At 38.4% G+C, this 144179-nt stretch overlaps 1 protein-coding gene and 1 pseudogene across 12 annotated transcripts; one reads left to right on the forward strand and one right to left on the reverse strand.

Annotated features, from left to right (window-relative positions):
• Positions 1-1158: 1158 nt before the first annotated feature.
• CSNK1G3 (casein kinase 1 gamma 3) lies at positions 1159-88947 on the forward strand. Of its 11 annotated transcripts, none has more exons than XM_080920432.1 (14): positions 1159-1578; positions 27208-27630; positions 35860-35900; positions 39759-39828; positions 50387-50535; positions 51454-51688; positions 63397-63482; positions 63600-63684; positions 65412-65560; positions 66656-66751; positions 70032-70127; positions 81239-81345; positions 81840-81863; positions 87245-88947. In XM_080920432.1, exons 2-14 carry the CDS (start codon positions 27453-27455, stop codon positions 87297-87299), a joined length of 1371 nt encoding a protein of 456 aa, XP_080776558.1. In that variant the 5' UTR covers positions 1159-1578; positions 27208-27452; the 3' UTR covers positions 87300-88947. The 11 variants fall into 11 exon arrangements, with proteins under 11 accessions (XP_080776558.1, XP_080776560.1, XP_080776552.1 ...); XM_080920434.1 differs by having other exon boundaries at positions 65415-65560; XM_080920426.1 differs by lacking the exon at positions 81840-81863 and having other exon boundaries at positions 81239-81370.
• Positions 42777-43544, reverse strand: LOC308423634 (ribosome biogenesis protein NSA2 homolog; annotated as a pseudogene). Its single transcript has one exon. The product of its transcript is annotated as a ribosome biogenesis protein NSA2 homolog (transcript).
• Positions 88948-144179: the final 55232 nt, after the last annotated feature.

The following is a 144179-nucleotide window of genomic DNA, read 5'->3' on the forward strand; positions in this document are numbered from 1 at the left end:
AAATTCAGTGTCTGCCTTGGTTACTGAGTGAGTTCATTGCTAGCCTGTGCTATTTAGGGAGACTGTCTCAAAATACAAAAAATATGAGGGCTGTTAAAGACAGTGTATTTTGTAGAAATTTCTCTTTATTTTGAGTTTAACTTGTTTCCTTTCTTGTGCCGTGTCCTTGGAAAATGAGCTTTCTTAGGCCAGAGACTTTGGGATATGTTGTCTAAGACCGACCATGCATAAATTTACCTGTCCCACAACACAACAGCCCCTGGACAGTGGACTAGATTTAAGAATCCTGAATGCTAGGTTAGTATCTAAGTTTCAAACCAGCCCTTGCTCACTCAGTTCCACCCTGCCATCTACCTGTCTCCGCCTCCCCACAGATAGCTGGGTTTACAGGCCTGTGCTGCAGCTGCCTGGCTTGACCCGGTTTCCACAAGGATGATGTTACCCATAAAGTAGTGCTTATGAAGAACATACTCTTCTACTCTTTCGAAGAGGCCTGGGAAGTGGATCCGAAACCATTGGTTCCAGTTTGAGCATCACAACTTAATGACTTGAGTCATGTTTAGTGTCCAAACTCCTAGAACATCACTTGAAAAATTGCAATTGTGTCAATGACACAGTATGAGTTTAGCTGATGAGGACCTGAGCTCACACCCCAAGCCATTTTTCTAAGCATCCTGGATCCGGGTATAGCACCCAGGGAGGAAGGTGGGGGCTATTTCTAAGCATCCTGGAATCCTGGTATAGCACTTGGGGAGGGGGATGAGGAAGGGTCAGAATAAGGCGGGGGGAGGGTGTTTCAACCAGGTCCTGATTAGATGCTGATCAAGAATGTCTTGGCAGCCTAGCTGAACAACGGTGCCCTGACGGCTCCGTCCCCCTGATTCTTTGCAGCATTTCCAAAGCTCTCTCAGTTCTCTGCAAACCTCGCTCAGCCTGCCTCCCACGGCCTCGGCTGGAAGCCACCAGGGACCTACAACCGCTCCCTCTCGCGGGCTGCTCGTGCGAAGGCGGGATGGGGCGAGACTTAGACTTTCTGGCTCCAGCCAGCCAATGAGCGCGTGGCTTCCTTTCCGGCCGGCGAGCCGACCAATCCGAATCGGCCGGTGTCATCTTCGGCTCCGCTCGGCTCTTTTCGCTGATGCGGGCTGCTTGGGGGCCTCCGCCGCCGGAGAGACTAGACGCTTTCCTCTTTCTTTTTTTTCACCCCCTCTTTTCTTTCGTTTTTTTTTTTTCCTCCTCTCATGTGTTCACTTCCGGGTCCGGTGCCGCTCCGGATGCTCGAGGCCGAAGGATGTTTGACCTCCGGATAAGCGAGGCGCCGCCGTGCATTCATTCCCGATTGCATCGGTGGCCACAGCCGCGGCCCGGACGGCGACCCCGCGCTCCGCGGCGGCACTAGGAGGCGCCGGCGGCGGCGACGCGCGGAGCCAGTAGATTCGGGCCCGTCCTTCCCTCGCTCGCGCCTTTCTTCCCCGGCCTCGTTCCTCTCCTGCGGCCGCCGGCGGCGGGGATGTGCCGGCGCTGACGGGCGGACGCGCGCGCCGGGCCGAGCCCGCTGCCCGCGGCCGCGCCTCTGAGGTAAATTCCGGTCGGCGGAGGCCCGCGGGCTGGCCAGGGGCGCGGGCGGCGGGCGAGGCCAGGAGGGCGGGCGGCGCGGGGGCTGCGGCCCGGGTCGGGGAGGGGCCCGGCGGCCGCGCGACTGCCCGAGCTCCGGGGCGGCGGGGAGCAACTTCCCTGAGCCGGGGCGGCGGCGTCGTGCCGGTGTGCCCAGCCTTCCGCCGACTCGGAACTTGGCGGAGCCGTGCGGGGAAGGCGGCGGCGTGCCTGCCGTGGGGCTCTGGGGTCCGGCTGGTGTGTTTTCCGGCTCGCGGGGGAGGTGGCACCACATTTCTTGGGTGCAGGGTGGTGATGGAGAGCCTGTGTGCTGCTCGGGTCGGGGGAGTGAGGCCTGTGCCCTCCACGATCACTCCTGCTCGCCCACCTCTTGTTTCAGGACAGAAAGTTAAGGGGTGAGGGAGAAGTCTGGTAGCAAGCTGCTGTTGCTACAGGCTGGGGATGAGTTTTTACTCGGTCGTGATGAGTACCCAGGTTTAGGTCAGTGCCCCCTTTGAGCATTGTGTTCCACACGCATTTAATGTTAGAAGACAAAATACCTTTAATAGATTTACGAAAAGAAACTGTTTTTGTTCTTGCAATTACTTCTTGTGATTATACTTGACATTTGGTCACAGGTAGAGAGATACCGAACTATAAAAGTGGAATACATTTTTTATTTTTAAATTACATTTCTTTGAATACAGGCTTTTTCTGTAAACAGCGTGGAAGAAAAAAAAAATACAAAGTTGTGTAAGGATGATTAAAATTAGATGTGAGACTGATATTAGAAACTATATTCTAGGGCAAAAATCAAATGCTTTGTTACATTCTTAGTTGCTTATTTTTGAGATGTGCTTACGGTGTTTTATAATGGTTACCTAGCTTTGCTTCCACTGTGATTCTGACCTAACAAACTGTTAATTTTTGTATTTTAACTTTTCTAGCTGCATAGAGATTATTATATTTATAGGCTCGGGAAGAAAGGTGTTATCAAGTACACTGAGTGCCTTTCACGTACATTCTTACTAGAAGCTGTAGTAGATAGCTTTACTTTCAGTGAGCTTGCATTCTGGATATGTATGCAGCAGGTAGAAGGAATTCATATAGCGCTTAGGGACAGAAAGTTGTTTATTTTTATTATTTGTTTACTTACCCATTTTGAAATTTAGAGGCAGGGTCTGACTACATAACCTAAGTTGGACTTGAATTCTTTATCCTCCCTCTGTGGTCGCTTGAGTGTTAGGATAGCCAACTAGAATGCCACCTCACTTTTAATATTTTAGATGTAGATGAGACTTTTTTGAGGTTATGGAGGCTCTTGAGAAACGATTATCGATAATTTATTGTACTCCACGACTGCTCCTCCCAATTTGTCAGCTTAAAAATTAATGAATTATAATTATTGACATTTTCATTATTAGATTTGGAAATGTTAATAATGTACAACCCGAATGTTTTTAACAGAAGGGCCATTTGTTACTGTTTTCAAAATAAAGGACTGTGTCTAGAATCAAGGGATAATTTAATGAACTTATACCTCTACCTCTTGATGTTACTAGAAAAACAGGTAGAATTAGGAAGGTGAGTGAGACTGTGTAGCTACCTTCAAGGGAGAAGCAGGCATGCACACAAATCATTGCAACACAAGCTTCCTGTAGGTTTTATTAGAGGTGGATGGAAGTATGGGGTGTATGTGAAAGATACTAATTTGAAGGGAGTTATGAATGAGCGTGGAGCTGTGACACTGTGTTTGGGCCTTAAATATTTTTATAGGTGCAGGGGCTGGGGACAGTACTCCTAAGTGAAGGGAGCTGGCTGAGCCCTGTCTAGGTGTTAGAGCACCTGTGGAGCTGGATGCACAGCTGCTGTGGAGGCTGAGTAGGTGGGGAGCAGGCCCTGAAGGTTCAAGTAGGCCTTGCATTGAAGTGAGTCAGTTTGAGGTGTGAGGGTTCAAATATATCTCTTCTGTACTGAAAAGAGGTGGGCAAATAAAAATGGCACTTTAAAGTATAACCCCATAGTTAGTTGGCTATCATGTATTACTACTGGGGGAAAACATGTATACAGTGGAAAATCATTTGTACAGGGCTTTGTAATTTTTCTTTACTTACATTTGATTATGGGTGTGCCTGGCAGTCTGGTAATTGGTTTTACATGAAATAAATCAGGACTGTAAAACTGACTAGGGAGAAATGGGAAGCTCTCCAATTATTTCTCTGGTCTCTCTGATCCTTCCTGTAACTTTTTTTTTCCTGTTGGGAACAAACATCTTTACTATAGTTTTTGGTTCAGTCTCCCCCACCCCCATCTCCGGTAGACCATGTACTGATTTAATTACAAAGGGAATCCTAAAACAGTATATACAGATAGAGGGAGAGGGAGTACTGAAATATTAAACAACACGACAAAATGCAGGCTATTGCATAATCTGTTACTGTAAATACATTTGAAGGTGAGATTTGCTATGGATAAAGTATAATGTGAAAAAATCTACACAGCAAGAAAATTAATAGGAAGATGGTAAAATTAGAGTAGCTAGTTATAGGTAAACATATATGGGCTTTTTAGTCATCTTAAGTATCAGTTGACTGTAAAATAATTTAATCCTCTATAAATCACTATCAGAGTACTGCTTAGAAAACTAGCACCCTAATGCCATTGAATTATTGAGTGCTTGTGAAATCCTGAATCATGTTACAGTGAAGTTTTTTTTCTCTCCTTCGAATTTCCCTCTTAATATTAAAAAAAGATTTAGATTGTAACCAAGTGTGTATTGTCTTGAAACCTCTCTCTACAAAACAAAACTGGCTACAATTTACTTTTAAGTCTAGTTTGTGTAAAACCACTTTGAACTGAACTGGGGGAAATTCAGTTGAATGATGGGGCTTCCATTTTAAGAGCAAAGCAGTCTTAAGTGATTTTAAGCAAGCTGTTAAAATATATCTTGGGAATAATAATATGTATTTGAGTTGTTTTTTTTCCTGACTTCATAGTCACCAGTATTGTTCTTTTTTCTTCAGCTTTCATATTTCTTTTGTCTTTAGTCAAGCAGTTGGCATTTAGTAGTGTTATTTGATACTGTTAGTATGTTCCAGTGTTGGCTCTTTAAGAGGTTGGCACATTCTTTGTTCATGGGAGTTTGGGGATATGTGTTTTTTTCTAGTTGTAAGGAATCTATAGGCCCAGCAAACACCTTCAGTGACAAGCATTCCCTTTGTGTTGAACCACAAACAGAATCATAATTGGTATCTTCTTTTTGGAATTAACTATGCACCATTTGTTAATGTGATATGACTTTGGCCTGGAGATTTGTTCAAAAATCATGTAATAAGGCCCAGGGTTGTAGCTCAGTGGTAGAGCTCTTGCCTAGAAAATAGTGAAGGAGAGAGGTGTGTGGAGATTATTTTTAGATACTCGCTGTTAGACATGTTTTCCTACGCCCTTCTCAAGTCGAAATTTAGAAGCTGTGTCTGAAGTTCCTTTATATTATGGAGCCTGGGGTTAGCACATACTGATTATGTTCTTAGACTGTAAGTTATTATATTTTCTCCATCCATTTCCTGTTTATCACCTTAGCATTTTTAACAATGAAATATTAATGTATTTTTAGTAAAAAAATACTTTTGGCTATTTTCTTTACTATGTATAACCTAGTTATAATTAAGTTTATAACATTTGTGGCTGAATCTTGTCTCCTTTATTTTTATAACTTTCTGTAGTTTAAGGCAAAAATCCACATGAGTTATGCTAATTCTTTTCTTTCTTCTAGTACAGCAAGGTCAGTTTTGACATTTTTTGGATGCATTTAGACAATTCTGAATTGCCTAGAAGTACTTTCTTTAGCTTACAGCTCCATTCGGTATGTATGATGCATGTGCTGTCGCGTGTAGTGGGGGAGAGGAGAAGGGTTGAGGGTTGAGGTTGACCCGTCCTTATGCTCCTCATCTAGATGGAGCGAATGGATGTCAAAGTGAGGAGGTACGATGCCACAGACATCCTCATTCCACAAAGTGCTGATGCGTATCAGCTGTTAGGGCTGATTGGTGTGTAGAATAACCAGAGACTCTTGGGAAGACTCATTATAGGAGAATGCCTCTTAAGTGACCTCTGCTTCAACCCACTCATGAGCTTAAATGGTACTCTTTCTTTTCCCTGTTGAATTTACAGAGCCCACGCTACACGGCATGGTAGAAAGCTACTCTCTACTTTCCTCTTGAACTTTCATTCCTACCAGTTGTTCCTACCAAGAATCATTTGTGTTTGTGCTCTACAAACCATCAGTGACAGTTACACTGATTTTGTAATCACATATTGCAGTAAAACCTTGTTCAGCAAATTCTGAGGCCAGAAACATGTTTGTATGAGAGCCATTTTGCTACTTTGGAAAGAAGAGTGTAGCAAAACTAATTACGGTTGAAATGTGGGGACAATGAAATGATTTTAATCCCATACAATAATGTAAAGACCCCAGAGTAAGGCTGCTTACGTGTTGTGGGTGCCTTTTTACATGGGAGAAACAGAAGCTGGCAGGTGACGCACCGTGGGCTTGGCTTCTGTTAGAAAAATAATGTGGAACTCTCTCCTGTATGAAGAAAGCTTAGCTCTGCACTGCAAGATTGCCCTGCAAATGGACCTTGTATTTTAGATGCACTAAATTATTTAGGGTTTGTGGCGTCTTGTTGTTCTGTAGATTAAGAAAAAAAAATCTCTTTAAAGCTAACTTACAACTGTTGATAAATAAACTAAAAGGGATCTACTACTCTAATCTCCTAGTTGCACCCCCTTTGAGACTTACTTAATAGTATCTCTTAATGACTGATTGATTTGGTGTTTAGTGTTGATTTTACTCCATAGTGAAGGTTAGCTTGGAATTTATTATGTAGCACAGGCTGATCTTGAACATTAAATCTTCCTGTCATCTTTCCAAGTGCCAGGATTATAGGCTTGAGCCACTCAGCCAGGTGGCATCTTCTTTTAAAACAGTAAGGAAATTCTGGTATGCCTGACCCTACCAGAAGGTTACTTCAGGGTACATTGTTTAAATATTTAGTGAAGAGATTGTTAGTCTCATAGTTTGCACTGCAGCCCTTGACCAGATTTTCTGTGCTGTTTTTCTGCTTTTATACACCATCAGCATTGGAGTAGTTCCTCATCATTTCAGTAGCTCCTCAAGTTAAGTAGGGACCGCTGGGGTGAATTGGTAGCTGAGGCTGTTCTTAGAAAGTAAAAATACCACTCCCTTGATGTGTATCAGGAACACTTGAACATGGTGCAAAGCATGCTGGTCTGATAGCTTAAGATTGCTGTGCTGATCTGCCTAACTTAGCTCAAGCTGGAAAGGAGAACTTGCAGTTGAAAACATAACAAGGTTCAGGTTGGTAAAGATGCTACTTATGTGGGGTCCACACTTGAGACGGCTGAAATACAATGCACTCACGTGCAACAATTGAATGCAGGGAGGGCGCAAGGCTAAGGCTTGAGCAGTTTGCTTTTCTGTGTCTTTGCTGGCTGTGTTGTCTGCACTCAGTTCATCCTTAGGCTATTAGATCACATTGTAGACATGTATTGGTGAGGAAGGAGTCCCACATGCTTGTCTGCCTTCCCTCAATTTGCCCCTCCCTCCCAAATAAAATCTTAGCGTTGCCCAGCAGCTTATTTTTTCCTTCATATTTTCTTCTTCAGACTTATGTGGTGCCTGTTTTGTCCAGTTGGTAGAAGGGAACTAGAGTTAGGTTTGTTGTCTAGTCAGGGTCTATCTGTCCTGAGAATGCATAGTGGAGTGAGGATATTTTGAAAATAGCATGAGAAGGAGGAATGGGTGAGGTGAAAATTAGAGGCACACTCAGCAGTGACCATTATATCTACTTGTTTGAGAGTGAACTAAATAGTGCATGCGTAAATGCATTTGAACCCCACATTCCTGTCCGTATGTGATGGGGGAAAGGTTAGAAAGCTTCCATGCCACTATCTTAAACATGCTCATGTCTGAATATTTTTCAACACTAAAAATACTGATAGTTTTTAAATTGGCTAACTTTGAGTTTCTAAATAGGTTATCTAAGTAGTAAGATTATGTTTTTACATGACACTCTTGAAGCTATTCTAATTTTAAATAAAAATTGCATGAATAATTTTATTTAATTATTGACCAAATTGTTGCTCTGTGGTTCTTGGTGAAAATACCGCCTACACCTTTGACCTCGGTAGACTACTCTGTTCCTCACACCAGGTAGGAGAGTAAGCGCTCTGAGGAAAGAAATTGTCAGGCAAACTTGAATTGTGGAGTTTCAATAACAGGAGAAAAGGGTGGTTTCTTACCAAATTTGAGAACGGAGAAGCAGTGATGGTGCGGTCCAGAGGCGTGGGAAGATTGAGTAAACACTGATGTCATGTACTTGATTAGCAGAGCTCTGATACCCGAATTACTAGGATCATACACCTCTGACCAACAGGTGGGAGGCCATAAAAGTCGTCTAGTCTACAGTGCAGATTTTGGTTCTGACTGGACTGTAGATCAGTTAGCCAAGCTTTTCTAGGACAGGTACTGTGCTCTTTGTCTTTGGAGGCATTCAGCCAGAGGGGTTTTTTAGTAACAGAGTTTTCATTTTCCCTTAAATAGCAGCAGTAACAGAACACTGAGGTGCACACCTGTGTGTCATACATTCACTGAATAATCTCAGGCTTGACCTGCTTCAGTGAAGATGCAAAGCAGAATGAGTACAGCCACTTGCATATTCCCATTTTGAAGAAAGTTATCGTAGACATTTCCTGTCTTCAGTATATGTAAAGGGAAGGCATAGAAATGTATGCTGTGCATAAATATATTTGTATTATTTATCTTCCAAGAGAACATGTTAATGACAGTTATTTGTGACATTATTTAGAATTATTTTTACTTTTCTGCTTTTAGTATTTTTCTGTATTGGAATTTTCAATTATATCTGCATTACCTCATCAGAAAAAAACTTATTTAATTCTATCTGTCTATCTGTCTGTCTGTCTATCTATCTATCTATCTATATCTATCTATTATTTATTTATTTATTTATTGAGTAAAGAGAATAGATTTCTATTGAGGGATGTTTTCTGCCAGCTTAGGTTTTCATGGTGTAATACTTTGAAATTACACATATATATTTTTTTAATTTTTAAAATTGAATACGTTGAGATTATCTTACAGTTTTGACTGGATTGGTCGTGTGTATGTGTTTATTTGTATGCATGTTTCATTTGTGTTTGTGTGTCTGAGTGCATTTGCCTGAGGGTACTTACTTGTAGAGGCCAGAGTTAAACCTCAGGTATCTTCCTCTTTCTTCACTGAGGTAATATCTCTCAGTGGACATGGAGCTTGCTATTTTAGCTAGATTGGCTGGTGAGGAGCCCCTGGAGTCTGTCTGTCATGTTTCCTTCACCCCCACCCTGTGCTGGGATTGCAGGCATGTGCTGCTGCAGTGCCCAGCAGTTTTTCATGAGGGTCTGAACAGTACTGGGTATCTGAGCTCGGGGCCTCATGCTTACACAAGGACTTCACTCATGAGACCTCTGAAGTTTTCAGTTAAAATTTGCCATGTGATACCTTTGGTATAAATGTATTTTATAGAAGTAATAGGTTTCTCAATATTTTGACATTATTGTGTTGTATTTTTTTAGCTTTGTTTTTGCAAGAGTACTAGACAGTGTATTAGAATGTGATATATTTAGAGTTAAAATTATGTTCAGAATTTCCTTTGTGAAAAAGGAAGTGAAATGCTTTTTTCTTTATACTGTTTGTGTCATATTTATTTTTTATTTATCCTTATTCTAGCAGTGAATACTGTACTTTCACATTGCAGGCAAATATGTTTGGAAATATAATGCTAGAAGCAAGAACATTGGTCCTGCCCCACTAGTCATATGTATGTCTTATGTCTTGCAAACATGATTATGAGTCCTTGTAACAAAACTGTCTTCAGGGATCACCTAACACTCAATTTCAAGTGTAACTGCTAGGTATTAGGTGTTGGTTAGGTGGCATTTGTGGGTGCAAAGTTTTATAAATGATTATCTTATATTTATTTCTGGGACCTGAAAACTATTCCTGGAATATTTCATAAATCTTCAAGACATGGAATCTTTTTGATACTAATTTTCATTCAGGCAAATTGTAGATTTTTTCTGAGTTCTTTTCTAGCATGTGAATGTCAAGGTATATTATGGCAAAAATATCTTAATATAATTAAGATTCTGTATATGCTTATTGTTAGTAAGATATTAAAATGTCATCAATTTAAAGTTATTGTTTCTGATCTGTTGAAAGTTAGTTGATCAAATGTAATTATATTGTATGTTTTGCTAATTATCTTAACACTGTATTTATAAAAGTTATATTTGTAGACTGGGAAATAATTTATGACTTTGGAATGAGAGAAATAAAATATGAAAGTGAACTTTATTCTATATGCTTATTAACAAACTTTGAGTGAAAATTATTCCATATATTATCCCCTCTGTGGTAGAAGGTAGAAGAAAAGTGTGTGTATGTGTGTGTGTGTGTGTGTGTGTGTGTGTGTGTGTGTGTGTGTGTATTGTTCTTGCAGACTTTGTAAATAGAGAAAGGGTCCTAGAAAACATTTTCTACCATTGGCTCTTAGCCCAAATCCCTGTTAACATTTTCTTAGGATGTTAACCAATTAATTTATATTTGAATGTGGTGATTGGACCAGAGCACTGGTATGTTTAAGGTTTCTATAGGCTATTCCACTTGGCTTCAAGGTTGAAAGTCTAATTTCCTCCTTTCTTTGTGTACATACATCTTTTACCATTAAAAACCAATGACATGTCATGAGGTGTGAATACGATAGAAGAAATGCATGGGAAAGGCATGGTGGTTCATTACCTGTAGTCTTGTACTCAGGATGCTGAGGGTGCATTGTCATAAGTTTGTGGTTGGTGTGCTCTATAGAATAGGACCAAAATAAATATACACATACATACACCCAGCTATCTTTAGAGAACCAGGTTAAACAAAGTGACTTTTCATAGCGTTGGACCTGGCTTCACATTTTCACTTCACATTCTTAATTTTTGGTAAGCATGGCATCAAAGCTAGAGCATTTAAGATATCTTGTAAAGCTTGCTAAAGGAAAATCTATCAAGAAGAAATTACAGTACCAACTAGGGAATAACAAAAACCAATACATCTCTATTATCCTTAAAGAAGGCTTGCTAATTAAAAGTTACTCATTTTATGTTATATTGGTCGTATTTACAAAAATCATCGTTTTTATTTTTATTTTTATTTGTTTTTTTGTTTTTTTTTTTTTTTTAGGTAGGGTCTTGGTGTATAATCCAGACTGACCTCAAAACTGAATTTTCTCTCTTAGCTGTTAAGTGCAAAAACGACAGGAGTGCCTCTGGGAAGAAAGAGGAGACTTTAGCAGTCATGTAGTAGACTTCACTTCTCTTTCCTATTATAAGTACCTCTGCTTTTTATCTCAATAGAAATAGTTTTATCTCAGTAATGATATATTCATAGTAGATTGTCTATATGGAATATAGTTAGGAAATGTATACACATTAATATACTATGATAAATAATAGGTGTGCATAGGGTTTTTGTAATTGATGCTACTTTTTTTTTTTTTTGGTGTGTGCGTCTCATTTGGTTCAGGAGTAGCCTCACTGCCTACAGCACTTTTGGTCTGACAGAATGGGAGCAAGCCGTTTTATAATGAGTTCAGTTGAAATCACACACACACACACAGTGCATGGTAGCAAGTTTGGATTTTGGCATTATTCTGTAAATTGTAAGGTTTAGATTTCTAAAAACTACTCTGATATTTGAGATTTTGCCGTAGAGAGCTTTAACATTGCTTACATAGGATTTAGAGAACATGTTATTTGTGAACGTTAGGAATGACTTTCAGGGATTATTTTTAGTTAAGCAAAATACCACAGTAGCATAGTAAAATCAGCACGCAGTAAAGAGTAATGAGCACTGCTTCACAGTACTGTACTTTGTTATTAATTCTCTCACCTTACACAACATTCTAAAGTGCCAACTTTTTATTTTTGGCATGGATTGACTTTTAAAAATACAAAATATGTAATGAGATGTAAGTTTTAACTGTATATATTGTGTGTGCATGTATGTACCTTGGTGCACGTGTGTATGTATATATGTATGTATGTTTGTGTGGTATGTGTACATGGGGTATGTATATATGCATGTGTGTAATCGTGGTATGTGTGCATGTGCTAAGGCATATGTGTGGGGGTCAGAGGACACTCTGGAGTTCTCTCAGCTTTTGTGTGCATTCTGGAGATACAGTTCAAGTTGCCATTCCTACATGACAAGGCACATTATATGCTGAGCCGTCTTGCTGTCCTTTTCTTTAGCTGTCCTTTTTTATTCGGTGTTGGGTTGTCAACACAGGGTGTTTCTTGTGCATGCTAGGCAAGCAGTCTGCCAGCTGAGGTATATGCCTAGTTCCTAAACTCTTACTGTATTTTATGTATTTGTAGGTTTTGTTATAGATTGGGCAAATGCTGGACTTTTTTTTCTGTTTTAAGTGTGCTGTCTTAGACTTCTGTGCATCATCCTAGTCCTTACTACAGTGTATGCAGACTCTCTACCGCTTTCAAAAATCTTAAGACTTTCTGAAAGCGAAAAAGGGGACTGCAAGAACTTTGTGAAAGCTGTGTGGAGTTGGATGGGTTCGCATCTGCTTCTGAGCAGAGACTACTTAACTAGGGACATTTGTGTATTCCCCTGACAGTTTCAGTAGATGCTAGATAATAGTTTTTGCTTTTCTTCTTGTAAGTTTATGCTCATGAAGAGGACCATATTTTTAATCTGTAGTAATTTAATTTTTAACAGTTACTGAAAGTACCTCTCTCCATTGCATGTCCACTCTCCCTGCTTTCTTTAGTTTTCTGAGTAGCTAACCCTGGATCTTGGGCCTGACTGAAGTCCAGGAGTGTAGTGTAGTTAGCATGCTCAGTGTGGAACCGTCAAGAAGTCTGGGCTTAGCTGAGTATTCAGGTGCTCTCTTCCGAATCAAGGATTATATCAAGGGTGTTTTACATGATAATTTGGTGTCAGAGCACCTACAGGTAGCCATCTTTTTATACATTTGACTCTATCCCAGCCCCCCTTAATGACAGAGTCAAGGATGTGGTTCTAATGTCTGTGTTTTAGTGTCTTTGAACTTCCTTAATTTGTTGTTAATAGTTCACTGTAAATACCTTTATATCTACTTTGCCGTTTTTCCCCTTTACTTTCTAATTCTTACTTCTCTGTTGGGTTGCCTTTTCTTTCTCTCCTTTTCTTTGTACTCTCCTCATTCCCTCCATAATATAAGATTCCCCAAGAAAACTTAAAATTTTGGCATTCTGTATCAGATTTTTTTGGGGAGGGCTGGTATAAAGGTAGCAGAAAGAAATCCGCATTTAATAATCAAGTAGGAACTTGCTGTAGGGGACTGACACTGATTTATGAGGCATAGTGTTCTGTGTATATGTTCTTGTTTTGTTTTCATCCTGAAAGGTATGGATCAGTGAACACAGCTGTCACATGCTTTCTTAGCTGTGCATTTGAGTGTACCAAGATAACAGACACGTGAAAATACACATCCTAGATTAAGCATGTTGAACCTTATAGATAGCCAACTCCTTTACTTAAATGACAAGACCTAGAACTTATGGTGCAGTTCTGAGCACTTGGCATGAGTTCAGAAAGCACTGAACTTTGGTGTAGTACATAGTATTCTTTATATTACTATTTGTTTAAACATATGTCACAGACTGTGTCTTGTTTTCATACTAGTCTATTTAAACAATAAAAGCCTTTAAATGTTACTAATTTTTAAGTAATTCTAATAAAGCTTACTCTAGAAATAAAAATTTAAAGTAAAATCTGAGGGCTGGGAAGATGGTTCAGTAAGTAAAAGTGCTTGCCACACAAGTGTGAAGACCTGAGTTTGAATCCTCAATACCCACATAGAAATCTGGTGTGCAGCCCGGGAGGTGGGTGGGAGTGAAATGGGATGGGTACTGCTTAAAGAGGAAGGGACCAGTAGAGCAACTTCCTTGCCTGGGACCCCGCCCCTCCCAGCTGTGGGCCTGTGCAGTTGTGTGGGGATTCTCTCCTAGGGTCAAGGGACCTGGGTTTGTTCAGTATCTGCTGCTCATTTGCTCACATCTGGCCAAGTGCACGTTCCCTAGATGCAAACTGCTTTGAACTTTTGAGTTGTATAAGTTGGCTGTGTGCGTGCTCATTTTAAAAACTACATTTTAATAAAGAAAAAGGAGAACCTGGGGAAAGTTCCTTTGCTTCTGTGGAGGAAATGTAAGACTTTAAATTCTGGAAATTGTTATCTGCTCCTCTTTCCTGGAAGCTACACACCCTGAGACCTGTGGCTCCCTGGGTCTTCTGTGTGGTGGATAGGAGGGCTTGGCCCAAGCTGGTCCTTTTCTGTACATCCAGTGCTACCTGCCCACTTGTGTCCGGTCATATACATCAAAATAAAGCCTCTAGAAACTGGAAAAAAAAAAAAAAACTGGTGTGACTTCATGTGCCTGTAACGTTAGTCAGTGCTGTGGGAGGCATGGTCAGCATAGCTCAGGTTCAGAGAAACCTTGACTTAAGGGAATAAGAGTGAGGACTTACCCATGTGTGCGTAGGTGTGTGCCCATATGAAAGTAGGTGTGTGTGCATGTGCATGCACACACATAATTAAAAAGGCAAATCTTTCCAATAAAAAGATGAAACAACCCATTCATCCAGCAGATGCACAGCCACATGTAAGCAAGTGTTCTACCACTAAGCCTTATTTCTTGCCCTCTTTTCGCTTGTATTTTGAGGCACTCTAACGATATATTAAACAGGTGTTCTTGAGCCTTCCTATTCATCCTCTTACATTTAGGGATTTATAGGCCCAGACTTCTATGTCCAGCTGAGGTGTTTTTTTGTTTCCCTTTTTTTTTTCCTTTTGAATTGTAGAGTTTTGGAGAGTCTAAATGACCTTTGGTCTATAAGATACTATTTCACTTCTTGTAGTGTGTCTTGGAACTGTAACTGTCCTTATGGTTTTTTTTAGCATATCATACCTACATTCAGAAAGAAACTGCTATATAAATTACTGTTACCAAATTTCTAATAACATTTTCTTGATCTTTTAGTTTTTATTGTGTTATTAGGAAGAAATGCTGGGTAGGAAGACTTGTGCCTTTAAGGACACCAGATTAACAAATTGTAGTATCTCAATTCTAAATGAAAGAGTAAAGCATTGTTCTCTTCTTTAACAGTGACAATGAAATGTAGAGGTTCAGCTGGATTCAGTTTCAGATGTTTGCGTCCATTAGAAAGATTCGAACATTATTAGGTTGTTAACAATCATTTCCCGTCCTTGCTTGGTTTCATTATAATCACCAGGAGTTAAATATTGCTGATACTTAATTCTCATTCCTTATTTATAGACGAAAGTGTGAGTGAGTATAAATGAATATGTGTGTGTGTGTGTGTGTGTGTGTGTGTGTGTGTGTGTGTGTTTGTAGTGTTTGCACACCAGAGATTATTGTCTTTGTTAATTGCTCTCAATTTTGTTTTTTGAGATAGAACCTCTTACTGAACCTGGGGCTCAGGATTTGGCTAGAATGGATGCCCAGCAAGTCCTGGGGGATCTTCCTGTCTCTACCTCCCTAGTGCTGGGATTACAGGTGCATGGCATAGTTCCTGATTAGAGTTCAAAGAAGGTAGTGGAGCTTAAGTTTAGTATAGCAAGCACTTTACCTCCTGAACTATCTCTCCAGCCCTGGAATACATTTTTTCTTTCTTTTTTTAAAGCCAAGGTTTCTCTCTTTGTGTTGCCCAGGCTGATCTCCAATTTCAAATTCTCTTGCCTTAGCCTGGGGTTACAGATGCTTACTGCCGTATTTAGCTCTTTATTTGCATGCTGGAGATAGATGCACTCAACCCTTCCTGCTTGTGTGACTGAACCATCTCCCCAGCATAAGGTGAAATACTTTCAGTGAGAAAATTTTCATCAATTAGAGGAGATTTTTTTTACTGTTTTTGGATTAAGTATTTGCAAAATTTCCTGCTTGCTAGTATTTATTTGTAATCTATACTATTAATAAATTAATACTCTTGGTGCTGTTCCAGTGAACCACAAACAGCATACAAAAAATAGAAACAAGTTAGATTTAGTCAGCCTTTCTTTCCAGTTGAGGTTAAATAAGGTGATGCAATCTCCTGGCTTTGCTTTTCATAGTGAGTCCTTTCCTTTCCATTTCCTTTCAAGATTTTGTTTAAAATGACTCCAGATCTATTGCTGAAGTGCTGAATGATGTTCTCAGGGTAAGAAAACTGGTGTGTTGTGGAGAAAGTACATCTAAGTAAGTTTAGTTGAGGTGCATGTATAACGTTGGGAAGTGTTTTAAAATAAGCCTGCAAATTGATTTGTTGATAAAACTTTTGTGATGAAAGAAAAAGTCTGGACAGAACCTTAAGTGTATTTTTCCTTGGAGAGTTGGTTTAGTGTTTTATTCTGTATTTGCACTGACTTGATAAAATGTAACTATCATGAATCAGATGTTTTTGACTTTCCTGATGAACAGAAGAAAATAATTTTTAATGACTAAAAGGCAGGTCATGTAAGTAGAGAGAGTAGTCACCCCGACCCTTCTGTTTGATTTACCCACATTCACTTTATCCTTTTCCAATTTCATGTCATTCCCCCCTCCAAATAACTCACCAAGTCTAATTTGTGCTGCTTATATTTTCATGGGTGTGGTTCACCTACCAGGGGCTACACCCTTAAAGAAAACGGACTCTTACTCCCCTAGCAGCCACAGTAGAAGTGGAGGCTATGCCAGTATGCTGACTGCCTTGATCTTCCAGTGTCAGTCAGGCAGCCACAGCTGCTGTGAGTGCATCATGTAGTGGTCTCCATCATGTTCCAGAGACACTTTCACTCTACCTCCCCAGCCTCTGCTTCTTCATTCATGTTACCCAGACTTTGTTCCTTGATGGCCCTGATGGCCTTTGGGGCTCGAGTAGGAGTGTGATGCAGATTTCCCATCTGTGGTTCAATAACTGCTGACACTCTCTATACTGGGATCAGTTGTGAGCGTTATGTTTATCACTGTCTACTGCACAAAGAAACGTCTCTGATGAGGTTTGAGAGCTGTACTAAGATGAAGTCATGGGACAGTTTGATACTGTGTCTGTTTAGCAGATAATAGCAATAAATTCACCACTGGAGCCTGTGAGCTCTGCAGCCGTGGGTTTATAGACAGATTTATGGTACCAGGTATGAGTTTTCTCTTCTGGAGCAGGTCTTAGAACCATTAGAAAGCAACTGGTTGGCCTCATAACATTGTTGTTGCTATTGCACCCCTGGGCATATCTTGCCAGATTAGTTGTAATTCCGAGGGTTCTATGGTAGAAGAGGTTTGTTGGAGTGTTTGTCAGTTCAATTCTGGACCTGGAGAATTAGCTGATAGAGTAATAAAATATTCCTGCTTCATTTCCAAACGAATCAGCCAGTGATTTTGACAGCTTCTAGCTCACTGTCTTGTCTAGAAAGGCAATTCTTAGGTATGAGTCTGACCTGCAGTTCTCTGTATGTACATATAATACATGATTAGGATACTGGATATTTTATAGTTCTTTTAACTGTTCAGAAATGTGGGCTTCAGTAAAGATATGTTAATAAGGATTGTTCATATCCACATACTCATTTATGGAGAGATGGTTCAGTAATTAAGAAGTTAAGAGCACTTGTTGCTTTTGCCAGTGAACCCACATATGGTTCCCAGCACCCATGTTAGTCAGTTCACAAACTGCCTGTAACTCCAGTTCCAGGAAATCTTAACACCCCTTTCAGGCTTCTGCAGAGGTCTGCACATATGTAACATACACATGTAAACATACACATGAATAAATATAAAAAACAAATTTACCGGTAAAATTAAAGTAAAAAATATAGAAGACATTGTGTGGACCTATACACACGTACATCCTAATGTATTGTTCTGCTTTCTCTTAGTATTCTGAAATCCTGAAGTTGGGCACTTTTATAAAGAAAAGTTGGTGCTGATGAAATGGCTCAGTTGGCAAAGTGCCCACTGTGCAACCATAAGAACATGAGTTCATAGTCCTCAAATTCTTGGAAAAGAGCCAGGTGTAGTTGTTGCACATCCAACACTGTAGTGCAGGGAACAGCAGAGGCTGTTGGATTTCTGGAGCTTGCTGGCCAGCTGGTCTAGTCAATCAGTGAGCACTAGTTTCAAAGAGGAACTGTCTCAAAAAGATAAGGTGGAAAGCAATTGAGAAACATAGCCACAACCTCTGTCTCCCACATATGTGCATAACACATGCATAAAGATGCTCATGCCAACACTTCATGCACACATTTATACTTTACCCTCACTCCCAATAAAAGAAGTTGCTTTAGATCATAGTTCTAGAGATTCAAGGACATTGGCTTGGTTATGGTGAGGAATTCATTTTGAGTGTCCTTATGGTTGTAGATGGAGAAGTCACATGGTGAGACAGGAAACCAGAGGGCAGGGGAAACTCTTTTGAGAACTAAACCACTTCAAGGGCTCTTCCCAGTGACCTAATGATTTTCTTCTAGGACTTCTTAAAAATCAGATTATTTTTTAATATCACACTGGGGACCCAATTTTCAACATATAATCCTTTGGGGACATGTTGAACTATATGCATCATGGCATCTATTTACCTGAGAATGGTCAGACCTGGTTGACTGGAAAATTCATTTAATTAGACTTAGAACATTTCTGCTGCTGAGGAAGTTTAGTAAAGTTTCTCATTTAAAAATTGCCTTAATTGTACCCGATTATAATACACTATGATTTGGTATTCCTGTTATTATATAGTAGCTTTAACTCTAGAAATATTTTGACCATAACCTATAGAAATGTATTTTACTTTTAGGATCAGTATTTTATAGACACACACACACACAAACACAAACACACACACCATTAATTTATGGCACTGAAGGTCTCATTAAGCACGTTGTTTTTGGCCAGGCATGGTGGCACATGCCTTTAATCCAGATTTTGGGATGAAGAGACTGGTAGGTGAGTTTGAAGCTAGCATGGTCTACACATTGAGTCCCAGGATAGTCAGGCCTATGTGGACACACCCTGAAGCAGAACAAAACAAACAACAAAGAACAATATGATTTTTCTTACTTCATGTGTGCATTCCATTTTCTTTTCCGTCGCACAATGTCATCTTATATAGTTGCTGTTTAACAGGACTCACGAGGGACTAGTGGGGCCTGATCCAGTTTAGAGAATATAAAAACTGATTAGTAGTCTCTCTTTCTTTTACCTTCCTTCCTTTCTTCTCCTCTTCTCCCCCACCCCTCTTCTCTCCTGCTTTTGTTTGTTTGTTTTCCCTTCTTTTAGGTGGTAAGTTTGGAAGATAGTTCTTGGGTTTTATTCACAGGAATGTACAGGGAAATCATTGAAATCAAGTTTCAGAAATATTAAGTAATTTTAGATGATGGGTTCTAAATCTTTTGAGACAATTTTTTGTAGTATGTAATTAAGGAAATTGATGTCCATAATTTTGACATTATGGTTAATGATTTAGCTTTAAAAATAAGTGTTTGTTCTTTCCTTAGACAACTGCTGTTGGAGTAATGCCAGAAGCCAGTAACTGGGACACTTGGTGCTAACAGAAGCATGTGATGTAGTGGCTAGCCATCACATCACAAATGTCTTCACTCATTTCAATTTCAGAGAGGCTTGAAGACACATTCTAATACGTTTTTTATAGAGGGTGTATAAAACATTTAGTACCTCAAATTAGCCTTTTTGTAATAAATACATAGTTTTAATTTTCTATTTCTTGAGAATTTCATACATTAATACTTTATATTAGTTCCACCTTTCTTCCTCCAGCTCCTCCTATGTCCTCTTTATTCCCATTCAAATTCAAGGGCTCTTCTTTTTTATTGTTATAGTCACAAGAACACACACACATGCACACATACAAAACCTAGTGTTGTAATAAAACAAATAATAGGCAAATATATTTTTATTTCATGTAACAAACCTGTTGGGAAGTACTACCGTCACAAATAAGATTTGAATATACAATTTGATATTAACTTTATGTTATAATTTTATACTTACAAAGAATTATAATATTAGAGATGCATGAAATCTTTTTCTTTTGCTACAATAGTATTTTGAGAGCATAATAAATTAGTTTTAAAATCTGAAACTTATTGGTGTTGATTTGGTTGGCACAGAAAGCAGAACTGTACAGACACGTTTTCACACTGTGTCTCTGTTTTATCTGGTTGTGTCCTTGAAGAGGTTAGCTCTCTGTGTAGGTCTTAAATGACTACACCATGCTGAGTGTTCTGAAGATTTGTCAGTGATTGTCAGAGTATACTAGTCCCTGTATGTCTAGTCAGGCTATGCCAGTGTTCTTCAAATCTAGAAGCTCTTTTAGTAGTGGATATCACTGTATAAAAATTGACGATGTTTATAAAAATAAGGCAATTGATTGTTCATGTTTGCTTCTTCTTAAAGACAATTTTAGAAAGCATCCTCTTGACCTGTTCCCTGTCTTTTAAAATATATATCTTTTAGCCTCTAATATACACATATATAATTATGTTTTTTATTTCTACGTAGTAGAAGGATTAAAGTTTTAGTTAAAGGAAAAACATCTGTTATAAAAATTGCAACATCCTCAAGCATTATAAATGTTTGTGTTATGAAAAATTGTGAACAGGGCGTATTTCTTTGACACTCCTAGTAGTTGCCGTGCCTACTCTTTAAGATCTACTTGTTGGTTGTCTTTCTTGTGTCCTTTCAGTCTGTCTGAACAGATTGTCTCATTCTTGCATCTACATGCATGGTGCTGCAGTACTACATTGGCTTTTCTTAGCTGTTGTTTTTCTCTTTAAGCATCTGGAATTTAATTAGACACACTGAGTCACATCTAGTCATATTTGTGCTTCTTGTTTGACTACTAGAAAAAGAAAAAATAAATTCATTTTGCGTGGGTGCTAGACTGAATACTATGTAACATTCTTTCTCATTTTCTTAACTTAAATATTTTTAGGTCTTTTATAGTGTGTCTATTGAGATGTTTTAGACACTTAAAAAACATAGTTGGATTTTAAACCACAGATATTACTTAGTTTTCAGAATCGATTGCTTCTGAAGTTTACTTATTTATTTTCAGGTGCTAAGGTTGGGGTTCAGGGCCTTGACTTGTGTGCTAGGCAAGGATATGGTGAAAGAGCTAGCCCCCCTCCCCCCGAAATTATTCCTTGTTAGTTGTTTTTTTTAAAGATCACGTCCTCATTTGAAAACGGGATTCTTTGGTGACAAAAATGCTGGAGGAGGAGTCGTGTACTTCAGATTAAGAAGTCTTCAGCTCTTTTCACTGTCAGATTTTGTGCTGCCTTTGAATTATCCACTAAAAGTCATGAGGTTTCAGCACATCTGCTCTGGCTTCCTACTACTCTGTAGTCTTTTCTTCATCCTCATCTATTTAATAGTAACTTTATCTCTGTTTCTTCTCGGAGTGAACTTGCACTTACCCTTTCACTTAAGTCTATGCCAGAAACAGAGATTCTTATTCTCGCGCTTTCTTTTGTTTTATTTGTGCCTTGTTAATAACCACACTTTTATTAATTTTGCCATAATTTTCATACATTATTTTATTTTATTGTGAAATTAATTCTGAAGGTTGAAAATCAATGACCTTGGCTTGTGCTGTTTAAGACTAACTTTGAACCTATGTAGTTTGCTAGGTTTACCTTTTCCCTGGTAAGCATTTCTTTGATGATTTTCTTATCCTTCCCCCTCCCTTCCCTTCTCTTTCCTCCCCCTTCCTACTTCCTCCTCATTCCCCTTTGCCCTCTTTCCTTTTAGCTTTCTTCCCTTCTTTCCTTTTTCTCTCCCTTCGTTTTTTTTTTTTTTTTTTTTTTTTTTTTTTTTTTTTTTTGAGACAAGTTGCAATCTGTAATATAGGTTGTCCCGAACAGTGTTTCTCAACCTATGGCTCGTGACCTCTTTGGTAAACTTTTATCCAAAAATATTTACATTAAAATCCACAACAGTAGCAAAATTACAGTTATGAAGTATCAATGAAAATAATTTTATGTGTGGGGTCAGCACAGCATAAGTAACTGGTGTGAAGGGTCCCAGCATTAGGAAGTTAAGAACAGGCTGGGGTCAGACTCATGGATAACCTGTCTCAGTTTCCTGAGTATTGAGGTTATAGTTGGGAGCCGTTCTGCCCAGTGCTGCTTTCCTTTTCCTTGTTCCTATTAGTAGCTGTTGTTGGCTGGAGGCTGGAGACATTGGACTTTGTTATTACTATGTTTGAATTTTGCTTTTTATTCTTTTGAAAAAGTGTGGTTTTGCTTTATATATTGGGATTGTTCCCTTTTTTGTCTTTTAAAATCCTATTTACTCTAGTATCACTTTGATACTCTGTGTATTACTGTATCTTCTAGAGGCTCCAAGGAAAGAATTGTTTTTAATTTTGTTGATTAAATAAGTTGGTAGTCAGTAGTTTGCCTCCACCTCCTTTTGGTAGGAAGAACAATTTTCATACTAGATTTCCTTAGATGTCTAGTGGTCCTTGGTTATCAGTTTATATTTGTGAAAGAGGGGATTAGGGTATGCATTTAGATTTTCCTTAAAAAGCTCTTAGAGTTTTGCATACAAATAAAAAAAGTTTGTCAACTGGAAGTACCAAAAACTTCATTGATCAATGTATAATATGTGTAACTGACCTTGCTCCAAGCATCAGGGATCATAAAAAGTTACACGTAAGAAACTGTATTATTAAATATTAACGCTGCTTCATGGGTGCTCTCATAAAGTTCTACCACTATTTAGGTCTGTCCTAAAACTTAGCAATCTTCCTTAGTCTCCTAAGTTAACACTTAGGATTACAGGCATGTACCATATCATGCATATCTCCAGGGTTCAACTGGAGATTTTGGGTATATATGTGTGTATGTGTATGTTGTTTTTAGTGTGTGGCTGTGGTGTCTGTGTGTAGGTCAGAGGTCCACGTTCCCGTGTTGACTCCTTGCCATTCCACTTTGTTCAAGACAGGGTCTCCTGTCGTTGGCATAAATGAGGCTAGTTGGCATTCTGGAGCTTCTGGAGATTCCTGTCTGTGCCTCCCTTTTGTCTATAAGGGCCTGTGCTGGGTTTGCAGATAATTCAATGTCTGCCTTTACTCACTGAGCTGTCTCTCCTGTCCCTATACCTGAGAATCTTGGTTTTAAACTATTTTAATTTCTAAAAAATAGTTTTAGAAGTAGGAATTCTATGTAGTTTATGAATAGTTTCTTAAATGTTCTGAACTAAGTGAAGTAAAATTAAGACTTGTTTTAGTTTCCTAGTAATCACTGACATGTTCTTTGACTTGTCCCCCTTACCTGGCATGAATGATTTGCTAGGCAGTTTCCTTTGCTTTATTTTCATCTATCAGAAAGTTCAGTTTTGAGAATGGACTCATTTTTCAGCTATTAAAAAAGCCTGTTCATTTTCTAGGCTCTATTTTAAGACTACTTCCTACGTCTACTGATTTCCCAGCTTCAGGCGTGGGCCTTAGCTTGGGGTCCTCTACCAGGAGAGGTCTTTAGGGCTTTGTCTCCTCTCCTCCTCCATCATGCACTGTGCCACCCTGTCCTGTTGTGAGAATGTGCACTCCGGGAAGTCTTACGTACCTATTACACAGACAGCAGTCTACAGGCATCTCTGTGTGTAGATATGCATTCACAGGCTTCACCAAAAAGAAGCACTCAGGAAATGGGGAAGGGCAAATAGGCTGAGAGATGAGAAGTATGTGAACATTGGTGAACATTTTTACTCCATTCGTGAATCCTTAAATTTAGAATATGCTTTTTGATAGCTCACTGTTTACTCATAAGTGGAAAGCTATATATATTGAAAATACAAAAATTTACCAAAAGAAAACAATTTTTTTCTAAATGGAAAAAAGCAGAGAAGGGATTTTTTAAGCGTTTAAAAAATGATTGCTGTGTTCATTAATTATTTAAAATAGCTGCATTTTAAAGTAAGCTTTATGCACAGATATGGAGATATGTTATACTTTGAGATATTGTGCTAAATTTTTACTATGTGAGTGAACATCTTAAAAATTTATTTATTTATTTATTTTTTCATTGTTTCTGATCTGGTCACTAACAGGGACACTGAAAGCTCCTACCAGTGAATCAAGACCAGCATTTTCTTTGAGAACTCTAGCACACCAGCACAAATGCCAGTTTATTTATAATTATATATTTCTATGTATATACATGTGCATGTGTGGAGGTCAGAGGACAGTTTGTGGGAGTTGGAGCACGATGCATTTACCCCCTCTCAGCTATCCTATCAGTCCAGCTATTATTTTAAAAGTCACACTTTGAGGTACAAGGTACATATAACACAGTGTGCAGGCTAGTTTTATGCATTTGCAAATATATAGATAGGTGCCCATAACTCTTGATAATAAAGGTACAGGACACACGCTTCCACCAGGAAGTTCCTCTGTACTATTTTCCAGTGAACCACCCTCTTAGTATAACTGCTCCGAGTTGTTTCCATAGCTTAGTTCTGTTGCTTCTAGGATTTCAATAATCAGAACTCAGTTGTGCCTGATGTCCTTCTACTTACTCCTGATTCAAATAGGATTGGTGTTATATTGGTATACCAATTTGTTTATTCTTCTGTTGAGAGTACTTTGTATCCAGATTTGGTTATTATAAATAAGGCTACAATGAAAATGGGTGACAAATCTTTGTAAATACATTATTTTATTGATAGGCTAGGATAAATATACCTTTTACTTCATAAGAAACTGTCAAACTTGGTCCCATTGTTCTACTGTTTTATATGTACACCAGCAATTAATGACAGGTCTATGTGTTTTTCATTTCTATTAGTATTCTTTTGGTAGACTTTTTAATTTTTTAAGATTTGCTTTATTTATGAGATGAAATGATACTTTTATGGTTTTAATTTGTATTCCCATGGTAAGTATGATATTAAGCAAAATTTCATTCATTTATTGATTATTTGCTTACATTCTTTGTGGAAGGTATTCTCCAAATTTTTAATAAAAAGGATAAAAATTATTTTAATTGTTGTATACTAATGTATATTCATAAGTATGTGAAATAATTTCCCTTAATATCTAGTTTCTGTTCAGTTCTAATTTTTAAGTTTTTATTTTATTTTTCTTTTATACACTGCAAGTTTACAAACCTATTTTCCTTTATGGTTCTAATATTTGCCTTTAGACTGTGATTCATTACATATCATTCTTTTATGGCTTGAAGCAAGGTTCATTTTTTTTTTTTCACATAAGTGTACAGTTGTTTTCCATGTCACTGTTGACTTGACTTGGTGTCTTAGTAGAAAATCAGCTGTCCATTGGTGTGGTTCTGTTTTGGACTCCGTTTCATTTACCTGTTCTGTAGTATTTTCATATTGTTTTGATTACTGCAGCTCTCTAGTAAGCCTTGAAATTAGGTGCTGTTGTATGTAATTTTGTTTTTGTTGTTTGAGATTGTTCTAAATTTTTATACTGTCTCTAGGGACAGTTTGTCTAGAAAACAAACTCACTGACCTGTCACTTGGCAGTGTGTTGATTCTACAGATCTTTACAAAAATCACATTTTGAGGTGTTCTATTACTCCTTCCTTGTTTCTGTGTGTAGCTCAGTCAGGGCATTGATGCATGTGTCACCACAACCTAGCTTGAAACTGTACTGAAAAGAATGGATTGTGTAGATGAAAGTAGGTGTTCATGAGTAACAGCTGAGAGACTAGCCATAGAGCATACAAGTATTTGATGGCTGAGATTTCTACGGAAAATGTGTGGTTATGCTTTTCGAAGTCTTTAACTTTTTTAATGCTTTTAGAGTTTTCATCTGTGTATTACAGTATATTCAATACACGTATATTCATGAGGCATGGTGGTATACGACTGTAATCTTACATGTCTGAGTCAGGAAGATTCCAAGTTTGAGACCAGGCAGTGATACATAATACGGCCCTGTCTCTAAAGGAAACTTTAATACCTATCTTCTTTAACATCTTAGCTTTGTGAAGTTACTATTTTTAAAGACTTATTTTGAGTGTTACATAAAACATTTTTTCCTTGAGATACAGGAATGCTATGTTCTTATATTACCAGTTCTGTGATTCTTTCCTATATTTAAAGAATAATAAATGAAGACCAAAGGAGAACATCCTTTTGAAAAGTAAAAAGTATACAATAGTGAAGAAAACACTTTAAGATTAAAAAATTTCAAAACATGTTTTATTTTTCTGCTTTTAAATAGAAGATTAATATTGATTTCCCAGACTTTGAGATATCCTTTTTTTTTTAAAAAATGAGATAACTTTTAAATTGCAATGTCTAGGCTAGTTAGTGTGTAATGTTTTGTGAATACATTATTCTCCTTTGTTATTTTAGAACCACCAGATGTCTGATTTCTAGGGTTTGTGTTTGTGGGGGATAGGGAGATGCCTCAGGTGGCAAAGCACCTCCTGCACAGACGGGATCCAGTGTATGGGTCCCCAGCACTCCTGTCAGAAGCTGGACATGATGTGCTTCTGTAACCTGTTACTGGAAGGGGCGTGGACAAAGGCATCCCTGGAGCTTGTCCTGCCAGCCTAGCAAATCTGTGAGCACTGGGTTTATTAAGAAACACCATCTCAAAAAACAAACATACAACAACAACATCAACAAACAAAAGATTGAGGAAGACACCTGTGGTGATTTATATAAGAACATACCCCATAGACACATACATTTGAACCCTTGGTCACCAAATGGTGGTACTATTTGGGGAGCTTACAGAATCTTTTGAAGGTGTAGTCTTGGTAGAGGATGTGCGCCACTAGGGCTTGGCTTAGAGTTTACAGTCTTACCTCACTTGCAGTTTGCTTTCTCTGTTTATTTGTGGTTAAGATAAAATCTTTCTGGAGGCTTGATGACCCAGTGTAGGGGAATGCTAGGGTGATAAGGTGGGTGTGGGTGTGGGGGAGCACCCATACAAGGCAGGGGATGAGGGCATGGGGCTTGTGGAGGGGAAACTGGGAAGGGGGATAACATTTGAATGTAAATAAGTAAAACAAACCAATTTGAAAAAAGATACAATCTCTCAGCCTTCTGCTCAGGCCGCCTATTGCCTTGCATTCCTTACCACAGTGGCCAAAAGAAACTCTTCTATAAGCTGATTTTGATTATGATGTTTCATCATAGCAACAAAAACTGATAAAACACCTGATTTCTACCTCTGGCCTTTATATACACATGTACATATGTGCACATACATTTTCATAGTTGTATAAACATCTACACACATATACCACACATTTATACACAAATATACACATTTTTTTAAAAGTTAAATTTTGTTTTTGTAACGTTTGGTATTAAAGTACAGACATAAAAAGTAATGGTTGATGTAAGAGTCTACTGTGCTTTGGTTTCACTGACCTCAACAAATAACCTAAGCTTTTGTCATTTAATTTTCTAAATATGTATGTCACCTTTGTTAACAGTTTTCTCTTCTTAATGTTATAGCTCTCTATCAGCACCAGCTTATATCACCGAGAAGATCATTTTAAAGGCATACCTTGCTGAGAAGACAACTGAGAAGTTGTACGGATGGGATGAACACGCATCACTTGACTGACTATCTGCTGAAGTTTGGATGCTGACGTGGCTCATAGGGCACTGCTGCCTAGTGATGCACCTGCTCTACAGTACCCCATTTCATTGTGCTTGTCTTGATTAAAGAATTCAAAGTGGAGTACCGCAAACTTGATATGGATAATAAAAAGAAAGACAAGGACAAATCAGATGATAGAATGGCACGGCCCAGTGGTCGATCAGGGCACGGCACTCGAGGAACTGGGTCTTCTTCATCTGGAGTTTTAATGGTTGGACCTAACTTTAGAGTTGGGAAAAAAATTGGCTGTGGCAATTTTGGAGAATTACGATTAGGTAAGATTGTTTTCTTTATTCCATTGTCTGAAGAACAGTTTAAAAATGAATACACTTGTAAAAGTACACTTTTGCTTTAGTTATAAGTTCTTTAAGTATATAGTTAGGGGCTTTAGTTGATCACTATTTCCCAAAATGTTGGTTATAAAAAAAAATACAGGTATTGAAACTTTCTTATTTGTGCTTTTATTTGTAAGGAATTCCCAAGTATCTGACTGTCTATTTGTTTGAGAGTAACCATTCTCATTTCCTAAGAATTTGAAAAACAGCAAAAAAGTAAATTTAAAACACCAAGCAGGGGCTGAAGAGGTGACTCAGAGGCCCAGAGCACTGACTGATCTTCTAGAGCACCCACATTGTTTGAGTCCTAGTATCCACGTAGCAACTCAGAACCGCTTGTAACTCATCCTAGGAGATCTTTGCCTTCTTCTGACCTTCTTGAATAGCAGGCTCAAGTATAAGGGCACAGATATATGTGTGTATGTATGTATGTGTATGTGTGTATATATGTATATATCTATGCACTCAAAAGCCCATACAGGTAAAAATGAATAAATAAAAATCTTAAAACTGTCATAGTTTCCAGTAAGTTTTTTGTTATATAGTACATTTTGGGGGGATAATTACATTCTGTTTTCATATTTCAAAACATTTAGTAACTGAGCATTTTAGAGTCTTATATGTAGCTTAAAGTCAAGATAGTGACAATGAAAAATTAATGACGTTTACATTGTTACAGTTCCTTGTTTCTCTGTATTATTCTCCCCTTTCCTTCCTTTACCTTGCTGTGTCTGTGGTAAGGTTTAGGATCATTTCTTTAACTGGCATCTCAGAGCATAGTTTGGAAAATGTTGGGTTTCCCGAAGCTCAGTCTACTTCAGGAACCAAAAGGAAGACTTGCCAGATGCCACAAAGCAAGCAGTTCAGTGGCATATTTAGATGTGAGATACCAGTCTTACTCCCAGTGCATTAGAGCAGCTGTCTCCATTGAAAAGAAACAAGGAATGTGCTGTAGTAACACAGGAGTCAGTACTTAGGTAGTTAGGTACATTAAGGACTCTCCTCATTGGACCACCAAGACCGAACTTGAGGTGAAAAAAACTGACTTTACAGTTTTGAGTCCCACCTGCTGTTGAAAATAAAGCAATTTGTGTTTCTACTGAGCTATCTCTTTTCATTTTGTAAAAAAACACACTAATTTGTAGTCTCTTCTATTTCATTTGCTTTGTGTTGCTAATGGACATTAAATATGAATGAATGAAGCAAGCTACTAAGCTAGTGATATTCTTTGTTCATAGCTGTAAATATGGTGTAGTTGGCAAATTCTTTTGCATTTAGTAAAGATTAGATATTTGAAAGGGCAAATATTTTATGGGTTGCTTTTGAAAGATTGTGAATTAATTTGAATTTTCTAAGTTGTTTCTTACTTGGGAGTTAGAGAAATTATTTACTTTTTGTTAAATTTTGAGATTATCCATCCAATTCTTAACATTGGTCAGATACTGAAAGAGTTTATGAATTCTTTTTCTAGGTTATCGGAAATAATACATTTATGAGTATAATATAAAAGATTAACAGAAATAACTTTTTATAATATACAGTCTCTGCGTATGTGTGTTCACACAGAACAATTCTAGTAGTCATCTTAACCAGAACAGTATGAGACATAGTGTCTCATAAGCTGCATAGTAAGATTACACTATATATTGTGGGGCACTCCTTTCTTTGTGAATGAACAAAAATAAAAACAGTGTTCCTGCTTGGTCTCTAATTATATCCAATTAAATGATTATGTAGGTGTTATATATATGTGTGTGATACTTAAGTATTTATTTAAATATATAATTTATATATGTATATCTTGAAAAGTCAAGCTAATATACTATAATAACATATGAGATTTTTTTCTGCAAAGATTTGTATAAAATCAATTATACCAAAATTGAGCGTGTTGAATCAATGAGTTTATTGGAGTTAATTTCAGTAGTCTAGGTTTGAGGCTACTCAAAGGCAGCTACATTACGGAAGAACCCACCATAACTGGGTGTCAGCTCAGGAAAAGTTGCATTTCTGGAGATCTCTACTTGATTTAGAGGCAGCTCGAGTAGTCAAAGTAGTGTCTTCCTTATTCATCTTGTGGGTAAAAGAGTCTCTTCCCTAAGCAGCTATTTATTGCTTCCATAAGCTTAACCGTGGGGAGAAATCCTGTGTATCTGGAAGTTTCAGCCCTCTAAGATTTAGAAGATTATTTACTTCCTGAGCTTCATGCTTCCTTCTCTCTTCAGGAGGGAGTGTTTTCATATACAACATATATATATATATCTGCTCTACTATAAATGCCATTGTTTTATGAATATTTAACTATTTTACATATATGCACCTATATTCATAGATATAAACATACAGAGCTAAATTAGTCATTTTAAGTTTTCTTATTCATAGACCACTAAGAGGGCAATTTATTACTGTCTTTTCAAAGCCCTTCATGGTTTCTTTGTTTAGAAAAAAGTCATAAACTTTTTTTGGGTTGGCATGGATTCTGTAAAGTGTTTTTATTAACCTTTATTTTTATGTGTATGTATTTTTCCTGCATGTATATATGAATACCATGTGTGTACAATACTTGGAGAACTTGCAGAGGTTAGAAGTGGGTTTCAGATCCACTGGGCCTGGAGTTACAGATGGTTGTGAGCTGCCATATTGGTGCTAGAAATCGAACCCAGGTGCTCTGGAAGAGCAACAATGCTCTTACTGCTGAGTGCACTCTCCATCTCTGCTTTGAATCCTTAAAGTACTTTTATTAAAGCCATATTAATAAGAACATCCTGAACATTTGGGGTGTGTGTGTGTGTGTGTGTGTGTGTGTGTGTGTGTGTGGTCTGACTAAGAGAGAATATGAGGTTTACCTTTTATAGGTGTTTATTTTCTACAAAGATACCCAGAGCTATTTATTGCTGTAAAATGATGTTTCTTATATTGTAGGGCACATTAAATACTTTAGACCTCTTTGATACCTTGTTGTAACTTTGCATACATGCCTAGTTGCCCAAAAGAGACACAGCGCTGTCTACTGCTAGAAACTGTTCTTACATATTATTAGGTTTTCAAAAAAAATAAGACTGAGGTTAAAAAACAAACAAACTGGTAGACAACAAATTTAAATTTTATTTAAATCAATGTTACATTTTTATTTTAAATGATGTGCCGATTTGTTTTTTTCTTTTATCTTTATGTATTGGCAGTAAAGCTTGTTTTTTTTTTTAAACCTGTTGATAGATCTATTTCAAGTTTATATACAGTCACTCCGAATTCCTAGAACTGTTTTTGACACATACTGAGTGACATCAGACATAGTTAGTCAAAACAATAGGATTATATTGTGTTATAGTCTTTGAACATCTTTAAAAATATTTTTAAAACTTTAGCAATTCTATGCATATGTGTAAATGTATTCTGAGCCTCCCACCTCCTATCTTCTTCCCAAATGCCTCTGGACTCTTCTTCCCAACAATTTCCCCTCCTACTCTCTCATGTTTTATTTTTAGAGAAGGATCATACTGAATTTAATTAGGACTGCCTGCCCTGGGTGTGGAGTTATTTCCTAGAGCATGCACACTAACTAGCCAGTGGACACATCTCATTGAGTACAGTGCTTCTCCTCACCCTCACAAGTGCCAGCAGTTCCTCAGCTAGTGATGGCACCTCCTCCCGAGCTGCAGTGTTGATGGGCTCCATACTATTCTGGTCTTGTGAAGACAACCTCAGTTGCTGTAAGGTCATGAGTTGAGTCATCGCGTCCTGCCCAGAAGATAGCATTTCACAGAATGCCTTCTGTCCCTTTTTCCTCCTTAATCTCTGAGCCTTGAGGGTTCTTCAGTACTTCAGCCAATAAAGCTCATTATAACATGAAGCTTCTCTGGCTCACGTTAATACTGGCAGTAATTACGGTGTGAATTGGACTAAATAAAGGTGAAGTGCCTCAGATCCCTCTTGCTCTAACAGTCTTTAGTTGCTGCTGTATAAGGTCAGATGTGAGCCTGTTGTCTACATCAGTGTTTACAACCTTAGTGTCTGATGAGGGTCTTCATGAGGGTCTTGTCACTTGCAGGAAAGGAACTCATTACTGTTCAGTATATTGACTCTTATCTCACCAAGTTTGAGTGATAAGGCTTTTTCCTCACCTTCCCCCCCGCCCCCCGTTTTGTTGGGTGTTTTACCTGTACGGGATGTCTGTGCATCATGTATGTGCAGTGCCCTGGAGGGCAGAAGAAGGTGTTAGATCCCCTGGACTGGAGTTACAGATGGTTGTGAGCTGCCATGTGGTTCCTGGGAATTGAACCCAACTCATCTGGAATACACAGAAGTCTTCTTTGGATATATTTAAAAAAAAAAAACATTTTGTTTGGGGAAGAACCAGTTCTTAGAAAAAGAACGGTCACTAGAGACTTAGGTAGGAGCATGCTTTGGGTATTATCCAATTATCCAGTCCCCAACTTTATATATTTATGTCTTACTGTCTTCATCCTCTATACTCAGGAGTAACATTCTGTGCAGTGCTATTAGAGACCAGCCCTCTACCCAAAGTAAATGGAACTATGGAGACACAGTAGTCCTAATCTGTTTATTTTGCCCTGCCCTTTCCTCAGAACTCTAATAAAGGCCTTTGCTTAAACTTTCCTTGTGCTTTTGTCTCTGCCACCTACCCAAATGGTGCTTTTACGACCCTCTATGCCAATGGTTCTCAACCTTCCTAATGCTGCGACCCTTTAATACAGTTCTTCATGTTGTGTGACTCCAACCATAAAACTATTTTCATTGCAGCTCCATAACTCTAATTTCGTTACTGTTATGAATCAAAATGTAAATATGAATCATAATGTAACTAAAAAATCATAATGCAAATATCACATTAGGCAATCCCTGTGAAAGGATGGTTCTGCACCCAAAGGGGTCATGACCCACAGGTTGAACGCCACTGCTCTATGACATTCTATGTAACCCCCTCAGAAAGTAGCAAGCTTTGTTCCCTGGAGTTTCACTTCTATTTTCTTGTGGCTCTGCCTGAATGACATTACATTAAAAACAAAACAAGCCCACAAACTCAGAACAAGGGTATTATATATAACTGTATGAATTTGTATATCTAAAATAAGATGCTGTGCGTGCCTTTGGACATAATTGAGTTGATCACAGGAGTTTCTGTAGCTTTTCTTACTCGTTTTCCCCACTGTTCTTGTTCCTCACAGCTCCTTATTTGGATGCTTGTGCATGAAAATTACAATGTTGAAATTCCATATGCTCTATCTCCATAACATACAGGCTTGAGTAAATTCATTATATTTATGTTTATTGAATTTTTTCTTAAAAAACACCTGAAAATGCAAAGTGCTTGAAAATGTAAAAATAAATGTAAAAATAAAGAGTAGATCATGGGAATGATAGAATAGCTTCATGCACAAGGACAGTTGTCACCGAGTTTGCCAAGTTTAATCCTACCTTCATGATAACAAGTGAGACTGACTTCTATGGGTTATCCTGTCTTCTTCATGTACTCCATGGACAACTATGCCCTGCCAACCCTTTCCCAATAAACAAACAAGTGTAAGCAATTTAAAAATTGATAATGATGCTATGGCAACAAATTTAAAGATTCCCAAATACAGTCATTTTCATCACATAGAACAGACCAGAAGGAGAATGCCCAAGAGACCTCTGTCTGCTCAGTGTGGGTTGTAGTGTCTGCAGGGTGATCTCACTAGCTGTTACTCCTTCCCAGTTAACCAAACAGAAGGAAGAAGACTCAGGAACATATTCTATTCTTGGAAATTGGAAGTGTCATACTTCATGACCATTGGTGTGAAATTAGTCACTTGGCTACCTTAAGCTGAAAATGCCTGGAAAATATAGTTTATTGCTGGGCCACTTTTTAAATATTGAGTTAATATTGTTGAACACCTACTAGTCCTGCTAGACACATGAATGTAACATCTGGAGGCTATACTTCTCTCTAATAACTCCTATTCCACAACGTCGGGAAAACCTCAAGTTCAACACAGCAGAAAACCCGAGTGGGAAATGCCACTTGAGATAGATGAAGTTATCAGTGAACTAACTCCAGTCCATTTGGAGCCTTAATGGATCTGTGTATCCCCCTCCTCCTATCTCACTCCACTGTTCAGACAGACACACTGCACACCTTTCACTTTTGTGTTTAGCACACTAACTAATTGTAGAACTGTGGCTATTCCTCAGGGACAAGACTGTATATTACTTATTCTTTGCTCATGGGTATGACTGTATAATCCACAGTTCAGCCTGCTATTTAATGTTAATAAAGATGATACTTTTTAGGATGCAACTTATTTTGTTTCTTTTTTTTTTTTTTTTGCAGTGATATAAAAGATTAGACTATATGAAAGCCAACAAAAATGTAGCTATGTTGGTTCTGTAGTATCTGTAACTACTCATCTTCTGGATTTTTCCTGCACATAGTTCAGAATAAAAATTATATAAATATATATAATTTTGTAAAAAGATTATAAAGCTTTAAGGAAATATATATTTTTTCATCTTTAAACTCAATTGTGAATTAGATACTAGTCTCTTAAAATCAGGTTCCTCATTGTTAGTAACATTCTTTACTTAGGTTTCCTGGAAGGCACCTATAGTCTCATATATGATGAGTTTAAAAATATGCATGAAAACAATTCTAGATGCTAAACCAAATTGCTTAAAATTCAAAATTTTGAAACTAAAGTTTGAAAACTGTGAGTTTAATGAGTTTCAGAATAGAACTTGATTTGTAACACTTAGTATTTTTGTTGTGTTAAATATTTCAAATATGTCCAGTCAATGAGATCTATGCTACTAGGCATTAATATAAATTATTCCACTTTTCCACACTTTTTTGCAATAAGGGCAATATTTAGGATATTTATCTGAATATCTTGCACTATAAAGATGGCAGAACATCTGAGGCCGAAGTTAGGAGCTGTATGAAAAGATAAAGGAAGCTGTACAGGAGAATGCCATGCTTGAAAATTGATAAACTGCCTGTATTGTTTTTAGCAGTCTGTAACTAGAGCTACTTTCTCCTTTTAAAAACAAATGTTCTGTTTTGAGTACATACAATAGGCATTTTTTGCTAATTAAAAATACTGGAAATTAAGAAACAACATGGGCTATTTTTATTTTATTTTTTGATGTATTTATAAAGATACATGCTAATTTATATTTCAGACTGACCTTCTATCTTTATTAGCTCTTATTCTCCATAGTATTCTTCTGGGGCTGTGCATCTGACCATTGGAATTTTCTTGGCTTAAAGTCAACATAAGGATAATTAGTTTATTTAAATTCTTTGCATGTTAGTGATGTTAACCTGATCTGTCATTTATGTGCCTTCATGTTTAACATAATTTTCTGTATTTAGAAGTTTAAAGTATTTCATTTAGTTAAATATGTATAAAACCTTTTATTCAAGTTTTCTTATCCCCAGAAATGTCTATATATTGAGATGATAGGTTTTTTTTTTTTTAAATCTCATTTCTTATATTTAACTCTAAATAGTTTCTCAAAGTAGTTAATGGATTGTTTTATTTTATCTTATTTATTTTATGAAACAGGTATTTTTGTGTAGCCATGGCTGTCCTGGAAGTAGCTCTGTAGACTAGGCTGGCCTCAAAAGCAGTGATGCACCTGGCTCTGCCTCTCATGTGCTGGGATTAAAGGTGTGCACCACCACTGCCCAGCTTGATTAGTTTTCTTATTTAATTATATTTTAAACATAGGTCAGAGTTTTTATATACTTGATATATATCAGATTAAATATGACCCAATAAGACAATATTCTATAATGGTTTAAAAGAAAATGGATGGATGAGGAGTTTCCTGTTCTTATTTTATATAGTAGGTGTTCTGGCTTCAAATGTATTCACTATTTACTTGAATATTGTTTGTTTTCCAAGTTGCACGCACTATTATAACAGAATATTTGTCTTATAATTGTATAGCATGTTTACTAGTGTCAGTTTCTACTTGGAACCTAAATGCATTATTGAGTTGAAAGCTAATTTAGCAGTTTTCTTGTTGTAAGAGTTGGAAGTAAAGAGTTTTGATTTATTTAATGTCTTACAGACTTTCTGATTTTAAACAATGCAGGTTCTAACAGTTATGTAAATTAAATTTAAAAGTATTAGCAGAATCTGACATATTTCTTCCTTTTTCAAGGGAAAAATTTATACACAAATGAATATGTGGCGATTAAACTGGTAAGTTCATACTGATTTTACAGTTATTTCTTTTAATTATTGGCTTATTAATTTTCCTTTTTTACACTCATAACTTGGATGGTTATTCAAAAGGAAAAATGCTTGCCTGAGCGGGCTTGTGTGACAATGGCCCTGACATCATTGCTGAAGCCAGTGACGTGTGTGTTCTCTGTGCTGGATCTCTTTACTTTGGCAGCATCATGGAAGTGAAACTTTGTAGTTGTCAGTGTTTTTAATTTAGGAAGATATTTTCAAGTGGATAAAAGCAAAATTTCTCTTTCTCATTAGACAAGATAAACATGCCTTTAGCATTCAGGATTGTATTTGAACACACACTTGGGTGCCAATTATTCTCCCAGGGTTTTTTCTACTGGTGTTTTATGAATCCGGTAAAGCTGGTTGTTGCTCGACTTCAGGGATTCAAAACTCCACGAGAGCTGACTGTCTTGGGAGTATTACAGAGTTTTATGTGCTCAGTGTGACAGGCACAAATTAGATCTCTTTGGAAGTGTTTGCATCCTGGAACTATCTTTTACTTATGTGTCCATTCATTCATTCACTCACTAAGACAGCTTATTCAGATCTGGCTGTTCTAGAATTCACTTTGTAGACCAGGCTGCCCTTGAACTCACAGAGATTCACTTCTTTTAAGTGCTGGGATTTAAGGCGTGTGCCCCAACGTGGTGCTAGGAGCCATTTTTATAAAGCATATGTTCTTATTCTGGTTGTTAGTCAAGTTTTCCTAAGATCCAGACTGACTTCGTGTTCTCATTCTTCTTACCCTTGTCACCCTTGTCTCTGACAGTATGACCTGTGTATTAGGGTGATATGAGTCAGACTGCTAGAGGAAAAGGCAGTGGGAGGAAATTAAAAAAAAAAAAAAAAGTAAAGAAGAAAGAAAGAAAGCTTTTGAACTGCAGTGGAAAGTCCCTACTGCTTGAAGTGTGCTGTTTCCTGTTCTTTCATCAAAATGAAGACAGGCGGGCAGGCTGTGGCATCACTGAGATACATGGGACTGACACTGGGCTTATCCTAATGAATTCTGCTGGTTTTAAGGTCTAGTCTCTGACTTTATAATACAAAGTCTGGTTTGGTTATGACAAGATTATCAGTGTTTTAAATTGGATTTATGGTAATCAGTCATGAGAGTCCTTTAATATAATCAAGCTCTTATAGATGTCAAAATTGAGAAAATAATTTCTGCCTTTGGTAACATTTTTTAATATTAAGATTCCAAGTGCCCAAATTAGTAGAAATATCATTTTGTTTTAAAAATATTAGTTTATTCTTTATCCATGTTATAAAAGTAGACAATGATCATATCATTTTCCCCCTTCCCTCTCTTTCTTCCTTCAATAAGTCTCTCTTGTATTTCACGTCTATTTAAGTGCTGCTTACATTCTTGTGGAGTGGTGTTGGGCTGTCCACTGGAGCATGGCCCACCTGTCACGTACACACCCTTCCCCAGTTCACACTCCCTTCTCCAGCAACCAACTGCCAATAGCTCATCAGCCAGGGAGAATGCCTTATGCATGCCTCCCCTTCATCCATGCTGATGTTGATGGTCTAGGGCTTTTGCAGGCAGCCTTAGCTGTCCTGAGTTCAGGAGGGAGTGGCCATGTCATGTTCAGAAGACAGCATTTTCTAGTACTCCTTCCCTCCTCTGACTCTCCAGTTCTTTCTGTCCCTTCTTCAGGGAGGGTTCAGGAATGAAGGGGAGCATGGGGGATTGATACCGTTGTCCTATTTAGGGCTGAACACTCCATCGTACTTATTCTCAGCACTTGACCAGTTATGAATCACTGCATTAAATAATTTTAAAAGGCTACATAAAAAGCCAATTCAAGCAGACAAGGGAAGTTAGTATGTAGGACTCATAGACTCAGCATGCAGGAACTGTACAGTCTTTGAATGGGCATTTTGACTTTGTTTGACATTGTTCTTTTTTTCCATGTTCTAACCCCTTGAATGACATTAGAATTGGAGGTGGTGTGCCAGGATAGAAATAGTGTGGTGTTCTGTGATGAAGTGGCCATAATGAACATCTCTGTGTAGACGGTATATCCTGTGTGAGAGCCACCGCTATGTTGACTGCTCCCTGTCTAGTTAATTCATCAGGTGGGACACTTAAGTCCTGTTATTTTCGGATTTAGAATTTGTTTGTCCCGTCCCTCCCACTTGTGCCTTAGTAAATACAAATCAACATCACTTTGCAGCCTCTTTTATATGTGAGATGTGGGACAGGGTATCCTTCCTTCTGTCTTTTTAGGCAGGGTTTCTTATAGCCCAGCTGGCCTTGAGTTTGCTGTGCAGCATAAAGATGACCGTGATCTTGTTGCTGCCACTTTTCAGGTGCTAGGATTATAGGTGTGCATCTCCACACCCAGCCTTTTCTTTCTAATATGCTGTGATCAGCACTACACACCAGCATTACTATTTCTCATAATTTAGGGTAATTGGGAACATTTTTATTTTCCTGGTTTGAGGTAAGCATGGCCTACAGTTATATTCTCTTTCTATTGGAAGATCAGAAAATCTTTTACATTTTGGTCCTTAGTTTACTGATTCCCATGTGTGTGGTTTGATGTTTTATTGTATCTCAGTGCAATAGGTAAGGTGTAATTTTGTTTACAACCAACTATAAAGATAGTTGAAAATGTAATATTTATATATTTTTGACATAACCCATTTCTGTATTTTAGTGAAATAAAGGCACTGTTTGATATTTTGAAACCAGGCCTTAGTGGATAGTTCAGTTCTGCCGCAGCTTGCAAGATTAATGCCTTATCTATGTGTTTCTACTCACACAATAACCAGTTGCCATGACTACTGAAAATGTCATCCTTTGGTGATGTGACTAGCTTCATAGTAGTATGGTAACATATTATTGCTGTTGAAGTACTGGAATCAAGCTGAAATTACTAAACTAAGCCAGGATAGTTCCTTTTCTTTTTGCCTGGAGGATATCAGTGATTAGATATACCTTTAATTTCAGTTGTAATGGTGTAAGTAGATACTGTTTCCCATTTTAAGGTTGTGTATTTTTAGATAGTTAACCAAAATTTATGGATAATATAGTGCTATGTGGAAGACACTAGTTTTATTACTTTATACTTTAAATTTTATATTACACACACACACACAGATGAGGAATTGCAGCATACAGAAAGCTTAGCTAACTTTCCAAATGTCACACATCTATTGAAGTTACACACACACACACACACACATATTGGTCAAACCTAGTATAATTTGGTTTAAATCTCTGTACTTTTAACTATTGCTCTTTATTGCCCCTCTAGGTTTAAGCTTACTGGTTTCTAGAAATAATCCTTATGATACTAAGTTTCCAGTGAGTGTAATATATATATATATATATTTCATTTCTTGGGCTTCTCATTCTTGAATCTGTGTGTTGCTTTTGATCATTACTGCCCTTTTCCCATCCAGTGCCCACTAAGCCTTCCCACTATATTGTCCAGATCTCTAATAACATATTGTTCCTACTTTCCCCTCAATAATGTATCTTCATAGTTTTCCTGTTAACCTTTTACTTCCCCTAGTCTCTTGTTTTTTTTTTTTATATACTTATGTTGCAGAAAACTATGTTTTTAATTTAATTTTTAAGAAAAATTCTGTTGGTTCTTCTGATAGTATTTTGGCCAAATACTTATTATATATATATATCTGAAGATGGTATAAATTTATTGAACATTGAACACAATTTTATTTTTATATGGATTGAGATATAGTGATACCCAGTAAAATATGAAAGTGTATATATGTTTAAACATTTGGAATTATAACTTAGTTTTCTCTTAACTGAAATGTCTTTGGTTTATTCAATTGTTTGCCTAGGAGCCCATGAAATCCAGAGCACCACAGCTGCATTTGGAATACAGATTCTATAAGCAGTTAGGATCTGGAGGTAGGTTATATGAATTTTAAAATTTGTAATAACACAGTTCATTATCATAATCTTTAGTTTCAAGAAATAGTATTTCAAATTTGATTACAGAATCATTTCTTTATTTTTTTAAATTGGGGCTGAAGATAGCTTCAGTAGTTGAGTACATGCTGTTCTTTCAGAAGATGGGAGTTCCTAGAACATATGTCTGGAAGCAAGGGCACCCTGGCAACTGCAACTACAGATGGTGTGCACTGTGGTGCACATGTGGAGGATAGGGGGTGACTTTTGCAGTTGGTTCTTTCTCTCCACCTTGGGTGTCGGGATCTAACTCAGATTGTTGGGCTTGGTGGCAAATGCTTTTATTGCTGAACTGGCCTAGGAAGAGTCATTTCTAAACTGCAAAAGGATACTATTTTACTTAATAGTCCTTTAAAAACAAAAGAATATGATGATCATACTAGTAGAGAACATTGTGACAAAATTAGTTTAGTCGTGCAAATAGTATCCACAGTGTTTGCCTTTTCAGCAATATTTACTGAAGTTATGATGGGTATAAAATGGAATGGTTCCATAAATATATCCACATGGTAATTCCTGGAACCTAGATTCACATATGGCAGAAATATGAATTGGCAGGATTATCCTAGATGTTATCTGGGTAAGCCCAAAATGCAAAATGCTAGTGTCCTTATTAGAAAGGCAGAAAAATTTGACATACACAAAAAAGGTTATGCTCATGGGGCATTGATTGGAGTGATGTGAATGAACCAAGGAATGCCTGCAGCTCTAAGATCCTGAGGGAGGCTCCCGGGTTCTCTCCTAGAGCCTGTAAAGCAGCAAGTCTAGCCCTGCTTTGATTCAGCCTCATGACTGACTTGATACACTGGTCTCTAAGGTGTAATACAGTCAGTTTTAAGCCATCAGATTTGTAGTAACTTCTTAAGAGCAGGTAATATAAATACTTCATATTAAAAATACTCATGTTTATATGAAGTTCTTAAATCTCATTGGGAATAGAGATTGGCAAAATATGGTAAAATTTTCTACTTATTTGTTACATTGTCTTCACATGGGAGGTTTTCAGAGTGCGATTTTTATGTATGCCTTGATTTTACTTGAATGGCTTTTCTCTAGTAGGGTATATTGTTTCCATACCTAATAAAATAGAATTTCTTGATGTGTACTTTAGAAGTATATTTACATTCTAGATGGTAGAGTTGTTTATTTTTTATAATGCAGCTTGCATTTTTCTATTGAGAGCATACACAAATAAGTATTTCTTACAATGTTAGTATACTTGAAAATTTGTATTATGGAGTATATTATAGATTTTTATATATTATCCTTCCCTATTTTTCTTTAGTAGCCTTCTCAGTCTATTTTGTCAGATATTAAGGTAGCTGCATCAGTTTGCTTCTTTGATTCATTTGCTTAGAATACTTTTCCCCATCCTTTTACCCTGAAATAATGTCTGTTCTTGATGTTAAGATGTGTTTCTTGGACATAGCAGAACTTAGTTAGACTGTGTTTTCCTTGGAGATTTTAGAATTAATTATTAATTTGTAACATTCATTAATTCTTGTTATTTTGTTGTGGTAATGTGGGCTTTTCTGTTCCTCTTGATTAACTGTCCTAGAATAATTTTTTTTGTGTCCTCTTGGGTGTAGTTAACCTTTTCATACTGAAGTGCCTTCTTTAGAGGTGAATTGGTGGGCAGGATTGCTTACATTTTCCCTAATTGTGGAAATGTTTTTCTTTTTCCTTTGATTGTGAGTGATAGTTTTGCTGAGTATAGTAGTCTGGGCAGGTGTTGGTGGTCTTTTAGAGCGTGTAGAAAAATCTGTTCAGGCTCATTTGGCCTTCAGAGTCTGCATTGAAAAGCCAGTTGTCATTTTTAATGAGCCTGCCTATGACTTGGTCGCTTTCTCTTGAAATTTTTAATATGCTTTATTTATTCTGTACATTTATTATTTGGATTATTAGGTATTGTGGGGTGTTTTGTTTCTGGTCAGGTTTATTTGATACTCTGTATACTTCTACTCTTGATATGTATCCCTTTCTTTTGGGGCAGTGTTGTTCTATAATTTTATTAAAGATATTTTCTGTGCCTTTAACCTGGTGTTCCCTCAGCCTCTATACCCAGTATTTATAGCTTTTGTTTTTTCATAGTGTCCCAGATTTCCTGGCTGTTTTGTGCCTCAGTCGGTCAGTTGGTCTGTCTGTCTCTTCTCTCCCTCATTCCCTCCCTCCCCACCAGCCCTCTCTCTAGATTTAACATTTTCTTTGACTAAGCCATCCACTTTTTCTACCTGTCTTCAGGATCTGAAAGTCTTCCATGTCTCTCTTGGTGAGCTTACTTATTGGTTTTTTGTTTGTTTGTTTTGTTTTTTAAAATTTTCCTGAGTTTTTCATTTCCAATTTTATTTTACTTTGGGCTTTGTTTAGTGACTCTCTTTCTTTGTCAAATTCTACTGCTATGTGTTGGATTGTTTTCATTATTCCATTCAGTTCTTTGTGCTTTTATAGTCTTTGTTAAGGCATTTATTCATAGTCTATTTAATGTAATTGAGCATATTCTTTCTCTTTCTACTGGCCACTTTCCAATTGTCTTAAGCGTACCATTACTGTTACTTAAAAAGGCTATTATATTTACATCTGTATTTTTATTGAATATTTTATTTATTATAGTTCATATGTTGTTTGCCTTCTCAGTCTTTCCTCTGCAAACTCCCCTCCCATCCCTCTTTCCTTTTGCCTCTATGAAGGTGCTCTTCTTCTTCTTCTTCTTCTTCTTCTTCTTCTTTTTTTAAATTGGGCAGTGTTTTATTTTCCTTTACAATTTAATAAATACTTGATAACTGCACATGGCGTAAGGCTGCTTGGTAGTTCAAAAAGGTCACAGTGGCGGTGTTTTCCTGACTGTGTAGTCTTCGGTAGTGAGTGGAATGACTTGTATGACATCACTGTCAAACCAGCAGGACTGCATTTATGCATCCATCGTTTTCAGGATTGTTGGTAACTTGGGCGTACTTTCCCCAAATCACCTGCCTCCCTGTGTCACATGCCCAACTCGCTCACATTCACTTCAATAACTGTGCCTTTGGTGATCACACCCAGGGTTGTATACAGTGGGGATGATGGATTCTTTTTCACACCAAGTATAGGCAGACAAAAGGTAGCTTTCAGCTCAGGGTGTGTGACATGGGCTTTTTCCATTGGCCTAATGCACTTCTCATATTTAGGTGGTTTTCTTGTAAAACCATCACCAACAAAGCAGACTTTAGTAACCATTCTCGTCCATGCCTTCTTTTTTCTTTTTCCTGTTCGAACAACTTTCAATACTTCTGTTTCTCCTTGGGCACGAACTTTGGGTAGAGGAACCTCCCATTTTCCCGCCTTTTCTTTTCGTTTCTGCTTAATCATGTTGGAAAGTACTTTTGCTCTGGACTGCCCCTCTCTGTCCAGCAGAGGCAGAGACTGCTCCCTGTGGAGTCTTCTCATCATCCTTCTGCTTGGTGTTTCTCTTTTCATGCATCTTAATCGTCTTTTTTATTTGTATTTTCTCGGCATGGCGCTGTTTATGGTAGAGCTTAGCTTTCAGGCCAATCATTTTTTTTTGCTTTCTTTGAGCGTTCATGGGCCTCCCGACCTTCTTTCTTTCTCTTTTTCTCATGGTAGTCCAAATGATATCCATATCGTTTGCGGTGCAATTCAATATATTCATTCTGTGGCATGAAGACAGCCGCGGAAGAGCAGTCCGAGACCTCCCAGGTTCCAAAATCTTTTAATTTCTGGGTGTCACTGGCACAGGAGCCTGCTCCTCTCGGGCCAGAACAGGAAAGGGTATCGAAGGTGCTCTTCTACCCATTCACACACTCCTGCCTCACTGCTATAGAATTCCCCTACACTGAGGCATCGAGCTTCCACAGGACCAAGGCCTTCCCCTCCCACTGATGTCAGATAAGACAATCCTCTGCTACATATGCAGCTGGAGCCATAGGTCCCTATGGTTGGTGGGTTAGTCCATGGAAGCACTGAGGGGCGGGGTCTGGTTAGTTGAAACTTCCTATGGGGTTTCAGTCCCCTTTGGCTCCTTCAGTCCTTCCTGTAGCTCCTCCATTGTGTTCCCTAGGCTCAGTCTGCTTGTTGGCTATGGTATCTGCATCTGTATTAGTCAGGTGCTGGCAGAGCCTCTCAAGGCACAGCTATACCAGGCTCTGTCAGCAAGTGCTTCTTGCCATTAGAAATATTGGCAAGTCTAGGTTGGGTGTCAGTAGATGGGATGGATCCCTAGATGGGATGATCTCTGGTTGCTTTTCCTTCAGTCTGTTCCATTTTTGTCCCTGTGTTTCCTTTAGACGGGAACAAATCTGGGTTAAAAATTTTGAGATGGTTGGGTGGCCTCATAACTCAACTGGGGGCCATGCCTATCTACTGGAGGTGGTGTCTACAGATTCTGTTTACGCTTTGTTGGGTATTTTGACTGTTATCCCTGTTTGGTCCTGGGAACCTCTAGCTTCCCTGGTGTCTGAAACTTTCTTGTGGTTTCCCTTAGTTTCCCACCCCCCATTGCTATATATATCTATTAATTTTTCTGACCCTCTGGACTTCTTTTTTTTTGTATCTTTCCAAACTTGATCCTGTACCCTCCCATTCTCTCCCTCTTGATCCCAGGTCCCTCCCTCCTACTTCCTGTGATTATTTAGTTCCCCCTTTTAAATAGGAGTAAGCATCTACACTTTTGTTTCCTTTCTAGTTAAGCTTCACATGGTTTATGAGTTATATCATGGCTATTTTGAGCTTTTGGGCCAATATCAGTGAGTAAATACCGTGTATGTTTTTTTTGTGTCTGGTTTACCTCACTGAGGATTATATTGTCTAGTTCCATCCATTTGCTTGCAGATTTCATAATTGGGAGGAGATCTTTACCATCCCTACATCCGATAGAGGGCTGATATCCAAAATATACAAAGAACTCAAGAAGTTAGATTCCAGAGAACCAAATAACTCTATTTAAAAATGGGGCACAAAGCTAAACAGAGAATTCTCAACTGAGGAATCTCGAATGGCCCAGAAGCACCTAAAAAAAATGCTCAAAATCCTTAGTCATCAGGAAAATGCACATCAAAATAAGCCTGAGATTCCACTTCCTACCAATCAGAATGGCTAACATCAGAAACTCAGGTGACAGCAGTTGTTAGTGAGGATGTGGAGAAAGAGGAACACTCCTTCATTGTTGGTGGGATTGCAAGCTGGTACAACTACTCTGGAAATCAGTCTGGGAGTTTCTCAGAAAATTGGACGTATACCTGAGGACCCAGCTATACCACTACTGGGCATATGCCCAAAAGATGCTCCAACATATAACAAGGACACATGTTCCTCTGTGTTCATAGCAGCCTTATTTATAATAGCCAGAAATGTGAAAGAACCCATATGACCCTCAACAGAAGAATGGATACAGAAAATGTTGTACATCTTACTACTCAGCTATTAAAAACAGTGACTTCAATTTACATCTTTATTCTTGTATATGGAATGCTCTCTTTCCCAGTAAATGCCTGGTGGCACTCCATTTTAATGTACCTGTTTTGCAGTGAATTTCTTGCTACTAGTTGGCTTCTCTGTAAAGAGAGGCTTCTATATTCTATCATGTTATTAATCTATAACTTTAAATATTTTCAATATTCATATGGGAAGCAATGTTTCTATCTGGATATTGACACTTCTACTTACACTGTCTTTTACATTATTTAGCTCTGTTTTGAAATGAATTGGGGGATTCTATAATGTATGGGATTTTAATTATACTTTTTGAGAAGAATTTTGGTTATTGTGTAATTCTTGTAAACATCATTGATATCCAAAATTTGCCTTTTTAATAGTTTCCTGACCATGTTTTTTACAATTAACGTTTTAACAAACGAGAAATATTCAGGTATATTAACCATGTATATGATTCTGCCACTCAGAACTTTGAGGCAGGAGAATCATAAGTTTGACCTGCTCTAAAAACAACAGGAAGAAATTTAAGAAAGCCTCCTGTCTCCCCTCTCTCACTCTTACACACTGTGTTGCTGGGAGAGAGGACTTACATTATAGGCAGCACATGCCAGACATTTGGGCTGAGGTTCTTTTTAGTACCAAATCTGTTAGGTGGCACATCTCAGACATTTCCTGCTGAGAGCCTTTTATGCCTTTAAGATTTTTCTTTTAGGATCGAAGAAACCTTTTGTTGTGAATTGGATCACCAAGAAATTCAAGTAAATATTAAATATTAAAAAGTCCCCGAATTGTCATTTACAGTACTAATTGAAACATTTAAAAATTCATATTGAACTTTCTTTTTCAGTATAAATGAATGAGAACATTGTCACTCTTAAGTGTTTGCAAATTTTTTAAATATACAGTTTAATAGAAAACAGCCAGCTTCTCTTATCTTCAGTTCATTGTGATAGCATGTGTCCAGGAAAACTTACTGTTAGCTTGTTAGAAAATCAGAGTGAAAAGGTGAATAACACCCTCATGGCTTTATTAAATAATTTTAATAGTGATTGTTCCCTGTAATGGTCTCACAGACCAGTGTTGTTGTAAAGTTTACAGGCTACTGTTGTTTCAGACCTCATATTGAAAAAGCTGTGGTGAGTTATTTGGCTTTAAATGATGGATATCTTTTTGATATTGTATTAGTTATTTTTCTCATTGTAGAAGAAACAGACCAGAAAATGATATAGCTCTAACACCTGACCCCTGTATTCTACATCCCAGCTGTAACTCCCAGAGTTCTGCTTCTTTAGGAAGAAGCTTCCTAAAGCTGCAGCATTGACTAGGGACACAAGGTCAGTGTGTATGGAGCCAGGCAGTACACCAAAGCAGGAAAAATGGTAGTTCCTTAACGTTTAGTTGCAATGTAAAGTTAGAAGCTTCCCCCCAGTATGTGTATTAAAATCCACTTACCCAGGCATGATTTTGCATCTCTTGATCTCTTGGAAGATACTGTTTTATTAATATGCATGTATTTTAAATATTGAAATGTTTCACTGTCTAAATTACACCATAATAATATCACCAAAATTTTGTTAGACTAATCTTTAAGCATTATAAAATTGTTAAAATCATCTTAGTAGATACAGATTTCACAAAGTTGTAATTACCTCTTGCTTAAATTTTTTATTGTTTTTGGGTAGGGGAGCCCTTGGTAACACTTTTATCCTTTTGTCTTGAAGAGTTTGTACATTCTCAAGAATGCTCTGTTATACAGGGCTTCAACAGATTACAGATTTTACGGCTTTATTTTTTTTCCTTTTTGTTTGTTTTTTGACACAGGTCTTATAGTTCATTTCAGCCTCAAAACTCCCTATGTATAGGAGGATGACCTCAGACTCCAGATCCTCCTGCTTGTTCTTCCTCAGTGCTGGAGTCACAGGTGACATGTAAGTCACCATCCCAGGTTAGAATAGACCTTGTTCTAGCTCACAGTTAGAGATCAAAACCATGACCTTAGGAATACTAAACAAAATTTAATCCAAGCCCATATTTCTCTCCAGATATTGTGGCACATGCTTTTGATTCCAGAACTGAGGAGGCAGAGGCAGATGGAGCTGTGAGTTGGAGGCCAACCTGCATAATGAGTTCCAGGCCAGCCAAGGCTAAATAACGAGAATATGTCTTGAAAACCAAACCAAAAGATTGCATTAGTGTCTTACTGTAAACAGCTTAAATAAGACCTGTGGTTTTCTTGCTCCAGCTTTTTTGAGGGCCAGTATTACAGATCTGTAAACACTTATAGAAAAACAAAATAGAATTAAGTGTTTTGGTGAAAAAAGCAGAAGAAAGGGGTTTTATACATAGAGAAAGGCAAAATCAAAGAGACAAACAGACATACACCCCTCCCCCCAGAAATAGGGAACATGAAACAGATGGGCATTTCAGATGGGCACTTCCCTCATTGGGTAATAGAGGAGAGACAAAACAGTCGATACATGGTTGATTCATAATGCCAAATTATGTTACATCATTTTGAGTAAGAATTAATGCAGAAAGACCTTAAACATCATGCTGATTGAAACTGGCCCATTCTAGATTTTTTTTCCTGGTTTCTTGACAGGTCAGATAAACAAGTTAATTATTTGGTAATATTGAACTTTAACGTGGGGGAGCTCATTTTTATTCTTCTGCTAAAGCATGGTTGAATTGAGGAATTCAAAGTGGACATCAGTCTTTCATCATAAAGTATGGTGCTAGCTTGCAGATCATAGCTGGGACGTAAGCAGCTTATGTTTCAAATTCTGCTGAGTTGTGTTATTGTTGTTCTTTGCATCATAACATGGCATTCCCCCATTCTGTTACTGTAGTGAGTGACATTGGTGGACTTTTTAATGTTAACTCCCAACTTTGCATTTCTGGGCAGACTCTTGAGTTATGGTTTCTTATTTGCTTTTATATGCATAGCATCCAAGTCAGTCCTATTAAGGTCTCATCAGAGCTCAACACTTGTTTAGTGAATAAAGAGTGATGTTCCATAAGTGTTTTTCCATTTTGGATTGCATTTGAAAACACTGAAAAAATTGGCAGCAAAATACTGCCATGCAGTAACCCAGAATTTTTGATTCAGAGAGCAGTTCTCTACAACTTGAAGTATTAGAATATGGTTGGTTGGTGAATCAGAAGTAAGTAGAGAAGTCCACTTGTAGTCCTGGCATTAAGGAACTTCACAATTTGCTCATTTTTTATGTTCTCTATAGTTCTGACAAATTTTGATGCTCTAATGTATTTACACCTTACAGCTGAGAAAGGAACAAACTAGAGTGAAATATTTTCCCAGAGATTGTTAAATTGAGACAGAGATTAGAAACTTTCAGGACCGTGGAGGAATACAATAGTGGGGAGAACTTTAAAAACTATGTAGCTGAGAGCTATTGCAAAGTCTCAGTAGCAGTTCTGGGTCTTGACTGTGGCTCTGTGCTCTCGCTGTGTATGAATTCTTTTACCCAGAACAGGACTTAGTTGTGGTGAGCCTTAGGAATCCTGAACATGTGTGATGAGTGACTGCAGTGAAGCTACTTACGCTTAGCTGGTGCGTACAGTGCTGACAGACATGGAGGTGGTGGCTGATTCTGGAGAGTGTGTGCACGTGCGCTTGTTTCTGTTCCTGTGCCTGTCACAGACGTACTATTCCATTCCTCTGTGCCTTCTGCATTGTTCATCCTGACACTTGAAGCTCTTGCCCAAACCACTGCTGCTGCTCTTGAGACCCACCTGCTGAGTGACACCCAGCCACACAGCAACACTGAAGAATGTTAGGGCAGACTGAGAAATGCTGTGCTGCCTTCTAGTTCAGAGTGCATCTTCTGCCATACAGTAATTGGAACTGGGTTTTATAGGGTTAACAGGAATTAACCTGTTCCCAAAGGTCTTGACTAAAAAGAATGGAAAGGATTTTGTTTTAAACTGTATATGAAAAGACAAAAAAAAAAAAAAAAAAAAAAAAAAAAAAAGCCTTTTTAAATTATTTGAAAGGAAAAAAGTATGGGTGGTAAAAGAGCTTCATTTCTTCATACGAAACATTTCTACATGCAGTATCAGGGTAAAGAGCCCAATTTACAGGGATTAATTGGGGATTTATTACTTTCAGTTTATGCTATCTTATATGACTTTATAATGAATTGTTAGTGTGTTAAAATGTGAAGCATCGTTATTTACAGTTTAGCTCAGAGAACTCAGCTGCTGTTTAGAGTAGCAGTGCCAAAACCAGGGTGGGAGTCTGGGCTATGGACGGTGGTCTACATTGAAGCATAGCATCCTTTTCTCCTCAGCTCTCCCTCTCCCAATTACAATTTCTAATGAGTGCAGGATTGAGGCTTTCAGGTTTTGGAGGCTTCCCATCTAGCATGTAGATCTCTTTATAACATGGAGCTTTTTTCTTTAAGGCTGTGTAGACAAGGTCTTCCTCCTTTTGATTTTGTAAGCTGCTTTTTAAAGATGATGAGATAAGGTTAAACCCATCTAGACACACAGTCTGCCTTTTGATTGACTTAAGATCTGCTAATAGAGACTGTACATACATTATACGTGTATGTGTGTTAGAGTTATAAATGCCCACACACATTTCTTTAACTATATAGGCGAATGAAATCTTAAGAATTTTCCCACACCCAAGGAGATATTTTTGTTGATCTTAGCAGGATGCCAAGTATGGTAGTTCTTAAAGACGAAAGTGACTACCTTGTTCAGTAAAAGTAGGATATTTTTTATGGTCTGAGCTTTTCTGTAGTCTATAGACATATAAGGCTGAAACTCGGTAGATGAGGTTGTCGAGAGGTGATAGAATATTCTTTATCAGATGCTCAGTGACACACTTCAGTACAGGCACAACTAGACTACCAGGTGAACATCCAGGACTGGGTTTAGAGAAGGAGGTTTAATCAGAAATGTTTAGTGTACTTCTAGAAAAATAAATGTACTGCTAAAGTGCTTAAGAGTAGAAAAATTAAAACATTGTTTATTGGTTTTCTGGAGGAAAAGGCTTAGTACTTAAAATGATGAAGTTATTAAATAGCTCTTTCTTTTTTCCTAGATGGTATACCTCAAGTTTACTATTTTGGCCCTTGTGGTAAATACAATGCCATGGTGCTGGAACTGCTGGGACCTAGTTTGGAAGATTTGTTTGACCTCTGTGATAGAACATTTTCTCTGAAAACGGTTCTCATGATAGCTATACAGCTGGTAAGTGGAGCAGGATGTGGGGAGTTCTTGGACAACTTTAGTTCTTTGCTTACAAGTTCTCTCCCTCAGTCTATTTCCTACTCCTTCCCACTCTCCTCCTTCCTCTTCCTTCTCTCTCTCTCCAGTCTCTTTTCTCCTCCTTTCTTCTCTCCAGTCTCTGCCCACCCTCCCAAACCACCCTCTCTCACATCTGGTGTTAGCTAGTCTTGCCAATTCTTATAGTGGCTTGACCCTCCTGTAAGCCTGTGTGTCAACACTACTGGGGGACCAGGTCTCTCCTAGCAGGGTCTACTAGATACAGAGAGGTGTGGCCACATGGTCAGCACAGGGCACAGATAGAAACCAGAAATTTCCTGTCCCAAACTGTTTCTCCATTCCTTTGTCTTGAAGGCTCCGGGCGTGTCCCTCAGCAGCAGTGGTGGTCTTCCCTGTGTTCTTAGGTGTGTCAGCACTTCTGGGGGACCAGCTCTCTCCCAGCAGGGTCTGGGCACAGAGTGCTCTCGCACAGGTCAGCTCTGGGTGCAGGAGGAAACCAGAAGGAGGAAGAATAATCTTAACCCTATGAGTGTGTCTATAGCTTTGAGTTTGAGATCTTTATTTTTAGGCCTTTAAAGTTTTTCATCTTTGTAATATAGCATCCTCTGAAAATAGTGATTGAGTTTGACTTACTGATAGGAAATACATTCCCAAAATTCAAATACTTTTATTTACTTGTGACTGTAACAGCAAAGACATAAATAGGTGTATGCTCGTTGAGGAAAAACACTGATACCATGTTAACTCTAAAGGCTTGAAACAATTTCTAATTGTTTTCTTTATTATGTTATTTTTATTGTGAAAGTTCTGTCTTGGTTTTATCATGATTTTCTTTATTAGTGAAAATCTAAACTAAAAATTATTTTCTCTTTTCCCACTAAGATTTCTCGCATGGAGTATGTTCACTCAAAGAACTTGATATACAGAGATGTGAAACCTGAGAACTTCCTAATAGGACGGCCAGGAAACAAAGCCCAGCAAGTCATTCATATCATAGATTTTGGTTTGGCAAAGGAATATATTGATCCAGAGACAAAGAAACATATACCATACAGAGAACACAAAAGCCTTACCGGAACAGCCAGATACATGAGCATAAATACACATCTAGGAAAAGGTATGTGTACATGCCTTAAGTGTGGGAGCTTGGGTCTGTGGCCATAGCAACATGTGAGTTGGTTTCCTATTTGTGAGTCAGTGTTTGCAAATTAAAACAGATGTATTGTGATTCTTATTCTCCATGTATCTACAGTTTTCTTTCACTTACAGTTTGATAATACTGTGAAAATAAGGCCCTGTACAGGGGAAATGTTTTGTATGATAACTTGGAATGTCCAACCTTTGATACAATTGAGAGATCCACTTAAATGTTTCTATTAAATAATACAAGGTGATGCCCAATTTTAACTGAATTCAGTGCATGTGAATGTTTTTATTTATTGAGATTGTAAAGACAGACAGAGCTGGCTTCTAAATAGAGTATTTTTTTCTAAGCAGTATGACTTTAGACAAGTTATTAACTTTAAAAAATATTTTCTATGTATACAAAGAATAAAATGTCAGTTATAGAGTATTTTTTATGTCTTTTTGATTGGGACAATATTTTATTTATTCCATAAGTTTAGTCTCTTTTTAAAACCAGGAACTTCTCCTTTAGGTCTTAATCTTAATAATGTTTAGGAGCAAAGGTAATTTTTAAAAATATTCTCAATAATGGTCATTTATTTTTTATGATTAGATATTGGTATACACGTTTAATGCACAGATATAAAAAAGCAGTTTTGTGTTTTTGTATTCTGTCAGGAGTCAGTTCATGTAATTAGTTCCAGTTGGATCTATTCACTTAATTACATGATGCCTGTTGAGGTTCTCCAGGAAAGTGAATGTTCCCTTGGTAACTAAAAAGCATATTGTAGGTAGATATTTGAGATTATGCAAACATGCTATTCTTAAATTTTTCTTTTTTACTTTTGAGATAGGGTATAGCTTCATAGCTTAGACTGTCCTCGAGCTTGAAGTCTTCTTTGTTTGGCCTCTCACATTCTGTGATTGCAAGCATGTGCTACTAGGAAAGGCTCTTTAATAAAAATTTACCTAGTAGATTTATTATGTATTGATTTTTTTTCTGTATGTTTTTCCTTACATATTTATTAGCTGATAAGCTGACATCACTGACTTTACTTTTTTTTTTTTTTAAGATTTACTTATTTTATATATATATACATGAAGCTATCTTCAGACACACCAAAAGAGGGCATCAAATCCCAGTACAGATGGTTGTGAGCCACCATGTGGGTTCTGGGAATTGAACTCAGGACCTCTGGAGGAGCAGTCAGTATTCTTAGCCACTGAGCCATCTCTCCAGCCTCACAAATATTATTTTTTACCCAGTTATTAACTTGTATTTGTGTAGACTATTGCTCTTAGTTTTTAAATTATTTAATAAATTCATTGCTATCATTGTTTATTTTGATGCCCAGTGGGACTCACATTGGCCACTGGTTGCTCATTCCAAGCTGACTCCTCCTGTTAACGCTCACAGCGTTCTGTTCTTTCTGGGTTTGTAGTTCCTCTATTATTCCAGGTGGTATAGCCGTCATGCTGATGAGATGTCTTGGGTCTCTTTAGGAGATAATGATGGTACTACTCTAAGACCAGGCTAAGAATATCTTCATGTATACTTGGGTGTTACAACTAGGGTCTGGGAAATGTATAAATATATGTATACAGCATATGTATATAGTGTAAATAGCCTATCCAGCATACAGATGTACACATGTACTATTATATTCCTAGTAAAGGTTCAAGATTTTCTGGTACTTCTGAGTTTTGGGTCAGTTTTTTACAAAGTAGTACACCCCTATTTATATTTGTTTCCCTTTTTATTTTTCTTTGCTGACATTTAGACGTCTGCTTATCACTACCTATTTATTCAGTGCTTTGAAGCTACTCAGACAATAGCTTCAGAATTGCTAGATGAAACAAGCTTACTACACGCGGTATTTAATTATTTTTTAGAGTTCTTTAAAAAACTGAAACATAATTATGTTGGATAAGGCAAAAATATTTAGGTATATGATGTATCAAATATCTGCACTACATAACCTGCAGCTTGATTTTGTGCTTTTCCTAGAAGCCTTTTGATTTTAATTTCTTATATCTATGACTTATCTATAATTAGGTTTTTTTGTTTGTTCACTTTTGTATGAGGTGAGACAGTGGTTGAGGTTTTATTCATGGTGTATTTGTTGACACTGATTTGTGTTTGTCTTTTTCTTAAAAATCATTTTTACATTGTATTTGCAGTAAGTTTTTCTGAAACCATTCTGTGTGCTTATATCAGCACAGACTTGGTGTTCTGCATTTAGAGTCTGTTCCTATTGTCTTGATGGAAAGCACTAGCCAGGAATGTACAACTCTCTTATGTCGGTCATCATTGATTAAAGTACACAATAAGGTGTGGGGAGGACTGCAAAAGCTGTCTAATCCAGCTCCCAGCTTTCCTCAGACTTACCTGTTAGACTGTTTGCCTCTGCTCTGCTCCTCTGTTCTGAATCCATTAGATTTTGCATTGACAACTGGCCTGATGGTGCTCATGGTGAGAGAAAAAGGTGAAATGCCTTTACAGTTTCAGAGATAAATGATAAAAGACAGCTTTTATTCTGGTAATACTGTTGGTAAATCCTTTCAATAGCAAACTATCCTGACAGATTTAAAACACAATTGGGTAGCCTCTTTTAAACCAGTCACACCCATATTTGCATGTGCATTGTTCCTAAGAAATTTTCCTTTTATGGGAGTTGTTACAGACTATTAAAAAATAACTAATGGCGCCTCACAACTATTTTATTGTAAGAAATGAGGTCACAACTTCCCTATAGGCTAATTTTTTTTCTTTTCTTTTTTTTTTTTTTTTTTTTTTTTTTTGTGAACAATGATATACGTAGCAGCTTTCTATTTGTAGAACAGGCAAAGTGAGTTATTAATCATTGTTGGGAAAGGCCTTCAGAGGTTGGGGAAGTGACCTTTAACTGTTGTAGGAATCTACAACAACAAAAGCTATAAAGATTTATTTTTCAAAGACCCACTTAGTCTAATGTAGATGGGTAATATCGATAGAGGAAATTTGTTTGCCAGATCACACGAGTGAGTTCAGTGGTGTTTGAGTGTGTTCTATACTTTCCATGAGTTGGTGGTGCTTGTGACTTGGGTATCTCATATTTGTTGAATTTGACATACAGGATTTGGTGAAGAGAAAGGAACCAGGAAAGAAAGGAAAGGGAAGGAAGGAAGGAAAGTTGGAAGAAAGAGCTAACAGAGAAAACAGGATTTTTTTTTTTTCACTTTATATGTGTCTGACTGAAACCTTCACAGCTTTACCTAGTTCTTAACAATCCTGCTTTCTTATTCCATCTTTTTTTCCCCCCTTTCATCCTATTCTTTCCTTCCATCTTTCCCTTTCTTTGTTTTTCAAATGCTAGAGGATTAAACTCAGGGCCTTGAATCTGCTAGGCAAGCATTGAACTGGTTGGTGAACTATGTACCCAGACTTTTGGTGATTACTTTTGAGGCAATCAAATTTATTCAGGATTTAGTCAGAAGGAGATGTGTCGAGTATATTATAGATGAATAGCATAAAAATCACATTGCATAGTCTTTCATTTTTAGTCTCATAATATTTGTTGATCTTAACAAAGCATAAGTTTTTTTTGCTTATATCTTTGCTTACATCACTGTCCAAAGTGACATGTTCAGAAAGCAGTGTGACAGATAGGGATTTCCATTTTCCACTTAATGAAACCACTACCTGCTGCTGTTGCAGCTTCATTGTATTGTGATGATGAGTTGTTTTATGTCGGCTCTAATTAGATGTCCACTTTTGAAAAACCTGTGGTCAGTGGCTGTGAGGCTCATCTTTTAGTTCTTGGATCACTTCTGCCTTTTGAAAATCTCTCTCTCTCTCTCTCTCTCTCTCTCTCTCACACACACACACACACACACACACACAAGCTTAGAGAGAATGCATTTTATTTTTAGTTCTTGGAGATTTTTATTTTTTTCTACAGTTTTGTCTCACTTGCCGTCTTACCATGTATGTGGTTCCTTGCTGCAGCACCTGGCTTTTCCCTTACTTTGACATATTTCTATTAACTTAGAAGCCAGACTTACTGAATTATATCTAAATTGAGAGAAATTTCAAGAAAGAATTTGAATTAAATGACTGTGCGCTGGATTCTTTCTCAGAAAGAAATCTCCATGTTCTAGACTTTTTTGATAGTGTTGGGTTGTGTGTCTAGATGAGGGCTGAGGGAGCCGTTACTGCACATTGTGCTCATAATTGTTTTGTTTCTTTTATGTTAAGGTGGGGCTTTCTGTCTACCAGTGTGGTGTGGGCCTCACCTTCCTGCTCAGGGTGACTTGGAACTCAGTTGTATTTATCAGGCTGAGCTTGAATTAAGCATTCTCCTGCCTTAGCTTTCTGAATGCTGGGATTACAGGCATGAAATCTCATGCCCTGCCCTTGTATTGTCATTGGAAAAATAACAAATCTCATTTTTATTATGTAATTTGATAAAGTGTGAGCTCAATGAACATTGTGGCAAATGTATTTCTGGTAATTGTGGGGTTGAGAAAACTACTAAAACCTTTTATAAGGAAATATTAAATAAGGCCATCTAAAACAGATTTACTTTTATGTTTTAATTATGTGTATGCACATGTGTTTGTATAGGAGTAACTACATACAAGGAAATTGTTTGTGGGACCAGAAGAGGGTCCTGGAGCTGAAATTACAGGTGGTTGTAAGTGGCCCAGTGTGGTGCTAGGAATTGAACTCAGGTACTTTAGGAGAACTCTTAACCATTGATCTGTCTCTCTAGCCCCTATACTTTATATATAGTAGATTTTTTTTTTTAGTTTTTTTATTTGCAAAGAATTATTTATATTCTCTTGAGTTTTTATTTTTTGAGTTTCCTTACCAGTCTGCACTTTAGTCTTTGTTGTTTTTAGTAGTAAAACATTTATTTTTGATAATATATGCATATATAATAGATTCCCACTTAAAAAAAGATTTATTTAATGTATATGAGTACACTGTCACTGTCTTCAGACACACCAGAAGAGGGCATTGGATCCCATTACAGATGGTTGTGAGCCACCATGTGGTTGCTGGGAATTGAACTCAGGACCTTGGGGAAAGCAGTCAGTGCTCTTAACCACTGAGCCATTTCTCCAGCCCGATTCCTACTTTTAAATGAGGCCTTTGGCATATTCTGTGTTGAAAGAGATAAATTTGAGTTCATAAACAAAGTCTTTCTAGTCAAAATTAAATTTTAATGGATATGGACAATTACAGATAATTAAATAGTACTATCATATCTAGATGGAGAAAATTAATATTGAATTTTTAATAGAAAAACATTGTAGAAGGTTTACAGCAAACGATTTCATTGTTAGGTTTTTCCAAGTGAACAGATACAGGAAGGTGTAGAATCCTGTCCTGTTAAGCTCTGGTAGTTATTTAACTCTGAACCTGTATTCCAGATACGAGGTAATAATTTCTACTTTTAGTAAAGTTACAACTTTGAAAGTCTGATATATAGCACGTGGATGTATATGAGGCTCTGAAAATGGGCTATGCATATGTAATACATAATGTTTCTAATGGGTATAAGTTTAATAATATGGCTTAAATTTCTTTCAGCCACTTAAAAGAAATTTTAACTGTACTTAAATCAAATCTCCACTTCTAATCCTTTAATAATTACGTAATCAGGACTTTGAGGGAAATACCCATTTTTAAACAGGCCTATTCAGTTAAATGCCTTAGAAAAATGTGAACAGGATTTAATAAGTACCTGATAACCTGTGGGGATCTTTTTCATGTAATAGAACTCTTACAGACTTGAAGTGTGTGCCTTAGTTACTCTATTTCAAAGAGAAAGCTTCCATGTGACTTGTATTACTTCCCACTTGGTGACATTTATTTCCAGGTGTCAGTTGATAAAAGAACACAAAGAAAGCAATTATGAAGGTAGAAGGGGTTTTGGATTGAATTTTAGTAGTGGGCTTACTTTACTAACTCCTATTTATGGCTTGAATTTATAATACCTTGTAGATTATGAATCTAATACTGTCCTTTGATGGAGTGATGTAAGATCACTTTTGATCATTTTTGTTGACACTGTGGTAACTAAAGTAGACCGATGGAATAGAAATGGCTTTATATGCTATTTCTTTAACAAAGAATCCTATTGTGAGGCTAAAATTATATATAGATATATAGTATGTGTGTATGTATATCAGCTATTTGTTTTGCATATGTATGTGGGGGACTGTTGGGGTGCTCAGGCTACTGCCTGCATTTGGAAGGCCAGAGGGCAGCTTGAGGGACTCAGTTCTTTCAAGCCTTTGTAATTATGTGCTATTTTACTTTCCTGCATGCGCACACACATACAAACTCAAGTACTCTTATATATTGGTAACTTTGTTTTTATATTTTTTCTGGGCTTTTGTTACTGTTGTAAAGATGTTGCTCTTTAAATTTAATTTCTGATTGCTCATTGCTAGTATGTAAATGTTTTGTTTTTATACTTACTATTTTATGCATATGTATGTGTTTAGGGGGTTGCACATGCCATGGCGCTTGTTTGGAGGTCAGAGGACATCTTTGTGGAGCTCTTTCTCATCTTTTTATGTGGGTGCTGGAGTCAACCTGGATTGCTTCATTGTGCTTACATTTCAATAATGAAATGACATTTTTCTTGCTTTGTTATATGCCAAGAATTTTTATGATAATGAATAGAAAGAAATAGATATTTTAAACTTATGTTATGCCAGGTCTAGTGACTCCAGGAATCCAAGGTACAGACGAGTCTGAAACAGTAAGGTCACAAAGTGAAGCCCTATCTAGGCTAAATTCAAGGCCATTTTGGAAACGTTCCTGAGAACTGGTCTCAAGTGAAAAACAAAGGAGGGACAATGAAATGGAAACAGTGCACTGGGACTTTAGCCCAGATCTCGAATGTCTGTCTGCTGCTTCCAGGCCCTGGTACAACCTAAGTACCACATAAAATAAAGTGGATGAAAAAAAGAAGGAAAAAGAATGTTTCAGACTTTCATAGTGCTTTTTCCTTAAGACAAAGAAATTTCTATAACTTATTTTGTTGAGTTTTTATTTAAAATAATATTGTGTGGTGCTGAGGATCAAGCTTTGGGCCTTGTGCAGTTTAGGAAATGCTCAGTCACCAAGACATTCCCCCAGCCCTTGCTGAGAATTTATGATGAATATATGTTAGATTTTTCAAATACTTTTTATATTTCAGAGATAATTGAACAATTTATACCTTATGAATTTCAATTAGGTGTGTGTGTCTGTGTGACATGTATATGAGTGTGTGAGATTCAGCGTACGTGGAAGCCAGAACACATCAGGGCTTTCTTTATTGCCTCAAAAGACGTCTCATGATTGCTCACTTGCTTTTTTCCCTTTTAGCTAGCAAAGTCTTGGGAACTGCTTGTTCCTCCTCCGAGTCCTGGGGTTACAGGCAGCGGCCTCCATTTCTGGGTTCTTGTATACTGGTTGGGAATACAGACTGCCTCTTACAGAGCAAGCACTTACACACCGAGCTCTCCCCAGGCCCTGTAGAGTCACTTTTGAAAGTTAAACCAACTTCATATCCAAAGAGTAATGATGACTTTGTCAGGGAACATTATCTTCTTCAGGATTTTATGCTATTTAAGAGGGATACCTTATGAGTTTTTGTTACTTGTTGGAACTTTATGCAGTGACATCCTGACACAGGATTATATGAGTTGAGAACTCTTAGTTCTGAACTCTTATTTCTAAATTTTGCTAATCTGATACTTCTTGCCTTTAGTAGAATGTACCAGTCATGCCTCATATTTAGGGTAAGGTTTTAAGATGTTTTAATTAGTTTAAAGTGTGTGTGTGTGTGTGTGTGTGTGTGTGTGTGTGTGTAGTGTATGTGTGTGTGTATATATACATATATATATACATATATATATTGTGTGTGAGTGTTTTGTGTGTGTGTGGGCATGTATGTATGTATATACAAGGGCACAGATTATGTGAGAGACTTTTTGTGGGGAGATTAAACACTCACACATGTCTGCTCTTCCCAGAAAGTAAACCTACAACAGATCAAAGTTAACAGTTGCACTGGAGTCCATTTTAGTGAACCAATGAGTTTTTATTGGTATTACTAACAGGACTATGGGTGAGCGATTACTTTCAGAGGCAGGATGACTCAGAAGCAGCTACATCACCAACAAGCCCACCCCAGCACAGGTGATGGATGACTCATGAAAGTGTATTCCTGGAGCTTTCTGCATTGCTTCCAGGCCGCTCAGCAGGTCTGAGAAACGTCACTGACTTAGCTGGGCAATGTCTTCTCCAGCCGTTGTTTACTGCTTCTATCACCCTGGTGGGGCTCTTTGGGGACTCTTGTAGATGTCAGTTTTCCCAGACATATGAAGTTTGCTTAACTCCCAAGTGTCGTGAAGTCTCTTCAGGAAACTGCTATACAACAGCACATGGTGGACCCACATATATGTGAAGGTCAGAGTATAGACAAACTCAGGTGTAGATCTTATTTTTTTTAGATACTCTCTGTAGTTACATTTGATATGTTATCCCCTTCCCCCACTTCACTCCCCTTCCCCCCTCCCCCTCAGATGTAGATCTCTGATTTCATGCTTGAGACAGGGTTTCTAGTTGCTCATTGTTGCATAGGTCAACTTAGTTGACCTGGGAACTTGGAGGATTCTTCTCTGTTCATTCCATCTCATCATTGGCAAGCTGGGATTACAAATATATGTTACAACATCCAGCTTTATGTGGGTTCTGGGGGTCTGAACTCTGGTACTTGCATGACAAGTACTTTATCCACTGAACCATCTTTTAAGCTCATGGTTTAAAATTTAAATTAAATTTCTTTTATTGGCATAGAGCTCTTCATTTTGTCTTGAGGCAGTTTAATAATTAGTAAATATTACAAAGTGTTTGTTTCCTCTCAGTTGAGTTGGCATAATGTGGGTTCTTTTTATGGTTTTTGAGAAGGACTTTGTCTCTGTAGTCTTGGCTGTCCTGGAGCTCATAGAGTCCTTCCTGCCTCTTCCTTCTAAATGTTGGGATTGAGGTGTGTATTCCACCACCCAGCTAAGTTCAGAATTTTTAAATCAGTTTTTTCAAGGTCTGTAAGATCTAGTCTAATACCCCTTCTGTTGCCCCTATTACTGTTAATTTGTGCCTTTTCTTTTTAGTCTAGTAAGAGGATTAATTATTTTATTGAAGCTTTCAAATAATCAGCTTTCCTTTTGTTAGTTTTTTTGCTGAATTTGTTTTCCAGTCATTGACATCTTTAAATATCCACCCCTCCCCCACCCATTCCCTACTTATTGTGTGCAGTATTGATATAAAGACAGGTAAGTGGTCAGAATATAAAGTTCAGAATTTGAATATAGATGTTCAGCTGAGTTTTGAGAGTAATGCAGAAGCAGGGAAACAGGGCAGGGAAAGTATTGTCAAAGAGTAGTATAGCCAGATGCCGCTATTAACAAACAAACAAGAAAAAATGGAACTTATTTTTAAAGCAAAATTAATTTACTTCAAAGTGTATAATAGATTCAAATATAAGAACCCAAACTATAAAATCTGTAGTTAGAAAAAATAAGAGAAAAATTTGTGGTCTCAAGTGTAGTCAGATTTTTTTTGAATTGCAAATAAGTCAGTATGAATGGTAAGAGAAAAAAATTGGTAACAAATTAGACTTTATGAAAATACAGCACACAGTGCAATTCATGAGTGAAGTCCAAGTTTTCAGTAAGATACTGTTCATCCACTGTAAGCTTACATGTCATAGATATTGACCTGTGTAAGATGTAAAAGAGTGACAGTATTAAATTCTAAAATAACTGGCGATCTAATATTGCTGGTGGAGATCTGTACAAACTTTCTACAGTATACTTGAGAAGTATCTTAGGACGCTGAGTATGCATGCCATATGATGTTGTGATAGACTCCTAAGGGTTTCCTTAGGATGACTGAAAATCGATGGTCACACAAAGATTCAGGATGCTCATGATTCTCTCCCTCCCTCAGTAAGGAGGCCTCAGACTGGAGCCTACCTTGGTGAAATAGGTGGACTTACTGTGCTTGTCCTCATGAAAAGCAGTGAGCTCTTGATGCAGGGAGCAGTATGGGCGAACCATGAAAAGATACTGAGGGAAAGAATCCAGATATGAATCTGTACTGTATGAAAATGAAATTTAATCTAGAATGGCAAGCAGTTATGTGGGGTCCTGAGGGACATTGATAGCAGAGCTATTTGGAGTCTCTGGGAAACTTCCTGACTGTGGTGACAGCTATACAGGTATGCTGTCAAGGGTGTATTTTATTACAGTGAGCAGAGATTTTCCTTCCAGTAATTCTCAAACCTGACTGTACTTCATTGTCATCTACTAAGCGTTTAAAATGCACATATCCTCTACTTCACTATATAAAAGGAGTCATCTGCTAACAGGTGGCTGGCTTCTTTGAGCTTTTAAAAGTTTCCAAAATGCTTTCAAGTTCCATCTGGAGTTTGTAAATAATGTTTTCTTTTCTTTTCTTTGTCTTACAACTTTATTTTAAAAAGAGAGATACATGTACAGATTTTTTAAAGCATTTTGGCATACAACTATATGAATATATTTTTGTCTGTACTTGATTTTCTTAAAGGTTTGATAGTATGCACTGATATCTTAGTAGTTGCAATGAGCATAAAGTACATCTAAAACAAAATGTAACATGGAAATAGTCAGAGTTTTATTGGTGTGTATAGATTAGACATAATGATTTTTAAATACCAAAAATTGCCACAAGGCTATCTTCTTAGCTCTTGAGTTATTAATGATTTAAGGTCTAGGTGTACCCCACTCTGAGTGGGTGCTATGCACTTTTTGTTTGTTTGTTTTTATTTCTTTTCCTTTTCCTTTTTAAGACTCCCAGAGCCTAAGCATCCAGAATGTGCTCTCTGCTGGCCGTTATTGGGTTGTGAGGGTAATGAGCTAGCTCCTCTAACATGCAGTCCGAGTGACAGATTCTGAGGACAGTATAAATAAGCACTATTTGTAAACTGAAGCAAATGCTGTGGGAACACAGGGTAGAAATTCAACCATTTCCTGACCTTTCATCTTACTGCAGGTCAGTACTCAGGAAGTTTGATTTTCTGAAAGCACTGAGCATTATTTAGAATATCAGAAAGCAATGTGGCTAATTTGGGAAATATAGCTTAAGTGCTGCACTTTTTAAAAGCATTTCTTCTTATTTGTTAGCATCTTTGTATTATTTTAAAAATCAAGAAATCTCAATTTAATGTCAGTGACAACATATTAAATATGTATGTGGCTTCCAGGGTCTTAGCTTGTTCCTGTCAGTCATTTATACGCTACATATTTTGTGTCCATCTGTCCTTGGGGTATTCAGGTTTACAGAACATTAAGCACTTTAAACTTAGCACCATTAGCATTTTCTGTTGTTACTCTAAGTTGGAGTTATGAGATGCAGAGACTCAGTTTGACCATTAACCCTCTTTTCCATTGGCCTCTATTTCCATGAATAGGGATCTAAAGAAATAAATAAAGTTTCAGTAACACTAAAGATATCATATGGCATATTTTAAAGATGACAATCTGTAAAAAGAGTTTGTCTGATTTTGTTGTTTATATGTAGCAGAGCCATGCTTTACACTTAGAGACAGTATTTTCCATTTGCGTATCTTACTGGTAGTGAGAGTGAAACGTCCTGTTCCTCTTCTGTTTCAGAACAGAGTAGAAGAGATGACTTAGAAGCTTTAGGACATATGTTCATGTACTTCCTGAGAGGCAGTCTTCCTTGGCAAGGCTTAAAGGTAAATTGGTTTTTTGTATTTCTTTATTGGAGTTCACAAAATCTTAGCATGTGTTAAGGCCTTTTGCCACAACTAAATAGTTTGTAAAAACCACATTGTTGTACTTTTCCACCTCAGGCTGACACATTAAAAGAGAGGTATCAGAAAATCGGAGACACGAAACGAGCCACACCGATAGAAGTGTTGTGTGAAAACTTTCCAGGTAATGGACAGTGATTAAGTTCATAAATTGAAATACGTGCTTATGTGTAGAAAATGGTTAACTTTCATTGCTTAAGTTTATACTTTTTTGTGTGCTTTGAAAAAACATGAATCCTATAAAAATTACAATTACTATATAGACAGTTTGTATATTTGTTCCACAAGATGGCATTACATGAAAAAATTTCATCTTTCAGTTATGATAAGACCAATTTAACTCATGTTCATTTTTATTAAAATACCATTTGGTTTTATTAGAATCTCAATATCATGTTTAACAGAAGTTATTAAAATATTAATTTTATTTTCAGGGTATTATAAAACCTTATTTACTAACTTTAGGGAAATATTATTAAAGAACTGTATACATTTTGAAAATAATTATCTTTTAAGCACTTAGGGCAACTTACAAGCAAAAATTTACTTAAATAAGGTTCCTTAGTCCCAAATTAAGAAATGGTAATGAATTGTTAATTAAAAGTTTATGTTTGAGATAGAAGCTTACTAAGTTACCTAGGCTTGTCTGGGCCTTGTTCTGTACCCAGGTTGGTTTGGGACTTGCTGTCTTCCTGCTTCAGCCTCTTAGCTGTTGGTAGTTACTAAATATCTTTTGTGGCTTGCACAGCACCATGAAGTGCAAAGACGACTGTAAAAGGTCTTATGTCACGTTGTAGTCACTGACTTGTCTCTGTAATGGAATTACAGTAACAGTAGAGCCAGTGCTTGGAAATAGAATGTATTTTCTCATTCATTGCTAGTAAACTTTATTTTTTTTTCTTCTGTAGTCTCTATAAATGGAAGATTAAACACTGTTGTTTTCAGTCCTAGAAGTTTAGGTTAGGCAGAATGAGTGACTGCATTAGTAAGGCTATACACAGTTCTCCAAGGAAAAGGAAGGTGCTGAGATAATTAGTCCTGGAATCAGACAGCAAGTAGAGCAAGAAAGTCTCTGGGAGGAAGCCACAGGGCACTACATTGCATTGTGAGTGAATGGGAGCACAGACGCAGAAAAGTCTCCATGTCTGGTTCCAGCATTGGTAACCTACCATATCTTTCTATATACCTCCATTCCGTGATGGTGGAGTACTCTTTTTAACAAGTTAACGACTTTACCCATTAGATTTTTGCTTTTTGTTTTTAATTTTCCATTTTTATAGAAAGTATATATATATATCACTTTAAAAAGTGATATGTAGAAATTTGTATATTACCAAGTACTTATTTGATTAGAAATTAAAAGAAGGCTTCTATTGTATTTCTGTCAGATTTTTGAGATGATTTTGATTATTTTGCCAGCTCAGTTATTAAAATACTATTCATGGTGAAGGTTAGAAATGCTGCCCCACATTGGTAATGTAGTGTGCATTGCTGATGCTGAAGGAAACAATAAACTAGTGAAAATGCTCTCATGTGAACTGGCTCCAGGAGGGTCTTAAATCTATTTTACAATATGCATGAAGTATGCCTTGTGATTAAACAGTCATGTGTCATGAACCACTAATTCTACCTCTAGTACAATTCATGATATATATTACAATAACAGAGTTTTAGCCTTTGGTAATAAACGTTGCGAGCGTGATGATTAAACTAAGCGTCTTATTTCTTTTCTTCTTTCCTTCTTTCTCCTTTTACTTTTGCTATAATTGAAAATTTTTATTGAAATAGAATTTAGTTAATTTTTTTCTAGTATTATAGATATAAATAGAATAATTTTTATTTCCTTTCTAGAAGAAATGGCAACATATCTTCGTTACGTACGAAGGCTAGATTTTTTTGAAAAGCCAGACTATGATTACCTAAGAAAGCTTTTTACTGACTTGTTTGATCGCAAAGGGTATATGTTTGATTATGAATATGACTGGATTGGTAAACAGTTGGTGAGTACTTTATGCTCTTATCATAGAAGATTATTTACAGTTTTTTTAATAGTACAGAATGCTCTTTGAATATTGGTGGCAGTTTGTCAGGAGTTCCTTCTTTTTTTTTTTTTTTTTTTTTTTTTTTTTTTTTTTTTTTGTGTGTTTGGGAACATTTTTTCAAGGGCACCATACTTAGAATTTTATATAAGTTCTGTTACTGGATTTCCTGCTTTTTATAAAAGCGTGTTGAGTTATTTTGGGTTTTCTGTGTTAATTTGCTTCTTGGTATCAAATATAATATATAGTATTCTTATGATATACTGTTGATATTTCTGTGTTAATTTGCTTCTTGGTATCAAATATTATTAATAGTATTCTTATGATATACCGCTGATATTTCTGTGCAGTAACTTATGTTCTACTTTGATCAACGTTAAGAATTTAACAGCTTCTCTGAGTCAAGATGTTAAATCCATGATTTTGTTATTTAAGAAATATTTCTTTAGTTTTGTAAACATGTACTTTATTAATTTTGGATATAAGATTTATAAATACATTTTTATTTTTAATATGAGAAAGTAACTTAAAATTAATAAGAACATTAGGAGATCCTTTCAAACAGTGGGTCTCATCCAGTGAATCACTTTGGGGTCAAACAGGCCTTTTACAGGGTCGCATGACCCTTTCACAGGGGTTGCAATATCAGATATCCTGCAGATCAGATATTTACATTAGGATTCATAACAGTAGCAATGTTACAGCTATGAAGTAACAGCGAAAATAATTTTATGGTTCGGGGTTTTCACAACCTGAGGAACTGTATTAAAGGTTGTGGCATTGGGAAGGTTGAGAGCCACAGCTTTATTCACATAAAAGGTAATATACTAACAAATGCTTAAATGTCTTTAAAATACTTGAAAATGTAGTTCTCTTCCTTTTGCTTTACTTGGGTAGTTTTTAATCAACGTGCTTCAGAATAATGATGCTTCTTGAAGATTTAATAAATAGGCAATATCATTTATTGATTCACTGATTCTTTTGAAGACTTATGAAAAGTTTTCGAAGGGAATTCTGAAACAGGCCATTCCAGCACTAATTGTTGGTTTTGTTTAGCCTACTCCAGTAGGTGCAGTTCAGCAAGACCCCGCTCTGTCATCGAGCAGAGAGGCTCACCCACACAGAGACAAGATACAGCAGTCTAAAAACCAGGTTTGGTGCCTTTATGGATATGGAATCTTTCAGTTACTTTCATTATTGACATGTGTGTTTCTGTTCAGTGGGTAAAACATTCACACATGTATACACACATGGAAAGGACTTGTGTTTGCAGGACACCTTTAGTTCTCATGATTAATTTCAGATAATCACCAGTTCTTAATTCATGGTAAGAATTAGTCAAAACTGAGCTATATTTGGTGTTTAAGAATGGAAGTGTTTGAATTATAACAATGTTTGTGCTCTTTCTATAGTTAATTAAATAAGTTATTTATTAAATTTCTGCTGTTTAAAGTGATTTTTTTTTTAGTATGTGTGTCTAGAAATACAGAAGCAAAGAATACAGTTTATAAGAAATGATTTAAACTGAGTTGAGTAGGTGCAGTGTTCAGAGCTCACCCCTGGAAGCAGGCATACGTGGATGTGGTTTTGTTTCACCTTGTTTAAGTTAATTTCTCAAGGCTGGTTTTCTCACCTATGAAATAGTGATAATACATGTCCTAGAATATAATATATCCTCAGTAATTCTGAACTCATGGGCAGTGTTGCTCTCTCATAATTTTTACAGTAAATGCACAAATAACTACATTTTGAAGTAAACTGTACAACTTGAAATATATTAAGTGCCATATACATTTGCATATTTAATACAGAAAATGGCCCTTGGTTTTTGAAGTGATCCTGCAGAGTAAATGCACTTCTTTTAGAGATAATGGAATAAAGGCATTTGACAGTGAGAAGAGACAGAGAAGGGAAGAGCAGAAGGGTTGGGCAGGGACAAGCAATAGAAGAGCAGAAGCTAAAAGTCATAAAGCATGTGTTTGAGGAATACCAGTCAAGTAGTGTGCTAGGACCAGAGTGTTAGTTGAAGATCCAGTATGTGGTGCTGAAGGAGAGCTAAGCATTCTTGTTTTCTGGGGGAGGGAATGGGTAGCTCTTGAGTCCTTCAGTTGTGTTTTCCTGCCCTTTATTGCAAGAGGATTTTCAGTTTGCTTAAGAATATTACTGTCTTCTAGCATCTGGGAATGTCTATAAATTCTTTGGTTTAGCCCTGCTTAGATTCTGTCCTGATGCTTTTTATTCTGACTTCTTTTATCCTGTTAAAAGTTCAAGTGATGGTTTAAACAAAACAAAAACTAGAGGGCAGAGTACCATTTATTAATGCTTCACTACATTAAATAATAGTATACTTATAATCAGAAAGATTTGTTTTTAAAATTTTTAAAGTTTGACATAGAAATATTGACACAATCAAAAGTCTCATGAATTAATTCAACCATAAAATTCAAGTAGCTTGAATGATCTGATAAGATAACTATGTAAGTAGACAACTTAGAAGTTGAGACTTGGTGTTTGTGTTTTCTAAACTAGAGTTCCTTGAGTGTTACTGAAGATTGCTTCTCTCTAAATTTCTCTGTTCAAGCTATTGGATATTGTAATTAGGAAAGCCTTTAATGTTGAATTGCATCATAACTTAAATACTTTTAGGCTTCTAACTTACTTAAGACATAGATGGTCATGTAAGCTTTCTAAGGGGGAGTCTCTGTTTTATTTGAGGTTCTTTTTGCATTAAAGCAAGGAAGATTTTGTATGTGTGTATAATGTTTCAGTGAATCCTTTGGAATAGGGCTATGCATAGATTTGAGATCTGAATGCAGTCTCCCCCATTAAAGAAAAAGTTCTTAAATATCTGTAACAGTGTTTTATGACAGACCCTGTGGTTCACAGTTCAAAAGAGGAAACAGATGATTTTTTTTTTTTTTTTTTAAAGCTCTGAACACTGTAGTGACTGCAGACAGAACAGTCAGTGGTTTAAGTTCAGGGTAGCTACAGTTACATGTAAAGTGTTAAGTCCATCTTAGTGTTTATGCAGAAGGAGGGTGCATAGTTTTTATTACTTTCTTACAGAGATCTGTCATCAGTTGCCAGTTGCCACAGCTGTCTGTCTCAACTTTAATTCATTTCAGTGTCAGTTACAAATCCACTAATCTGGCTATGCAGTTAGAGTGAAGAAAAGACAGAACACTCACGGTGGTTCTGATGGCAAACTTCATGCCATGAGCTATGGGATGTTTTTTACAATACAGCTTAATTTAGGAAGCTTACTCCCAGAGTGTTTCCCTGCATGTCCTACTTACATTTAACATCTGTTCCACAAAGGCTACTTAGGCTCCGGTGTACTTAGGCTCCCTCTAGCCCATTATACTTTTTTGTGGAATTTGGTTGAAAAAGAAAAAAAGAGCACCAGAGACTTTAGAATATTTGCAGTTAGTGTCAAAAGCTTGGTAGCATTATTGAAGCTGGCTCTGGCTGAAATCCTCACTGTGCTCTTCTAGGTCTGTGGTCTTAGGAGAGGGTTGAATGTCAGTGTCATTATCCATGAAATGAGGATGATTCTGTCCAAAGTTACTAATTCAGAAGCACACATTAAGAACTCTTCTTCTGTTAATGCTTTCTGCATGTTCTTAAACGAGTGAGACTGACTTGTAAATTCTGTTAGTGGAATGCTCGTAGCCCGCATGTTACCATACAGACGTTCCAAGGGCTCTGAAGCCACAGTTTTCACTCTGCTTCATAAAAGGGTCTTTAATTAGAAGCAAATTGAATAAAGAAATAAAACAGCAAAGAGATTCATAATTGTGGGATTGTTACTTTTAAGAATGTTTGTTAATTCTCCAATATTAGGGCATAGTGCTTTTCATTCTTCAGAGAGCTTTGCCATTTTTTCCTGCTACACCTACAGTAGAAACAATATCATGAAAGAGACCGATTTCTTAGGATCTCAGCATTTCAAAGATTTTTTTTTTTCACCTTTCTAAAACTAGCTCCCCAATGAAGAAGCCCTGAGGACTTCTGTAAGAAAACCCCATGGCAGCCATTGGCACACTCATGTCAGCTTTCCTTCCGTGCTTCTTGGCGGATTTTATTTATGAACAGTAAAGATTCCACCAAAGAAGAAAGAGCAGCAGAGACTTTAGAATATTTGTAGTTAGTGTCTGTGGAATCGATGATGGAATATATGGATTTCCAGACCCTTTTCCTTCTACAACATTATGCTCTCACCTGCTTTTATTGCTGATCATGACTCAGTTCAACAATAAACATTTATCTTTCATCTTCACAGAGAAATAATTGTATGTATTCTAACTATTCAGAATAGTAAGGTTATTTTAATTTTCCTTTTATACATGTTTTGTAAATTATACGAATGAGATGTTTAACATATTGGGTTTTTCTTCTTCCATGCATGCCATATGCATTAAATAAATGGCAGTCGGCAGACCACAGGGCAGCTTGGGACTCCCAGCAGGCAAATCCCCACCATTTGAGAGCTCACCTTGCAGCAGACAGACATGGTGGCTCGGTACAGGTATTTTCTGATTTTTGCATGAGTGATTCTTCCCAAGATTTATACAACTAACCTATTTTTGAACTCATGGCATGATACTCTGTCCTTATGAAAGCTTGTTGCCGAATTCTATCCATAACTCTTCCTTCGTTATTTAACCAAAAACCAAATAACACGATCCAGAAAGACTGCCAGAGATACTACAATTTTGCCTTGGTTTATTTTTGCAAGTACATGCAACAGGATTTAAGTCATACTCGTGGCAAGTTAGAAAAAGGGAACTATAGTATGAGTGGAACTTGATTGTTAACATGCTGAGCATCTTTATTGATTCTCTAAGTAATAGAACATCTGCAGACCGTTTACCCTTTTACTGGCCTTGCTTCCTTCCACTTTCACTCATATCTATCCAAACATTTCCAACTGTACTAATTGGAAACAGGGCCCTGTGTGGACTTACCGAAGTAGCTGCTGTGCTGTACATTTGTAAATACTCAGTAAGCTGTGGTGTCTACACACGTAAAGCAGGTTCTTACTTATGGTGTGCCTCTTTCTGCCACTTCCTCTCTGCACAGCTAGTGACTGCTCTGCACTGCCCCAGCCTCTAAGCATAACTGTGTAGGTGTGATTGTCCAGACAGGAAAGGCTGCATCCTCTGGGTATATCTTTAAGGCAATCATCTTAATGCTAGTGTAATGTAACCAACAAACATTACCTCAGCCTGTATCAGTTTGAATTCTTTAAATTTTAATTTTTTTCCTCAGTATATTTTCTTGTGTTTTATCAATTTTTCATTCTTTTAAATATATTATTAGTCAACTGAATCTGTATTGTATGCTTTTTATTTAACTTCTAAAAATAAGTTCAAAATTAAGTCTTATTAGCTCTCTTGTTTTTCTCACCATTTCAGAGAAAAACTCTGTAACCCAATTTTTATATAGGAAAGTCTATGGATTTTTAGTAATATGCAGTAGAAATATTTGAATAGTTATATAAATTGTGGAGTGGCAGATTTAGAGACAAGAATACCTGAATTCATATCATTGGAAAAGTGGAGTGAGCAAAGTATATTGCATTTTCATAAAATGCTGGCGTGGTTTTACCTGTCTCTGAGTTCTCTTGTTTGTGTGTGGTATATGTTTTGCTAGTGTGCAAGCGACCTGCAGCAGCTGAGGCTTTGGTAGAATCTGTTCTAACTAGCATCATTTCAAATCTGTCTTCCTGTTCTCTTAACCATCTCATGTGTTTCCCTGGATGGGTTCCTATGACGTTTTATCACGTTAGTAGTTTGTGCTCTATTTATTTTCCCCACAGGGTACTTGTACTTTTTTCCTTTCTCCGAAACGTTTCTGTCTATAGAGACTCCATCCAGCTTCATCTGATACTCAGTATGTGATCAGTTTACCCAGCAGACTAGTTGTAGAATTGTAGTAAAGGATGAATGCATAGGTAAAATGAGAAACTGCTCATTCTGCTGACCTCATGAATGTGGTTTCAGTCTTAAGCCAACTTAATACAGTGAGCATTTTTAACAGTGTAATGGGTAATTTACTAATACCTCAAGTGTGGCAATGCCAGAATCCTACCCCATTGTAGAATAAAGACTGACTTCATTTACCTCATTTAAAAATCATCTCATGCACACTCCAAATTACTTGATTGTTAAGATTATATATACTTAGGAGAGTGTAAGTTAAAACTAGTGAAGAACCTAAAAGCTAACTCCTGTGGTTATTATGTTGATCCCAAATAAAGGTAGAGAAGTAATGCTTTATGTTATTTTCATGGTTTTATAAAAAGGGAAGTCGTATAGAATTTTCAAAAGTTTGTTTTTGTTCTGTCCTTTCTCAGGTTGAAACCGTGTGAGTGTATGTGACCTTCTGTAGGCTTTTCCTAGGCAATCTTACACTCCTGCCCCCAGCCCCTGACCCCCGATCACTGTATTTCTTTCTGTGGAACAGTGAAGCAGTCAAACATTCTAGGCTCTTTAGAGTTGGTGGAATTTTTTGAAGCTTTTGACTTAAAGATACATCATAAGATAGCTCTTGTTTCTGGTATGTTGTGCATATAATACACACATACACACACACACACACACACACACACACACATATATTGAGAGAGAGAGTATACACACATGTCCAAGAGTATGTGCACACATGTAGAATAGAGGCCTATAACAGATATTGTCTTCACTTGCTTCCCACTTTTTTTGAAACAGGGTCTCTTCCCACAACCTGTGGCTTACTGATTGGCTAGGCTGGCCAGCCATGGAGCTCTAGGGATCCGCTCGTCTGTAGTCACAGATGTTTACTGTCTGTCTGTGTTTTTACATGACTATTAGGTAATCATACATGGATCCTGGTGCTTGCATTCATTGTGGCCATTTTATTGACTGAGCCATGTCCTTACCCCTCTGATGAGCTTTTCTTAAAACAAATATTTTTATTTTATATGCATTGCTCTTTTGCCTACATATATGTCTGTGTGAGGGTGTCAGATATTGGAATTACAGACAGTTGTAAGCTACCATGTAGGTGATGGGAATTGAATGCTAGACCTCTGGAAGAGCAGTCTAGTGCTCTTAACCACTAAGCCATCACTTCAACCCCTAATGAGCTTTTAATAGAAGCTTGAAACTTGAACTCTATGCCTCTTCTGAGTAATACTCTAACAGACCAGATATATATGCTACCAAGTTTATGTTATGGTTAAGAGTACAATAGATTAGGTTCATATTTTGTGCCCTGGATTATTTATCAGTAAAAGGCAGATATTAATAATAGCTTCCCTCTTGGTTTTGCTTTGAAAATATTTTGCATAGTGACTGAGGTTTTTGAAGGACTAGCTAAGTAGAATCAAATGCTTTTGTAAATGAGCAACCGTATTTTCATTTCCTGAACGTCAAGTTTGAAGACATAGCCAAGAGAAAACATTTGTCAAATTCCATTTTTTCTTTTTTGTATTTATTTAGTGATATCATAGAAATAAATATAGATGGGAAAGAGACCTACCCATTTATATTTTTGGCTATTAATTATTCAGAAATATCTAAGGTTTCTTAGGACCTAGACCTTGTTCTGGGCTCTTAGAATGAAAAGAAGAATGGAGAGGATGAAGTAGTCCAGTGCTAGGGGAGTGTGAAGGAAAATGGACCTAAAAATGATTCGAATTTTCATGTAAAAAGTGCTATGGATATAAAAGAATCAGTAGCAATTACTAGTTAGAGAAGGCAATGGGGAAACAGAACTGTCTAATGCATAAAGTTGTTGAAGAGGGGGATACCTTGGGGAATCTGTCTAAGTGTGTGAGAAATGAAACCAAGAAGCATGTGAGTTGTAAACTGTGAAGGGCATAATAGTCCTTGTTGTTAAGTTTGGATTTTATTCTGAAGATACGAGGGAAACAGAAAGAGAATTATGTAAGACTAATCATGCTGTTGCATGTTTGTAACCCCAGCACCCAGAGGCAGAGGTGGGATCCCCCAGGAAGCTGAGCAGCTAGACTACTGGAGCCTGTGAGCTCTGGATTCATCGGGAGAACCGTTTTTCAACAAAGAAACTGGAGAGCAATAAAAAGTTGATACATATGTAAAAACCTACAGTTATGCACACTACCCACACACATGCACGCACACACACAGATGTGCACACACATGTCCACTATTTGTGTTTATCTCATTCATTTTGTCTGTTCATTTGATGTGCATTTGTGATAGTTCCATATGTTGGCTGCTGTGAGTACTTTGCTAGTAAGCATGGATGTTCATGTGTATGTAGTATCCTGGCTTAGGTGTTTTGGGAATATGCTTAGGATGATGTGGTAATTCTGCTTTTTATTTTCGAAGTTCATCTTGGTTTCCACAGCGATTATACTACTTTACTGACTCACCAGAAGGGTATGGGGCTTCTCCTTCCCACCCCTATCCGTACTAGCTATTGCTGTTGAGTTTTGTTTTCCTTTTATTATAACAGGGTCTCACTATGTAGATACTGGCTGTCAGCCTCAAACTCCCAGACATCTGCCTGCTTTTGCTTCCCAGTGTGGGGATGAAAGGAGCACATATGCCCCATCCTTGGTCTTATTTGTGTTTTTGATGCTAGCTGGTTCGAGTTAAGATGAGATGGATATTTCTTTCCCTGTTCCCACCACCTAAGGGTCTTGGGTACTTTTATGCATTTACCAGTCATTTGTATTTCTTATTTTCAGAAAAGTGTTAAATTAATTTGCCAACTTATTGCTTTGAACTTTGGTGTTTTAATTGTTTTAGGATTTTTTTTTAATAGAATAGAATAGGTTAGAGATTGGCCTTCATTCAGATGCATAATTGACATTTTCTCCTATAAGTTCTCTTCATTTTGCCAATTTCCTTTTCTGTATAGAAGCTAATTCCATCCAGTCACAGCTATCAATTTCTGGAGGGTTTTCCAAAATATTCTCAGTGATGTAGTTGTCTTGAAATGTTTTCCCTTTTTTTTTTCTTGTGTAGCTTTAGGGCTTCAGATTTTACATTAGGGCTTTAGTGCATTTTAGTTGATTGTTTTGCAGGAGGGTTGGTAGAGATCTTGTCTTATTCTTCTACCTGCAGATACCCAGTTTCCAAGCACTGTTTGTTGAGCAGGCTATCTTCATGCCAGTATGTTGTGGCTGTAACTACACTAGGTTTGTGTCTGGGCTTTCTGCTGTATTCCTTCTGTGTGTCTGGTTTTGTCCAGTGCACTGCTGGTTTTATTACTAAGGTTTTGCAGTATAATTTGGCACCTGTACTTCCAGCATTGCTCTTCATCCTTCTGATTATTGTGGCCATCGAGGCCTTTGTGCTTCTCTGTGAGTTTTAAGGTTGTTTTCTAGTTCTGTGGAGAATGTCATTTAACTGTGGTAGGGATTACATTGACTCTGTAATATATTTGGTCAGATAGCTATTTTCATAATATTGTTTCTGTGAACTTATGATTATGGGAATTCTTTCTATTGTCTTCTTAAATATCTCTTTAATGTTTTAAATTTTTCATTGTCTTTTATTTTTTTGCTTAGTTTTATTATGAGGTATTTATACTTTGAAGCTCTTATGAATGAGGTTTTCCTCTGATCTCTTTTTCAGCAACCGTGTTTGTTATTGGTATAAAAGAACTACTGCATTTTGAGCGTGGATTTTATACCCAGCTACTTTGCTGGAATAGTTTCAAAGACGTAAAAGCTTTCTACTAGAATTCTTAAGGTCTTTTGAAGTCTAGTACTCTGCTGTCAGCAAGTGGAGATCATTTCTTTCTGTCCTGTTTGCATGCCTTTTATTTCTTTCTATTGCTGTATTGATCTAACCAAAACTTTAAGTACTGTGCTGAATAGAAGTAGAGTGAACAGACATCATTGTATCTTTATATCATTTGTGATCCCCACTTAGTATAATGTTTGTTGTTTATGACTTTTATGGTATTCAGACATGCTCCTTCTAGTCCTGTTTTTCCCAGAGCCTTGGTTATAAAGAGCTGCAAAACTTTGTTAAAGGTATTTTCTACATCTAGTGAGATACTCACCTGATTTTCCCCCAACAATATTCATTACATTTACTTCTGTGTATATAGTAAATCTCTTATGCATTCTCTGTAATGAAGTAATGAGTTAAATCATGAAGTATGATTCTTTTTAGTGTTTTTTCAATTCAACTCAAATTTTTGCATCCATGTTCATCTGGGAAAGTTGGCTGATGCATTGCTCTTTCTTTTGATGGTTTGCATGGAGTGGTGACTAGAAAACATGGGGATTTGACTTACAGTTGTTTTTCATTTTTACCCATTTTCTTCCCTTAATATTACAGAACATTACATTATTTTGACCTTTTTCTGTTCTACAGTCACTGGTAGTACATCAGTGGCTGTAACTGACCTTAAGTACGTTTCTATATCATGTATGTTTTTAATTTCTGCTATTTTATTAGCGTGTTTTGTTGTTCTTCCCAAATGGTCCGGGGGTTGAATTCAAAATAGGCTGCTCATTAAAAACAAGCTGAAATACTCATAAGAGATAATCAGCAGACATAAAACTCACAGACAGAAACATGAACAGGCACAGTATAGCCAGGGGACTATAAACTAGTGAAACAGTTGAAATGTCAAACAAAGAATTCAAAAGTCCACATAAGAAAATTATGTGGCTAAGTCTGCATAAGAAAATTAATTCAGGATATAGAAACAAAAATCAGCAACATAGAAGAGAAAGTGGATGACAAAAATTGTGCTTTATACACTCTGGAATGTCCAGATGTTTAACTAGAGATGTCTCTTTCGTATATTTTGAGTTGGAGGAGTAAACACAGCATTCAGACTATACAGCCAGACCAGTCCAATATGGTTTGTTTTCTTTTCCAGACATGGTCTTTCTATGTACCCCAGCTGTCCTAGACCTGTATTATCTAGACTGCCCTCGAACCTACAAAGAATCAGCCTGCCACTCCCCCTCTGTACTGGGATTAATAGCATGCCACCACCATGCCTGGCAGTTCCTATGCCTTTAAAAGCTGTCCAGTATTGAATTCTATTGGAAGCTGCAGGTGTCAGGCAGTCCAGTGGCATTCAGAGTTCTTACTCCTGACAGCAATCCTTGGGGCAGATACATGGTTTCAGAGGCTGGTTTGTCAGCTGATGACTGGTTTGGGCTTCTTGGAATTCACAATAATTCTTAAGTGATAGGTCAAGCTCTTAGTGATTAAACACCATACCCCGTGCTACCCAAACTGAGGCTGCTGACGCTTTCTCTTTATGATTGCCTGCTGTAATTATCTCTTACTTAATGCTGAGTGTGGCTGGTTCCAGGCTCCTGGACCTATGATTGCTCCTTGTTATCAGGCTCCCAGGGTAATTTAGTCTTAAACACAAGGTTCCCTCTGAGTTGCTACCTTGCCACAGCACTCCAAGGCATGGGGAGTGGCAGAAGGACTTCTTCTACACTGATGGCTTGTTACACCAGAGGAGTCACTATCTAACTAGAACTGTGAACCATTTTCAAGGGTTGTCTAAAATGTGTGCTGGTTCTTTGGGTAGGAGTGCTAGTTTCTTTTCACCAAATACTCCTTGCTTAATTTTTGATGGCACTTCTGTGCCTCTTTCCTCAGGGAATTTGTGTGGAAGCAGTGCAGGAGCTGTGTCCTTCCTCCCCTGGACCATGTAGGAACTTTTCCCCCTCTATCTGTATTTGCCATTGGTCCTTTCACTTTGTGATTTCAGTGTTTTTTCACTGTATCTCTTTGGAATGGAATCTCAATTTTGTTTTCTTGACTCTCCTTCAGGGTATCACAAAGTAGCAGTTTCAGTCTGTCATTTTACCCTAGAAGCTTAAAGATTACTTTGATAAAAGGCTTGACTAAGGGGAGAGGAGCATGAGTCAGAGTCTATAAAAGGTCTTTGCCCAAAGCGGGGTGTGTTAGCTCATGCCTGCAATCATCACACTTAGGAAGCAAAGAGAGGATTGCCTCCAGTCTCGGTTCAGAGTCTGGGTTACAAGTGTCTTTAAGAACATTCTGTAGCCGAGTTGCATGAATGAGTAGCAGGAAGAGAGGAAGTAGAGTTTGATTGAATCTGGGTCAGGAAAGGAAGAGTGCTGTCGCCACCCCAGTCAGCTGTGCTTTCCCTTGGTCGACCAGATCTCTAAAACTAGGTCTGAAATGCAGCCATCAACAGAATAGTGATATAGGCCACTGCAGCCGTGTTTTCATTGCAGCACACTTTCATTCGGCTCACCACCACTAAAAATAGATTCTGTGATAGTTGGCAACTGTAAGCAGAAGGAAGAAGAAAAATATTAAAATACTAGTGTGCTGAATGACCTCTTTTATAGTTGGAGAGTGTTTTTACTTGAGCCTTATGAATGATGTTGCTTCGAGAACCTGAGCCAAGACAGTTATAAAATAACAAATCATTCAAAAGAAGTACAGCCAGGTACTGTTAAGGGAAACGAAAAGAATAATATAAATTGCTATAAGTTGATAGATTTCTTTGCTCAGTGTGGAAAGAGTCGTCTTCACTTTGCAGAGACTTTTCCATTGTGCTAATTGTTTATAGGACTTTACTAAAAGCATTTCTAAAACAAGTCTCCGTTTTCTGTATCAGATCTTTAATAAAACACAGTTGATAATGAAGAACAAAATGAAGTGACTGTTATAATTCCATTTTTTCTGCATAGTTTTCTTGGGTGCTGACATCTGCAAAAGAGCATCATTTGTAGAAGGATGTAGTAATTGTTTCTATTATGTAAATAATTCCACACTCATTAGTTTAGGAAGTTTCCTGGTGAGTCTCATTGGTATGAGTCAGTATGATTCATTTATTGTAATCTCCTGTTTTAATAACAAATTTTTGATAGCTTCTCCAAAGATTTGACTGCTCAGAGAAAACGTGACACAATGTCTCTATTAGTGAAAGTTGAAAATCTTCCTTATCTTTTGACAATGAAAACTAGTTATGGCAAATCATGCCTGGGGTCCACAGAATGCCATTTTACTGTGGGTTATCTTTTAGAATGCAAACTATCAATTATGCTCTAGTTATAGTTTTTAAAGTGTCTAGTAATTTATTGTTTACTGGCTAAGGTTCTTTAAACTCTAAAACATATTATTTTAAACATCTCATGTATCAGTGTGATTTTTAATGAGTGTCTTAGAGAAATAATTTATATATATTTGTGTGCATGTTTTAGTATTTCTGATATATTTATTGGTTAGATGTCCATCTGGTTCATTGATATTGTGAGCCTTTGATGTTATAAGTGTATGTGTGTGTGTATGTATATATATATACACACATACACACAGAGAGAGAGAGACAGAGACAGACAGAGACAGAGACAGACAGACAGAGACAGAGACAGAGAGGTGCCAGCACATGGGAGGCAGAGAGAGCCTGGACTATAGGCAGACTCTTTCTCAGCCACCTTCCCCACAGATACTTGCTGACAAGGGTCCTGCTGTTTTGAGACATGATCTGTCTTATCTGACTATGGGTAGCTTGTTTTGGAAGTTGCTTGTGCGCTCTCTCCTCCTGTTCCTTTGAAACTTGGTAGTAAAAATATAGCTAATTTAATTTCTTAAAATACTATGATAAGGATTTTTTTGTCCCAAAGTTAGAATGTCAAAGCAAATGTCTCTAAGCGTAATAACAGTAAACTGTAAGACATCTGATTATATTCTGAAATGCCAAACTTCAGATTATCTGTCATTTTTATAAACGTTACTAAAAAGAAGTCAGCCTGAAGAACCCTGATATTTTAATCTTCCAGTTCAGTTATAATTCTAGAAATGCCAGCTGAATAGAACCAATCTTTAAAAGTTGACTTGTGAAATTAAAAAAAAAAAGTATTTGCTTAGTTGATTGACTTGGGCTTATCTGTAACATTGTGCCTTCATTTCTACTTTGTAAAGTATTAATGCAAAAGGCTGGCTGACAGTGGTGATGGCCCCCACTCCTTGATCTGTGGCTATATCCATTTTGACCTGAGCGTTAAATAGGCACTGCCATTTTCCATTTCATAGTTTAGAACACTGAGAGTTAGCAAGGTCAGGTGTCCTCATTCCCATACAGTTCCCAGTGCTATAGCTGGTTTCTGCTATGCAACACTTGCAGAAATTATGGAGGAAAATGGGGAAGGAGTTAAGCTTACAGAATATAGGTTTTTTTTTTTTCTTCAGATTTACCAAGTTCTCAGTTTGAAAATAAACACAGACAAGGTGGAGTTATAAGGAGGAAATAGATGGAAGAAGCTAAGGGCCAGGAGAGGGTGGGACGTGAATATCTTTTCAAGTTTAGAGTTACGAGGAAAGAGGAAATAGGGTGATTAAATGAATTTGTCGGACCTTAAAATGAATTCCTAAAATGAATTTAGGAATTTTGTTATTTTTTTTATCTTAAAAGTCTTAAATTTTTATTCGTTAATGTCAATATTTACTTACTCTGACAAATAAGTCCCTGTTCTGTGTCAGGTATATTAGAGAGCAAAAGATGAGAGTCCTGGCCTTATGAAACAGTTTTAATGGAGGCAGTTTATTTAAGAACATAGTAATAAATCAGGAAGTAAAACATAAGACAAAAACAAAAATGCATCAAGAAGTAAGATGTCTTTATATGCCTTTAGCATACACTTAGAAAAGAGGCAGGCGGATCTCTGTGAGAGCAACTTCCATGATAGCCATGGCCACATAGGGCTCTACCATGTCTCAGAAATAAAACAAACAAATAAATAAAAGTCAACACAATTAACTTATACAAAGAATCCAAACTAAAGTACTACATAAAGACTATTTCTGCATGGAAATTATAGATGAATGATAGAAAAAGCCTGTTAAAGAGTTGCTCTCTAGGAATCTCAGAAGACAGCCTACAACAGAGCGGCCCTAGCCAGTGGCGGTGGATATTGCCAAGGCCAGAAGCTTGGTCTGTTAGAAGCTGGTGAGCTGAGGCAATGGTAATAAGAGATCAGTGAGCTAAGCAGACATTAAGTTGTGTGGAACATTAGCCTGGGGTGAGGAATATAGCTTTTTATTCTAAGTTAAGTGAGAAGCCAGGAGTTGGACTTTTCAGAAGGGAATTATCACAGTCAGGTTTATACCTGGAAAGGAGCACTCTGGTTGCTGTGTGGATGATGTATTTCACTTATAATGCAAGTCGAAGCTAATACTAGTTGACAGGTTTTTGCTCTTAAGAGAGGCTATGTTATTTTGTACTGGAATTGTAGTAATAGAGATAGTGAGAACTGATTAGATATGGTTTATATTTGGGGAATATCTCAGGACTTCCTCACAGATTGGATGTGGGGTCTAAGCAGCTAGATGAATGGTTGGTATTGTTCTGTCAAGTGGACAACGTGAGGTGGAAGTTTCAGAGATTACAGATTGGAGGAGGGAAGTAAGTCATGTGTAAAGAGTTGGAATCCTCAGGGTGAAAGCTACTTTCTAGAAAGCAGGAGAAAATAGAAGTTATAAGATGAAAAGGAAGACAAGCACACATTGAATGGCTTTGATCTACTAATTGTTTTATGTTCCTCATATTAACTTTATAATTTAAATGCCTTAATTTTTACTAAGTATATATGATCATATATGTACTTATGTGTTTGATATATGAATATTCTTTTCTTTTATTAACCAGGTTGTAAGTTCTACAAACGGAGAGCTAAACACAGATGACCCCACGGCAGGACGATCAAATGCACCCATTACAGCCCCTACCGAAGTGGAAGTGATGGATGAAACCAAGTACGTTCTTGTTTTGCTTATGTTGGTAATTTTTGTGCTTCCTAACTTTGCACGTTTCAACTGTATAGTTACATACAATTATTCTAAATTCCCCTGTAGGGAGTAGAGTGCACAGAAGAAGGATACAATAGATTATCTTAGTGACTATCTAAAGTGCTGCTACTGTAGTAATTACGTTAATACCAAAATAGTTATTTAGAAACTGCTCAAACTTTCACTTAAAATTAATAGAGTGCGTCTAGCTTTTGACATTTAGGAACATTGCAAGGATATTACTGCTGTATCACTACTTTTCTGTAAGTGTAAGTATTGGGTACTGTAGGATGCTGCATGTTTAATGTTACTTTAAAAATTAATTTTAAGAGGTAACCTATAGTGGTGCTGCTTGGAAAAACAATGCATGAAAAACGTGATCATTTAATTATGGGCTATTGTTGATAATTTCTCTTTTTTCCTCTCTCCCTTTTCCCTTTCTTTTGTTTTTCTGTGTATAGCTGCCAGAAAGTATTGAATATGTGGTGAGTTCTCAAGTGTAGGCAGGCAGAAATAGCTCCCTTGACTATCATTTCAAGATTCAATATAATCAAAAATCTTTACTTAGAAATTACAATTGATAAAACAAAATTGATAACAATAACATTAGCCCTTGAAAAGCAAGAAATAATTGTTGAGGAGCTGTTTTGCCTGCCGCAGCTTTCTGTGCTCTCAGTGACATAGTTTCGGGGTGCTCCCTAACCGCACAGGTGTATGCAGCCTGCATACATAGTTTTGGGGCGCTCCCTAACCGCACAGGTGTATGCAGCCTGCTTACGCTCGCACATTTGTTTTGCAGCATGGAAGTTTTTGTTACTACTTACATAGAAAGCTGAGTTTTTTATTTAAACTATATTTTCCTGTTTTCAACTGTTAAATACATATTTTCCCCTCTACAGTATCACTAAATCTTATTTCATTTACTAACCTGCCCATTAAAAGTCCTCTAATAGTTCCTAATAATATTCTTCCTGGGAGAAATGAAACTAAATTTTATTTTTTGGTATTTGCCTTCAGGTGGAATTCTGTGTGTAGATGCTTCTCTCAATTTCAAGACAGATTTTGAGTCAGTTCTGCAGTGAACTAAAGCCTTAGATGAGTCAGCCATCTTTCTTATGACATCCCTAAAACTCATTCGCTAACCGAGAACTGAGAATCCGCTGCGGACACTTCTTTTACCAAGTAGTGACCCATTTCAGTTTCATTTTAGAATTGATTGGTGGTGTGACCAAATTTAGTATATTTCAAGACATTATTAGTCCACTGTCTACTTGTTATTAGATGAAAGTTTAAGTATAACGGCTTATGCTTGTGAATTTCAGATACCGTGCTAATAGAGTTACAGTGTAGGGTGGCAGTGTGGCAGGTCTGATGAATATGCAATTGTGGATGAGTTAGTTGTGTAGTTCTGCTCCTCTGTGTGGTACTTTGTTAGGCTTGTTTCTTTTCCTAAAATGCTGCTAATACCCGTATCATAGGGAGGTGAGAAAAAGAGTATCTGCAGAGTTTGTCAGTCACAAACACAGGCTCTAGCTGTTACCATGCCTCTTTGTTCTTCATCACTGGCTGCCATTGGCGTTCTTCACAGGAGAAGGCTTCTGACTCTGCCCCACAGGCATTGTTAAACCTGCTGTCTGTGTTCACATCCTGTTAGAGACTGATTTTTGATCCAGTCTGTCCATTCTTTCTATGTTCATTCAGGAGAGACTGCAGCTGCATCAGTAGATACAGTACATGGTGAGGCTTTCAGTGTAGAAAGAATAATCAGAGAATGCTTCATAAACGTGGCTTTCAAGAGTGACATAGTTCACTTCGTTGTGATGTCTGTGGGTGTGTGTGCACACTTTTCTCTCCAGAGCCTTGGAGGAGAAGAACGAAGAATGTAATGGGACTACTGCAGAATTGTGTCACCTCCTGTTTTTTCCCAACCCTCTTTTAAACCTGACATTGTCTTTTACTACTGTCTTGTTAATCTGCCTGTCAGCTTTCTTTATACATCTCTCACGTGATGATGGTTTTCTCAATGTATTGAAAGCAAGGCCTTTTTCATCTTTAGATCCCCAGTGGTTAAGATAGGAAACCGTAGTAAGTTATTCTCTAAAGCAGTTTACCATACTCATGAAATAAATTATATCTACAAAGAAATGAGGTTGAAAATACCTGCTAGGTGACAGAAACAAAATAATGCTATCAAGTAGACAGTACCACTTACACAAACTGTTAGCAGGGCAGCAGGAAAGAACAGAAACTACAGTAGTGGTTGTCTGCGGCAGAAGAAAACTGGAGAGACTATTGAGGGACATCAGGGTTCCTTTAAGGAATGAGGAGGCTTAGGTTGTGGTGATGTTTGTTCAATTCTGTGAACACTCACCTCTTTGTACATGTTGTGAGGACAAATTTTATGACGTGAATTATATCTAGATAAAGTAGTTGTTAAAAGATCGTGACACAAGGGATCAGGGAAACTTGATTTTAGTTGGTTGCAAGAATCCACAGAACTCCTCACTAAAGCCCTTCATTAAAACTCTTTAAACATTTTTTGCCTTTCTTTTAATCAAGTTAAGTTTTAGCATTTCTATAACACATTGCTCATATTTTCTGAGACTAAGGAATATGAGCAGAACTAATTTTTCTAGATTGCATCCTCTTCTAATATTTATTGGAGAAAATGCTATATCTTTGAGTGAATGATCATGAAAATATTTCAAAGCTTACATACACCATTAGATAATGCTTGTGCTGTGTGGGGGTGTTGAATCTTGTGCTTTGTACATGTAAAGCATGTGCCTTATCACTGATCTATACCTCAGTTACCATAACTACTGTAGAAGAGGACAGAGGAGTTGTCATAAAGGGATAAAAAGATTGCGTGGTATGCACATAGAGGGGGAAGCCAGTGCTTTCCCTCTGTCCCTGTTGCCTCCCTCTCCTACTTTTCCCTCAAAGAAGGATTAGAGGATCATGGGAATAACTTGGGGACTGAAGTTAAAGAGCTGTGTGGCCTCAGTAATCAGTGAAGAACTAATGATGAAATCGATGAGCAAGACGGCATGGCTGTGTTTGTGACAGATTGTCAAGTAGACTCAAACCGAATTCTGCCTTTTGCTGGGGTAGAGCTGGGGGCCATGTCTCTCTAGTTCAGGCTAGCTTGAGCTCTTTCATCTTCCTGATGGGATTAGAGGTGTGCTCAGCTTAAAAGGAAAATTTGTTGAAAAATTCTAAGCCATGATATAAGCAAGGTGAAAATTTCTGAATTAAACCAACTTGAAAAAGGTAAGGGGATTACATCTCTTTAGACAGATTAATTGCAAGTGGGTAGAGAAGAAGACTTAGGATTATAGGTATCTGACTGACTGAAGGTGTTACATACAACAAAGTCACCTGATCTGAACTCTTGCCTAGCTGAGAAATCTAAAGGTAAGGAATTTCACATGAGGTATTAATTTTAAGCTAAAATACTTATTTGTCAAAAAAGACAAAAGTATTAGTTGTCGTAAAAGGCGTTTCTCTACATGCTCATTAAGCCAGGGCTGGAGAGACTGGCTTCTGAAGTCCTGAGAAGGTGGCACAGGTTGGATGCTAGAATAGTCTTCACCTAAGGAGGAAGAACCTCAGATCTAGTCAGGAAAACACGCTTCAGTTTGATTGAGAGAATGCTAATGGATGACAAGGGCAGTGGGTGAAGTGAATGGAGGTGATCTTAAGATGAATTCTCACTGCACAGGCTGTTCACACTGCTGCTGTGTTCACGCTGCTGCTGTTTTGCTCATTTGATGGGCTGGTTCTGTGCTGGTGTGAGGAGAGGCACTAAATCAAACAAAATCACTTTAAAATAGTAGTAAGTACTCAGAAGACGGTATCACACAGCAGCACTGTTTCAGATTGAGTGCTTAGAGACAAGATAATAAGATGACGATTTCTTAATCACCAAGACTGTAAACCAACTGGTTTTGAAGTGACTTTGATCTTTACAACTAGCAGGAGGTTAGCATTTCAGTTTTCTCCTTTAATGTCACTGCTTTGTGGGCAGATGCATTTGTACAACATGTATCGATGCTGCCCTCTGGTGGTAGTTGCTTTAATCGTATGCCATCCTGTTTAGTGGAATTTATTCTAAGTTTGTGGCTCACTCTTTAACATTGATTTTGAACATAAAGGACCTGTGCCATTAGAATTTATCTTTAATCTGTATTTAGTTTCAAATAAATGCTTGGGCATGTTATTAAAGAAAGGTTATTTAACAAATGAGAAGAACTTCTCTTTCATAACTAAAAGCAAAACCAAAGAATCAGTGTGCGCACAACAGCAGGCTGTCAGCTAACAGCTGTCTATCAGACCTGTCCTGAGTGCACAGTCTAACATAACTCTTTAGTAGAAAGGTTTCGAAGGAGTATAGTTTGGAGCCTAACATGACATAATAATAGGAGCATCTGACACCACGGGCAGGAACTTTATATTAAACAACACAAGTTTCATTGGAATATCACTGGATATTGTAAATATTTGGTCTATTTCTTTTAAGTAACTTTTTTTTTTCACTTAAAAGTTAGCTTTTACCCTGTGGGTGTTGTCTAATAATTGAAAGATTTACTTGAATAATATTTTATCCCCCTCTGGTTGAGACAGGGTCACATGTATTCCAGGCTGAACCCAAACTCTGTATGGGAGTGTGACCTTGAGCTCCTCATTCTTCTGTCTCTGCCACCTGCCCAGGTGAAGTGGCCCTGAAGACTGAATCCGGGCTCTATCCAACCAAGCAGTATTCCTTTTGCATTTCTCTTTTTGATTTTTTTATGTACTGAAATTTCAGAAAGTATTAGGTTCATATAGTTGAAAGTAAATGTGGCTGGTCTTTTAGCTCCTGAAACAATGTTTTATACTTAGTTCTTGTTTGATGGCAGTAGCTCTAATTTAGCTCTGTGAGTATTTCATCATTCACACAGACACATGCGCTCTCATCCCCACTGCGCTTTATTCTGGTTACCTCAGTAAGATAAAGTTTGTATCTACATATTTTTAACCTAGGAAAAAAGACAAGGACAAAAAAAAACCTATATATTTAAAATAAGTTTTGAATACATAGCTTTTGTATTATAACATGGTCACGCCTTGGCTCTGTGATTTTAAATGTTAAGTATAAAATTAGTTTGATCACAATTAAATAACTTATAGTAGGCTTTGACTCTTACAACGATTTAAAGAAAGGCAAATGGGTCAGTTCATGGTCCTCCTTAGCTACATGGTGAGCTTGAGACAACCTATGCCATTTTAGAGTCTTTCCCAAAAGCATAAAGTAAGTTCCAGTCCTAGTGCTGTACTTAACCCGTTTTCTCTTTCTGTTTCATAACTATGGTAGGATATACTTGTTGAACAATGCTGGTTTTTTTGTTTGTTTGTATTGTTTTAGAATCTAACCTGATTTATACTAAAAGAAAATCCCTAGTAATAAGGTCATTTTTGCTTCTATAACAGTGACTTCAGGAGTCAAAACTATCAGAAAGAAAGGGAGAAACTATGCAGCTGAGCTTCATACAAGCACAACACCCGAGACTCCTAAATATCCTGAGTGAAGTGAGGCAGACCGGTTGAGTCAGCGCTGTAGTCTCTCGGTTCTTAGAGCAGAGTCTTTGGCCTTCCTGGCCCCTTTTGATGTTTCACAGAATGTCCTGCTGGAGGCAGAAGGCATGGTGGGAGGACATAGTCACGCTGCCGTAGGGACACTAATACCACGCTTTGCTGATGTGTTCACCATCATCTGCCCTGCACGAGCCTGTTGCTTTCTAAGACCTTCTCAGTTACTGTGATAAGCTCAACCTTGAGCAACTTTAGTGTTTTTATAATAACAGAATGTTTTCTTTATCTACAGGTGCTGCTGTTTTTTCAAACGAAGGAAAAGGAAAACCATACAACGTCACAAATGACTGGACACAGACAGATCCTGGGGAGTTACTTACATGTTCATATGCTGTCTCGTGATTAAAATCATCTCGATAGTGACCACATATATTTTCAAGGACTCACTCTTGAAACAAAAATGTCATACTTTCATACTTCATTTTGTGGTTGTCTTACATTCATTCCCCCCACCCCTAATTTAACTTTATGGAAGCTTTAAAAATTTGTCAAAACGTGAGTGCTTTGCCCATCCTTGAATGGACCAATGAAGTGTATTGATGAACACAGTTCCATAGGAAAACAATACAGGTGTCCAAATGTCAATTAATTGTACCTAATTTGATTTCTTTATGTCTTTATAAAAGCATAATCAAACAGGAATTTTCTTCCCACTGGATAGTGCAGCAGAGAAAACAGTTGCCCAAATATTAAAAACAGCTTTCTTGAACAGTTCCTGTTTTGTGACATCTGCATTGATTTCAGTATGACTGATGGTACTGTTATTCATGAATCATACGACATTCTCTCCGTGAAATCATGGTACAGTCACTGCCCAGAGGTACTGAGGAAAAAGTACTATGGGACTGGCAAACTGTGGCGGTAGGAAATGAGCAGTGTTGGAGACACGAGCTGAGCTTGGCTTCTGTGCCACCACTGTGTGACGTGTGGCTGCAGGAGAAGCAGAAGCGCCAGGAACACTGGTTTAATGTCACTCTGCCCCCAGATGGTAAGATACGATAGGTGGCAAGAAGTGAGTGCTGGAGACGTCGTGTCTGTTTAAACACGCTAAGGAAAGGATAAAAGTGTGAAGCTTGTGTCCGTGTGTAAGGCTGGAGCCCCTTACGAGCCCACTGCTCGGTGGCCACACTCCTCTCCGAAGCAGACACCTGAGGACGTGCCGTACAGTGGCTGCTTGTTACGTTGTTCTTCAATTAAAGAAAAGAATCATACCCCCAGCAGCAAACACTGGCTCACTCTCTTGCCCTCTGTGCACGTTAGTCTCTTGTATGCAGCTTTGCTGGTTCTCTGGAATTCCCTGTCCTGAGCAAAATGTCGATGACCGGAGAATGTCGGAGAGGGTGGGCTGGGTGCTTTGCCTCCATAGCTTTCACAGTGCCTGCATATGACCAGCGTAACAGTTCTGTATCAGCCAAGCCCATTCCACTTCGCAAGTGTGCTTTGCTTTACACCGTAAAGACACAGCACACTTTCTGTCTCATCCTGTCCGCCGGGATGAGAGTTAAAAGACTGGCTAGGAAGATGCTGTTGACCACACCACACATTCATCTTTCACTTAGGAAACTGTTGCTCCTTCTGTGCACTGTCTCTCTGTCGTAAGTGTGAGCCTTCAGGTATGCCTATTTATTTTTTGTCTCAAGGTAACATTTAAAATATGTATTAAAGGAAATGAATCCACATTTTTTACTTCATTATTGAATTTACAGGTATTTAATTGTATTTTGTAATTTATTTTTCTTATTAGCCAAAAGTTCAATGTGTTGCTTTTGATAAATTGGGCATCCACATGAACATCCCACATCAGGACACTGTTCATCTTTTTTCTTGATTTTTGAAGACCTACACTTAACTGAGAAAACATTCGCTGTATAATTTGATCAACTGTTCCCATTTTGTTTGTATACTGTCATGATATCTAAACTGCAGGAGTTAAATACTGAGGGTTTTTTTTTTTTTTTTTTTTTTTTTTTTTTTTTTTGTTTGCTTTGAGCAAGGTAGATGGATATTTTGGCCATTTATAATGTGAAACCACTTCTTTACAGTATTCGACCAAATTTGTGTGTCTATGATATTTGTAAATACATGCGATATCTGTATTTCTTATCATAAACCTATTTAGTTTTATTCTCAGTAGGGTTTTTTGGACTGTACAGTGTTTATATGATCTGAACTCCTTATACATAAGAAGGTGTGTATATTAATCCAATTATGGACTTAAATATTTTAAAAGTATGAATACCCTTATTTGCTGCAAAGGCCAGTGTGTAGACATTTGCTTTTTAGCAATATTTTTAAGTGCTCCATTTTAGTGCTGGAGAATAAGTCTTTGGCACACAGACTGGTCAGTAATAGGTAATGCAGGTATGTTCAGGTTAAGCCAACAATGTTTTGCATTTTTATGCTTCTTTTCTGTCAACACTAATGAAATCAACATTGCCTGAATGTCTGAATACTGAAACACAGCCCTGTTTAAAAGTATGTAACTGAAAAAGAAATAAATAAAGGTAGTTTTTTTAAACTCGCTCTTTCCCCTTTCCTCTAACCATGTGAACTAATGTTATTCAGTGCTGCACGGAGCTTTAAACATTAACTTCTGTTGGTTTACTACTTAACTCTAAGAGCAGAGCAGAAGGAAGGGCTTTTGTCATTTTGTTTGTGTCTCTGTTCGACTGGAGCACAGTTGTAAGGAGCACGTAACAGGAAGGATCGAAGCTTGCTTGGTTTTCAGTTTTTACATTTTTTTTTTTGAGATACTTAATAGAGCAATTAGTTAAAGCTGTCTTCTAATAACTTAAGGGAATAAACAATGATTTTATTTCTGTTTTGAAAATGAAGTCATGCTATTTTTGAAAGTTCACTGTTAATTAATTTTAAGTGGATAAAGTCATTTCAAATGAGGAACATAAATATATTTGCAACAGTAATTTGACTTCTAATTATGGCAGATCCTTTAAGCGTTTTACCAAATGGTGTTAATGGAGCCTTGTTTACTGAAGGACACTGTAAGCAAGGTAAGGCAAGCAGAACCATTTAGTCTGTGACTAGAATGTGTGTTGGGCACCAGAGACTGAAACAGCATGGAGGAATGGACTAGGGAGATGACTGAGTAGGTAAGAGGCTTTCCATACAAGTGTGAAGGTGTAAGTTCAAATCCCAGGAACCTCTGTAAAATGTGCCATGACACAGGGTAATGACACATGCACCTTTTACTCCAGCATTGTGCCCTGCAGTAACTGGAGCCCACTGGGGTGTGCTGGCTGCCAGTCTAGGAGAGACCTTGCCTCAGATGGATGTGGAAGGTGAACAGTGTCCTTCTCTGGGTTTTGTGTATGCCTCAAGGTTTCTATTGCTGCAACAAAGCCCCATGACCAAAGCAACTTGTGGAGGATAAACAGTACCATTTATTTGGCTTACACTTCCTCAGCATTGTTCTTGATAGAAGGAAGTCAGAACAGAAACTCAAACAGGGTATCGACCTGGAAGGTAGGAGCTGATTCAGAGGCCGTGGAGGAGTGTTGCTTACTGGCTCCCTGTGGTTTCTTCAGCCTGATTGCTTATAAAACCTAGGACCACTAGCTCAGGGATGGTCTACTATAGGGCCCAGATGGCAGGGCCCTCCCCAGTCAGTCACTAAGAAAATGCTTTACAGGCTTCCTACAACCAGATCGTAGGGAGGCATTTTCTTAGTTGAGGTTCCCTCCTGTCAGATGACGTTCGTCAAGTTAACATAAGTAATCTTGGTGTTAAAGCCTGCATCTGCCTTTCTCTTGTGTCATCTCATGGCTCCATTCCACTGATTTTACTTTCAGTGTGAGGGTCAAGTGGCTGTAGAGCAACATGAGACTTTGATGGGACTCTTGATAACTAAGTAAAAACAGCAGTCTCTCAGCAGGTCTAAAAGTTTCCATGTTTGTTGAATGGAATGAAGAGCTGTGGGCAAAGCTGCTGCACTCCCCATGGTTGGGCCTGAATCATGGGTCCATGTTTAGAAAACACTTGAGAAATGGCTCATAAAAGGACATTGAGATATTAACAGTGGTCAGATTGAAAGCTTGTAAACAAAACAGTCCAAAACCAACAGCAACCAAAAAAAAAAAAAAACCAAAAAAAACACCACCACACATGCACACACACATACACATAAATGTTTAAGTGCATAGATTTAAAATTGATGTGAATGGCTGTTCTGGATACATGAAGAATGCTTACAAATAAATAGGTTAAAAGAGAAATGCTGATGACTTGGAGTAGGCTGTTACTAGCAGGGAAAGCAAGATGCTTAACAAATAAGTAGGTTCATTATTTAAATTTCATCACACAAAAGTGAAAAAAAAATCACATATAATTAGCCTCAAGTATCTCACTTGAACAATTCAAAAGATACTGACATATTTTGTTTAGACGTGAACATCAGAGGGGGAAAAGATGAGAAGGTCCCCAAGTTCGGTATAGGATATGGTAAATTGGAGGTGTATTTAATCAGTGAGATACATATGGAAAAAAGTCCAGGATGTGAGTCTAAAACTCAGATGTAATGTAAAAGGTATGTGCATGAAGCTGGTTATTGAAGGCACAGTAGTAATGAGCTCACTTGATTTAGAAAATAGCAAGCTAGGCTAGGGTCTCCTGTGAAACATGTGTAGCTCAGTAAACAATGTAACATTCAACACATAATGCATTCTTAGCCTTCATGGGACATTTGGACAGGATTCCAGTGGCTTACAAATGTATCTCTATTGTCATGTTAGATAAGACATTTGGAATTATAGACTAAGTTTTGAAGGGGAGTAACTAGAGGACAGTATAGTTTGGGGAAGACAGTGATAAGCTGAACAGAGAAAGCCTGCAGACTGGCTTGTATACCCAGCAGCCTTCAGTACCCAGCATTTGCTTATGTTGTTTTGGCTTGGTTTTGATAATTGTTTATCTTAGTTTTGGTTGTGGTGTGTCAGTAGTTTGTCAAAAACACTAACCTTTGAACTTGGGATTTTTATTGAGTTTTTTAGTGCCTTATTAGAAATTTTGTGCCTCAGTGATGACATTGTGCAATGCCCGGATACACATTTCTTATTCCGCTCGATGCTGATCTTGGGCCATGACCTGCATTGTCTCATTAGATGTGAAACACAAAACCAGAAACAATAACTCATGGGTGCAACATGAAGAGGAAAGATTGTAATGATAAGGAAAGTAAGTAACTACTGAGCAGTCAAATACAGATGTCTACCTGCAACCTGAGAAAAATACAGCACAAGATCACAAACAGATTTTTAAAAAAGATTTATTTTATGGACATGAGATATGAATAACTGTTGCTGTCTTCAGACACACCAGAAGAAGACATCCAGTCCTACTACAGATGGCTGTGAGCCACCATGTGGTTGCTGGGAATTGAACTCAGGACCTTTAAAAAAGCAGTTAGTGCTCTTAACCACTGAGCCATCTCTCCAGCCCACAAACTCGGTTTTTAAACTTAGCGTTATTTTCAGAATTTTACATATAGAACCTCAGATGCTGCTAACATAGTGCATGATGGTATTTGAAAAATGTTTGACTTGAGGTAAAAAGGAGACTCAAGTATCTTATCTAGTATGTTCTTGTTCAGCCTTGCAGGACTTTGGGGATGAGTTACAGGGGTTAAAAGTTTAATTTCCTAAGTGTGCATGATTATAGAGCTTTGTTAATATTGAAAATACATAACCAGTTTGTCTCTGCTTAGCTTTTAATCAGATCACAAAAACTATCTTCTTTATAAGAGTATATAGATCATACCCAAAGAAAAGGACCTTAAAACCATTATCAGGTAATGTTGCTAGGATGTGGAAATGTTTTTTGTTTTCTTTTTATTTTGGGCCATGTTCTCAGTGTGTAGCCTAAGCTCACCTTGAACTCAAGATCTTCCCTCTGCCCCCTGAGCTCTGGGGTTGGAGGACTATGTGGTCATGTCGGGCATGAAATACTTTTGTTAGAACAGTTGTTGAGAGGGTATTTGTTAGGTAGCAGTTTTTCTTATTTGGAAACCACTCAATTTTTCTGAACTAGGGATTGGGAAACTTTTGGGGGGGGAGATAAAGTTAAGGCTTTGTGGGCTGAGAGGCATATTTGAGGCTTTTATATACTTGTGCAGTTTTTAAAAAGCCACATGATGAAATTCAAAATACTAAAACACAGTTTTGTTTGTAATACAGGTTGGCAAATGTTAAGCTTTGGTTATTTTTAAGAAGATGCTACTTCACTTAGTTGGAGTTTAAAGTCGATCATAAATATTCACCTATTCATTGATGGTCTAAAGCATTTTCACAAATATGTGCTATCAAATACTCCATCAGTCTGTGTAGGGAAAGTCACCATACTCAGTCTTCCTTCCCCACGGAACACAGAGATGTAGTAAGAATGAGCTCTTCACTACTTAAAACAAGCACTTCCGTGTAATACCTGCAGAGTGTAAAGTAACTGTAGACTACTTTAAACAGCCAACATTCTTGAACTTTGCCAAATTGTCCAATAGCTTATCCACACCTCACATATTTCTGTGTTATCATTGGAACACGTACTTCAAGTTGCACTGAATTGGGTGTTTTCTCAGCTTCACTGAAAGTACTCTTTCCTGAAGTTATGTTCGGTGCATTCACAGAACATGGAATGGTGAGTCACTTGGATCCCAGAATCAGCTTCTTAGGTTTAAAAACTGGGCAATGTTGGTAACACCTATTGATTTACAAGAAGCCAAAGAAAACTACTCAAAGTTGAGTACTTTGTTTTAAATCAGTTATTGGTGACCGCAGTTGTTTTCACAATCTACTATTGCAAAGCTTAGTGGGCACAACCCTTTCCTTTGGCTGTTGTAGTCAAATGCAGTTAACTCCATCCCATAGTTTTCTTTAATAAATGAGCCTCTCAGGAAACTTTGTCTCTTTAATCTGTGTGTGTGTGTGTGTGTGTGTGTGTGTGTGTGTGTGTGTGTGTGTGTAAGAGAGAGGATAAGAATGTGTCTGTCTGTCTTGCATATGGCCTCACTTTTGTGCCTACTTCATGGGTGAATAACTTCTGCTGTGTTTAAATACTCTGCTCTAGTTTTCATTTTTTTCTTAGATCTTGATTTTTTTTCCATTTTTTATTACTCTGTATTTACAATTGAGATGGTATTCTTCCTCCGCCCCGCTTCCATCCCCTCAAGCCCTCCATTTACCGTCACAAAGGTGCATTCCCTCCTAATCACCTTCTCTACCCCATTACCTTGGCATTCCCCTACATTGGGAAAACATGCCCTCCCTGGACCAAAAGCATCTTCTCACATTAATGCCAGACACTGTTATCTTCAACTACATATGCAACTGGAGCCATAGGTCTCTCAATGGGTGCTCAATGGTTGGTATTTTAATTCAAGGGAGTTTTGGAGGGTTTGGTTGGTTGAAAATGTTGTTCCTCCCATGAGGTTGCAACCCTTTTAATTCCTTCAGTCCTTTCTTTAGCACCCTCATTGGGGTCCTCGATTTCAGTCCGATGGTTAGCTGCAAGCAAGCTCAACTGTATCTATATGACTCTAGCATAGTCCCTGAGGAGGCATCGCTATCTGGTTCCTGCCAGTAAGTATTTCTTGGCATCAGCTATAGTGCTTGGATTTGGTGGCTGCATATGTGGTGGATCCCAGATGAGGCGACTTCTGAATGATCTTTTCTTCAATCCCTGTACCTCTATTTGACCTTGCATTTTCTCCTGTGAGTGTTTTGTTCTCCCTTCTAAGAAGGACTGAGGCATCCTCATTTTGGCCTTCATTTTTGAGCTTCATAATTTGTCTGTGAATTGTTTCATGGGTATTCAGAGCTTTCTGGGGCTAATATCTGCTTATCAGTGAGTGCATACCATGTATGTTCTTTTGTGACTGGGTTGCCTCACTCAGGATGATAGTCTCTAGTTCCATCCATGTGCCTATGAATTTCATGAAGTCATTTCCAGTAGCTGAGTAAAACTCCATTGTGTAAATGTACCACACTTTCTGTATCCATTCCTCTGTTGAAGGACATCTGGGTTCTTTCCAGCTTCTGGCTATTATAATTAAGGTTGCTATAAACATAGTGGAGCATGTGTCCTTGTAATGTTGGAACATCTTTGGAGTATATGCCCAGGAGTGAAATATCTGGGTTTTCAGATAGTAAGTACTATGTCCAATTTTCTGAGGAACTGCCAGACTGATTTCCAGAGTGGTTGTATCAGCTTACAACCCCACCAACAGTGGAGGAGTGTTCCTCTTTCTCCACATTTTGGAGACAACATCTGCTGTCACCTGAGTTTTTGATCTTAGCCATTCTAACTGGTGTGAGGTGGAATCTTAGGGTTTTTTTGATTTGCATTTATTTCCCTGTTGACTAGGGATGTTGAGCATTTCTTTAGGTGTTTCTCAGCCATTCGATATTCCTCAGCTGAGAATTCTTTGTTTAGCTCTGTACCCCATTTTAAAATAGGATTATTTGATTCTCTGGAGTCTAATTTCTTGAGTTTTGTGTATATATTGGATACTAGTCCTCTATCAGATGTAGGATTGGTAAAGATCCTTTTCCAATCTGTTGGCTGCTGTTTTGACTTCTCGACAGTGTTTTTAGCCTTACAGAAGCTTTGCAATTTCATGAGGTCCCATTTGTCAATTCTTGATCTTAGAGCATAAGCCATTGGTGTTCTGTTCAGGAAAATTTCCACTATGCCTATGTGTTCTGAGCTCTTCCCTACTTTCTCTTCTAATAGTTTCAGTGTACTTGGTTTTATGTGATCTTTGATACATTTGGACTTGAGCTTTGTAGAAGGAGATAGGAAAGGATCAATTTGCATTCTTTTGCATACTGACTGCCAGTTGAACCAACACCATTTGTTAAAGAGGCTGTCCTTTTTCCATTGAATGTTTTTAGCTCCTTTGTCAAAGATCAAGTGACCATATGTATGTGGGTTCATTTCTGGGTCTTCAATTCTGTTCCATTGATCTACCTGCCTTTCTCTGTACCAATACCATGAAGTTTTTATCCCAGTTGCTTTGTAATATAGCTTGAGATCAGGGATGGTGATTCCTCCAGAAGTGCTTTTATTGTTGAGAATAGATTTTGCTATTCTAGGTTTTTTGTTATTCCAGATGAATTTGCAAATTGTAGAGTGGGGGGAGGAGAGGCTGAGAGAGAATGAGAATGTGTGTGTGTGTGTGTGGGTGTGTGGGTGTGTGTCTGTCTGTTTGTCTTGCATTAGGCCACACTTTCATGCCTACTTGCAAGGGTGAGTAACTGCTCTGATGAAGTACTCTGTTCTAGTTTTCTAATTGTCCTGATCATTTCTTCCCCTGAAAATATTTTGATGAGAACTTACTCTGGTGATATGGAAATACATTCTTTTAGTGCAACTAAAGTATCATTTCATAATGAACACATTGCTTTGCCATGTAATTGTAGGGCAGTCCACATTCCACTGTGCCTTAAAAGTGCAATACTTAAAGATTACCTTTTTTAACATGATGAATATGCACTGGTAATAAAAAATGCCTGTCTGACAATATGTGTGACACTTGAAGTACTTTGAATTATAGTCATTACTGAGATTTATGATGTTTTGAACAGCAGTGTGAAGCCATATGAAGTGTGCTACATATGGTCTCTGTCACAACTATTCAGTTCTGCTTTGGTGGCAGGAAAGCAGCCATATACAATATGTAAATGAATGGGCCTGGCTGTGTTCCAATAAAATTTTATTTATGGGCACTGCAATTTGAATTTCATATGATTTTTATGTGTTTTGAGACATTTGTGTGATGTTTTCAGCCATTTAAAAATGTAAATATCATTCTTAGCTCATGAGCTAACCAAACACAGGAGATGGGCTAGATGGCCTTGCAGACCACTTTGAAAGAATTTGGATGTCTGAGGAAGATTATGTTTTATCTACTTCAAAGCCATTACCCAAAGATGACCTGCAAAAGTAAAGCACATTTTGATTGTGAACTACAATATAAAGAATAGCTCATGTGGGAGCTAGGGGAAAAAAGTAGACAAGCCAGACTTCGGAATAAGGCAATGTGTGATTTTAAAGAGACTGGACTCTTTTTACACACACACACACACACACACTCACACACTCACACACACAGAATCATAGATTAAAGGGACAAAGAGCTTCCTGAGAGGCTCATTTGTTAAAGCTATGGGATGGAGTTAATTGCATTTGACTACAAGGGCCAAAGGAAAGAAACCTGTTTGTACCCACTAAGCTTTGCTAGAGTAAATTGTGAATTGCATTAGACAAATGCAATTCATGGCATTGGAAATCAAGCAGATGACCTCTCCTGTGTTAAGTGAATTCCACTAAGCCTCATTCCCGGCCACAGATAAATGATAAATGTAATTTGGTTTCAAATTTGTTTTTCAGTTCCTGATAACTGCCTGTTTATTTTTTGTTAGCTTAGTTTTCTCAGCTTAGGTTGGAGATGACAGCTTCCTTCTAGCAATATTCTGAGGCTCACCCGGGCTTACCGTTACATTCTTACTGTTGAGCACTGTTGCTCCTTAGCTATTTGTTAAATGTTATCTGGGACTAAAGTGACCAAGCCTATTGCTCATTGGCATATCACACTTCTCACTTAGTGACACTTAAAGATACTACTTTTATTCCTTGCTTAAATGGCAAACAGGCCCAGGGCACTGTCCTGGTCAGGTAACAGGAATCTTATGATAAGGGCTCTGAGTACCCTAAACCACTGACACAATGTGTCGGTCAGTGATCTTTTGAAACTGCTGACCCTTCACATCTTGATCAGCAGTATGCTCTGCAGTCCAGGCCAGTGGGGGGTTTCTTTGCCCTACTGTTCTCGTTGTTTCACCAGGGAAAAAATTACTGTTCATAATTTAAATAAAATCAGCAGAGGAAAACAAAAAGCCAAGTGTTAACATTTTCTCTGTTATTCTTCCACCTTTTCTGTACATCTGATGCTTATAGTTTTTTAGTTTATGAAATCCTTGTATTAAATCCCCAGCTAATTGGGAAACTGAAAAATCATATTACGTTCTCATTAATTTACCTACTTTTTATTTTCATTTATTTCTTGAAATCTGAGGTTAGAGAGAAAGTTGTATGCACACTCTTCCCTCGGGGTCATTCTCTAATTGTAGGATTGGAATCGCTTGTGCTCAGAATCCCATGTTAACATGAGAGACTAACACTGCCCTGGACAAGCACTCCCATTAGGCAGTTCCTGACTGTGCACACGGTGTGTACAAAAGAGAGAGAGACAGAGACATACAGAGACAGACTCTGGGAACTTTAAAGTTGGAGATGTCTAGATTACAGTTTTCTAATTTGGTAATTTGTGTGGTTTGGGATTGTTTTGTTTGTTTTTAAGAATACTTTATGTAAAACAATGGCTTGTATAATTAAATTTGATTTGCTGGGGTGGGTCTGGGGATATATTTTCATAATCCTGTCTCAGATTCCCCTCACTTGCTGAGATGCTGCAGTGTGTTCTGCCTCTAGTGTCCTGCACTCTGGGGAATATATGCTCCTGGTGTACTTGGTGGTTCCTCCCCTTCAGTGAGCCTTTCAATAAGAAGCTACAGTTGGTCCAGTGTCACCAACACATTTCCTGTGCCACCTCATCCCTGTCCACATTTTCCTACACTATTGTGAGGACTTACTGTCTGTCACACTTTCTTGCTTAGTTTGCTTGAGTCCTCACCTCTTGGTCCTCACCAGCACACCAGCGTCATAGCGACGACTGTGGTGTTTTTAGCTAATGTGTTTACTTCTGGTTGCATTTGTTGTACAAACCACTTTAACTGTCCATTACCCTCTTGCCAAGACTTCACGAGACAACATTCCTTCTAGCTATCTGGCCTGTCTAGGCCTTGCTTTTTGTGGAGACACTTTCATCGAAATACATAATATTTCTCCCCCAAACCCCCACCAGCCATTAGTGTTCACACCTAGATTTCAAGTTTGGAAATGCTTATTTCCAAACAGCAGTACAAAAGTATTCGTGAATGCATGATTTCTGAAAATTATGAAAACACTTGTTACTAACATATTTGTTACTTCTATGTCACTAGAGAAGTTAAGTCTGTTTTCAAAACAGAATTCGGTCTTTGGGTGTGAATGGGATCCTTAAGCAAGCACATGGTTTAAACTGGGGGGTGGGGGAGGAGTGTTGGTGCACAAAGAAACCAGTGTTGTCTTATGGCATCAAGTTAGACCCGAGCTGGGAATGCCTCTGCGTCAAGAGCAGAAGCCCTTGACTTACCTGTCCCACTGCCATGGTTTGGACAGTGAGTGAGTGAATGAGTGAGTGAGTGAGTGGGTGGGTGAGTGAGTGGGTGGGTGAGTGAGTGGGTGGGTGGGTGAGTGGGTGAGTGAGTGAGTGGGTGAGTGAGTGGGTGAGTGAGTGAGTGAGTGGGTGAGTGAGTGAGTGGGTGGGTGAGTGGGTGAGTGAGTGGGTGGGTGGGTGAGTGGGTGAGTGAGTGGGTGGGTGAGTGAGTGGGTGAGTGAGTGGGTGAGTGAGTGAGTGAGTGGGTGGGTGAGTGAGTGGGTGAGTGAGTGAGTGGGTGAGTGGGTGGGTGAGTGAGTGAGTGGGTGGGTGAGTGGGTGGGTGAGTGGGTGAGTGGGTGAGTGGGTGGGTGAGTGAGTGAGTGGGTGGGTGGGTGAGTGGGTGAGTGAGTGAGTGGGTGAGTGAGTGAGTGAGTGGGTGAGTGAGTGGGTGGGTGGGTGAGTGGGTGAGTGAGTGGGTGGGTGAGTGAGTGGGTGAGTGAGTGAGTGGGTGGGTGGGTGAGTGGGTGAGTGAGTGAGTGGGTGGGTGGGTGAGTGGGTGAGTGAGTGGGTGGGTGAGTGAGTGGGTGGGTAAGTGAGTGAGTGAGTGGGTGGGTGAGTGGGTGAGTGAGTGAGTGGGTGAGTGGGTGGGTGAGTGAGTGAGTGAGTGGGTGGGTGAGTGGGTGGGTGAGTGGGTGAGTGGGTGGGTGAGTGAGTGAGTGAGTGAGTGAGTGGGTGAGTGGGTGGGTGAGTTAGTGAGTGGGTGAGTGAGTGGGTGGGTGAGTGAGTGGGTGGGTGGGTGAGTGGGTGAGTGAGTGGGTGAGTGAGTGAGTGGGTGAGTGAGTGAGTGAGTGCGTGGGTGGGTGAGTGAGTGAGTAGGTGAGTGAGTGGGTAAGTGAGTGAGTGAGTGAGTGGGTGAGTGAGTGAGTGAGTGGGTGAGTGAGTGAGTGGGTGAGTGAGTGAGTGAGTGGGTGAGTGAGTGAGTGAGTGAGTGGGTGAGTGAGTGAGTGGGTGAGTGAGTGGGTGAGTGAGTGAGTGGGTGAGTGGGTGAGTGAGTGGGTGAGTGAGTGGGTGGGTGAGTGAGTGAGTGAGTGGGTGAGTGAGTGAGTGAGTGAGTGAGTGGGTGAGTGAGTGAGTGGGTGAGTGGGTGAGTGAGTGGGTGAGTGAGTGAGTGAGTGGGTGAGTGAGTGAGTGAGTGGGTGAGTGAGTGAGTGAGTGGGTGAGTGAGTGAGTGGATGGGTGAGTGAGTGGGTGAGTGAGTGGGTGAGTGAGTGGGTGAGTGAGTGGGTGAGTGAGTGAGTGGGTGAGTGAGTGGGTGAGTGAGTGAGTGAGTGGGTGAGTGAGTGGGTGAGTGAGTGAGTGAGTGGGTGAGTGAGTGAGTGAGTGAGTGGGTGAGTGAGTGAGTGGGTGAGTGAGTGAGTGAGTGAGTGAGTGGGTGAGTGAGTGAGTGAGTGGGTGAGTGAGTGAGTGAGTGAGTGGGTGAGTGAGTGAGTGGGTGGGTGAGTGAGTGAGTGAGTGAGTGGATGGGTGAGTGAGTGAGTGAGTGAGTGGGTGAGTGGGTGAGTGAGTGGGTGCGTGAGTGAGTGGGTGGGTGAATGAGAAGGTGCAGAGGAGCCCCATGGGCAGAGGTTCAAGGCAGATGCTTTGTTTTTAGGATCAGTGGAGGCCACTGTGAGCTGCTGATGATGTGGAAGAAAGGCCAGGGGCAGTTGGTGGCCAGGAAAGTGCAGAGAAGAAAGGCTACATAGACTCTGTGATGGGGAGGGGGTTGGGAGAAATGTGTGTATGTGTGTGTGCATGTGTGTGAGAGAGTGTGTATGTGTGTGTATGTGTGAGTGTGTGTGTATATGTGAGAGAGTGTGTGTATGAGAGTGTGTGTGTGTGAGAATGTGTGTTTGTGTGTGTGTGTGTGTATATGTGAGAGTGTGTGTGTGTGCGTGTGTGTGTGAGAGTATGTGTATGTGAGAGTGTGTGTGTATGAGAGAGTGTGTGTGTGAGAGAGTGTGTGTGTGTGAGTGTGTGTGTATGTGAGAGAGAGTGTGTGTGTGTATGAGAGAAAGAGAGTGTGTGTGTGTGTGAGTGAGAATGTGTGTGTTTGTGTGTGTGAATGTGTATATGTGTGAGAGAGAGAATGTGTGTGTGAGAGTGTGTGTGTGTATGTGTGAAAGAGTGTGTGTATGTGTGTGTGTATGAGAGTATGTGTGTGTGTGTGTGTGAGAGAGAGAGAGAGAGAGAGTGTGTGTGTGTAACCTACCTCAGTGTCTGCCTATCTTGTCTGATGATTGAAATGCAAGCAAACCCTAGGGAAGGCTGTCCACAGTGTTATCCGGGACAAAGGAACCCTCAGGAGCCTGGGGTTTGGGCTTTAAAATGTCAAAGCACACATATAATTACTTCAAGTGGTTTTGTTTTAATATTTACCATTTTTAGCTTTCATTTTGCCCTTAGGCAGTATGTAAAGCTACCAACAGAAAGATGATTGGATTATAGACTTGTGTTCTGAGGAAAGAAATCTTTCTCCTGTTCTGAGAATCTACTTCTAAAATTTCTTTTTATATGAGAAATGTTTCCTAAGCCAATTAGTTGTTGGAGGGTCCTCAGCATTACAAGATGCATTATGCATCTAGCTGGTACTACGTGATGGTCCATGTTAATCACCCCATGTTCTTTCCAGAGCCAGAGCGGCAATGTAATCAGCCAAGTTCAGTGCTAATGCAACTTTATTTTTCACTTCCAAACAAGCAGACTACAGATTTTCCCCGACACCCCCTCCTGTGTGTGTGTGTGTGTGTGTGTGTGTGTGTGTGTGTGTGTGTGTGTGCCATACACATGTGGAGGTCAGAGGACAAGCTGTAAGAGTGCTTCTTTCCACCTACCAAGTGGATTCTAGGGACTGAAGTCAGATTTCAAGACATGATAGTTAAGTACCTTCATCCACTGTGCCGTCTCACTGGCTGAACTGTTGTGGGTTTTTTTTTTTTTTAATGGAAAAATTAATACCAAACAAAGAGAATAAGATAATGATTCAAATTCTTGTTGCTCTGCCATGGTTTAAGTTATATGAATTTAAATTATTGTTATATATAGAAAAATTGATTTAAAGTGTAGCCTGCTAATGGTCGATCATATTTACTCATTAGACAGAGATGAAAGTTACACTGCGTGTGTTTCTTTCTATGGTAATATCCACATGGAAACTTCTCTGGGAGGAAGTCTAGTGTATGTTTTTATTTTCTTTCTGCTTCCATAGTATATTTATAGTGAATTAAATGTTTGATGTTAAAAAGAAAATGAGGACAGATCAGTAGCATTTATCCATTGCTAGTCTGAAGAGTGTCTCCCTTCGGATCTTACAATGTACACGTTTCCTCTCCCTTTACAAATAGTCACTGAGTGTGTTGTTATTATCTAGCTATCTGTGACAGCTAAAGTTAACAGTGATGACTCACTCTATACTCTCCCAGCAGATAAAGGTCTGGGCACACCTCAGGGCATGCCTACAGTGTGCTTACTGAGGCTGAATACTTAACTGTGGATAGCACTGTTTTCTCGGTGAGCATTCTGGGCTGAATAAAATGGAGGAAATGGCTGAGCACTGCCACGCACTGCCTTTCGCTTCCTGGTTGGGAAGCAAGATGACCAGCTGCTTTGGTGCCCATTTCCTTGCTACAGTGAAACAAATAAGTCTTCTACCCTTAAGTTGTTTTGGTCAAGGATTTTGTCACGTGTTTGTGTTTTGTTTTTACCACAGCAATGAGACAAGTCACTAAGACTCTTTGATATCACAACCTAACACATTCATTCATTCATTCATTAATTCATTCATTTATTTATTTATTTATTTATTTATTTATTTATTTATTTATTGCTTTTCCCAGATAGGATTTTTCTGTGTAGCCCTGGCTGACCTACAACTTGCTATGTAGACTGGGCTGGCCTTGAACACAGAGATCTGCTTGCCTCTGCCTCACGAATGCTGGAATTAAAGGCATGCACCATCATTGCTTGGCTCAAATATTTGTCTTTTAAACTGTCTTAAATTTACAGATCTGTGTCATTAACTAATTATTAATTAATAGCATTGTACTATTAACATTGCTATTTAATTCCAGAATGTTTTAGTCAACCCCATTCACAAATACAACGTGTCATGTCTATTAAACAGTACTTCCTGTTCCCTGACAGTCATATTTTAAAGACAATTATTTGCTTCTTTTGGACATTTCATATATCGACACCCATATTACATGACTGTTAGGCCTCACTTGTTGCAATTAGAATGTATTCAAGGTTCATTCATGGTAAATGTGATTCCCTTTTAAGCCTGAAAAACCACCTGATTTATAAATATACTGCATTTTGTTTACTCAATGTATGGATTGACATGGACATGGTTTGATTCCATCTCTTGGCTCTTCTCCATGGTAATGCTGTTAACATTTGTGAGCCAGTTTTTATTTAGCATATATTTTGAATTCTCAGAAGGAGGGCTTGCTGAGATATGAGATTTTTCTGGTATTATGAGGTATTTTTTTCTCTTTTTGGAAACCTTTTCACTTCATTTTTTAAAAATTAGGTATATACTATTTATGTTTCAAATGTTATCCCCTTTCCCGGTTTCCCCTCCATAAATTCCCTATCTCTTCCCTTCCCTTACCCAACAACCTCCTCCTGTCTCCCCACCCTGACATTCCCCTACACTGGGGCATTGAGCCTTGGCAGGACCTAGGACTTCTCTTTCCATTGATGCCCAACAAGGCCATCCTCTGCTACATGTGCAGCTGGAACCATGGGTTACATCGTGTGTACCCTTTGGATAGTTGTTTAGTCCCTGGGAGCTCTCGTTGGTTGGTATTCTTCTTATGGGGTTGCAAACTCCTTCAGCTCCTTCAATCCTTTCTCTAATTCCTCTATTAGGGACCCAGTTCTCAGTTCAGTGGTTGTCTGTGAGCATCCACCTCTGTTTTTGTCAAGATCTGGCAGAGCCAATCAGGAAACAGCTATATCATGCTCCTATAGGCATGTACTTCTTGGCCTCAGCAACATTGTCTGGGTTTGGTGGCTGTATATAGGCTGGATCTCCAGGTGGGGCAGTCTCTGGATGGCCTTTGCTTCAGTATCTGCTTCAAACTTTGTCTTTGTATTTCCTCCTGTAAATGTTTTTGTTCCCCCTTCTAAGAAGGCCAAGATCCAAAACTCAGATGACAGCAGATGCTGGCGAGGCTGCGAAGAAATAGGAACACTTCTCCTCTGTTGGTGGGGTTGCAAGCTAATACAACCACTCTGGAAATCTGTCTGGCGATACCTCAGAAAATTGGATATAGTACTACCTGAAGACCCAGCTATTCCACTTCTGGGCATATACCCCAGAGACACTTTAATACACAACAAAGATATATGCACCACAATGTTCATAGCGGCTCTATTTATAATAGCCAGAAGCTGGAAGGAACCCAGATGTCCTTCAGAAGACAAATGGATACAAAAATTGTGGTACATATACACAATGGAATACTACTCAGCCACCAGAAACAATGACTTAACCAAATTCTTAAGAAAATGGCTGCATCTAGAGAAGATCATCCTGAGTGAGATAACCCAGTCACAAAAGAACAGACATAATATGCAGTCACTGATAGTGGGATGCTAACCCCAGAGGCTTGCACTCCCCCAGAAACAACTCACAGACTGTATGAAGTCCAAGAAATAAAGAAAACAAAAAATATACATATATTCACAAAACAAGAAGACTTTGACTATTCCCATGTTGCGTTTTGTTTTGCATGTACTTTACGCTTATTGCAACTAGTACATTTTCAATGCATACTGTCAAGCCCTTGAAAAAAATCAAGTACTGACTAAAAAACATATTCACATGGTTTTATGTAAAATTTATTTTAATGTCTGAAAAAACAGTACTGACAAAAATGTATAATTTTAAGCAAAAAATGTTTAAAATCTTTACATTTATCTTTGTTTTGCAAAATAAAGTCGTATGAAAAAAAAAAAAAAAAAGAAGGAGGACTGAAGCATCTCCACTTTGGTCTTTCTACTTCTTGAGCTTCATGTGGTCAGTGAATTGTATCTTGGGTAATCTGAGTTTTTGGGCTAATCTCCACTTATCAGTGAGTGCATACCATGTGAGTTTTTTTGTGGTTGGGTTACCTCACTCAGGATATTTTTTAGTCTCGTCCTTTTCTCTAAGAATTTAATGAAGTCATTGTTTTTAATCGCTGAGTAGTACTTCATTGTGTAAATGTACCACATTTTCTGTATTCATTCCACCGTTGAAGGACATTGGGGTTCTTTCCATCTTCTAGCTATTATAGATAAGGCTGCTATGAACATGGTGGAGCATGTGTTTTTGTTAAATGTTGGAGCATCTCTGGGGTATATGCCCAGGAGTGGTATAACTGGGTCTTCAGGTAGTACTATGTCCAACATTCTGAGGAACCTCCAGACTGATTTACAGAGTAATTGTACCAGCTTTCAATCCCACCAACAATAGAGGAGTGTTCTTTCTCCACATCCTCACCAGCATCTGCTGTCACCTGAGTTTTTGATCTTAGCCATTCTGATTGGTGTGAGTTAGAATCTCAGGGTTGTTTTGAATTGCATTTCCCTGATAACTAAGGATGTTGAACATTTCTTTAGGTGCTTCTCAGCCAATCCATATTCCTCAGTTGAGAATTCTGTTTTTAGCTTTGCACCCATTCTTTAATAGTGTTATTTGATTCTCTGGAGTCTAACTTCTTGGGTTCTTTGTATATATTGGATATTATCTCTCTGTCAGATGTGGGATTGGAAAAGATATTTTCCCATTCATTGGTTGCTGTTTTTGTCCTAATGACAGTGTCCTCTGCCTTACAGAAGCTTTGCAATTTTATAAGATACCATTTGTTGATTCTTGATCTTAGAGCATAAGCCATTGGTGTTCTGTTTAGCAAATTTTTCCCAGTGCCCATGTGTTCAAATCTCTTCTCTGTATTCTGCTCTATTAGTTTAAGTGTATCTGGCTTTATGTGGAGGTCCTTTATCCATTTGGACTTGAGCTTTGTACAGGGTAATAAGAATGGATCAATTTGCACTCTTCAACATGCTGACTACCAATTGGACCAGTTTCATTTTTTGAAAATGCTATCTTTTTTCCACTCCTTTGTCAAGATCAAGTGACCATAGGTGTTTGGGTTCATTTCTGGTTCTTCAATTCTATTCCATTGATTTACCTTCCTGTCCCTGTACCAATGCCATACAGTTTTTAATCACGATTGATCTATAATACAGCTTGAGGTCAGGGATGGCGATTTCCTCAGAAGTTTTTTTATTGATGAGAATAGTTTTCTCTATCCAATTTTCTTTTTGTTCTTCCAAATGAAGTTGCAAATTGCTCTTTCTAACTCTATGAAGGATTGAGTTGGAAATTTGAAGGGAATTGCATTGAATCTGTAGATTACTTTTGGCAGGATGGCCATTTTTACTATATTAATCCTGTAAATCCATAAAATTAGGAGATCGTTTGAACTTTGATATCTTCAATTTTTTTCCTCAGAGACTTGAAGTTCTTATCATACAGATCTTTCACTTGCTTGATTGCAGTCACACCAAGGTATTTGATATTATTTCTGACTATTGTTAAGGGTGTAATCTCCCTAATTTTTTCTCAGCCTGTTTATTGTTTGAGTAGAGAAAGGCTCCTGATTTATTTGTGTTAAACTTATATCCAGCCACTTTACTGAAGTTGTTTAACAGCTGTAGGAGTTCTCTGGTGAAATTTTTGGAGTCACCTATGTATACTATCATATCATCTGCAAATAGTGATATTTTGACTTCTTTCCAATTTGTATCCCTTTGGCTTCCTTTTGTTGTCCAATTGCTCTGGATAGGACTTAGAATACTATTTTAAATAGCTAAGGAGAGAGTGGGCATCCTTGTCTAGTCCCTGATTTTTAGTGGGATTGTTTCAAGTTTCTCTCCATGTAGTTTGATGTTGGCTACTGGTTTTCTTTATATTGCTTCTACTATGTTTAGGTGTGGGCCTTGAATTCCTGATCATTCCAAGGCGGTTACCATGAAGCAGTGTTGAATTTTGTCAAATGCTTTCTGAGCATCTAATGAGATGATCATGTGTTTTTTTCCTTTGAGTTTGCTTATATAATGGATTACATTGATGGATTTTCATATATTGAACCATTCATGCATCCCTGGGATTAAACCTACTTGATTGCGATAAATGATTGTTGTAATATGTTCTTGGATTCAGTTTGTGAGAATTTTACTGAGTAAAATTGATATTCATAAGAGTAATTGGGCTGAAGTTTTCTTTTCTTCTTTTTTTTTTTTTTTTTTTTTTGGTTGAGTCTTTGTGTGGTTTAGGTATAACTGTGGCTTTATAGAAAGAAGTGGGTAGTGTTCCTTCTGTTTCTATTTTGTGGAATAGTTTGGAGAGTATTGGTATTAGGTCCATTGCTTCTATGTCTTTAGGGGTTATGGGACTGTTTAGATTGTTTATGTGATTCTGATTTAACTTTGGTATCTGGCATCTGTCTTAGAAAATTGTCCATTTCATCTATTTTTTCCCAGTTTTGTTGAGGATAGATTTTTCTATTAGGATCTGATTTTTTTTTAATTTCTCAGTTTCTGTTGTTATGTCTCTCTTTTCATTTCTGATTTTGTTAATTTGAATACTGTCTCTGTACCCTCTGGTTATTTTGGCTAAGGGTTTATTTATCTTGTCGATTTTCTCAAAGAACCAGCTCCTGGTTTTGTTGATTCTTTGTATAGTTCTTTTTGTTTCTACTTGGTTGATTTCAGCTCTGAGTTTGATTACTTCCTGCCTTGTACTCTTCCTGGGTGCATTTGCTTCCTTTGTTGTAGAGCTATTAGGTGTGTTAGCCAGCTGCTAGTGTATGCTCTCACTAGTTTGTTTGTTTGTTTGTTTTGAGACACTTAGAGCTGTGAGTTTTCCTCTTAGCACTGCTTTCATTTTGTCTCATAAGTTTTTGTGTGTGTTGTGCCTTCATTTTCATTTAATTCTAAAAAGTCTTTAATTTCTTTCATTATTTCTGGACCAAGTTATCATTGAGTTATCATTGTTCAGCTTCCATGTGTATGTGGGCTTTTTCTCATTCTGTTGTTATTAAAGACCAGTCTTAGTTCATGGTGATCTGATAGGATGCATGGGATTATTTCAATCTTCTTGCATCTTTTGAGGCCTGCTTGATGACCTATTATATAGTCAGTTTTGTAGAAAGTATGGTGAGGTACTGAGAAGAAGGTATATTCTTTTGTTTTAGAATGAAATTTTCTACAGATACCATTTAAGTTTATTTGGCTCATTGTAGATTTATGTTACATCAATACATGATTGGAAAGGGAGAGGAGGTGGGAAAAAGAAGAGGAAATGGAAGAGGAGGAGTCAGGGAGTAAAACAGAAGAGGGGGAATCAAGGGAGAAGGAGGGGGAAGGAATGAGAACAGGAGGCCTAGAAAAATGGCAAGTTATAAGGGGTCTCCTAGGAGGAGAATAGAGTGTAGTGATAAATCTGTCCAATATAGAAGTGCAGCTTGTGTTCCTAATTACTGAGTTGTGTTTTCATTGAATGGATTTATTTGGGTTGAACAGGATATTGCAACAAATTGGCAATTTGTGTTAAAGAGGATATTGCAACAGATCATAACTTCTGTTAGTTTTACTGTGTCTTTGTTTAGATTATGTTTTCATGATATGTCCACTAATGAGAGTAAGGTGTTGAAGACTTCTTGTATTATTGTGTGAGGTGCAATGTGTACTTTGAGATTTAGCATTTTTTAATGTATATGCCCTTGTATTTGGAGCTTAGATATTCAGAATTGAGATCTCATCTTGGCAGCTTTTTCCTTTCATGATTTTGATAACTTTTCATTGAAAGTCAATTTTATTTGATATTAGAATAGCTACACTAGCTTGTTTCTTAGGACTATTTGCTTGAAAAATTGTTTTCCAGCCTTTTACTCTGAGGGAATGTCTGTCTTTGTCACTGAGGTGTGTTTCCTTTATGCAGCAAAATGTTGGGTCCTCTTTCCATTTTGTCTGATAGTCTTTGCCTTTTTATTGGAGAATTGAATCCATTGATGTTGAGAGACATTAGGGACCAATGATTGTTGTTTCCTGTTGTTTTTGTTGGAATTATGTTTGTGTGTCTGTTTTTTTGGGGGGGGTTAGTTGAAAGAAGATATATTTCTTGCTTTTTTAGGGTGCAGCTTTCCTCCTTGTATTGGAGTTTTTAATTTATTTTCCTTTGTAGGACTGTATTTGTAAAAAGATTGTGTAAATTTGGTTTTGTTATGAAGTGTCTTTGTTTCTCCATCTATGGTAATTGAGAGTTTTGCTGGATATAGTAGCCTGGGCTGGCATTTGTGTTCTTTTCAGATTTGTATGACATCTGCCCAGGATCTTCTAGCTTTCATAGTCTCTGTTGTCATTCTGATAGGTCTGCCTTTGTATGTTATTTGGCCTTTTTCTCTTACTGCTTTTAATATTCTTTGTTTTGTGCATTTGGTGTTTTGACTATTAGGTGACATGAAGAATTTCTTTTCTGGTCCAATCTATTTGGAGTTCTGTAGGCTTCTTATATGTTTATGAGCATATCTTTCTTTAGGTTAGGAAAGTTTTCTTCTATAATTTTGTTGAAGATGTTTACTGGTCCTTTAATTTGGGAATCTTTGCTCTCTTCTATACCTATTATCCTCAGGTTTGATCTTCACATTGTGTCCTGGATTTCATTTATGTTTTGGTTTAGGTTCTTAGACTTGCCTTTCATCATTTACTTATCTTTAGTGTTATCTGGTCTTGCTGATTCTGACAGGACTTGACCCTCCTGTGCTCCCAGGTGTGTCAGCATTACTGAGGGATCAAGTCTCTCCCAGCAGGGTCTGGGTATAGAGAACTGTAGCACAGGGTCAGCTCTTGGCACAGGCAGAAACCAGAAGAATTCTGTCCCATACTATTTCTCGGTTCCTGTGTCCTAAGGGGTCTGGGGCAGGTTCCTCTTGGGCCAGGAAGTTGAGCAGAGGTGGTGGTCTTACCTGTGCTCTCAGATGTGTGAGCACTCCTGTGAGGCTGGCTCTCTCCTAGCAGGGTCTGGGTACAGAGTGCTCTGGCTGCAAATTATTTCTTTCTTCAAATATTGGAACCTTTATCATTTTTCACAGCAGTAACAGCATTTTATATTCCCAAGAACAAAGTTCCAATTTTTCTGTCTCTTTTTTTAACATTTAATTTATATATTAATTTAAAAGTTTTTTTAGACATTGTTACAACTTATAGCCTGGCTGGCATGACACTTACTTTATAACCCAGGCTACCCTTGAACTAATGGCAGCCTTTCTGTCATAGCCTTCTAAGTATTGGATGTATGAGCCACAGGTTTGCCTTAAAACTGTTTTGATTTTGATTATGATTATGATTATTATATAGACATCATTTATCTGACGTGGCATCTTATTTTAGCTTTAGTTTATATTTCTATAATGACTGGTGATGTGGAATATCTTTTCATCTGTTCTTTGGTAATTTGTCTATATTTTTCTAGAAATGTCTATTTGAGTTTTTTGAATGCTTTGAAACTGAGTTGTTGGTCTCTGCTAATGTGTATTGAGTTTTTTTAATTTGGTATTTTAGACCCTTCTCCATCACATGATTTGCCAATCTTTTTCTCATTGGGGGTTTTCTTTTCTTGTTTTTAGTTATTTTATTTATTATTATTTGTGTGTGTGTATGTGTGTTTGTGTGTGTGTGTGTGTGTGCATGTGTGTGTGTGTGTGTGTGTGTGTGTGTGTGTGTGTGTGTGACCAAAGGGCAGAAACCCACAAGGCTAGAAGAGGGCATTGAATCTCCTGGTGCTGGACTTACCAGGTACCTCTGAGCTGCCTAAGATGGGTGCTGGGACTGAAATCCTGAAACTTTGCTGAACCTATCAAATTGCTCTAGTAATGTGTGTGTTCTTTGGGGATTTTTCTCTCTATATATTATTAGCATCAAGAAGGGATAATTTTGCATCTTTACAATTGGATTTTATTTCTCTTTCATTTTTTTTCTTTCCCCCACCCAATCTGTTCTTATGAGAATGCCAATAATAATGCTGAATAGAGGTGCTGAAAGCCTATGACTTAGTCTTGTTTTATATCTCAGTGGGAAGAACTCAGCTCAGTTTCTTTGCAATAAGTATATCAGTTGTGGATGTGTCCTTGTGTTTCAGTCAGTTATGCCTCTGTGTGTGTGTGTGTGTGTGTGTGTGTGTGTGTTTTATATTATGAGTGCTAGTTTTGTTAAATGTCTTATTTTGAGATTATTAGTTTTTTTATTTGTTAAAATAGTCTATTTCATTGATTTCATATGTACCCATTTTAATATGGAATCTTTTAAATATGCTGTTGGGGTTTAGTTTGAAAGTGGTTTGTTGACGTACTTGGATTCATAAAAGACATTAATCTCTGTTTTAGTTGTGGCCTTTTCATCTGGCTTTGTTATCAGAATAATATTGACCTCAAAATGAGTTAGTAAGAATTATTTGTTTTGAAAGACTTTGAGAACATTCTGGAGTTATCAGGTAGCATCCTGAAACTTTGCTGAACCTATCAAATTGCTCTATCAAATTGATATTAAATTATTTTTGAGATACTTGTAGAATCTGGGTGTGAAGCCATCTGTCCAGGGCTTTTTTTTGGGGGGGTGAAATTTATGTAGGTTATGTGATTTTTGTTCATTAAGGATTTCCCCCTTCTTACTTATAGGTTTGTTACTCCATTGAATAAAGCTATTTTTGTTTCCTCTCACAGCTATTAATTAAAAATAGATTGTTGACTAGGGTGGGAATTTCTGCCTACTTCTCCATGATAAGATTTTCAGTGGTTTGAACTTCTGAAGGTCTTGTGCATGCTGTCACAACATCTGCAATTCTCATGCACTCAGCCATATGTCTTAAAAACACAAGTTCCTTGAAGCCATCCATCACTCTGTCTCTTACAAGTTTTCTGCTTCCTCTTTTTTTCATGAGCCTTGAGCCTTGAGGGGAGGCATGGGATAGACACTCCATTTAGGGATGGATGCTCCAAAGTCTTGTATTTGGCACACTGCTCTGTTGTGGGTTTCCGTGTTCATTGCCATATCCCATAAAAGCCTTTTATGGTAAAGGTTGGAGGATATGCTGATCTAGGGTATAGCAATACGTCATCAGGAGTAATGTTTTTGCCATGTTAATTTAGTCAGATAATAGTAATATGTTTTCCCCAGGGTCTATGATCTATCGAATCTCAGGTTCTTTCCCTCATTTATGTGTCAGGTTGAGTTCCACCTCATGGAGCACGCCTTAAATACAATTTTTTAAAGAGTGGCTGGTTACTTTTTTAACAACCGTGACACAGTTGCACTAGTGGCCATAACATGTTGACAGGTCACTGTTGTAGCTCGCAGGATTTGTAGCTGATGAGACTGACAATTATTCTCCTGTATAGTACCATTATCATTACGATTGCTAGTCAGCTCCCAGTTAAGCATCAGCTCATTTTTTCCATGTTTAATGACTGAAGTATGTGATTTGTTCATGAATAGATTTTTGACTATCAGGCTGTGTAGGGTATTCAATAGCATTGGAATAGCCTGTAATGTTTAGGGGTCTAGAGAGCCCTTATGACCAATGACTATAAAGGGATAACCTGTTCCTGTTTTTGAAGATGTTTTATTTGTAGCATATGGTGCTTAGTGGGACATTATCTTTTTCATTATATAGTACCTCCATTATACTCTTTTTATATATATTTTAGGAAATTTCTCTAGTAATAGGTTTCCTTCTGGATTTTTAAGAGGCCTTTAGACTTATCCTATCCCATTTTTTCCTCCTATTCCCTGCCCTCTCATATACCTACCTGTGCAATCCTTATTCTGATTTCTTCTTTATCCCTTTATAATAATATGTTTTATTTTCTCTTACTGGGAAGATCCTCCTCTTCCCTGGTCACTCATTAGTTACCTAACTTTTGTGACTATTCAAATTGAAACATAAATATCTAAAGTCTAAAGCCTAAAACTAACATTTACATATAAGAGAATAAATCAGTATTGGTCTTTTGTTGTCTGGTTTACCGTACTCTATATGATCATTTCTAGGTCCATACATTTATTTCCAAATTTCATAATTTTGTTTTTCCTAACAGCTAAATAATAATCTTATTATATGAATGTACCACACTTTTGCTATCCATTCAATAGTTGACGGACACCTGGACTATTTATAATTTCTGGCTAAGATGGTTTGTGTGACAGGTCTACTTTCACCTTTTTGAGAATCTCCACATTGATTTCTATAGTGGGAATACTATGTATGTACCAGTTTGCACTCCCACTAATGATGAATAACTATTTCCCTATTCCTGTATCTTGGCCAGCATGTACTTTTATTTATTTTATTGATCTTGGCCATTCCAACTAGAATAAGATGGATCTCAGAATTATTTTAGTCTACCTCTCTCTGACAGCTAAGGATATTGAACATTTTAAAGTGTTTCTCAGCCATTTATGTTTTATGTTTTGAGAACTAATACACACCATTTTAAAACTGGGTTATTTCCTAATGTCCAGGCTTTTTGTTGGTTGTTTGTTTAGTTATTTGTATAGTCTAGACACTATGTCAGATATATATTTTGTAGCTGTCCCCTCCCCCATTTTGTAGGTAGCATTTTTATCTGAATGAATGTCTTTTGCCATACAGAAGCATTCCAGTTTTATGTGGTCCTATTTATTAATTGTTGATAAGTACTATTGTGTTTTGTTCAGAAAGTCTTCTCCTGTGCCAATGAGCTCTATATGATTCCCGACCCTCTTGTTTATCATATGTAGGTATATCCCTTATATTGAGGTCCTTAATCCATTTGGGGTTGAGTTTTATAAAGGGTAATAGGTATGGATTTATTTACATTTTCTATACACAGCTATCCAGTTTTACCAGTGCCCGTTATATTTTAGTGTAATCTCTAGAGTTGAATTGGTAAACATAAATTGTTTAAATTTTGTTTTGTATTGACATCTCCACTTGATCATATAAGCAGGTACCTTTCTCTCTCTCTCTCTCTCTCTCTCTCTCTCTCTCTCTCTCTCTCTCTCTCTCTCAACTTGTATACTGAAAAAAAATTCTAGAAATCTGAAATACTGTGGTTCTGAACAATTTTCCTTTGCCTTCATAGAGACAAAGCTTGAATATATCAGATAGACCTGAGAGCACAGTAACTCTTTTCATCTGCATAAATAGTTGCTTTAAAAAAATCTTTATATAGAGGGACTGGAAAGATATTTCAGTGGGTAATATACTTGTTATTCAAGTGTGAGAACTTGAGTTCAAATCTCCAGCACCCAAGTAAATGCCAGGCCTGGTATTCATAATTCTGGCACCCAGAAGGAGGAGACAGGGCATCTCTGAGGAGTGCTTGTTAGGTAAGCAGCTAAAATGACAAGCTCTGGGTCCAATGGAGAGACCTTGCCTCAGAGTATAAGGTAGAGAGCCACTGAGGAAGACACCCAATGTCAGTCAACTTCTGGCATTCGTATGTATACACAAACATGTATACTCCCCCACACATGCAAACACTAATGCACAATGCATGTGCATGCGCGCACACATACACACACACACACAAACACACACACGATGACTTTTAAAGTTTGATAGGCCTTTTGAAATATAACAAAAACATAGCATCCATTTTATTCTTAGCAAATGTATCTAAGTAATGTTTCTAACAAAATTATATGGCAGCAAGATGTGACACTTTTTTCTTTGGTTATAGGGTGGTCATAAGGCAAATAAGCTTTGTGAAGTTAGGAAGTTTACTGTAACTGTTTGACATGTGATTTAAATTGTTTTATTTGAAAGTGGAATCCTTGAGTTCTGCTTTTGATCTGGCTGAATAAACCCTGTCAGTGAAGTGTAGACAGACATCCAGACACTATAAGGTAGACACATTTTGCATCAAGTTTCACTTAATAAAAATTTCAGTACTTTTATTCTTTTTATTATGGCTCTTGCTGGCCTATTCCACCAGCAATCTTCTTTGAGCCTGAACTGCTCAGATGAGATGGACTCAGTGAACAGGCAGAGAGGGAGTTTCTTCAGTGATTTCCCATCACACACCTTTGAGACAACTCAGCCTGTGCTGGTGATTTCTCATAAGCTGTCGGGCCAGTAACTGCCTCCCTGTGACCTGGAGAGGAGATGTCAGGAAAAGAAAGAAAATAGCCAATGACAATAACTCTGTATTCATAAGAGACAGGGGAAGAGCTTGAAGCGATAAGTCAGCTGGATAAGTGCAGAGAAACAGAAGGACAAGTCACCAAACAACCAAATAACCCAACAGCAACAAGCAAGCAAAACCAGTGTAGCTAAATAAGAACAGAAGCCTCAAAACAAATAGAAAGCCGGGTTGCCATGGTGACAAGAGACTGGAATCCTACCCACAGGACAAGCCCACACCTTTCCCAAGCCTCATACACAGTTTTGGGTCTTGCATATGTGGGTCAACATTTGCAAATAAGTGCTTCAGGCTGGGAGGAAACCCAAACAATTAATAACATTTTTTTTATTCTTCGAAAATTTCACACACACACACACACACACACACACACACACACACACACTTCATATGCAATATATTTGGATCATATTTACCCCTAATTATTGGCTTGACAAATAGGTTAATAAACTAAATAGATAGTTCTCAGAGGAAAACAAATGTGTCCATGAATACTCAAAAAGTAGTCAATATCCTTAGCCATCAGAAAAATGAAGATGAAAAGTGTTAAATACTTAAGTCAAATCATTGATTTGAGATGTAATCTCATTCAGAATGGATGCCATCAAGAAAAACAATGACAAGTCTGGAGTTCTTGCAAATGACCTGAGCTTCCTTCCTAGCCCCCATATACAAAGTCTCACCAACTACCCATGACCCTAGATTCAGGGAGAACTGATCCCTTGGGATATAAACTTTTGCATCTACTATGGAAGTCAGTGTAGATGTTCTTCAAAAACACAAACACAAAACAAAACATACACTACACACAGAAGAGAAAATTCAACTACCGTGTGATATCAAGCCAGTCCTGCGTACACACCCAAGAAGCTCTAAGTCACATGCTGCAGAGATACTTGTACATCCTGTATATTGCTTCACTGTTCACTATAGCTATGGAATGGAACTAGCAGAGGTATACATCAGCGGATAAATGGATAAATAAAATATGAAATAAATGCAAAGTATATACATAATGGAATTTTATTCAGTTGTAAAGAAAAATGAAATTACTAGAGATAACTACATAAAACAAGCCATATTCATAAAGAAAAACAAAATGTTTTTTTTTAATGTTTGCAAAGCAATCTCTCTCTCTCTCTCTCTCTCTCTTAGAGAAAAGAGTCTTTAAGAGAGGATCGAATGATGAAAGAAAGGGAGAGAAAAGACAAATGTCATAATTAAAGACATTTTTATGCATGCTACCAAAATTTAACAATAAAATAACCCTCCCCAATGTGTTTGCTTCTCAGAGCCTAGTATAGGCTGCACTCAAACACTCAAACTAGTGTTTGTTGGTTTGTTTTGTTATAGGAGCCTGATGAAAAAGAATGTTTTTACATTTATATTGGGATCAGATAAAGTTTGACTTTGGGAGAAAAAGAAAAGATTGATAGAAACCTGGAAGACTGATTTTGCATCACTCCTGAGAGGGCTCGTGGAGAAGTGGGTCTTGTTAGCCTGTGATATCTCATGATACTCCACTTCCCTGTAACTGTATGCACACTCTCTCCTGCACAACTGAAAGTGTGCATTGTGGACATGTGTTACTGTTTGCACAAAGCCAGGCTGGCACCGCTTAGTGAAATACGTGCAGGTTTCCTATTGACTTTTCTCCATCTATGACTGGAATCATGAAGCCTGCAGCTCCTGTTTCTGTTTTGGGAGGATCAGAAGGAAGTGACCGGTTCTTAACCTTTGGGAGGTTTTCAAGAGCTTTTTTTTTTCCTTTTTGATAAATGAACCATATGTGAATTGCAAAGATACCCAGAACACCTTTATTTACATTTTGCCACATGCAAAGAACCATCTTCATCTGCCCTAAAAATGTTCTGTTTGCCTTTTACTATAAAATGCCTCCAGACTGCATATCATTTGTCTCCGGAATACATGAATGAATGATTATGCCATTCTCATTTGGGCTATACTGGGACCTAACTGGTTTTTGGCTTAAATTCAACATGTGAAATTATAAGGTTCATTTTGTAATGCTGAAACTTAAAGATGCAACACAAGGTATATACAAAGAAAGTTGTAAGTAGACACCTATTTCAATACAACATGAATACACTGGATGGGACATTCCTTTTTTATTTAAAAACTTGGCCTCCAAAGAATTACCTTGATTATGAACTCCCATATTTAGGGTCTCAGGCAACACTAGTCATTTTCCATTGTTTTAATTGTGCTCTCAAGAAAAGGGGACCAAAATTGCTAATGTTCTATAGTTTTCCTAAGACATAGCATCTATTTTAAAATGTAAGTGAGGAGTATAGTATGACTGTACTCACAACCCAATGTGCAGGTTGTTAGGTCACTGATGACAAGCAAGCTAAGAATAGATATGACATAACCACAGTGACTCACACTCTGATCATTCACCAAGACCGAGGTTTCAGTTAACCAAATATTTTATGTATTGTTTTCAGACATCGTCTTGACCATGTCTCTCTGCTGGCCTGGAATTTATGACATAGGCCAGCTGACCTCAAAACTCAGAGATCTGCTTGACTCTGCCTCCCGAGTGCTGGGGTTAGAGGCATGTGCCATCATTCGTGGACCAATCAAATATTTTTAAACTTACATCAAGATTGCATGTTATAGCCACCAGCAGTAGTGGCTCATGGCTTTAACCTCAGGACTTGGGAGACAGATCTCTGTAAGCTTGGTCTACAGATTTCGTGGCAGGACAGCGGAATCTACATGAAGAAACCCTGTGTTGAATCCCCCACCCCTCAAAGAAAAAAAAGCTACTGCAATCCCAGGGGCCCAGAAAGTTCAATTCAGTGTCTACCTTCTTCAGCCATTATGACTATTTGGGTCTCTCAGGTATCTTTGTATTAATTCAAGGAGCAATAAATGCCAACAAGAGAAATCTAAGTAGGATACATAACTATGTAACAAAAGGGGTTTTGTTGGTTTTGTGATATCGATATGCAGGTATATTATAGTTCTTCCTCGTTTGAGGTAACCATTGGTTGACTTCTCCCTGGAAATGTACTATGGCATATAAACTTATTCTTATACACACATAAATGCACCTTATCGCTCTGTGTCTACATACAAGTGTAAATATATTACATATACTGTTAGGCACTTGGCCTTTTAACGAAGAGTCTGTATATTGTTCTATACTAGCATATGTCACTAGCAAGCATATAAATTGAGAAAAAAATCTGGATTAAAGAAAATACGCATTTACAGCTTTTTAAAACTGTCACTCTGTTTAGGATTAATTTCCCTAAGCCTGAGGTCAGAATCCAAGTTGATCCCTTCCCATCCAGATGGGACCTAGTTTCCTCAGAAATTCATTTTGTATAAAACAGATATGTACACTGCTTCAAAATATATTTCCATCACATCATATACTGTACAAATTATGAACAATCTTGATGCAAGTTGTAAAATATTTGATTGGTATGACCCTTGAATTTCAGCACTGGGGATGCTGAGTGAGTCAGATCCTGAATTTGAGGACAGCCTGGCCTATATCATGAGTTCCAGAGAAGCAATCCCACATGGTTAAGACTCTGCCTCAAATAAAACAAAGCAAAACCATATACGTATGTATTCTTCTCCTTTAACCAAGAAATTAATCTCTTGTGAAATAACTTATTTGGCGTGTACACACACACACACACACACACACACACACACACACAATATGTGGTTAACTGAAACTTTATTGTTATTCTTATTTTGTGTGTGTATATATATATTGTGTTTAGCAGATTTATTTATTCGGCTTCTTGAATTAGTTTTAGAATATAATTTGATATCCAATCAGTTTACTCAGGTTTGTCAGGTTGTTTCTTTGGTTTTGCTTTTTGAGACAGAGTCTTGCTGTGTACCCCTGGCTGGCCTGGAATTTGAATATTCTTCGGTTTTTGTTTGTTTCTATTTTATTTATTTGGTTTTGCCTCCTGAGTTCGGGAATTACAAGCACGAATCACATCTCTTTTTTTGGCACAGTCCTTACAAATCAATTTTAGTTTGAGTGAAGCAAAAGTGATTTTCCTGCGATCACACTGGGCGGGACGATCTATACGGAAATGAGTGTCGTTATAGTCATATCGTCTCATGGGATAATTTAACTTACCTGGCTGTATCACTGTTTGTATTGTTAAAGTTTGAGATCTATACTAACAGCTCATGGTTTGGGACCTTGGTTATGAGACTTGTGGGTAGCAAGAGGACATTGAGAAAATTGGACATAAGGAATAGATCCGTCCCTTGGTTTTTAAATAGTGTGGTGACATTGTTGGAAGGCAATAGGAGCTAGCAGGTCAGCGCTAGCTGGGGGTATTTGGATGAGCCTGAAAGGTCTCTTTGCCCCAGGGCCTTCTTCTCTCTATTTCCCCGATGCCCTGAGATGTGCAACTTGGGCTGCCACAGGTCTAACTCACTGTGGACCCCGAGATCCAGCTGCCAAAATGCCAGTGTTGGCGTAAGTAAGTGGCACTCTCAAGGCCCCACCTCCTAATGAAGACTTCGCGGCACAGCTGATTGGGGAAAAAGAATGGTTGTAGTATTTTTGGTTGGTTGACTTGTTTTTGACAATGTTCCTAGTAGTAGATTTACTGTGTTCCAGTAGATGACCCATGCCTGTACACATAGGGGCACTACTAATTGGACTGGAGATTATCAAAAAAGCTTAATAGAAGTCCAATGAACAATCTTTATGAGAGCATCTGACTTCTCAAAAATAGCATAGAGAATCACATAAGTTATTTCACAAGAGATTAATTTCCTGGTTAAAGAAGCACATATAACCTTTGTTGTTATTGTTGTTTTAAGACAGGGTTTCTGCATTTAGCCCTGACTGTACTGGAACTCATTCTGTAGAACAGGCTGACCTTGAACTCACAGAGAACCACCTGCCTCTGCATCCCAAATGCTTGGGATTTAAAGACATGCACCACCACAGCCTGGCATATTAATGTGATTTTTTTAAAACTGGTTTTAAAGAGACGACTTTTGACCTAAAATTTAAATGGCTGTACATGTTCCAAAATTCTATAGGTTGTAGAACACGAGAAATAATGCTGCCACTTAGTTAAGAAGGTACAGGTGAGAGGTTTGGAGGACAAGTTGAAAAACAGCAAAATGACACAGCCAGGAGCACGTTTAAATCACGTAAATGGAGTAAAGCTGCCAAACTTCTCATTTGTCTGTGTGAAACCGCTCTGACCCTCACAGTTCTGACATAACAGGACACGGTATTGCCTGGTTAACACCACTGCATTCTTTTGACTAGCAGTTAAGCAAGTACTCTGCATGCATAAATATCGTTAGAAATTGTTAGGGAAGATCCCCAGGAAGCGTTTGTGTTAAGCAGTAACACAAATGTAAGCGCTTACGGCGAAATGGAATTCTTAATGTAAAGGTCAAAGCTGCCCGAGAGAGACTTTCAGGTAGACTATTAGGTTGAAAAACCGATTCTCGTTTCGTCTTAATAGTTAGCGACGCATGGTAGCTGAGGATATGGGCTTTGGTTGAATGCAGCATGCAGTATTATTTCATGCTTGATTCAGCAGAAATGTGGATGACTTCTGTAGGATTGTGATGAATGGATGGATTTCTCTTTCCTGAAGCTGAAATGAGTGACTAAAACCATCATCAACAAGATAGGCTGTCAAAAAATAATAATAATAGTGTTTTCTTAGCAATGGTGTGTTTTCCCTTAAACACCGGCGATATTATGAGATGCTTAGGTTAACTTAAGATAGGAAAGAAAAAAATGCTCATCACTTTAAAAATCTGTCGCTAGATACTTTGATTTCATAGAAGTCATTTTTCTTGGAGTAGCACGTGGAGGAAGCATTGAGGAAGACACAGGGTTTGAGGAGGGAAGCTTGCCCATCTCCAGGCCTGTGTATAATTTCACCGAAGATTAGGAAAGTATCACCTTTTCTTTACGTTCATAAAAGGAGTTTGACTGGGTCATGTGTGTGGGTTCCTGGGACATGAAAAGTGAACCATGTTTTGACTGAGGCCATTCACATTATTTTTGTTTATTTCTTGTTTGGAAGGTCCAGAAATTTGGGGAATAAAATTTTCCCATTCACCAGGAAACATACTGGACTTTTCAGAGGGAGTCACTGACAATGAATGTGTCTTTAGTCAGTGACAGCCCTGACTTAGGGAGAATAAGTCTGGAGCTGAGTAGCTCACGAGACACCTAGCCAGAGGCGACAACAAGGCCATAAAACCTTCCATCCAAAGAATAGCCTTATATGGTTTAGGTTAAATATTTGTGGCTAAATGTTTGTGACACAGGAATTCAGACCACTGATCACCTGGACACAAGCTAATCAGAAATGACCCATGTAACATCCTCAGCACCCATCAATAAAGTTTTAGATTACTGAATCCTAGTTAAAATTCCCCAGTTCCCTTGGTCTGGGGTCACCACTTTGACGAATGGTTGACCCCTTCACGTTGGTAATTTCTGCAGAACACACTTTGCCCTTTGCATACTATTTTGAGTTTGGGGTCTTCCTTCAGCAATTCTTGGACCTTAACAGTTTATCTTTCTTTTTCTAGCTTAGAAAACTTGGATTCTAAAATCTGAGTAGGAGGGTAAAAACAAAACAAAAAAACCAAAAACCAGATGTTAGACCAGTTTAACTCTCTGGCCAGCTGTTAAAAGAAAGGTTAATGATATTACCAAACATTCTGGATAAAGAGATATGTATTAGATTTTCAATAATTGTTGCTTATTGTTGCTGTGACAGTTCAAGACCTGCAGCCAATGGCACGGATTTATTATTCCTGATTACTATGGGTTGGAAGTCTGAAGTCAGTTTTGTAAGGCTACAGTCCCGGAGGTTGGTTATTCCTGATTACTATGGGTTGGAAGTCTGAAGTCAGTTTTGTAAGGCTACAGTCCCGGAGGTTGGTAGTAGTAGGGCTAGTTCCCACTGTAGGAGATTTGAGGGAGAATATATTCCTTCCTTTCTTCAGCTTCTGGAGGACAATGACATTTCTGAGTGTGTCACTGCATTATGGCTAGCTTGCCTATGATCCTGTTACTCTTTCCTTCCTCTGAATTCTTTTTTTTTTTTTTTTTTACTTTTAGAAATATTTTTATTTAGCATTGTAATTTTGTTATTTACAGTACCACATGTGTACGTAGTCCATAATGACTACATCATGTTCAAAGCTTTCACCACGTACTCCCCTAACTCCCCTACCCACAAAAAGGGTGTCACTGTGATGTAGTAGCCCAGCTGGCCTTGCTCAAGGTCCTTCAGCAACTACTTCCCAGATGCTTGACTTTTCTATGTATTTTCTTTCTGTTTTTTTTTAAACTTTATTTTAAAAAACAAAGATAAAAGAAAAAAATCTTAAACATTTTTGCATAAATGTTTACAAATACAATTGTGTCAGTGCTTGGCTTTTTTTTTTTCTTTTTTTTTAAGGTTTGATACTTTGCATTAAGGTCTTACTAGTTACAATGAGCAAAAAGTACATGTAAAACAGGATGTAACCCGGAATTAGTCAACGTTTTCTTGGTGTGAAAGGATTGAACATGACGTTTTTTGTTTTTTTGTTTTTTTTTGTTTGTTTGTTTTCTTTTCTTTTCTTTTCTTTTTTTTTCATGAATTTCACACAGTCTGTGAGTTGTTTCTGGGGGAGTGCAAGCCTCTGGGGTTAGCATCCCACTATCAGTGACTGCATATTATGTCTGTTCTTTTGTGACTGAGTTATCTCACTCAGGATGATATTCTCTAGATGCAGCCATTTTCTTAAGAATTTGGTTAAGTCATTGTTTCTGGTGGCTGAGTAGTATTCCATTGTGTATATGTACCACAATTTTTGTATCCATTCATCTTCTGAAGGACATCTGGGTTCTTTCCAGCTTCTGGCTATTATAAATAGAGCTGCTATGAACATTGTGGTGCATGTGTCTTTGTTGTATATTGGAGTGTCTCTGGGGTATATGCCCAGAAGTGGAATAGCTGGATCCTTCCTCTGAATTCTTAATTTGCTCTTTTAAAGGATGCTTAGGATCCCTGGTGTCTTGGTTAGTTTTCCCCTGCCATAAAAAAACTCCATGGCCAAAAGCAGCTAGAGGAGGAAAGGGGCGTATTTCACTTTAGAACTCCTCCTGTGACCGTGCGGGGATTCTGAGTAGTCCGATCTTGTGCGGGTCTTGTACCGATAACCACAGCTACTTGTGAGTGGGTCTGCAGTAATACTGAGCACAAAGCATTTGTGCTAAGAGGGCATTTTAATAGACTAGGATCATCAAGGAGAATGAGAGTTAAGCGTCACATTGCTTCATTTATAAAAATCAAATTAGATCTGAGTCCATATATGTAGCAAGATATCTAATATTGGCCATGAATTGGAAAGCTTTCCCAGCCTTAGAGTTAACAAACCCTTGAAAAGTAAATCAGGCTAGAAACTTGGGAAGGGCTTTGGTCTTTATTGAGCTTGGTTGGCCAGAGAGGCTCAGTGTTTGAGCCCATGTGAACCATTTAAAAGTGGGCTCTCTCCAGATACTCTGTAAAATGAATGCCTGCCGTACCTTACAGTATGTTTTAGACATGATTCGCAGCATTGTCAATGATTGTAGTGCTTTTACTAGGGGAAGCCAAGAGGGCCACTTTTCTTAGTTGTGTATCATTTTTAAATTTGTCTCAAGCTTTTGCCCCAAGCTTAGTAGTTCCACTTTAGTGGATAGGTTATCATATCTACTTTTATGTATTATAGCTTAATTACAAATATTTTGGGAATTCATGAACAGGTTCACCAAATTTTACTTATTCACTTATTTAATTTTAAATTACCATTATATAAATCAGCTAAACCCATTTATCCCTCTGAGCACTCACAAGTACACATTGTTTCTGTTTTATATTTAGGAATGTTGATTATACACATGTTGCATTTCCTTTGACAGTAAACCAGAATTTTTTTCTAATATTTTAATTGCATTTTTGTGTTCTCAGACATGGCTTTGTTTCCTTTGGCAGCATGTTACATAACTTTACTGTGTATAAGTTACAGTGTGATTCAGACAGTGCTTGGCTTACCTGCATTTTCTGATCTTTCCCAAGTCTTGTTGCATCTTACTCAGACTTGTTTCAGAGGAGTTTTAAGTTTGGAAGTTCATTCTACTCAAGAAATATTATTTTATGGCTGCCAGACTTGTATGATCATCCTTCCTTATTTGTGTCACACTCTTCTGTGTTTTTCCTGTGTGTGTGTGTATGTGTGTATGTGAGTGTGTGTGTGAGTATGTGTGCATGTGTGTGTGAGTGAATGTGTATATGTGTGAGTGTGTGTATGTATGAGTGTGTGTGTATGAGTGTGTGTATGTGTGAGTGTGTGTGAGTGTGTATGTGTGAATGTGGTGTGTGTATGAGTGTGTGTGTGTGTGTAAGTGTGTGTGTATGTGTGAGTGTGTGTGTGTGTGAGTGTGTGTGTATGAGTGTGTATATGTGTGAGTGTGTGTGTGTATGTGTGAGTGTGTGTGTGTGTATGTGTGAGTGTGTATGTGTGAGTGTGTGTGTATGAGTTTGTGTATGTGTGAGTGTATGTGTGTGAGTGTGTGTGTGAGTGTGTGTGTGTGAGTGTGTGTGTGTGACTGTGTGTGTGTGAGTATGTGTATGTGTGAGTGTGTGTATGTGAGTGTGTGTATGTGAGTGTGTGTGTGAGTGTGTGTGAGTGTGTGTGTGTGTGTATGAGTGTGTGTCTGTATGTGTGTGTGTGAGTGTGTGTGTGTGAGTGTGTGTGTGACTCTGTGTGTGAGACTGTGTGTGAGTGTGTGTATGTGTGAGTGTGTGTATGTGTGAGTGTGTGTATGTGAGTGTGTGTATGTGTGAGTGTGTGTATGTGAGTGTGTGTATGAGTGTGTGTATGTGTGAGTGTTTGTGTGTGAGTGTGTGTGTGTGAGTGTGTGTGTGAGTGTGTGTGTGTGTGTGACTGTGTGTGTGTGAGTGTGTGTATGTGAGTGTGTGTGTGTTTCTGTCTACTATAGGATATATCTGTTTATATTGGGTTTTCTTGATTATTTTTCTTTAAAAATGTATTTCAATTGCTTCTTACCTTTAGCCGTCTTAATTTTCATGTAATTTTGAGCCTGTATTCTTTATAATCCAGACAGACCTCAAACTCAGCTATGTAGGCAAGGATGACCCTGAACTTGAGATCTCCCTGCCTTCACTTCCTCCACACTAGGATGACAGGTGTGCACAGTCATGCCTGGCTTCATGTTGGTGTCAAACTCAGGGCTTCATAATGCTAGGTAAGCGCTCTATTGACTGGGGCCACAGAGAGGTCACTCTGACCCTCTAGACTTTGTGTTGATTTTCCTAACGTTTCTGACTTTGTTTCATTGCTAATGGCTTCTTTTCATCATGTCCTGTTCCTTTATCACAAGGTTCTGCTTTGGCAAGCCAGCAGTCAGGAGGAAGCACAGTTTTGACTTACCAAGTGGCTTTCTGCTGATGTATGTGTAGCATCTAGATCCCTTTCCTTACTCCCTGGAAGGTGTCAATCTGCAGCAGCCTTAGTGTCTTTAGGTGCTTTTGTCCAGATTGACACCTTTCAACTGCCCAATACATGAGGGAGGGTGTTCTCTGCAGAGAAGTCCCACTGAATTAGAAGCCCAAGGTCCAATCCCATAGTTTTAAATTAATTCTTTTGAGAATTTCATATGTATTTTGATCATATTTATCCCCTACAGCTGCTCTCAGATTCACTTCTACCTACTCCTCCACACCCTTCCACACCTTCCTTCTGCCTCCCAGTGTGGAGCCATCCATTGGAGTGTGATGGATCTACCAGAAAACACAAACTCAGACCAAACATTATATCCCCTCCAAAGGCTCAGAAACAATCATGGAAGAGGGGGTGAAAAGATCGCAAGAACCAGAGATGAGAGATAGAGAACAGAACAATGTCTTTAGGACGTGATAAGCCTGCTTCAGTCATGAACTCAAAGCAGCTGTGGTTGGCTTCTTCACAAGATCAAGGCATCAACAAACTAGCATTGAGTGGGAAGGGATTCAGGAGCCTCCCACAACTGATGAGCTATGGACATGTGCTGCCTTCTAGGGAAAAGAAGAGTCAATTTGTATCTCTTGGGCTTAGGGCTCAGGATTTATCTGCCACTCACTGGAAAGAAAGGCTGTTTAAGGCTGAGAGTAGCATTTTCTGTAAGTATAAAAATATAAATGTTTAAAAAATGGTTTGATGCAATGTCAATGTAGCTAAACAGTTCCCCTCTGTTGTCCGTAACCATCTCTACCATGGGTTTAAACTGGTTCACAGAATGGATTCACTTCTACGGAGTGGGTCTCATATCCAAGTAGAGGATATTTGGTTACACCCACAGCAGTGATGCCACTATTGTTCAGGAAGGCACTTCTTACCTGCCAAATTGTTCTAGTGCCTAGGTTCTCATTGCTCATACCTTTGATACCTCTTCTTCCCAGCAGGCCTCCTTTTGGAATTATGAAAGCTATCTGCTAGAAAAGAAGCTTCTAGCTCAATCCCAACTGGATTTCTCTATATTGTGTAACCAACATGTGATGTGTCTTAAGGAATAGGATTTTATATAGTTCTAATGGACAACCAAGGGGAATGACAAGAGCTTACACTGTTTTGGAGCTTGTAGGGTCTCCCTGACCAAATACCCATTAGAATATATTCCACTCCTGACCTTGTGTTTCCACAAGTAACTTTGTAAATATAAAAAGAAAGAACTTGAAAGGAGATATTCTGTAACTATCTTTGCTTATGCCTGAAGCTTATTATTTTCCTATCATTTCCCTTTAACACACACTAGAATCAGTCATTTGACACAGTGCAGAGGAGGGCTAATAAGAACACAATAGAGAGGATGAACGTTATTGTTTTTGAACACATTGACACTAAAGTTTTACAATAAAGATAGAAACCAACTGTGAGGTAGGAGGTCTCTCTGACTCACAGGAAGCCATAGTATGTCTAGTTCATCCTCCCTCCCTCCCTTCCTTCCTTCCTTTCTTCCTTTCCCCTTTTTTTGGTAGAGTTTTTTGCAAACATATTCCTGGAAAACCGACAGTATTACTACCACCCCATTTTCAACAATAGCTTCTTTCTTGAAAGATCATTACTATGCATGTTCTTCTTTAGCTTGGCAACGCCTACCACTCTGCTATATAATGTGGCTGACTGAGGGTTCTACAGCTTCTGTGCTAAGTCCCAGTTGGGCACTCAACTGGGTGAATGTTTTTGTAATAGGATGTGCCACCTACAGAGATGAATGGTTGACTCTGCTCTGGTCCTGCAGAGGCTGTCCCTCTGTCACAGAGCTCTCATCCTGGTACTGTGTGTCAGCATTTGTGGTTTAGTATTGTGGTTGTTTCTCCGTGTGTTGTGGTTTAGGGTTGTGATGTGCTGTGGCAGTTTTGTAGCATATTAATTATCTATTGTTAAGTAACAAAGCACTCACCAACCTGCTGGGTGAGCCATTACCACTTTGTTGATTCTGCTGGTGGATCTTTCCGGTTTTGCTGGTCTCCCTGAGTTGTTACATGGTTGTGGCAAGCTGAGACAGCTGAGACAGGTGCATCTAGCATTTTTTTTTAATACCATCTTTCATCCTGGGTGTCTTCATGGAGTAATACACTCAGCATCCCAGGGTGTTGAAAAGCCACAAGGCCTCTGCTGGCTGAGGCTGGATAGGCAGTCAGCAACAATTCTGCTACGTTTTTCTGTTCAGAGCAAAGTTGACGGCCAGTCCAGTTTCAAGGTAAAGCAATGTCACATTATCCAAAGGTGTTTATTTAGCAGTGGAAGGAACTATGGCTTTCTTTTGGATAACAATCTATCACCAGTACTTTTTTAAAATGTTATTTTATTTGGTCTACGAAAAAGAGAGGAGAGAAAATTTCCTCTGCTGCCTTCAACAGGAGGTTAACTAGGATGTCAGCTAATAGTGATACGTACTATCACCAGGTGAGGAGACTCATGCTGATGAATAACATAGTTCTGCTCACCTGTTACATTTTAAAGCCCTTATGATAGACCTCAGGTAGTGACTTCTCTCTCTCTCTCTCTCTCTCTCTCTCTCTCTCTCTCTCTCTCTCTCTCTCTCTCTCTCTCTCTCTCTGTGTGTGTGTGTGTGTTGGGGTGGGGTGGGCCTTAGCCTCAATGGCAGGTCTTGTTCCCCAGTTGGTTCTTGATCTCTCATGCAGGCTAAGAGATGCAGAAGGAAGAGAAAGAGATTCGCCAGGCTTCAGTGGGAGGAAAAAGCCATGAGTCATACGAGATCTAGGGTGGAGTGGCCATTGGTTGCTTGCTTCCCTGACTGGGCCTGTGGCAGCAGGCAGGATATTTTAAATGTAATTAAGCTGAGGGGAAATTTAGAGGACTGAAAAGGAGAAGGTAATTGAACAACCAAGGTTGAGAGCAGATTTAGGGTGCTGAGCTGGAAGTGGGAGGAAGGGGTCGGGATAGCCAAGGAAGGCTTAGGAGAGCCCAGCAATTGAGCCAATAAGGCAGGTTGAAAAGTAAGCCTGCGCGCGCGCATGCGCGCGCGCGCACACACACACACACACACAGACACACACACACACACACACACACACACACGAGCATTTCATCTCTGGATCTGAGGGAACCTGGATGGAGCTGGTACCAAGGTTCACCTGGAGCTTAAAGTAGGGTAGCAACAACTACACGTTACAGCTGAGACCTGTAGGTGGACATTACAGCATCAGCAGCGGGTTGGATGATGGGGTTGGCACTAGGGGTGAGGAAGGCTCACTTGTTTTCATACTAACTTTGGAATGGTAAGAAGAGTGTGCCCCTCAGTTTCTCACTCAGCTGAAGTAGTGCTTTGCACTAAAAGCTTATGGACTTTTTCTCAAGGGATTTTGTAGGGATCTATACTCCTGATGTGTGTCCCCAGGAAACTCTTAGTTCTATCTATAAGCAGGAAAAGACTTAAAAGTCTGATTTTGAGGCACTTTCTTGTGGGTAGTCTGTTGACTTTCCTTTGACACATTCTGCCTGGGAACTTCATACCCTGCTCATCTTCCTAAAGAAAATTTTCCAGATGACAAGATGCATATCAAAAGTGTTCACTGAGCAATGATGTGTCATTTAATTACCCGTGTCATTTAGAATGTCCTTGAGAAGAAGCCTAGTGTGGGCTCAATGCTTCTACATCTGCCATTATGTAATGAAAGAAACACTAATTTTTCCAGAAGATCATTAAAATCTGTTGACTAAGAAGTATTTCATGGGCTCTGGGGAGATGACTCGGTGATTAAGAGCATTTGCTGCTTTTGCAAAGGACCTGGGTTCCATTCCCAGAAGCTACATGGCGGCTACAACCATCTGTAACTCTTGCTCTAGGGTATCAGAAGTCTTCTTCAGACCTCTGCAGGTATCAGGCACATATGTGGTACAGGCACACAAATACAAGCAAAACACTCATATGTATAAAATAAACTATTTACAAAGTGTTACTTTTTAATGATTCTTTTCTGTGTTTTATACTTTTTTCCTGCTAGGGAAAGTAGGGGTGAATTACTATTATAATTAATCCTTGAGATACACAGTCCTTTAATAAGCTGGAAACCTGTACCTTCCAAACCCTAACATCTTGTTTGGATCACTTTTCACTCAAACATGATCGACCTACTTCAGAGTTCTGAGCCACAAATGGTGAAGTCATAAAGACGTGAATTGAGCATTGAGACTGTCACAAAAATTTACTTTTAATATCAGAAAATAGAGTTCAAAAGTTTACAACCCATGGTCAATGTGGCCAACCTATGACAATGTGATAGACAATCTTGAGATGCAGGCATACCTTTTATTAATGAGCAGCGTGCAGATTTTGTTGTTATTATTATTACTATTATTGTTGTGTTGTTCTTGTTAGTCTTTACGGGTTATTGCAACATGCAAGCCATAAAAAAAAATTAGCAGCTGCATTTGGCTCCTGTTTATGATTTTACGTGTCAAAGTGCGAATAATATTTGCTGTAAATTTGAAAGGTATTAGCAATTTAGTTGATCGCTCTCCTGCTGTTGGGACAACTCTCTGTGTGACCACTTGATGGCAGCGTGTACTATGCGCTAGCACTGAACTTATTTATTTCTTTTTTTCTCTTTTTTTCTTTCCTTTATGTTGTTCAGCCTCGTTTAACATTGGTGGGGGAAGAGATTGATGGCAATGCAAATGTATTTATAACCACGAGAGATAGTCACCTTCCACCCCAATTAGCCTTTGCATTGATTTACTGAGGAAAAACATCTATTACTGAAAAAGTCTTACAGACTAGTGTTGCATTATTTTGTTACAGTTGAGATATCTGCAGGAAAAGTGATCTCCCAGATCTCACTGTAATCTAACCAAAATGCAATTTCCCAATAATTAACGCTATACAGAGATCTATCTGGGAGAGAGCTGCTCTCGCTCAGTCCTCTGCTCCCCTTAAAGCCACACACTCAGTTATTTGAATATATTTTTAATAATGAGCTTGTGACATATTTTAGATCTTTAAAAAGAGATTTATTCATGAGCTGTTGCTTGCAAAAAGCCATTGATCTAACCAAAAAAAAAAAAAAAAAAAAAAAAAAAGAAAAGAAAAAAAGAAAAAAGAAAAGAAAGAAAGAAAGAAAAGAAAAACCTCATCTCTCAACTTCTTTGTGAGAATATAATTATGATCTGAACTAAAGTCTTTTTATTTTTAATATAAAAAGCTTCTGCCTTTTGAAATACCCTTTTGTGCCCCCCAAAAGAATGGAGCTGAAGCTGAGAGGTTTCCTGTAGAGAAAAATCTGCCAATAAGGATTCCATAAACATGCTGCCAACCGCCCTCTAAGGGAAGGTTCACCAGACGCCCGCTTGAGATTTACATGGAGCAAATTGGGAGAGATTTACAAGGCAGTTAGCATTTAGTGCTTTTGGCTGGAAAGAAGGGAATAGGGTTTTGTTTGTTTTTTAACCAGCTCCTCTTCTCTCCTGGCCCCTGTCTTAAAAAATAATGGCACTTGGAAATTTTGGTGGCTTTTCTGTTATTTTGAGCTGCTGGGGAAGAAGATTCCTGTAATTCATTGCCATTTGATGTGTCAGAGCAAGGTGAAGACACTCAGCAGCAGGGTTGTAAGTGAGGCACTGCCCGGGCTGCCAGGGTTGTGTAAATGGTAAGAAAGTAACATGGGGAGCCTCAGACAGCCAGCTTAGATAAATGCCTTCCAGGCTGTGTTTACATATTCTGGGGAAGGAGATTCCAGGGCTGCTGTTTTTGCAAGCTCAACTCTGTTTTTCCTGAGCTTTGTATATATTTACTTACACACAATTGTACATTTCCTTCTGTTTATATATACTTGGGTATTCTGGGCCTGTGTGAGGGAGACTTATGTTCTACACATATTTTTTCCTATAGCTCATCTCATGCTAGCTTAAAAAAAAGTCTTTATAACAAAAGTAATTCAAGATTACTGTAGAAACCTTAGAGAATGTGAACACATGATAAGAATGGTGCTGTTACTTAAGTCTTACAGGCTTCCAGTTACATAAGTGTGTGTGTGTGTGTGTGTGTGTGTGTGTGTACAAATGTATGTTCATTGGATCACATATTAATTTTATACATTAGTTTTGTATACGTGTTCCCAAGTCTCATGGACAATTTCTATTGCTACAAAATCTACTTCTATTTCTTTTCTAATGCAGCACACGTTCATATCTCTTACGTGGACTGTTACCAGGTTTCATCACCTAGAAAAGAAACCTTAAAACAGGGCTGTTACAGCCAACCACTGGGCCTGATTGTACACATTCAAAAATGTATGCAGAGGACCCGACTCCAGATGGCTTTCTGACAACAGGGGACTATTTTCAAACTTGTATAGGAAGTTTAAATCTTGATTTGACAGGCATAATTGTTGATATGTTCAGTCTCAGATGAAATCAATATGGAAAAGGAAATAACAGCCTTGACAGATCGTCCATTCTGGAGCTGTGGCTGTCTGGGGAGCCCAGGAAAGCCACCAGCATGGCAAGGGAGACTTACACGAAAGCTGTAAAAAGGGGGTATCCCTTTGGGAGGGACTCTTTGTTTTCAATTTCCTTGGTGTTCTAAAATGGCCTCCTACAACAAAGTCCTCTCCACTGGCGATGACAGAAACTAAGAATTCACACAAAGGCCAACTGCAAAGTAGAAGCCAGTCAGAGGGGTCGACACAACCCTTTCCGCGTTACCTGGGTGTGTGGGTGTGTGCATGTGTGTGTACAGCATTCATGAATCCTGGGGCTCTCTGGTTAGTCCAGAGCATTCAAAGCTGACTCCGGGAACGTGATTCTGTGTCTTGGATCTCTTGACTCGGATACCTCGTCTTACTGGAGCAAAACCTACTCCACCGTGTTCATCTGGGACTCATTTATGGCAGAACAAAAGCACCCCAGAGAGGAGAAGGAGGCAAAGATTTGTTAGCGGTTTGATCTGGTGTTAGGTGAAGAGAAAAATGTTGAAATGATTAAGGGGTTCCTACCTACCATAATATTTTGGGACTACCCCTAAACTTGAGACAACTTTCAGGTGAATTAAATCCTTCAGCCTGCAGAACCTCCCTCTGCTTACTGAGAGCTGTGACAGACTTGCACTTCATTTGTTTACCCCATGTGTCATTTCATCCCCTGTCACAGTTTTTATTTGTTCAAAAAAAAAAATTTACCTAGGAAGCCGAAATCGACATAGATTTTTAATTTATACAGAAGTTATTATAAATATCTATCGGTGTCAATTAAAACAGTTGCACTGCCTACAACATATAGGAAACCAAATTCCATAATTGCATTTCACACACGGGGAGCAGTGCTAGCTTTGGGCTTTAAAGGCCACTGATGAACAGGTTCGAGGCCCAAATGAAATTGTGCTACATCCTCATTTTTTTTCTTAGCGAAATACTGGAAACGTGGTGGGACAGTGGGTAGGAAATGCGGAGATGAGGTTAGCGTTAGACACACCAACACCGATGCGATGCCCATTTTTGCTCGCCTCCCTTTCTGCACCACATCATCCAGAGCTGCCAAGACAACAGACTTGTGTGGTCAGTGAGAGCAGCCATGCTTTAGTCAACGCTACGAGGGTTAACACCCAAGTGAGAACTACGCAGGCTCAAACTTAGAAAAGTTGCACGGATGAGTGAAGTCGCGCGGCAGTTAAACACTGTTCTCAAACTCGCCTTTCTCTCTCCAGCTCATGTTTTGAGAGTCGGCTTCCAAACTCCATTCCTCTCTTGGTTTCCTCATTCTCTCAGTATTGCCATCCAATTAAGCTGGAATGTTTCTTCCAGAGGACAACAGAGTCAGCTCACTCAGCCTTCTAAGAGCGCTGACACTCACTGCACCACCTCCCACACACAGACTCTCCAGACTACAGATTTCTCAATTGCGACTTTTGAGTAATCAAAGTACTATGGTGACGTTTAACACTAGATCTTGTGGCTTTGTGTTTAGTTTTCATCGTCTCTATCTAAAGAAGTTCTTAAAGTTACTCCCTCCCTCTTCCTCTGCCTTCCCTTCTCTCTTCTTCCCTCCCTCCCTCCCTCCCTCCCTCCCTCCCTCCCTCCCTCCCTTGAAATATGGTAAGAAAAACTCCAGCTATTCAGCACAGAGCTATGCCCCACAGAATGTTTTATCGATAGACACAGAAATGATAGTTTTGTCCCCTCTTAGGGGACATGGAAACATGACTTGTAATGAAAAGATTGCTCTTTGTCATGATGTCACTGGCGTCTACAATACACATACCCCGCATTGACAACGTTGTTACTTTGAGTGTTCTAGAATAATAGTTTCCTTCTATTGCTACTACAAAAGACCTGAGGCTGGAGAAAAATATGAATAAGAGAATTTGTTTGGCTGATGATTTTGGAGGCTGGATGTTTAAGATCAAGTGGCCCCAGCTTTTTTTTTTTTTATTATTTTTTAAACGACTTTATTTTGCAAAACAAAGATAAATGTACAGATTTTAAACATTTTTTGCTTAAAATTATACATTTTTGTCAGTACTGTTTTTTCAGACATTAAAATAAATTTTACATAAAACCATGTGAATATGTTTTTTAGTCAGTATTTGATTTTTTTCAAGGGCTTGACAGTATGCATTGAAAACCTACTAGTTGCAATAAGCGTAAAGTACATGCAAAACAAAACGCAACATGGAAATAGTCAAAGTCTTCTTGTTTTGTGAATATATGTATATTTTTTGTTTTCTTTATTTCTCGGACTTCATACAGTCTGTGAGTTGTTTCTGGGGGAGTGCAAGCCTCTGGGGTTAGCATCCCACTATCAGTGACTGCATATTATGTCTGTACTTTTGTGACTGGGTTATCTCACTCAGGATGATATTCTCTAGATGCAGCCATTTTCTTAAGAATTTGGTTAAGTCATTGTTTCTGGTGGCTGAGTAGTATTCCATTGTGTATATGTACCACAATTTTTGTATCCATTCATCTTCTGAAGGACATCTGGGTTCTTTCCAGCTTCTGGCTATTATAAATAGAGCCGCTATGAACATTGTGGTGCATATATCTTTGTTGTGTATAAAAGTGTCTCTGGGGTATATGCCCAGAAGTGGAATAGCTGGGTCTTCAGGTAGTACTATATCCAATTTTCTGAGGTATCGCCAGACAGATTTCCAGAGTGGTTGTATTAGCTTGCAACCCCACCAACAGTGGAGAAGTGTTCCTCTTTCTCTGCAGCCTCGCCAGCATCTGCTGTCATCTGAGTTTTGGATCTTGGCCAATCTGACTGGTGTGAGGTGGAATCTTAGGGTTGTTTTGATTTGCATTTCCCTGATGGCTAAGGATGTCGAGCACTTCCTCAGATGTTTCTCGGCCATTCGGTGTTCCTCAACTGAAAATGATTTGTTTAGCTCTGTACCCCATTTTTTAATAGGGTTATTTGATTCTCTGGTGTCTAGATTTTTGAGTTCCTTGTACACCTTGGATATTAGGCCTCTATCTGATGTGGTGTTGGTAAAGATCTTTTCCTATTCTGTTGGTTGCCATTTTGTTTTCTTGACGATGTCCTTAGCCTTACAGAAACTTTGCAATCTCATTAAGTCCCATTTGTTAATCTTTGACCTTAGAGCTTGAGCCATTGGTGTTTTGTTCAGGAAATTTTCTCCTGTGCCTATGTGTTCTAAGGTTTTCCCTACTTTCTCATCTAATAGTTTCAGTGTATCTGGTTTAATGTGGAGATCTTTAATCCACTTACACTTGAGCTTTGTACAAGGAGATAAGAACGGGTCTATTTTCATTCTTTTGCATGTTGAGTGCCAGTTGGACCAGCACCATTTGTTGAATAGGCTGTCCTTTTTCCATTGAATGTTTACTGCTCCTTTGTCAAAAATCAGGTGACCATATACATGAGGGCTCATTTCTGGATCTTCTATTCTATTCCATTGATCCACTTGCCTATTTCTGTACCAGTACCATGCAGTTTTTAGCACAATTGCCTTGTAATATAGCTTGAGGTCAGGGATAGTGATTCCCGCAGATGTTTTTTTGTTGTTGAGGATGGATTTCGCTATTCTAGGTCTTTTGTTATTCCATATGAAATTGCACATTGATCTTTCCAATTCCATGAAGAACTGGGTTGGAATTTTGATGGGGATTGCATTGAATCTGTAGATTGCTTTTGGTAGGATGGCCATTTTTAAGATGTTGATCTTTCCAATCCATGAGCATGGGAGATCTTTCCATTTTCTGAGATCCTCCTCAATTTCTTTCTTTAGAGGTTTGAAGTTCTTGTCATACAGGTCCTTCACTTCCTTAGTTAGAGTCACACCAAGGTATTTCATAGTTTTTGTAACGATTGTGAAGGGTACCTTTTCCCTAATTTCTTTCTCCACATGTTTGTCCTTTGAGTATAGGAAGGCTACTGATTTGTTTGAGTTAATTTTGTATCTGGCCACTTTGCTGAACTTGTTTATCAGCTGTAGGAGTTCTCTGGTGGTAATTTTGGGGTCACTCAAGTACACTATCATGTCATCGGCAAAGAGTGATGTTTTTATCTCTTCCTTTCCGATTTGTATCCCCTTTATCTCCTTTTGCTGTCTAATTGCTCCAGCCAGGACTTCCAGTACTATGTTGAATAGGTAGGAAGAGAGTGGGCAGCCTTGTCGAGTCCCTGATTTTAGTGGAATTGCTTCAAGTTTCTCGCCATTAAGTTTGATGTTGGCTGTTGGTTTGCTGTATATTGCTTTTATTTTGTTTAAATATGGGCCTTGGATTCCTGTTTTTTCCAGGACTTTTAACATGAAGGGGTGTTGGATTTTGTCGAATGCTTTCTCAGCGTCTAGTGAGATGACCATGTGATTTTGGTCTTTAAGTTTGTTTATATGGTGGATTACATTGATGGATTTCCTTATGTTAAACCATCCCTGCATCCCAGGGATGAAGCCTACTTGGTCATGATGAATGATGGTTTTGATGTGTTCTTGGATTCGGTTTGCAAGGATTTTGTTGAGTATTTTTGCATCAATGTTCATAAGTGAGATTGGTCTGAAGTTCTCTTTCCTTGTAGGGTCTTTGTGTGGCTTAGGTACGAGGGTTATTGTAGCCTCAAAAAATGAGTTGGGTAATATTCCATCTGATTCTATCTTTTGGAATAGTTTGGCGAATATTGGTGTTATATCCCCAATAAATGTCTGATAAAATTCTGCACTGAACCCGTCTGGACCTGGGCTTTTTTTGGTTGGGAGGCTTTTGATGACTTCTTCTATTTCTTTAGGTGTTATAGGGTTATTTGGATGGTTTACTTGGTCCTGGTTAAACTTTGGGACCTTGTATCTGTCTAGGAATTCGTCCATTTCCTCCAGATTTTCCAATTTTGTGGAGTATAAGTTTTTGTAGTAGGATCTGATGATTTCTTGAATTTCCTTAGTTTCAGTTGTTATGTCACCACTTTCCTTTCTGATTTTGTTAATTTGGATACTCTCTCTTTGCCCTTTAGTTAGTCTGACTAGGGGTTTATCAATCTTGTTGATTTTCTCAAAGAACCAACTCTTTGTTTTGTTGATTTTTTCAATGGTTCTTTTTGTTTCTATTTGGTCTATTTCTGCCCTAATTTTGATTATTTCTTGCCGTCTACTCTTTTTGGGTATATCTGCTTCCTTTTGTTCTAGGGCTTTTAGCTGTGCTGTCAGGTTGCTAATATGAGCTCTCTCCAGTTTCTTTTTGGAAGCACTTAGGGCTATGAGTTTTCCTCTCAATACTGCTTTCATTGCATCCCATAGGTTTGGGTATGTTGTGTTATCGTTTTCGTTGAATTCTAGAAAGTCCTTAATTTCTTTCTTTATTTCTTCTTTGACCCTGCTATCCTTTAACAGAGCGTTGTTTAGTTTCCATGTGTATGTGGGCATTTTGTTGTCTTTGTTGTTGTTAAAGACCAGCCGTAGACCATGGTGATCTGAGAGGATGCATGGGAGTATTTCAATCTTCTTATATCAATGAAGGCTCGTTCTGTGTCCAATTATGTGGTCAATTTTCAAGAAGGTGCCATGGGGTGGTGAGAAGAAGGTGTATTCTTTTACTTTAGGATAGTATGTTCTGTATATATCTATTAATTCTAGTTGGTTCAAAGTCTCTGCTAGTTTTGCAGTGTCCTTGTTCAGTTTCTGTTTCCCTGATCTGTCCATTGGTGAGAGTGGGGTATTAAAGTCTCCCACTATTATTGTGTGGGGTGAAATGTATTTTTTGAGCTTTAGTAGAGTTTCTTTTATGAATGTGGGTGATTTTTTATTTGGAGCATATATGTTAAGGATTGAGAGTTCCTCCTGACAGATTTCCCCGGTAATGAGTAAAAAGTGTCCTTCTTTATCTTTTTTGATAACTTTTGGTTAGAAATTTACTTTATTCGATATTAGAATAGCCACTCCAGCTTGCTTCTTGGAGCTGTTTGCTTGGAAGTTTTTTTCCCACCCTTTTACTCTGAGATAGTGTCTGTCTTTGTCTCTGAGATGAGTTTCCTGTACGCAGCAAAAGACTGGATTTTGTTTATGTATCCAGGCTGATAGTCTATGTCTTTTTATTGGGGAGTTGAGACCATTTATGTTGATAGATATCAAGGAATAATTGTTTCTGTTTCCTGCCATTTTTGCTTTTTTGGGTTGAGTTGTGTCTGTGTTTTTTTCTTCTTTTAGTTTTCTTGTTTAGGAGTTTTTTTGTTTTTACTAGGCTGTATTTTCCCTCCTTGTATTGGGTTTTCCACCTATAATTCGTTGTAGTGCTGGGTTTGTGGTCAGATATTGTGTGAATTTTGATTTGTCTTGAAATATCTTTGTCTCTCCATCGATGGTGATTGATAGTTTGCTGGGTCTAGCAGCTTGGGCTGGCACTTGTGCTCTCTTAAGGAGTGCATGATGTCTGTCCAGGCTCTTCTAGCTTTCATAGTCTCTGTTGAGAAATCGGATGTGAGTCTGATTGGTCTGCCTTTATATGTTACCTGACCTTTTTCCCTTACTGCTTTTAGTATTCTTTCTTTACTTTGGGCACTTGATGTTTTTACTATTATGTGTCGGGAGGTATTTCTTTTCTGGTCCAACCTATTTGGAGTTCTGAAGGCTTCTTTTATGCTCGTGGTCATCTCATTCTTGAGGGTAGGGAAGTTTTTTTCTATGATTTTGTTGAAGATATTTACTGTGCCTCTTAGTTGATACTCTTCTCCCTCTTCTATTCCTATTATCCTTAGGTTCGGTCTTCTCATTGTGTCTTGTATTTCCTGGACATTTTGGGTTAGGAGCCTTTTGTTTTTTGCATCTTCTCTGGCTGTTTTGTCTATGTTTGCAATGTTGTCTTCTGCCCCCGAGATTCTCTCCTCGATCTCTTGTAATCTGTTGGAAATGCTTGCTTCTGTGACTCCTGATTTCTTTTTTTGGTGTTCTGACTCTAGGGTTATCTCTTTTAGCGCTTTCTTTATTGTGTCAATTTCTGTTTTAATTTCCCTCTTCCATTCCTTTATTTCTTTGGTTCTGTTTTCCTCTCGTTCTTTGAGTTCTTTGAGTGTTTTTCTTGTTTCTTCTTTAAAAGCTTCTGAATCTTTTTGCTTTTCCTCCCTTTCTTGTTTAAGTAACTCTATCAGCGTCTTGAGGCATGATTTCAGGTCTGTGTCTTCTTTCTCTGGAGTGTTTGGAATTCCGATGTTTGCTACTATTGGAGAGCTGGGTTCTGGTGTTGCTAGATTGTCTTGGTTTCCTTGGGATATACTCTTTCTCTTTCCTCTTGCCATTTTGTTGTCAGTGATATGTTCTTGCCTTTCCCTTGTATCTGGTCTGTGTCCCTGGTACACTTTCCGTGTGCACTCCGCAGAGATCTCTCTACTCCCCGGCAGCCCAGGTTCCGGGTGGCAGCTGGGCCAGGCTCCGCTCTGCGTCCTGAAGTCGCCTCCGGGTGGGAACAGACGTTCCTAAGATCTGTTCCTGGTCACAGATGCTCAGCCTCTCCGAGCCACCTTTCTGGCTGGCAAGTGGGCCAGGCTCCGCTCTGCGTCCTGAAGTCGTCTCCGGGTGGGAACAGAAGTTCCTAAGATCTGTTCCCGGTCACTGGATCGGGGAGGACAGGGCAGGTCAGGGCAGGGGGTGCCCTTTCCGTGTGCACTCCGCAGAGATCCCTCTGCTCCCCAGCAGCCTAGGTCTCCCACTCACCAGTTGCTCAGCCTGTACGAGCCGCCTTTCCGGCTGGCAGTTGGGCCAGGCTCTGCTCTGTGTCCTGAAGTCGTCTCCGGGTGGGAACAGAAGTTCCTAAGATCTGTTCCCGGTCACAGTTGCTCAGCCTGTATGAGCCGCCTTTCCGGTTGGCAGTTGGGCCAGGCTCTGTTCTGCGTCCTGAAGTCGTCTCCGGGTGGGAACAGAAGTTCCTAAGATCTGTTCCCGGTCACAGTTGCTCAGCCTGTACGAGCCACCTTTCCCAAGTGGCCCCAGTTTTAACCTCTGGCAGGAGGCTCCTCAAGCACTTTACAGCAGAAGAGACGGCGTGATGGAGAATGTGTTCACATATGGCACAGTGAAACAGAGTGCCGGAGACTCTGGAGGCCCCACTCTTTGTATAATGATCAACTTTAACAAACTGGGGGTTCATGAGAACTATATTAATTTCTTTTGAATGTGGTGCCCCTAAGGATTCAATTGCCCCATGGGGTCCTGCCTCTTAAAAATATCCACCATCATCGTTACCATAGGGACCTGCCGTCCAATAGAGGAATTATTGGGGGGCATGCTCAACCCATGTCCTACTGTAGCAAGTTTGCTTCTTATAATGGGAGATAAATAGGACACCATCCAGGGTGAACCAAGCTTGTGAGGTCGTTAGGTAAATGATGACGATGACACTGGTACAATAGCAAAGGGGTGTCATCCATCTCCAGTACTTTCCGGGAAAATACCTTTTTGATTTGCTTAATTGTAGCTTGAACTTCATAACTGTAGAAGAGGTCTTTCTAGACAAAATGACTTGAGAGTGTAATTGTTACTCATTGATGTCTGAAGCCCCAGAGAACAAATGCAAGAGCAGATCTGAGAATGTTCCAGAGAGCAAGACTCGTATAGACCAACTAGAAGCGAGAGGAGGAGGGGAGCACTGGGTGGAGGTGGAGAGCTGGCTCTGGGAGGAACAGTATGTCCTGCTCATATGGAGGACCTGGGCTTGATGCCCAGCATCCATACTATAGAGTGAGTCACCACCACGTGTAACCTCAGGTTCAGGAGACCCAGCACCTTCTTCTGGCTTCTACTCATGTGCACCGACCCACACATAGACACACATAATTCAAAAGAAAGAACAAGTTTTTCAAACAATAAAACCATTATGAAGAAATGCATAGAAGGATTAGTTGTTTTTGAAAAATGTCAAAATTGTCGTGAAGAGAGAAAAATTCTTAAGATAGCATCTTCTCTCCTCTCCTCAGATCCAGAATATTTGATATTAGTATTTTACCAGCAATTTGAGCAATCAAATAGCTCTGTATTATTTGAAAAAGCTTGTTTCAGAAAAAAGAAGACCACAAGAGTCCCCAATTCCTTAGCCTGATTACAAAGTCAAATGAAAGTGTATTAGGAGCTTGTTTTACTTATAAGCTAGGATGAAGATGATACATTCTAAGTAAAATGATTTAAGAGAATTTAGCAACCCAATAAAACCAGTCATATCTAGCATTTCATCTGTCTAAATATAGTGAAAACCATCCTACTACAAAGAATGTTGGAAAACGAATAATGTATCTAATTTAAACTTTGACAAATGAAAGGAAACCAACAGAGATCTGGATCGGAAGCGAATGGATGCTAGAGGACAGAGGAACAAGCATGGGCCGATGTGTGGTTGACCCAGAGATGGGGCTACTCTCACTATCTGGACCATGGATAGATCATGTGAGATGCGAAATGTAAATCTTCAAGTGGTGTCAGTACAACACTGGGTTAACCACCACGGAGGAACAGAATTACCTTTTTCAAAACTACCTTGAAGAGAAAAAAAAAAAAAAAAAAAAAAAAAAACAATTCTCAAATAATTTGTAGCAACAATATGCCGAAGTGCACAAATCTATTCGTAGCTGACATAAAAGGTCAGCCCTATATATCTCTGCAGTGCTTGAGGGGAAAATGGAAAAAGCCCACAAGCCAGGCACCCGAGTCCCAGCTGTAAAGTCTCTCAGAGAGAGGCGCGTACGATCTCCATATGCAGGAGTAGCCAACACAGGTAAGACTCGGTGGTCAGCGGGACGTAAGCCCCAGCAATGTCCAGATATGCCCTTTAGAGAGATTTAACCTCTAAAGCGGTGTATTGTAGATTCTTAAGGACTTAAACGCCCCCAAAAAAGTGGGAAGAAGAAGACGTGACTAAGCAAACTGCACATGATAAATCCCGAGCGTTGTTTAGTTATGATGCGGCCAGAAGGAGTAGGCAGTAGTAAACACCTCCGAGGAGGAGTGAGGGCCATGAAATCTAGAAATAAGAAAGACAAAGCCCCTGCAGTGTAAGCAAGGAGAACCTAAGTAGATGGGACAGAAAGTAAGAGCTACAGTGTAAACATAATTGGAAACTTCACAGAGATTTAAAATGATAAAATATTTCTGTGGCCTCAAATATGAGTTTAATATGGAGATGTGTAGGCAAACTCTCTATATAACATATGCAGTATGAAGTCCCGAATGGAAAGCAGCCTGACATATAAAACCAGTTAAACTTTGAAAAACAATATTAACATAATGAACATTTAGATTAAAAAAGTTATAATTTGTGTTTTTACCCCTAAATATTGGCATGGTTGAATATGTATGGGGTAAGACCACGCCATGTACCATTGAAAACAGCAGCTTTTAATAGCAAAAAAGTGAGAAACAGATTTTCATTTAGAGAGGTTGTACCGGCTGGTTGTACTTACTAGCTTGTTACAATGAGGGATCATGGGAAGAGAATGAGATTCCCTACAAGGTACTGCCTAGATAAGGTTGTTCTGTGTAAATGTCAGTAGGGGTTGTCATGATTGCCTTAACTAAAGAGGGAAGTCCCAGCCCAAAAGCAAGCAGCAGCACCCCCCCCCCCCAGCTGTGGGGATGAGCTCTTTTGTGTGGAAGCGTCACCTGTCAATAAAAAGCTGGTGGCCTATTAGTGAAAGGCAGGAAGTAGAAGGTAGGAGTTCCATTAAAGAGATTAGAACTCTGGAAGATGGTCAGCGGCAGGGGATTCACTCTGAGGAAATCTGGCTCATGAATCTGAGAAGAGGAAACAGAGCCACGTGGAAGACAGAATAGTTTAAGTCAGTTATATATGTTGTAAGCTAGTCAAGAAATGAACCAACACTTATGGCTTAGGCATTTATTCATAAATAAATAGGCCTCCAGGTTGTTTTTCTGGGAACTGGGTGAGGGTGAAAAAGCCTGTGGCTATACCCTGGTTTGGGGTTCTGGTCTGTATATGACTATAGGAAGCCAGCTGAATCCTAAGGATGCACATATTCATTCCTTCCTGCCCTTAACTGCTCTTTGTCACAGTGACGGACTGTATCATGGAACTGTGAGCTGAAATAAACCCTTTCTTCCTTAAATTGTTCTTTCCAGAGTATTCTACCACAACAACAGAAATGAAACAAGGGCAGAAGTTGTTCTGCAAAAGTATTAGTGTATAAACAGTTTGAGATATTAACAAGCCCAAAGCGTATAGCTTTGAAAGAAACTATTTTACCCCAGTGAGAAATAGCTGCCATGTAAATTACGTAGTTACATCCAGTTTCAGAAACGAATATGTAGATGAGCAGAGAAATGCACACACACACACACACACACACACTTTAGTGATGTTTTAATGACACAAGTAGCAAAAGGAGAGACGAGGAGAAAGTGAGAAGAGGTACTAGGAAAAATCACTATGCAGTGGGATTTATCCAGTCGCCAGTACTTACAGCTTAGCACATAAAGTCTATAAGTGAAGTTGGAATCTTCTGTGTGCTCAGTAGCCGATCATGTAAGAGGTTCCCAGTGGAAGCTGGGATGACTCTGGACAACAAACATAGTGGAGTAATAGTCTGTGGGCACTCCGTGTTGTGAGGCACAGTCCCACAAAGGGATCT

The sequence above is a fragment of the Micromys minutus genome, assembly GCF_963924665.1.
Source record: "Micromys minutus genome assembly, chromosome: 8".
In the NCBI taxonomy this organism is placed as follows: Eukaryota; Metazoa; Chordata; class Mammalia; order Rodentia; family Muridae; genus Micromys; species Micromys minutus.

Excerpts from the sequence above, each read along its gene's own strand:
- CSNK1G3 (XM_080920426.1), top strand. The coding sequence starts at position 27,453 with ATGGATAATAAAAAGAAAGACAAGGACAAATCAGATGATAGAATGGCA. Across the intron at positions 35,901-39,758 it reads AATATGTGGCGATTAAACTG|GAGCCCATGAAATCCAGAGC; the intron begins GTAAGTTCATAC and ends TTGTTTGCCTAG. Across the intron at positions 39,829-50,386 it reads TAAGCAGTTAGGATCTGGAG|ATGGTATACCTCAAGTTTAC; the intron begins GTAGGTTATATG and ends CTTTTTTCCTAG.